Source organism: Onychostoma macrolepis, chromosome 07, assembly GCF_012432095.1.
Source record: "Onychostoma macrolepis isolate SWU-2019 chromosome 07, ASM1243209v1, whole genome shotgun sequence".
Lineage (NCBI taxonomy): Eukaryota > Metazoa > Chordata > Actinopteri > Cypriniformes > Cyprinidae > Onychostoma > Onychostoma macrolepis.
In genome coordinates this window covers 39,462,582-39,606,760 of record NC_081161.1, presented here as the reverse complement: position 1 = coordinate 39,606,760, position 144,179 = coordinate 39,462,582, and the positions used below count along the sequence as shown (strand labels likewise).

General features: G+C 34.9%; 7 protein-coding genes, 2 long non-coding RNA genes and 1 pseudogene across 23 annotated transcripts in view; 6 read left to right on the top strand and 4 right to left on the bottom strand.

Annotated features, from left to right (window-relative positions):
• LOC131543530 (A-kinase anchor protein 13) overlaps positions 1–49,268 on the bottom strand; it is a 76,852-nt gene extending 27,584 nt beyond the window's left edge. For 3 of the 7 annotated variants that reach the window (XR_009271929.1, XM_058780921.1, XM_058780923.1), the window contains exons 1-17: positions 49,083–49,268; positions 41,392–41,435; positions 37,313–37,469; positions 32,401–32,688; positions 30,985–31,168; positions 29,517–29,721; positions 25,814–27,608; positions 24,155–24,237; positions 13,738–13,801; positions 11,143–11,264; positions 8,158–8,441; positions 6,871–6,918; positions 5,651–5,710; positions 3,642–3,828; positions 3,325–3,427; positions 1,733–1,775; positions 1,534–1,642 (exon numbers count right to left, since the gene is read on the bottom strand). Coding sequence is in view for 6 of the 7 variants with exons in the window: in XM_058780921.1 (XP_058636904.1) it covers positions 1,534–1,642; positions 1,733–1,775; positions 3,325–3,427; positions 3,642–3,828; positions 5,651–5,710; positions 6,871–6,918; positions 8,158–8,441; positions 11,143–11,264; positions 13,738–13,801; positions 24,155–24,237; positions 25,814–27,608; positions 29,517–29,721; positions 30,985–31,168; positions 32,401–32,688; positions 37,313–37,469; positions 41,392–41,424 (3,765 nt within the window). In the remaining variant the exon portion in view is untranslated. Of the gene's footprint in view, positions 1–1,533; positions 1,643–1,732; positions 1,776–3,324; positions 3,428–3,641; positions 3,829–5,650; positions 5,711–6,870; positions 6,919–8,157; positions 8,442–11,142; positions 11,265–13,737; positions 13,802–24,154; positions 24,238–25,813; positions 27,609–29,516; positions 29,722–30,984; positions 31,169–32,400; positions 32,689–37,312; positions 37,470–41,391; positions 41,436–47,920; positions 48,371–49,082 lie in introns of all 7 variants that reach the window. The other 4 variants (XM_058780922.1, XM_058780924.1, XM_058780925.1 and 1 more) reach the window with 4 other exon arrangements.
• A 3,432-nt stretch (positions 49,269–52,700) lies between these two features.
• On the top strand, positions 52,701–73,422 carry sv2ba (synaptic vesicle glycoprotein 2Ba). The gene is made up of 14 exons (XM_058780927.1): positions 52,701–52,738; positions 63,448–63,531; positions 63,631–64,113; positions 65,794–65,974; positions 66,131–66,282; positions 66,590–66,723; positions 67,567–67,656; positions 67,816–67,929; positions 68,139–68,227; positions 69,335–69,499; positions 70,253–70,386; positions 70,507–70,710; positions 70,802–70,961; positions 73,118–73,422. The coding sequence occupies exons 3-14, from the start codon at positions 63,651–63,653 to the stop codon at positions 73,299–73,301; spliced, it is 2,070 nt and encodes a 689-aa protein (XP_058636910.1). The 5' UTR covers positions 52,701–52,738; positions 63,448–63,531; positions 63,631–63,650; the 3' UTR covers positions 73,302–73,422.
• Positions 57,827–59,694, bottom strand: LOC131543876 (uncharacterized; annotated as a pseudogene).
• Positions 73,423–80,473: 7,051 nt separating the features above from the next.
• On the top strand, positions 80,474–82,172 carry mespba (mesoderm posterior ba). Its single transcript, XM_058781686.1, has 2 exons — positions 80,474–81,175; positions 82,119–82,172. Exons 1-2 carry the CDS (start codon positions 80,474–80,476, stop codon positions 82,170–82,172), a joined length of 756 nt encoding a protein of 251 aa, XP_058637669.1.
• Positions 82,173–82,896: 724 nt separating this feature from the next.
• mespaa (mesoderm posterior aa) lies at positions 82,897–89,402 on the top strand. 2 transcript variants are annotated; one of them, XM_058782906.1, is made up of 4 exons: positions 82,897–82,943; positions 86,381–86,475; positions 87,895–88,716; positions 89,194–89,402. In XM_058782906.1, the coding sequence occupies exons 3-4, from the start codon at positions 88,105–88,107 to the stop codon at positions 89,284–89,286; spliced, it is 705 nt and encodes a 234-aa protein (XP_058638889.1). In that variant the 5' UTR covers positions 82,897–82,943; positions 86,381–86,475; positions 87,895–88,104; the 3' UTR covers positions 89,287–89,402. The 2 variants fall into 2 exon arrangements, with proteins under 2 accessions (XP_058638889.1, XP_058638888.1); XM_058782905.1 differs by lacking the exon at positions 82,897–82,943 and adding an exon at positions 82,986–83,070.
• A 1,503-nt stretch (positions 89,403–90,905) lies between these two features.
• anpepla (alanyl (membrane) aminopeptidase-like a) lies at positions 90,906–103,733 on the bottom strand. Its single transcript, XM_058781842.1, is given in 21 exon segments — positions 90,906–91,324; positions 92,033–92,114; positions 92,200–92,340; positions 92,829–92,996; positions 93,797–93,907; positions 94,692–94,783; positions 94,930–95,077; positions 95,173–95,228; positions 95,623–95,830; positions 95,911–96,086; positions 96,191–96,256; positions 96,342–96,407; positions 96,502–96,645; positions 98,465–98,578; positions 98,672–98,826; positions 98,932–99,018; positions 99,021–99,057; positions 99,507–99,646; positions 100,796–100,938; positions 101,974–102,731; positions 103,649–103,733. Coding segments are annotated over 20 exon segments (2,892 nt in total). The 5' UTR covers positions 102,579–102,731; positions 103,649–103,733; the 3' UTR covers positions 90,906–91,171.
• LOC131543988 (uncharacterized) lies at positions 96,551–105,993 on the top strand. Of its 2 annotated transcripts, none has more exons than XR_009272008.1 (3): positions 96,551–96,664; positions 105,693–105,763; positions 105,855–105,993. It is a non-coding gene; the product is annotated as an uncharacterized LOC131543988 (long non-coding RNA). The 2 variants fall into 2 exon arrangements; XR_009272009.1 differs by lacking the exon at positions 96,551–96,664 and adding an exon at positions 103,485–103,514.
• On the bottom strand, positions 103,889–122,228 carry anpepa (alanyl (membrane) aminopeptidase a). 3 transcript variants are annotated; one of them, XM_058781845.1, is made up of 23 exons: positions 122,121–122,162; positions 121,742–121,823; positions 118,838–119,570; positions 116,899–117,041; positions 114,838–114,977; positions 114,612–114,738; positions 114,370–114,524; positions 114,177–114,290; positions 113,336–113,479; positions 112,927–112,992; positions 112,758–112,823; positions 110,168–110,343; positions 110,001–110,077; positions 109,328–109,461; positions 109,191–109,246; positions 108,412–108,559; positions 108,240–108,331; positions 108,044–108,154; positions 106,943–107,110; positions 106,303–106,443; positions 106,133–106,214; positions 105,835–106,016; positions 103,889–105,505 (listed from the first exon to the last, which is right to left on the bottom strand). In XM_058781845.1, exons 3-22 carry the CDS (start codon positions 119,425–119,427, stop codon positions 105,864–105,866), a joined length of 2,883 nt encoding a protein of 960 aa, XP_058637828.1. In that variant the 5' UTR covers positions 119,428–119,570; positions 121,742–121,823; positions 122,121–122,162; the 3' UTR covers positions 103,889–105,505; positions 105,835–105,863. The 3 variants fall into 3 exon arrangements, with proteins under 3 accessions (XP_058637828.1, XP_058637826.1, XP_058637829.1); XM_058781843.1 differs by lacking the exon at positions 121,742–121,823 and having other exon boundaries at positions 122,121–122,228; XM_058781846.1 differs by lacking the exons at positions 118,838–119,570; positions 121,742–121,823; positions 122,121–122,162 and adding an exon at positions 118,493–118,616.
• LOC131543987 (uncharacterized) lies at positions 106,168–131,897 on the top strand. Of its 3 annotated transcripts, none has more exons than XR_009272007.1 (14): positions 106,168–106,233; positions 106,937–107,097; positions 109,325–109,411; positions 113,346–113,518; positions 114,187–114,334; positions 114,429–114,570; positions 116,921–117,007; positions 118,874–118,968; positions 120,798–120,850; positions 121,611–121,660; positions 121,749–121,839; positions 129,292–129,363; positions 130,411–130,547; positions 130,709–131,897. It is a non-coding gene; the product is annotated as an uncharacterized LOC131543987 (long non-coding RNA). The 3 variants fall into 3 exon arrangements; XR_009272005.1 differs by having other exon boundaries at positions 109,325–109,481; XR_009272006.1 differs by lacking the exon at positions 129,292–129,363 and having other exon boundaries at positions 109,325–109,481.
• Positions 131,898–135,320: 3,423 nt separating this feature from the next.
• The window catches only part of igf1rb (insulin-like growth factor 1b receptor), an 87,863-nt gene continuing 79,004 nt past the window's right edge, over positions 135,321–144,179 (top strand). For 2 of the 3 annotated variants that reach the window (XM_058780966.1, XM_058780964.1), the window contains exons 1-3: positions 135,321–136,235; positions 136,327–136,410; positions 140,324–140,884. In XM_058780966.1, coding sequence (XP_058636949.1) covers positions 136,329–136,410; positions 140,324–140,884 — 643 coding nt within the window. In that variant the 5' untranslated portion in view covers positions 135,321–136,235; positions 136,327–136,328. The remainder of the gene's footprint in view (positions 136,236–136,326; positions 136,411–140,323; positions 140,885–144,179) is intronic. The other variant, XM_058780965.1, reaches the window with a different exon arrangement.

The following is a 144,179-nucleotide window of genomic DNA, read 5'->3' as shown; positions in this document are numbered from 1 at the left end:
CAAAACAAGGTGCTTGTTTGCTATTACTAAAATTTACAGGACTTGAGCAATCCCAGATTGGAGCTAATAAGTACGCTATGCAAAAAAGGACCTAATAGTGGGCACACCTGACAACAACCCTGCTTGTATGTGCAATATCGTAAAAAATGAAATAATGTGCAATGCCATTTCAAACTGAGGGCATGTTCATTGTGATTCAGACAGTCGTGCACAAACATCCTCTCAATTGTTGTCAAGTTCTCCTGTAACAAAGTTCAGCTTCCTACTTGTAAAAACAGGCCTCAAGTTAAGCAAGTGTAGAGAAATGACCATTTTTGGTAATAAAAAAAAATCAAAGTAACAAATATCATCTGGCTTATTTTAAACATGACATATTAATTTCTACTATCCACCGTATATCAAAAACACTACCGTCAATAATGTGTCAGTTGTGGATGAAATGCACTAAAAAGACAATCACTATGACAAATAAACAGTGAGCAAGTCATTAGATTCCAGTGTTAGGCAACTAAGGAGTTAACCATTTCTGAAAATGTGAACATCTAGAGGTGACGAGAAAAAAAAAACACACAAGATAAACCACAACAAAAGTCAACAGGGCAAATCATCGCTTTCCTCAAGCGAGGCAGTGTCTGAGATTCGGCCTACCTCTTCTCCCTTCAAGCTCCTTATCCTCTGATAGCGGCCCTGCACCTCGCAAAACTTTCTATATAACATTACTGTAGGAGGCAGAGCCTTTGCAAGACTCTCGACCGAGACAAGAAGTTCAACATCACCTCAGATTTAGGAGGAAGTGATCCAATTCGAGCTGGGAGGTGCTGTGACTCTTACTTCCTTTTTTATATTGAATTGCCATTGCTGGTCTCAGAACGGTGAAGTGCTGATGAAATCTGTACATTTTTGGTGTAAAAACGCCCTTAAGAAAACATTTCTAGCCAATAAGAGCAGCTGCAAGCCTTTCAGGGTATAAATTGACTGTTTAAAGTGTATTTAACTCCAAAGTTCCTGTATGACGTAGAGGGATTCATTTTAATGTTTCGTTTTACATGGCACAAAACGTGAAAACACATGTGAAACTAGGCCGATGACATCTTGAAATCAGAGTCCTGAATGGCTTTTGGGAAGTTTAGAGTATTAATAGGAGGCCAATTCAGAAATGATCTATGTAAAGTAGCCTAAAAATATATATTTTTTAAATTAACATAACATACTATTACAAAAGTATTACTTTCGTGCCCCACTGCATGTGCAGTTTGTAAATAAAGCACTGGCCCTTTAAAAGGGTAAAATGCTGAGCTAACAGTAAAGGATGAAACATTATTGTGCCTCTTCCTGTCTTATTTCCTCTAGTGCTCAGAAAGAATCTGACACAATATACTTCTTCATTCATTTGAGTAAATTCCTGTCTTTCAGTTGAATGACCGGGTGATCATTTGCACCCAGTCATCAATATGAATAAAACAGATGATCTAATCTACATTCTTGGTAGAGAGGAAATAACTTGAAAAAAGTTGACCACAAAAGCAGACTTACTCTGGCTTTCTTGTACATTTTGTTCTTCAAGTAGCTGAACGTCCGGCTCACTTTGGTGGTGCTTTTTTCAAAATCTCCTCTTAAAGGTCCAGGTTCCTCCTCTGTGATGCTAAAAAACCAAGATATAAAGGAATGCATTACTGTGCTTCCAGTGTTTCCAGAAATGTAAATATGAAATAAGTATTTATGGGCATCTAACCTGTATCCCATTGAGCTGGTGGTACCAGTGAATGACGCCATGCCTACAAACACAATGATGGAGCCAAATTAGCATCACCAACAACAAACAGCCTCCATCGCCCCATGGTAGAGCCTGATTTACGTACACATGCAAAACCGGCTTTTTGCAAAAAGAGTTAGTGCTTGGTCAAGCAATTCGACCAGATTAAAATGACTCGTGATGCCATGAACATATTACAGTATGTGCAAGACCATTTTAATAATTATAGAGTTTTTGAAACTATATCATATTAAAATTTATATAATTACATGTATGGAACAAAACACTATATTAAATGGTTAATTCACCAAAATAAAATAAAATAAATAAAATAAAAAGCAGCTCTCAAACTCCAAAAACAAGTGCTATTAGAGCTGGGTGATACAGCTAAAAATCTATCTCTCAACATTTTGACAATATTTATACTGTATATATTGATATTTTACTTTGCCTCTCAAAAAATTAAAAAATTTAATTTTTTGCCCCCCATGAAAAGACATGATCTGGATAGAACAGTTACTGTTAAAAAGTACAATGTTACACATTTTTCCCTCATTTTATATAGTCAGCAAAGATACTGTGATAATATCGCTAATATTCGATGTATCGCCCAGCCTTAAGCACCTAAAAGTAGTTCATGGACATCTTCTGAAGCTATATGATTAGTAATGCACCAAAATGATTTTTTTTTATACCAAAATTGAAATTAATGTTTTCATGAAAACCAAAACCAAAAATAAAATCTTGGTCATTAAATTAGGATATTTAGGTAATGAAATGTTTTCCAGGGTGTCATGTTCTCATTAGGTGATAAATTAAACCAGCCTCTAAATATTTCAGCTGAACAAATTGTACATATTGCTACTCTAGCATCATTTTTGGTCAAAGATGCGTCTACACAGCTGAAGTTTACCTGTTGTAGCTTAGTTTCAATAAGACTTTTTGAAAGGCAGCTATGCTGAATTTTCATTATTCCTTATTTCTTAATATGTGGTTTAGTAACCCAAAAACAGAGTTGAAAACTGATCCAGAAAATGTATTGCTCTGTACGAGGGACGGGTCTCAAAGGTAGGTCTACATCTACTGTGAATCACAGGACGTTCTCTAGGGACGAGACGCTGGAGGTTACTATGCTGAGGATGCTATTATCCCGAAGAGCCTACTGCAACTTACTTATGATATCCTCCTCATCACTAGATGAAGAGCTGACAGTAAAGACAGATTTAGATTTGGGGAGGAGCGGTGAGAGGTTGAAGGTAAAAGAGATCTGCCTCTTTCGCCGAATCCTTCCTATCGCTGGGCAGCCGCATTGGGGATGGAAAAGTCAGAGCAAGTACTTATTAAACCAGATGATTTAGGGCCTGAGAAATGGGTGGAGGACAACTAACACAAACCAGATGAAGAAAACAAATTATGTTATACTGGTACCACCTGTACGCGTACAACCTCTGAAATAAGGAATTCATTAGAAAAATCTGGTATTGTGAGAGAAAAACATGTTTCTAGCACAAAATCTGTTATATAATCACTCTATAGAAGCCAGAAACTGGAAATAAAGCAGCTTTACTTACCATCTAAGTCCCGTTGGCTGATGGAAAGCATAGAGACTGATTTTGTGAGGGGGAGAGTCACTGATGGACCGCTGTGTCTGAACTGATGGTACTTCCTCAATTTCTGAAATCACAAACTCAAGATGCTCAGTGCTTAAGTTATGTACACAGAAACATACTATACACTCTTAGACTACTTTTTCCACCTAAAGTTTTCGGGAAAACAGAGCACTAAGAATTATTAGTTGTTTTTTGCTCAGGCTGTTGGCTTCAAGGACCATTTCAAATGGTTTCTGTATTTGAACCCAAATGTCACGATTTGGAGACTCTTGTCTTACCTGTCCACCTGGACTGCTGCATTCTCCCAAATCGGACTCGGGACCTTCTTCTGTGAGAGACATCAGTGAGCCCCTCTCCTCACTCTCCTGCCTCTGAACCCCTTGCTGATCCTTGGATGGACCTCCGGACTGCGGTATCCAACGCTTGCCATCCTCAATCCCTGCTGCTAGACCCTCCAAACTATAACTACAACAGAGCACATCAAAACGAGCTCAGTTACGCTAAGAAAGGGGGAAAATATTTTAATTAATTATTTAAAAATAATAATAATAATACATTAAAATTTATAAATATATATAAAAAATAATAAATAATAAAATGATTATAAATAAATTAACAAATAAATAAAAATAAAAGTAATTAATTATTAGTGCTGTCAAACGATTAATTGTGATTGCATCCAAAATAAAAGTTTATGTAATGTGTATACTGTATAAATTTATTATGTATATATAAATAAAACGCATGCATGTATATATTTAAGAAAAATATGTTATGTTTATGTTTTAAATATATGTATATATAATATTAAATAATAATATAAATATATAAATGTATATTCACATGTAAATATTTTCAAAATATATACTGAATGTGTAGGTGTGTATTTATATATACATAAATAAACAGTACACATATGTAAACAAAAACTTTTATTTTAGATGTGATTAAATCGCAATTAATTGTTTGACAGCACTATTCATTATTCAAAACAATACACATTTTAAATAAAAACAAATCAATCATGAAAAATTTTAAATTATAAAAATGTATAAAAATAGTGTATAAAAACAAACAAATAGAAAGAAAGAGAAAAAATTTGAGAGTCGCCTTATTTAAAGTGACACAAATAAAAGCAAAGCTGCGCAGTACATACTGTTTTCTAATATTTCCCAAACTATCTGGAGAACCTCAGATGTTCACACAACCTGCAGCATTGACAGTGTATCTGTCCCTCACTATTTTTTAAATCACTTCAAAATAAATATGGTGTTCACATGCTTTCTTTTTCACCCAAAAAGGCATACACATGTGTCTGTGTGTGGTGTTCTACTGACCAACCAGATGCAAAATATGCAAAGTAGATGTTCATATTGCACTACAACCAACACAGATGTACCCACACTAAAATTGCATTACAACTTATTTATTATACAATATAATATCTTTTAGAAAATAATTATGATGTGCAGCTACTTAAATGCTGAAGTAAAATTAAAGAACTTCTTGGGACATCATCAAAAAGTACTAAAAGTGCAGTATCTAAATGTAGTTGGGTGGTTTGAGACTATGCAAAGCTAACAGATTAAGACTATTTCTTTAAAGTCTAGCATTTGAAAATAGTGAATTTCACCAACAGAATGGCTGCTGTTAGTACGAGACACCAAGACCTTATCTTAGAAGCAATGCCGTATACAAAACACAAGCTCAAAGCAGCACAGTCAAGAGCACAACAGCAAACCAAGGCAAACCGAGAAGTGTTTTGGGATTAATAAAAATTTACTAGTTAAAAAAAAAAAAACACTACACTGTACACAAGTGAAAATGTTGATTATTTCTTACTGATCTGACATTTAAAAATTACTTTAATTGGTGTAACCTACTGTAGTCATGTCAAATTAGTCATATTAAATACTATTTTACATTTCAGTGCAACAATCTGAAGCAGGTTTGTTACAAACCTACTCTTACCTGACATTCGGACCAGTTACGAGAACAACAATATTAGTCATCATGTAAAAACAACAAAAAAAAAGCTACAACAAAACTACACAGCAAAAAGCAGCTCCTCCAAGTATCTCGGCAGCAACACATCTAACTTTTAAAAGTCATAATTTCTCTAAGCTTTATCGAGGCTGACTGAAGCCGCACAGAATAAGGCCTGAACAAACGCTTCACTTTGCTCTGCAAACAGGTAATGCAAATGATGATGCAAAAGCTCTTTGTGCTAGTCAGAGGGGTTGGCTCTTCGGTTGGATTTACAGGAAACTTGCACACGATGCAGTACCTTATGAGCTCTCTAATTTCTTCCAGCTCTCGACAGGGTTCACTGGGGCACCAGCTCAGACTGACCAAAATAAAGGGGGCGCCAGTGGGCACAGACCAGTTAGAGGGGTGGTAGAGTGGAAAAATGAGCATTTATTCAGTAAACAGTTTGTTGAAAGATACTGGATAGATTATCACACTCATATAGAGTGCAACAGTAGGGTTCCAGAAGTTAAAATCCTTTTATTGGATTAGAAAATAGTTAAAATATATATATATATATATATATATATATATATATATATATATATATATATATATATTATATATATATATATATATATATATATATATATATATATATTTTATTATATATATATGTATAATCATTATTATTACATTTTATAATGTATTTATTTTTATTTATTCATTTTATATATTAAATAATGTATACGTTTTATATATAGTATATATGTTATTATATATAATATTAGTTCACATTAAATATTTTATATATTTTATTATATAATTTTTAATATTATAAAATAATATTTTAAATAGAACAAAAAAAAAAAAAAAAAAATTATATATATATATAAATTACATAATATAAAATATATTTCATGCATAAATACTAATACTAATATATATTATATTATATTATATATAATAACATAATATATAAAATGTATAAATCATTTAATATATAAAATGAATAAACAATTAAAAATAAATACATTATAAAAATGTAACAATGATTATATCTAAAAACAAATTAATGAATAAATATATTATAAAACAAATGAATGAATTATAAAAAATATATTAGTTAAATGATAAAAAAAAGAAAGAAATATAGCATGGAAATAAATAAATATATAAATAGAAAATCAAATATATTTAATACATAAAAATGAATAAATTCTGAAAAATAAATAAATAAATGATTAAAACTAATTAATTATAAAATAAACAAACTGTTGAAATAAATAAATACTGTGTTGCTTAAGTGTGTGTGTGTGTGGGGGGGGGGTGGATAGAGAAAATTAATAGCTTTATTAAGTCTGGCAAATATTTATTTATTTTAATACATATTTATTTTTTAAACCGAACTAAATTTGGGTTTAATTGGCAAATTCTCAGTACTGTGATGGAAATGGAAATCACTGTTGCACTCTATAAGGATTTCAGATAGCAAATGACATCTCAAAATGCTCAAGAATATAAAATAAATCAGGATACCTTCTTCGGTAAAACACAGGCTTTTCCTCTCCTGTACTTCGTACAGAACTGGAAATGGAAAGATGAAGAGAGGGATGAGAGATGACATGGAAATATGAGAGATTCAAACTACTATGACTATAATAAGTCTCTGAAAGGTAAAAGTGAAACTAGTAATGTATGGAATTGCTTCTCAAAAAAAAAAAGAGTAACAGAGTAACAGAGGAAAGAGCGAGGTGAGAATGACTGAAAAAGCATGCAAAGGCATGAGGATGTCACATGATGGAGAAGTGTGAGCGACGTCATTCTCAGAGCACGCCATGTTTTGGTGTGTTGTGTTTAAAGTGCTAATGCATTAGCATTCAGTGTGTACTGAGAGAGAGTGAATTTCCATCATATTCATTTATTATATTGCTATAGCACTTACAAATGGATTACAAACCCCTTATTTAAAAAGATTTGGTAACACATTTCTTATTTACACACATACACATTTACACTACCATTCAAAAGTTTGGGATCAAGAATTTTGTTTAAACAAATGAATACCATTCAGCAAGAATGCATTCAACTGATCAGATGTGATGGTAAAGACATTTATAATGCTACACGATTTCTATTTCAAATAAATGCTGCTCTTCTGAATTTTCCATTTATGAAAAAAAAAAGGTATCACGTTTCCACAAAAATATTAATCTATAAATCCATTTTCAAAATGTATAATTATAAATGAAAATGTTTCTTGAGCAGCAAATCAGCATATTAGAACGATTTCTGAAGGATCATGTGACACTGAAGACTAAAAATTCAGCATTTCCATCACAGAAATAAATTACATTTTAAAATATATTAAAATTGAAAATAACTAAAATAATATTTCACAATTTTACTGCTTTTTGCTGTATTTTTAAACAAATAAATACAGCCTCGGTGAGCATAAGATACTTTTTACAAAAGCATTTAAAATATAAAATGAATAAAAAAATCTCACCAACCCCAAAACTTTGAATTGTGGTCTGTCTGTATATCCTATATTAGTACCATTGAGATGTCGTGCATTGCAACATTATTATATAATATTTATGTATGACATAATATTTTTATTAAGAATTATCTTTTAATATATTATTAACATTATCAATTAAAGCCAGTTCAATAAATACTACTATGATGTTTAAATATACAATTTTCAAAATATTTTATAATTTACATATTAAATAATCTTTTATTTTAACTAATGTACTGAGAATCAGTTTTCACAAAGCAGAAAATATGAATGGTCCTCATAATAAACATGATCTCAGGTACCTGCGCTGGTTCATCTCTTCTTCCCCTCCCTGGTTCTTCCCAGGACCCCAGCTGTGTCTGCGGAAGGGAGAGAGCGAGCGTACGGTGGAGCGGAAGAGAGAGGCGGGCAACGGCACCTCCGTTAAGCTGTCTTTGGCCTCCTCTTCCACCTCCCCTCCGTGCCGCACCTCCTCTGAGCTCTCGGCCGAGGAGCTGGGATGACCGACGCTGGCCGTGTCGTCTGTGGAGGAGCAGGAGACGGACACCTCGCTCGTGCTGTCGCCTCCACCTACTGCCTCCTGCCCCTGAGCAAGAAACAATCAGACACAAATTAACAAATAGTCTTTTGTTTAGACGCATGAAAAACTCAGCAAAGTACTACAGTACTATAAAGCCAGGCTATGTCTCATCAATGATAAATGTAAAGTGTGCAAAAGAAAAAAAAAAAAAAAGGTTAAACTTAAATACTCTTAATAGCATTTTTGGCAGCATAACTGCTTGAGTTGTTTAAGTATATCCTTTTTTTTTTTCTTTTTTTTTTTTTTAAGTGCATCACGGTGTGACAAGATGATAGAACTATGTACATTCTAAGGCCAGTGTTATTTTAATATTATTTATATGCCATTATTAAGTTTTAGTAATTTTGTTTTGTGCTTTTGTCATTTTTATTAGTTTTGGGTTTTTATTTGATTCTTTTTAACTTTAATTTATTTTTTAATTGAGTTCAATTTAGTCAATTTATTTTATTTTACTTAGCTGCCAAAGCTAAATTTCTCATTTTTGTTAAAGTTTGTTGTAGGTTTGTCATCTAATATTTATACTTTGTTTTTGTTAAATGAAATAAAGATGTTCATATTTTTAGATAACAATAACAACATTGATCCTGACAGTTTTGCAAGAACAACAAGCAATTCTTTAAATATTTCTTTTTAGCTTTAATTCATTTTTAAACTAACTAACTGTAATAATTTTAGTACTTATTCAGTTAGTTTAAAGGCAACATTTTATATATATATATATATATATATATATATATATATATATATATATATAGACACATGAAAAAATATATATTAAAATGCTGCCTTGAAACTAACTGAATAAGTACTAAAATTATTACAGTTGGTTTAAAAATTAAATATGTTTAAGTACTAAAATTACTCATATATATAATTTTAGTACTTCAACTTAAACATATTTAATTTCAGTTAAAAATTACATATTTTTAAGTTGAAGTTTTTCATCTAATAATGATATTTTATTTAAGCTTTATTTCAATTAAAGAAAATTATTTTTAATTGTTTTAGTTAACAATAAGAAAGCTAATCCTGATCTCACAACCTGACCTATTGTTGATTAACTTTTGAATTATTCATGAAATTTAATACTGAAAAAAAATAGACTAAAGACTAAAGTTTGAAAAGTTTGCATTGACAAAAGAGGGTTCAAAATTTAACACAGAGCAATAATATCATTGTTTTATTAGAATTTTGATTATTTTTTGAGCTTTCCTCTTCCTCACATTTAATCTATAACTCTCACTAAAGTTTGACTCCTACAGTCCACTGCAACTATATCTAAACTTTAACTTTAAAGTGACAGACAGCAGTAAACAGACTCTTACAAAGTATGTCACTGAATCATCAGCAGGGTGAAATGAGTCTGCTAGACCAACGAAGACGTCTACACACCAACACACACTCACACACTCCTCATTTTCATCCATCCAGGCATCTTGTGACACACAAACCATAACCTATGATCCCACACACCTAAACTTAAAGCAGTCGTGGTGTGCTTCCTTGGTGTGAGGTTTTGATGAGTCTATTGTGTGGAGCGCTGGTGCCATGAGAGACAAGGTGAAGAGGATTTGAGCTTCTGAGGTTTTTTTGGTGCTCTGGGGGGATGAAAGCCCTCTATTCATGCGCCCCTGAAACAGCTTCTATTGAGCATGTGTGCGAGGAAGCAGAGGGGGTGGTTTATAAGCGTGTGTGTGTGAGCGTACAAGAGGTTTAAAAGGGTTCTAGAGAACTTATAACCACGTGACCCAGTGGAAAAAAACCCTCTGGTGGATTTTGACATTTAGGTGTCCTCACCCAAAAAAAACCCCAGAACTGGTGTCACATGAACACAAAAATGACCAATTCAGCGTGCATCATCGGACATGTATCATAATTCTGAATTTCTTCTCTGCATTATGTGGTTAGTGTTTTTTGTAAAAGCAAGGATTTAAAACTGGGGTTCACAAATGGGTGCAAGATGTTAAAAATTAATAAATGCATACATACTTACATACTGAATTTCCCATTATTACTCATGCATTATTACTCAAATCGTTATATTAATCACAACTATTTTACTCCATTGTTCTATTGTTTTATATACTGTAATGCTGAGTAGAAACGGACCATTTTTAAATAAAATGCTAGAAATGTGTTTTAAAATATTATTTGGAAAACTTTTTTTTTTTTTTAACTATGTTAAATTTACAAAATATATATAGTCCTTGCAAAAGGAGCATCATATCTGGGGGTCTGTGGCATGAAAACATTTAATAAGGAATCACTTTTATTATTCCTCATACTTAAAGTTAGGGACTTTTCAAAGCTCTTATGCATGAGTCATCTTGCACATTCGTGCAGACATGGATGAAACTTCAAATCATGCAGCTTGTCGTGCTCTATTATTTTTTAAGTGAGCAGACTAACAATTTTTCTTGGTGGACCAGAAAAAAAAAAATAATAATAATAATAATAATAATAATAATAATAATAATAACAACAATAAAAAAATAAATATAAAATAAAATAATAATAAAATTAAATTAAATTAAATTAAAATAAAATTAAAATAAAATTAAAATAAAATAAAATAAAATAAAATAAAATAAAATAAAATAAAATAAAATAAAATAAAATAAAATAATACTTAAGCAGTAAGCAACCACATAATGCCCAATGTGGCAAACTCACACTTCTTCAGAAAAGGTACAAATCTTTCTCTCACTTTTCTGAAGATGTTGTCCTCTCCAGTGTCAGGACTGAGAAATCCATCTGTATCGCTTCCCGAGTCTCGAAATGTGACCGTTTCTGAGTTGCAAGTGTGAAACTCTGGATACTGTGAACTCTCTGAAACAAAAACACAGTTTTACACAAAGAAAGACAAATTTACAGCTACTATAAAAAGCTGTGTTAAAAAATAGCTTGTTTATCCAGTTAAAATCTGTCATAAAAAGTCTCCAAAGAAGGTCTCTTACTGAAGCCCAATGTCCTCTTAAACAAAACATGCAATTTTTTTCTTCAGAACATATCTTTGTACAACAGCACGTGTTCACGACAGCAAAGTCTGACAATCTTGATAGAAAACGTATCTGAGGCATCTGTCAGTACCATACCGTTGCGTGGGTAACAAAACCATATCACGTGGGAGACGAAACCATCATGATAAACCTCAACAGATTCCATCACCTAGAAAAATACCACCCGTTTCCCTCCCTTTCTCGCTTTCACTGTCTTCTAGTCTTTCAAAGTACAACACACTCTCTGTGTAAGCTTCGAGTAAGTGAAGAGAGCGACTGTGAAGGCTGAGATCAGCTCTCGGAGATCTGTCACGAGAGTGTGAGCTTTGTCAGCTGTCACGCAACACACAGGTGGCTCCATGTTTTGGGATGTGAAGGAGGGGTCTCGCTGGAACCGCCACAGCTGCCCTTTCTCTACGTGTGTGTGCTTTCAACCAACCAATGCTGGAGTAAAAGCAAACGTCATTACCTCAGCTGCAGATAAACAACGGTCAACATAAACACAGGCCATGACAGGCCTCTGAGAAGAAAGTCAGCGTATCATATCTATATATAAAAGAAGAGTTAAATTTGAGTATTTACAGTATGTTTTTGATATGATTCATCGGAATGTTTTAGATGTTAAAAAATGTCTCCTGTCCCAGTACTTGGAAACTGTAAACACTGTGGCTCTGCTGTGCTTTTAAACATTGAAATAAAATAAAATTTAAAATAAAATACTTTTTGCATGGTAATGAAATTAAAAAAGCAAAAAATAAAAAAAAATATTATTAAAAATATAACCATGAAACTAGAACGTGATTGTCAAAATGCAATTTCTCCTGAACCTGTTCCTGGAAGTTGTAAACAATGTGGCTTTGTGGTGCTTAAAATGAAATTAAACGAAATTAAACAAAACAACAAAACATTTTTGCAGTTTAATAAAAAAAAATAAAAAAAATAAAAATAGAATAAATAAAAAAATAAAAAATAGAACAATGTCAATGAAAATAAAAAAAATAAATAAAAAATCATGTAAATGAAATGTTTTTTTTTTTTTTAAATCAAGGTTTTAAAAAAACTGCACCGTGACAAAACTATGCAACTATAATGCAACATTGTTAAATGTTATAAAAAGGTTTGATGCTTGCAAAGAAGTGGTTAATAAATATCAACCTACTTCCTGCATTTACAAAAACACAGCAGTGATCAGTGATAAGTTGATAAGTTGATAAGTGATAAAGTTGTGAGTTCAAGTCAATCCAGTCAGAGGAGTCTTAACTAGAAAAAATTCTAAGGGTCAGAGAGAGGGTGGAAACGTTTTTGTACAAGACACTGTGGATAACACCGCAGTTTAACAGACATACAGCTTCCTAGCTGTCAAGGAAGTAAGCACACACGCCACACAAAACAACGCTCATCACATGAAGTACATGAGCGACGTGAGTCACAAACGAATCAGAGAGAAAATGATGTTTACATGTTGCCAAGCTTACAACATAAGCTCAGAAAAAGAATACAAATATAATTAAAAAAGGACTAATTAAGACAATTGTTTGCTATCAAAACTTAACTAACACTTTACAATAAGGTCACATTAGTTATTGTTAGTTAGTGCATTAACTAAAATTAACGAACAATGAGCGCTTTATTTCCTGCAGTGCTTATTAATATTTGTTTACATATAAAAATACTGTTTATTGTTAGTTCATGTCAGTTCATATACATTAAATAATATTATCTGAACATTTTTGTATTTTAATAATAAATTATAATAAATAAATTAACATTAACTGTGATTACATTTTACATTATTACAATTCAAAATAATTGTTTTCTATTTGAATATAAAGTTATTTATTCCTCTTGTGGCAAAGCTGAATTTTCAGCATCATTACTCCAGTCTTCAGTGTCACATGATCCTTCAAGAAATCATTCAAATATGATTATGATAACATATTATTATCAGTGTTGAAAACAGTGGAGCTGCTTGATTATTTTGTGGAAACTGTTAAATTTCCATACAACAGTCTGGTGTAAGATTTAAAATAAATAAATAATACTTTTACTCAGCAAAGATGCTTTAAATTGCATTAAACTGTTTTCAACATTAATAATGAGCCATTATTAGTAATTGAGTACCAATAATAATAATTGAGCAGCAAATCAGCATATTAGAATGATTTCTGAAGGATCATGTGACACTGAAGACTGGAGTAATGATGCTGAAATTGATAAGCCAAAATGAAGCCCTACTAGGTAAATATTAGTATTGATTTACATAACCGACAACATGATATCAGGTCATAGACGTGTGATCTTACCTGTGGATAAGCTGTGTCTCTTCTGGGAAACACTGGAACACAGTGTGTCCTTGTCTCTGTGGATCTGGGGACAGAAAGAGGAAGATATGGTCTTACGCATGTGACTGTATGAGTGGAAAAAGCTGTCCGACACATTCAAAGCAAATATAAACATCAGACTGCATGAAAAATTTGATGAGTTTTTTTTTTTTTTTTTCATTTTCTTTCATTGCTGAAAAGGTCAACGTAACTGAGGGTTTCTAATGAATGCATGAAGCAAAGGGAAACAGAAGCAGCAGCTTTGCTCACATACGCTCCGAGACTGCAGCATATATGAGTTTAGAGCTCAGTCTGTGGTTTGTGGACCCCGTAACAGCTGCATCTCACTCATCACAGACCACACACCACCTCACACCGGCCCTGAGGGATGACAGCGGCTTCATCGATCAGGATGCAATGCTGAGATGCTCACCACAAACAAACTACTGCTGGCTGGATTCAATCCAATGATAAAACCCAGCATATAAAACAAATCCAGCTCAAATGAGATAAGCTACACCTGAGTCTGTTGTAAAATAAATCAATAAGCTAAGAAAGGCAGTCAATTCACTCCCTTGGTCCCACTTTATATTAGGTGGCCTTAACTACTATGTACTTACATCAAAAAAATAAGTACAATGTACTTATTGTGGTCATATTGTATTGCAAAACACTTTTGCTGCTATTGAGGTGGGATGTGGGTAAGGTTAGGGACAGGTTTGGTGGTTTGGGTAGGTTTAAGGGTGGGTTAAGGTGTAAGGGATGGGTCAACAGTGTAATTATAAATGTAATTACAGAAATTAATTACAGATGTGACTACATAGGTATTTTTAAAAATATAAGTACAATGTAAAAACATGTATGTACACAATAAGTGCATTGTATCAAATGATTCATTTAAATGCAAGTACCACCTAATATAAAGTGGGACCAAAAATCCTTATTGTAGAGCTCTTTAAAATATTAATTATGAAAAATAATAAACAAGTATGGTTAATTTTTTTTAAGAAATTAACTATTTTATTCAGCAAAGACACATTAAATTGATTAATATAATGAAGTGACAGCATTATATAAGACATTACAAAATATTTCTATTTCAGATAAATGCTGTACTTTTGAACTTTCTAATGATCAAAGAATCATGAAAAAGTGTATTGCGGTTCTCGGTTTTCAACACTGATAATAAAAAAATAAGAATCTTTAGCAGCAAATCAGAAAATTAGAATAATTTCTGAAGGATCACGTGACACTGACGACAAGCAATTATGCTGAAAATTCAGATTTGATGACAGGAATAAATTACATTTTAATATATATATTAAATTAGAACATATTATTCAATTACATTTTTTTTTTACGTTAATAATTTTTCAAAATATTACTGTTTCTATTGTATTTTTTTATCAAATATTTACAGCCTTAATGAGCATAAGATTTTCAAAAAAAAAAAACCTTTGAACGCTAATGTATATGAACATAATTGTATTTTAATACATTGCAGATGTAAAAGCACTGTAAAGGGGAATGTGTTTTGCCATTCTTAATTTGTCTTAAGCAAACCAACAGACAAAGCAGTCGTAATACAGGTCACATATAGCTTGGTGCTAAAAAGAGTCTCAGCAATCTTGTGTATCTTCTATACCGTACTTCCTTTTTCAAAGTCCAGTTTCAGTCTGTATTATACTAAAGAGGCCCAATAATGTCATGCCTGCTTGCCTACTATATGTCAGCTTTTGATCTGAGGCACTGAAAGGGTGAATACATACAGTCTACTGGAAATGTTTACACAGATCTCAAGTTACGGCCAGTACTGCTACTGAACAGCAACCCGTACAAAGCTCCCACAATAGAAAGCCTGTATTAAAGCGACCTGCACCACTGATGGTTATTCACTCGGCTGGAAAGCACACTGAAAAGCTCTTTCGCCTTTGTTATAACCCAGCTACAGGGTCACACAGGTGATGCAAGATCGGACGGGGGAGAAAGACGGTCAACAAAGGATCCCTAGAGGGAGGGAATACAGGAGGAAAACGTGAGGAACCAGAGAAATGGCTTCTGATTTGACCCAAGAGCAGTTCACGTTTCCATCCTGGCCAGGGACTAATTATGTTCACACCCTCCAAAAACCAAGTGGCCATGCACAGTTTTAAAGCCAGTAACAATGCACAACGCTGCATTGATGATCATGTCCATGCCAGGGCTCAGACTGTCCACTGTGTGCCTCTGGGAAGGCAGTGTGTGTGGAGAACACTGTCGTCTGTTGTCCCGAACACAAGCCCTGCCTACAGACGGGCCGGAGCGCACAAACACACACTCTCTGAGTTATTCATACAGTAGTTCCCATCATAGTGTGTGATTGTGTCACACTGCTGCTGCTGATAGAGATGAAAGAGATTATAAATGAAAAGAGCTTTATTGTTAAGGCATATGCGGTAGAACTACAGCTGTCAGATTGTGACCGAGTCAGTCAAAGGTTTGTTTAATTATAACGTGTACGAGATGTTTTCATTGGACGAATTAATTCTTTCTTCACACTTAAATCAGATCCATTTGTCCGGGGAGGTCAAAGATGTCATGTACAGAGATCATCACATGTGCAAGTTTTAACAGTGTATTATATATAATTACATTTATATAAATTACAGTATATAATATAAAATTACATCAATTTGTGGTCGGTAATTTTTTTAAAAATGTTTATGAAGTCTCTTATGCTTAAAAAGGGTCCATTTATTTGATAAAAAAATTAAATAAATAAAAATACAATAAAAACAGAAATATTACTTCAAATTAAAACAACTGTTTTCTATTCAAATATACTTTAAAATTAATTTATTTCTGTGATGCAAAGCTGAATTTTCAGCATCATTACTCCAGTCTTCAGAGTCACATGAACCTTCAGAAACCATTCTAATATGCATATTTGCATTTGCTTAATATTTTTATGGAAACCAGGATTTTTTTTTCATTATTTAATGAAAGTAAAGTTCAAAAGAACAGTATTTATTCATAGAATTTTTGTAACAATGTAAAAGACACTTTTGATCAATGTTATGCATCCTTGCTTGACAAAAGTAATAATTTCTTCCTGACCTAGAACGTTTGAGCTCTTATAGTGTTCTGTTGCACTTTAATGTAGTAAAAAAAAAAAACTTTATTCATAAAACATTAATACTGATTCAATGTAAAACTTTGACTGAGCTGGATAGGCCAAAAAAACTCCAGCTCCAGAAAAAAAAAAAAATATATATATATATATAGTATATAGTATATTTAACCTATAACACTTCATCAGACAGGGACAAATATAAAATTTACATTTAGTCATAGAGGAACAATCAATGAATGAATGCAAATCGCATTCAGTATGTACATTAGCATAGACTTCATTTCAAAAACGAACTCTATGAATAAAGAAAGGCTGATAAAAACCAAACCAGCTTGATTATAGAGTAAACATTTGCATCTCTAACTGCCACAGAGCTGTGTGTACACAAAAGAGACTGACATTTAAATATGCAAGACTGATATGAGGCATTGACAACTCTTAAAAAAAATAAAAGGTTCATTACTGGCATCTATGGTTTTTTGAAAAACCTTTCAAATCCATGGAATATAACCACACAAAAGTTTATTTTTTAGTGCAAAAGGGCTCGTTAGATTTACTAAACAGTTCTTATGAGAACTGTTCACTGAAAGGTTCTTTAGGGAACCAAAAATGGCTCTTCTTGGGCATCACTGTGAAAATCCCCTTTTGAATGCTTATTTTTAAGAGTGCATGGGAGTGTATTTATCAAGTTCCCATTAATTTCAGTTGACAGTTAAAATGCAATTTTCGAAGTCACTGAATGCGTTTTATAACGAATGTGCTTGAATCGAAACATAACGAAACAAAGTAAGCATGCAGAGCTGTGGTGCAGCAGTTAGCACATGACACATTGAGCTGAGGTGCTCATGCAAGCAATTCAGGTTTGAGGCACGTGATGTGTCTAGATCTATCTCTTATCCATCCATCCATCCGATCAAATACAAATCTGCATGCTTGTCAATCGCTATGTTTTGTGATGCTCTAAAGATGCTTCAAACTGCTCTCCATAACACAGGCCCAAACCCTAAAGTCTGCTCAGAGCCAAACATGGCCCAGTGTCCCTTTCCACAATCTGGCACTGCTGCCGTTCTCACTGCATATTTGCGGCGCTAGGGGAGAAACCAAAAAGGCAGTGCCAGCAGACTCTGTAGAGCGCCGAGTATTCAGAAGTGTTCCCAATAAAAACACATTTGGTTTGAAAATGCACAGACTGTGCGGGCTGGCTCTCGATGCATGCAATGGGAACAAAAGCTGTAATACAAAACCAACTGCTTCGGGATACAATTTATGGCATGATAAGATGTTGTTAATCAGTTAGTGGGACATTTTGAGTCTAATTTCTGTGCCTGACGTTGCTATGCTCCTACAGGACCATTTGTGTTTCCAAGATCTGTGTCTTAAACTGCGCAAAGCTCCAAAATCTCCGGTTTGTGCTGATTGTAAAGATGGTGATTTTTAGTTGCAGTACAGCGCTATGAAGTCACTTGGCCGACGGCCCGTTTCCATCATTCTCTCCAGGCTGAGAGCCAAAGGAAACCGTTAGGATTTGAGCAGCGGCTCCCAGACTGTCACCAAACTGAGCCGCCCCTCGACTCACGCAGCTCTTGACCTCCACATGCATGCGCAAAAACACACACACACACTCATTTATGCACAAACTCCATTTACAGTCAAAACATTGTATCGGAGCTTTCCCAGAGGCATTTCTCCAATCCAACTGCCATCCAGTCTTCAGGAGTCATTAAGAACGGAAGGCGCTCAAAACCATCTAGAGAAATGCACTGAACATGTACTAGGATCAGTCAATAGCATGGCACTTTCTAAATATTTTACTTCTAAAATACACTACAGTTCAGAAGTATGGGGTCAGAATGATTTTATTTTAAATAAATGAATACTTGTATACATTAAACTCCAAAGAATCCTGGGGGGGAAAAAAAGTATCACAGTTTCCACAAAAATATTAAGCAGCACAACTGTTTTCAACTTTTATAATAACAATAGTTAATAGCAATAGTTGATAGCAAATCAGCATATTAGAATGATTTCTGAAGGATCATGTGACACTGAAGACTGGAGTAATGATGCTGAAAATTCAGCTTTACAATCACAGAAATAAATGACATTTTCAAATATATTAAAATCTAAAACAGTTATTTTAAATTGCAATAATATTTCACAATATTACTGTATATTTTTTTCAAATAAACGGAGCCTTGGAGAGCACAAGACTTCTTTTTAAAAAAAAAAAAAAAAAAAAAAAAACAACATTAGATACATTTGACCAACCCCGCACTTTTGAATTGTAGTGCATGAAGTTTGAGTGAAAAACCATTATAAAAAAAAAATAAAATAAAATAGTGTGGAGTGGTAGTTAATTTTATTCATCAGACTGTAAACGTGGACAAAAGGTTGAAAAATAAAAGAGACCTAGTCATTTTTACAATGCCAAGTATTGCACTTCTATGGAATAATGTGCAATGTGGAATCATTTACAATAAACCTATGAATTCTGTTTATATTGACTTCAAATGCACTGATTCAACTGTACTGAATCAAATGACTCAGTGACTATGACCACAGGCATTCAAATTCAAAAGAGGAAAATGAGTCATGAATTGCCATGTGAGAGAACATCGGAGATACACAAAAGCTTAATGGCAATAACACTGAAGACATAGATCAATAGTTATTGAGAGCTTAAGGATTTGAGGTTTGGTAAGAAATGACATCTGTGCTAATAACTGTTAAGCCCAATCAAGCCACACGTCTTCTTCACTGTATGATCAAACTGGCAGATCAGCGCTTCAGGGTGTTTGTCTGTTGAACCACATTAAACAGCTGAGAACAAGCTGCACCTTGTGTGCACACAGTTTTAAATCTGGCATGATGTGTGAATGTCAGATGCCTCAAGCCAACAAAACTATGAATCAACAAAGACATGACAGCGTTTGGACGCTCAGAAAGAACAGCTGACGGCAAACACCACAGACATGGCCATCATGTTTTGCAGGAACAGGCGCTTTCTATGAACTGAAACGACACCTTAGCTGGGAAAAACTTGGAACAACAAAACTTGGAGATATCAGCTGCGATCTGTTCTGAAACTCTTGATGTCTAGAAGAAATAACTGAGATATTATAAATACTCTGCGACTGATGGCAAAGCCTGCAATAAAATGTCAGAAATTTCAACATGAAACATTTTTCACCACAGACTTCCATCAATGCATCAGACAAGCAATGCTGTCCACATTCATTTTATAACAAAGTTCAGACTTAAGTGAAGCATAACTGAGTTTTATATAAATAAATGTTTTTGCTATTTTATGATATTAAAAGTCATTTTACATACATATAAACATTTTTGAATAGCATCAATATGTTTTTGCAATTTTATGCAACAAAAAACATCCATCTATACTGTTTGTGTATATATGTGAATGAAAAAAACTTATTTTAAGCCGTTAACAAAACAAAATACAAAAAAACCTAAAAACTCAGCTAAAACACATATTTTAGGCCATTTTAATGTTTACTAATGATTTAAAACTGTTTAAATCCTACAGTTTATACTATATAAAGTCACAATGCAACAGCACTGAATGTCAACATTTCACATCTTCTTACCTTGATTAAAACTACATCCAGAGTTCTCTCTCCTTTGGCACACAAACTATACCTCCGCTTGTATCGCTCGTACATCTTTCCGACATGCGTAAGAAGAAACTGTGACACTGAACAAAGCTTATTTCCCACATGAGGTCCTGACAGGCACAATCTCCACGGCTCAAGCGTTTGGAAAAATGAGACGCTCCTAATCTTTCACATCTGTGTGAAGGGCCGGCCCCTTTCCCTCGCTCATCCCCCACTCCACTCTTCTCCCTCTCTCTCTCTCTCTCTCTCACACACACACACACACACACTCTCTCACATATGCAAACAGTCTCTTTTCCTCTTTCTTTGCGCCATCCTACCCTGCTGGCTCTTTTTCACATATCTGCACACAGGTCATTCCTGCTATGAAGTACCTTTTAATAGTCCAAAGTGTCTTAACATTGGATCAAATATGTGACCCTGGACCACAAAACCAGTCTTAAGTCGCTGGGGTATATTTGTAGCAATAGCCAAAAATACATTGTGAGGGTCAAAATTATCGATTTTTCTTTTATGCCAAAAATCATTAGTATATTAAGTAAAGATCATGTTCCATGAAGATATTTTGTAAATTTCTTACCGTAAATATATCAAAACTTCATTTTTGATTAGTGATATGCATTGCTAAGAACTTCATTTGGGCAACTTTAAAAGCGATTTTCTCCATATTAAGATTTTTTTGCACCCTCAGATTCCAAAATATTGCCCTATCATAACAAACCATACATCAATGGAAAGCTTATTTATCCAGCTTTCAGATGATGTATAAATCTCAATTTCGAAAAATTTACACTTATGACTGGTTTTGTGGTCCAGGGTCACATATAATATTCAGAATTTTTTTACAAATGCAAATCACATTATTTGGTTCACAATTAGATACAAATTAATTTAAAATAATTTCTTTACTTTGGTATGAGAAGAAAAATTGTTATTCTGCACCTACTAACATGAAAAAAAAAATAAATAAACTTAAATTAAGTTTCCATGCGTTTCCAATTTTTTTCTCTAATCAAAATGTTTCTAAACCAAGCTTTCCTGAGACTATTTATATTAAAATCAAGTTATACTTAACAACACTAACTAAAACTAAAAGCATTTTAAAGAAATTTTTAAAAATGTAACATTTCTAACTTCCATTTAATTTAAGTTGAAGTACTAAATTTGCCAAAACTAAAACTAAAATAGATATGAATAAAAACTAAATAGCAATAAAACTAATAACTATTCAAAAAAATAAAAAAATTCACAAAACAACAAAATTACTAATATTTAACTAAGAATTACAAATGAAAACAGAAAATGCATATGAAAAAAAAAACGAATAAAAAAACAAACATTGTTTATAGTTTTTGTTTCTATGTGCACTTAGTGTTTTGTAACATACCTAAACTAACAAAAGCCAGTCCTTGATGACATTATCCTCCAGGAAGTGACATAATTTGGAACGGAAAAAAATAACACTATTATCTAATAACTATTAGAAATGGAATTGAGGAATTCTGTGGTATTAGTTTATTTCAGTCTAAAACATTCCCATAAAATATCTAAAGTTGACAAGTAAGTTAACCGTCACACTGCAATGGCTAACTTTAACTAAATGTCTTGGCATTGAGTAAATAATCGAGTTATAATTGCTCTGGTCAAGCATCTTATCTTGACCAGAGCATATTTCTGAGAGTCTGAAAGCCTTTTATAGAAATACCTCCTTATTAGCATTTTTACAAAGTTCAAAAAGCACTGCAGAACAAGAACGACCCACACGGTCGTTTTTCTTTCTCTGCGTTCTCTCTCAGTGCTCCTTCCTTCTCTGAGTTCAGTCCCTGCAGGAAAGCCTGTCCGGTGGGATACGCAGATAACAGTCCTGATGCCTTTCTGACAGACACCACCATTGAACCATTGTCAAAGCTTTTCAGTGTTTAGCAGCATGTACACACAGAATCACAAACACACCCTCTGCCCAGAGGAAACGAGGCCTACTAGTGATTTCTTCCATCTGCTCATGATCTCCAGAGGTGAAATGAGCAGAAACCGAGGTTCCGTGTGTTGCCAGGATAGGGCTGGTTATAATTTGCAGGAAAAGGCCTTCAGCACTTGTGGTTCACATAAAAGGGTAACTCCAGCCCCCATTCCCCCAAACGGTTGTAAAGAAGCCTGTGGATGAACAGCTGGCCCAGAGGTCATGACATTAAACTGTCAACGTCCAACAGGAGAACGGCTGATCTACCCAAACTACAGCTCAAAACACACAGTGCTGTGAAAAATCATTATGTAACCTATTACATTATGCCCTACAATGTAAATTAACTGCATTTTGTCAATTGCTTGTTTAAAAACTTCGAACACTATTTTTTTGTCTAGCTATTTCTACTCTCTCTTCCAGTCCTGAACCCTCACAAAACAAACAAATCCACATTGCTTCTGGACGTCACGCCTCATTGCTACCATATCTAGTGTTTCTGTGAACACAGACACAAAAGCAACTGTTTAACCTTGAATAACAGAAGCACAATCACATTGTGAGTACAGCACTTTAGAGTAAATCAACAAAACTGAAGCTGAAAATCATGTCATTTAGCAGATAAAGTACCATTCAAAAGTTTAGGGTTGGCAAGATTTTTAATGTTGTTGTTTTTTTTTTAAGGCTGCATTTATTTGATAAAAAATACAGTAAAATCAGTAATATTCTGAAATATTATTACCATTTAAAACAGCAATTTTCTATTTGAATATCTTTTAAAATGTTATTTATTTGTGTGATGCAATGCTGAATTTTCAGCAACATTACTGAAGTCTTCAGTGTCGCATGATTCTTCAGAAATCATTCTGATATACTGATCTGATGCTCAAGAAACATTTCTTATTATCAGTGTTAAAAACAGTTGCGCTGCTTAATATTTTGTGGAAATACTTAATTTTTTGTGATTTTTAAAAATGCATTTAAAATAGAAATCTTTTGTAACATTATAAATATCCTTAATGCATCCTCAATGAATAAGAGCATTAATTCAAATATTTTGAATGGTATTTCTCTTCTTTATTCCAGCACTGGCTCCACATGTACAAAGATATATTACTGCTGGATATTCAGATGTTTATAATAATTCTCAGATCTTTTCATAACTAGCAGGTCTAAAGATGAAAGGGAGGACCACATCTGTTATTGATTATACATGGGCCCGACACCATGGGGACCCGACCGAAATGCTGCTGAGTAAAAAGGACGTTACGTTATGTTTTCAGGGAAATATCGCCCCCATTTGGAGCTTGGTGCTCAAAATTATTTACTTCAAAGCAACTGTAAATATTGACCCCTCGCTGAATGTTCAGGATCATGACAAAAAAAAAAACAAGAACCTATTTTGGTAAAAAAAAAAAAGAGATTTGAAATCAAATTTGTCTTGTTAGGTTTGCTTTTATATCAACTTTTTGAAAAACTGTAAAATGTCACAGTCAAAATCATCCATCAGCATAAAACAAAGAAGTGACAGAAACAATAAACAACTGACAGCCCTAGTATTTTTGCAACATACAGTAACTATCATGGGATGTCACTCATGTCACAACATACACCCACGGCATATTTCATGAGTGGAGTGAAGTGCAGTAAATTAAATACATAGTCTGAAAACACTATATTTTTAGTACTAACCATTGGTGCATGTTTTTTGTCTGTGATATCAGGCCACATTGTCTTCTGAGAGTCCGTCTGATCCTCCAAACTTGCATCTGACTCTGTGAGAGAACATACAATAACTTTAATCAAAAATGTAAAAGAACAAACAGTACAAAGAAAAAATATATTACTATTAATAACATTATTTTTAATTCACTCAAGAATGGAATATCTGAGTCATTATTTTTTTAAATGATAAATGAACTCAAAACATGTCCCGCACTGCAAAAGCATCAAGCAAACAGGCATGTTTCTGGAAATGGTAAGTCTGGCTATTTTAGTTCAGTTACGTAACTCCGCAAAGATAACAATACTCTTTAAAAACATGGGTGTACCAATGTACTTTTTCGGTCACTGTGAGAACGGAGAGAAAAAAAAAAAAGTTCAGGAAATGGATGCTGACCTCGTCTTGTAACTTCACTTCCCTGGACATCCCATAATGACATCACCTGTTGCTAAGCTACTTTTTGTTATGTACATAAATCATGATGAATACACCCTGTTCGCTCAGGCGTGTGCGTGTCGGAGACGCACAGGCTACTTTCAATTATTCTGCTGGATCAGAAAGGTATAATTACTTAATTTTGGTTTATCATGGAAGGCGGGTGCTCTTGAAGAGACATGGAAAGCCTGTTATGCAATCCTTGCTTCAGACTAGCAAAATGTCATTTTTTGAACCAGGAAAACTGTTGGAGCAACAATAAATGTGTGTCATCAAATGCATAGAATACTATATTTTTAGGAATATAAGTCATAAAACGGGAACAGGAATAAAACAACCTATATCATGCAATTTACATCAAGCATGCAAAACATGCACAAAATACACATTTTATAATTGTGTCGGATGAGAGGTACGTGAGCCCAAGTTTACTTGTTTATCACTTTATACAATTTTGTATAGCTTTGGCATTTACAATAAATGTTTATAAGGAATACCACTGTAATTTATGATGGTCTATGTATTTTTCATTTCCGTTCTGTTCTGAATACCATTTCATTTTAAGATTTTAATAGTTATAATACATATCTATAGCATTTACAATACTCCTAAACATTTCATTTTATTTACCGGCATTTCATATGTGACCCTGGACCACAAAACCAGTCATAAGTGTCAATTTTTCAAAATTGAGATTTATACATCATCTGAAAGCTGAATAAATAAGTTTAGGATTAGGCAATATTTGGCCGAGATACAACTATTTGAAAATCTGGAATCTGAGGGTGCAAAAAAAAAAGAAATAAAATATCGAAATATTGAAAAAATTGCCTTTAAAGCCGTCCAAATGAAGTCCTTAGCAATGCATATTACCAATAAAAAATTGTTTTAATATATTTACGGTAGGAAATTTACAAAATATCTTCATGGAACATGATCTTTACTTAATATCCTAATGATTTTTGGCATAAAAGAAAAATGGATAATTTTGACCCATACAGTGTATTTTTGGCTATTGCTACAAATATACCCGTGCTACTTATGACTGGTTTTGTGGTCCAGGGTCACATATTGTTACTGAATAAAATAATAAAATGTGATTTGTACATTTTTTCATCTTATAATCAGGTGCAGCTTTTAATCAGAAAACAGTTCATCATAAATATTTTACACTTTTTAATTGTTCAACTCACCCTTCAGTAGGTCTTCTTCACCCATTGGCTGTACAGCTTCCTGCGCTGCAGCTTCTGTCTCTTGAGACACAGGATCTAAGCTTGCTTGGGCTTGTTCAGGACATACAGAAGAACCTATAATGTCATCATCATCAAGAGCATTTTGGACATGTAAGGCACCATCTAGATGGTCACTGTGGACCGAAACACCTAACAGATCTTCTGCATTGACTGCCAGGCTTTCCTCAGAGATTCCAAACTCATTTGACGTGGTTAATATGTCTGAGGGATCCACCAAGATACGCTGATCTCCAGATTCATCTGTGTTTACAAAAACTACACCCGCATCCTCTTCTGAAAGGTCTACTGCTGCTGTGCCCTGCATGACCTCACTGCTTGAGGTCATATCCTGTCTGGGATCCTGAGAGGAGTCATCTGGGAGATTCACTTTCTCCATATCTGCGGGAATCGCTGACTCAAGAACTTCCTCCGCTGACGCCTGAGCTTCCCAAACGGATTCATTCTCCTGATTCCCTTGAACATTCTCCATCCTCTCAAAGCTAGAACCTAAAAGAACCTCTAGATCTTCTAAGGTGTCTTCACTAGTTGCTGTGGAAGATCCAGGTTCTGGATCAAGCTCAGTTTGTAAGACGCTGGAAGAACTTAGTTTTTGTCCGTCAAACTCACTTTCTTCAACCATTGCATCTTCAACTGAAAGATTTATTTTTTCTACAGGCAACAGCTCTTGATTTACTTCATGCAGGTGCAAAACGCTCTCATCTTCAGCAACCGAAGTCCTTGAGGGTGCATCACTAAATTCTTCCTTCTGTTGGTCGCCATCTGTTTCAAAGTATGGCATTTCTAGACTCTCCTGAAACTCCTCATCAGTTTCTTCTTGATCACAGGTTCCTGAAGAATCAAGATCTCGCCTACCTTCCACATTAAACGTCATCTTCTCACAAATGCCTCCCTCTAGCTGGGTTCCTGTGTCATCGGTTTTATCACAAACATCTTCACAAGCATGCATTTCATTTTCCACCAAATTTTGTCGCAAGCAATCCAGGGGTGTATCCCCATCAGGATTTAGGTCCAGTGGTTTCTTGCTTTCTTCTTGAACCTCCTCTGGATCTATGAGATCTCCGCACTCCTCCTCTTCTTCATCATCAGTCTCTGCACCCTGAGAACAAGATTCAACATCTGAGCTTTCCGGCGTGTCCAAAGACTGAGTGATTCCCATATCTCCTGTCTCAACGATGGGGCTACGTTCAGATAGCTCCTTCTCCTCCACAAAGTTGTATCCTTTTTCCTGATTTTCCTCCTCAGGTCCTTCAGTACAAACCAGTGTTTCACAGATTAAGTCGTCCGCTTTATCAGCTTCCTCTTTTTGTTGTCCACAGGAAGAGGTTTTGTTGACTATGCTCTCAGAACCGCTCTGCAAACCATCACCACTATCTCCAATGTCACCGGTACTAACTAGACCAGTAGTTGAACGCTTTTCTTGCTCTCTGCAATCAGTCTCGCTGTTTTCACAAGCACACACCCGCTGATCTTCGCTATTGCCATTGTGTAGGAGAGCTGGGTCAGTTTCACAGCTGAGCGAGGGACCTCCGTCACCCTCCCTGATTTGCGAGGGATCCAGGCGGTCATTACGTTCTCCTTTGTTTTCCTCTGTGCTAAAAGGAGTGAACCCTCGTTCTCTCGTATCAAGGGAGTCGAGCGGTGCCTCTTCACAACAGCAATCTCTGGTCTCCAGGCCGTCATCACATTCTTGAGCAATGTGCGGAGAGCCTGAGCTCTGCTGAAACGCAACTCCTCCCTGAACATGAACACAGAACAACAGCTTAGGGTTTTCTCTCCTTCAAGCAATTCTCTAACTCTATAGTTATGTCAATGCAATGAATAGCAGATCTACAGCTGTTGGAAAAAAAAGTTATGGTGGAGGTTGAAATCTGAGGGATATTTCTTGGCAAACAAGTTCCCTTCTGTTGACTGCATAATAGTATGTATTCATTTAGCAGACATTTCTAAATCCAAAGCGACTTGCAAAGAGAAGACAACACAGTGATTCATCCTAAAGAGGTTTCTTTATTTTATATATATATATATATATATATATATATATATATATATATATATATATATATATATATATATATATATATATATATATATATATATATATATATATATATATATATATATATATATATATATATATATATAAGTATGATATTTTAAAGAAATTAATACTTTTATTCAGCAAGGCCACATCAAATTGAACAAAAGTTACAGTAAATACACTTATAATGTTACAAGTTTATGAATTTCTGTATTCAAAGAATAATGACAAAATGCATTGTGGTTTCCCCTAAAATATTAAGCAGAAAATATTATGCTATTTAATATTTTAAAGCATAATAATAAGAATAAGAATTGTTTCTTAAGAATAAGACATTTTTCTTAAAGCTGCAGTCCATAACTTCTTTTGGTTAAAAATGATCCGAAATCAATATTTGAGCAAGTACATAACCAGCCAGTGTAAACATAATTAAATGTATAGCAGCTAGAATAATTAAATGTATAATTTTGATGGTGGATTGTAATCCAGAAAGGATTATGCGTTTATGAAACATATGTGAATGAAATGAAATTATATTCCAGTTTTAAATGCGCATCTTATTACAGACAGCCTGGGATTACACAAGATTTGTATTTTAAAGAAAATCAGTTCAAAAGGGAGCATAATTAGCTTTTTGGATTAAAAGAATTTCTTAATATGAAATTCGAATGGTATGACAATTAGAGATTAGACTGTACAGAAATTGAAATCTACACCATGCAATGCTGATGTTGTTAACATTAATAACTTGAGAATAAAGTATAACAATAATAATAATAATTTGCACGGTTTGATGTGATATTAGCCAACCAATCTTTAGATTAAATCACCACTGGTAACGCAATTTATGGTAATGCTTTTTTCCTCAGTTGGTCAGAACAAACGTGGCAGACTTGTTACTTAGGTCATATAGTCCAAGACGTAGGCTACAGTATAATCTGTGATTGCGAAGTACAGTAAATATCCACACCGGTGCGTGACTGACAGCCACACATATTCCTCAAAACATTAGATTCATCTGCACTGGAGCCGTGCCAGAACACAACCCACGCAAGAAAGATAATTCTGCAAACAGCTACAATTGCATGTTTGAGAGTCAAATTAGGATGTTAGAATGATTTCTAAAGGATCATGTAACACTGAAAACTGGCTGCTGAATAAACTGGAAAATAAAAACACTATTTCTCATCAGAATTGCAGCCTATTTGCCGTTGAAAATTGGCACGTCATTATTTTTTAATAGGTTATATATATATAATAATAAAACCATTGAAACCCCCGAATTTTTTTTATATATACATATATATACACACACACATATATATATATTATTTTTGTCTATTTGATCACTTTAAAGAAAGTGAAATTACAGATTCAACCACATGGTGAAAACTAATGTTTCCCTTGCAGTGTGCCTTTGTCAGTATATTATTACTATCATTATTCTTCATGTGTACACAAGCTGTCCTCGTCATGCTGACTAACTCAACTCTGGAGTTCATCACACTCAAAAAAAATAAGCAAAAATAAATGGACAATGAGCAACAGACAGAGTTCAACAGGTTGAAAAGGAAGTGTTTTTTTTCCACATTTAGACAAACACACCTGACTCACCTTCCCTTGACAATGGCTAAGGATCAGTCTGTACAGTTCCAGGATGTCGGCATGTAGGTTGGGTGGTGCGCCGCCCGGCTCGGTGCCCACAGAGAGGGTGTAGGTGTTCAGAGAGGGGTGGTGCTGTACCACACGACTGCCCGAGGAGGAGAGCTGTCTGAGCGTCTCAACGTCAATGTCTGTCTCCAAACCCTCCCTAAATCAAAACAAGCCATCAGATGAACAGGATATGCTGTTCTATTCCAGCTTTAAACTGCTGTCATCAAGACACTCAATGTACTGTAATTAAAGTTCTTATGGATTTACTGCTTTGTTTTATTTGTTCAAGAGGCAGTGGCGAATTATCAAAATATACAAATGGAGTTATTATGCAGCTCAATGCATATATTCAACTCTTTTGCCAACTCAAGAGTGTTAATAATAAGAGGTAATGGTTCAAATCTGGGCCCAGAGCATTGACTAATACTGGGTGGAGTGATTTTTGTCACAGGAAAGCAACTGTCACTGCTGTCTGAAGCAGCATGCAGCAGATGAAAGAATAATACACAATTAGATCGCTTTAATGTCTCAGCAATGAGATTAAATGGAGCTAATGGAGACTCCCTGCTTCTCAGATGTTTCTTGTGTGGAAAAAAGCACTAATAATGTTTCTCAATTAGATTTTAATTCAGTGCTGGCCAAAATTATTAGAAGACTAGTATTTCCACCATCTAAAAAATGGTTTTAAGTCAGTTATTTTCATCTTTTGCTGTAGTGTGTCAGTAGGAAATATCAGTTTACATTTCCAAACATTTATTTTGCCATTAATTATAATAATCCAGTACGATTTGTGTTTGCACAAGGAGTCTGACGACAGCCAGTGCTCCACACAGAGATCTGATCTGATCATCATCCAGTCTGTCTGGAATGACATGAAGAAACAACAAACTGAGAGCCCCGTTCACACTACAAGTGACACGCAGCGACAAAGCAACACGATTCCATTCATTTCAATGGAGAGCCGGCGATTTCCGGAGACACGAGCGACAGCGACCGGATGGGGCGTGTCCAGCGACGCCAACAAAGTTCAGAATCCTTCAACTTTATGCAAACGAAGAGCGACTTTCAGGAGCGACAGCCAATAAGAAAGACGACGGTTGAGCTCATGTGATCGTTCTCCTCTCAGCCGGAGATAAACGGAAGAAAGTGGGCTCTGTGACAGACTAAATCCAGAAGAACTGTAGCAACGTCTCCAAGATGCTTCAAGAAACCTACCTGAAAAACTTTGCGCAAGTGTACCTAGAGCAAAAGCTGCTTTAAACGCTCTGTGTGGAGCACTGGCTGTTGTCAGACTCCTTGTGCAAACAAAAATCTCACTAGATTATTACAATTAATGGCAAAACGAATGTTTGGAAATGTAAACTGATATTTTCTACTGTTGATGTGAATAAGAGGCTGTGTATAAAAGCGCATCACTCACCGGCTGAAGAGCTCCAGCAGAGCCGTATGTCCTCGACTCTGGGCGATGACCACCGGTGTGGAGCCCTGTTTATTACACAGGCTGAGGGCCTCTCGGGCCCCTGGCTGCTTGAGGAGAAACCTGGCCACTTTGAGGAGCCCGCGGCGGGCTGCGAAGTGAAGGAGGGTCTCTTGAGGTTCCAGTCCTGAAAGAGAGAAATGAGAGTGTTCAAACAGGCAAATGGAGCGATGTAAACTAGGCCTAAATCATTGTCTGTCCGGCCTGACTGATAATCCAGAAATGTACAAGTACTTTTGTATTTTAATTTATTTTAGACAGCTGTGCTGCTTAATATTTTTGTGGAAACTGTTGATCTTTTTTTCAAGATTTCAGGATGATCAACAGAAAGTTCAAAACAACATTTATTTGAAATATAAATCTTTTGGAACATCATTATAAGTGACTTTATAGTCATTATTGATAAATTTATTGCATAATTGCTGAACAAAAGTATTAATTAAAACCATAAATTAAAAATAAAATAAACTTACTGACCCAATCACACCAGGTTATATTCGTTTTAAAGAAAAAGAGCACAAGCACAATTTTCAAACATAATTCACCACACAAGTTTGTTAGACAAGGGCAAAGTATTATGATTCAGCAAAGAAGAACTAGACCAAAAATAAAGTCAATTAAATAATTATTTTAAAAGATGCGCCACCTGTAATTAACGTCACAATGTACTGAACTGTCACGTGACCATTATGAACTCAAAGGAACTGCTCTGATTACTTGAAACCTGATCTGGAATGTCATTTAGGGACATTCATTTGGCTGCAGATACAAGCTCTGGAATACCATCCAGTACATTCTCTTCTAAACTAATGATACCCAAAAAAAGAATGAAAACAAAAAAAAATATCACAGGCCAAGAATAACTGGAGATAGTTACACAAAAATATTATTAGCTGTCCAAAATCAAGCAGTTCATATTTTTACATTGTAATACATAAAATATTCAATTAAATGTGGCTGTAAATTGTATTTTTTTCATTTTATTCATTTTGTAGAGAATGTTAGAAATAAATAAATCCGAGCATGATCCGGATGATGTTATAACGCCCCCTAAAGGATCAACCACATCATAACTACTGTTGAGACAATCCTCCAGTTTGATAATATATAAAGTCCTATTGGACGATGCAAACAGATATGAAACATCTCAACCATTGTGTCAAACTGACAACTTAATAAAGTAGATGTACTTAACTTCTGGAATCAAATGGACCACGTTAAAAAACAACTACAGAAGAGCAGCCTGGGGTTGCGAATGATGCAACAGACGATTACTTGGACCTACAACCCTATTTGAACCCACAACCTTTTGATTTCCAGGCTAGATCTAAGCGCTAGCCTCCACCAAGCTGCACTCACGTGTGTTATTCCCCAGCAGGCTCCAGCCAGGGGGTAGCGTGATATGTTTGAGGGCAAGAGACAGACTCTGGTCCAGCTTTTCACACTCCTGCAGAGGGATCTGATGCTCATCCAGTAGCAGAGCCTCTTCCAGCAGATTCGTCTGCCCCACCGCGCTCACAAGGAACTGGGCCATGTCGAAGGCAAGGTCCTGCACGAAGTGTAGGTGCTCGGTAGCCAGAGTATGAATGTTTCCGTCCGGTCCCGCTGAGCACAGGGTGACCAGCACCGACTCACAGCAGTTATGAGCTTCACAGATAGGAAAAGATCATGACAGCAGTCAAACACATTCAATACAGTAAGTAATGCTGATGACTAATAAAGGGAAATATCAAAAGGAAATTGACGGGGGGTGGAGGGGGATTAGTGTTGTCAGATATTTGAGCCATTTAGCTGAGCTGTGATTTGCAATAAAATAAAATAAAATATTCAATTACAAATAAAAAATTGCTAATGAAATAATTTAAAAATTAAATTAAATTAAATTAAATTTAAAAAAGTGTTTTGGGTTATTGTAGTACTACTGTCAGTACAGGCATAGAATTCATGTCTGGAATCATCATAAATTTACTGTTAACTTTTTTTTTTTTTTCCACAATTTATTGTTTAAATAACAGTATTTAGTCAGCTAGTGTTGCAATATCTCATTCCTGGCAGATACAAAAACATCAAGTCCTTATTGCAATGGTAGCTCATCTCCAAGCTTTAACTGCTATGGCTGAAGCCTGTGGTAGGCTACACACAGAAGTAACAGTCTGGTCTCACCACACAAAGTGGCATGTTGACACCCTCCTGGGAAAAAAGGACCAACCCATATTTACATGTAAAAGCATTTTTAAGAATCCCAAATGTCCTCCTGGTGGTCTGGACTTCTGTTGTTTTTATCCCACTCTCTAAACAGTTCCTCAAATAACATCCAACTGGCATACATTTAATTGATGCTTAAAATGAAAATATCTCTTTATGCAAAATTATTTAATTTTTTCAGCACACATGACTTTGTTATTTATCAGCTACATGACAAATATGATGTAACTTCTATTTCCAGAAGAAATATTTTGGGAATGTCCCATTAACACTTTACAGCAGAGAAATGCAAGGGCAGGATATCAGTTTTAGAAATATTTAACCTCCATAATCTCACATATTTCAGAGTGAAACAGAATGTTAATTAAGAAATAAAGTAGACCCAATTTCATCCAAAAAGTGATTAAATACTGCAATGTTACTGGTTATTGTCATTTTGCCCTGTAATTTGTTGATGACATTTTTTTTTTTTGGTAATGTCACTGATATCCAAGATGAGTTTGTTTCTTCATCGGAACAGATTTGGAGAAATGTATCATTACATCACTTGCTCACCAGTGGATGCTCTGCAGTGAATGGGTGCCGTCAGATTGAGAGTCCAAACAGCTGATAAAAACATCACAATCTAAACACGACTCCAGTCCATCAATTAACATCTTATGGAGTGAAAAGCTGCATGTTTGTAAGAAACAAATCTATCACCCATTATTTTTAACCATTGCTTCTGGATATAACACGAGTCCTCTATCCATAATATTGCTGCAAAACAAGCAAAAAGAGTCAAAAATGGCCCTAACCAAATATGTTGGAGGAAGCATTATGGATTATAGACTAGTATTTTGGCTGCGTAGCTTTTCAATTCACAAGATGTTAATTAATGGAGTAGTGTGGATTATTGTGATGTTTTTAATCAGCAGTTTTGACTCTTATTCTGACGGCACCCATTCACTGCAGAGTATCCATTGGTGAGCAAGTGATGTAATGCTACATTTCTGATGATGAAACAAACTCATCTACATCTTGGATGGCCTGAGAGTGAGTAAAATTGCAGAAAATGTTCATTTTAAGGTGAACTACTCCTGGTATAATTAAGTAAAAGGTCAATTTTCACACTGACTTCAATGCAAAAGCCATATACAGGTGCATCTCAACAAATTAGAATGTCGTGGAAAAGTTAATTTATTTCAGTAATTCAAATCAATTGTGAAACTTGTGTATTAAATAAATTCAATGCACACAGACTGAAGTAGTTTAAGTCTTTGGTTCTTTTAATTGTGATGATTTTGGCTCATCTGCATTTTTTGGTCTCTTGTTTCTCATTTTCCTCTTGACAATACCTCATAGATCCTTCTAGGGGGTTCAGGTCTGGTGAGTTTGCTGGCCAGTCAAGCATACCAACACCATGGTCATTTAACCAACTTTTGGTGCTTTTGGCAGTGTGGGCAGGTGCCTTTAAAAAGCTGGTCAGCAGAAGGAAGCATGAAGTGCTCCAAAATTTCTTGGTAAATGGGTGCAGTGACTTTGGTTTTCAAAAAACACAATGGACCAACACCAGCAGATGAAATTGCACTCCAAATCATCACAGACTGTGGAAACTTATCACTGGACTTCAAGCAACTTGGGCTATGAGCTTCTCCAGCCTTCCTCCAGACTCTAGGACCTTGGTTTCCAAATGAAATACAAAACTTGCTCATCTGAAAAGAGGACTTTGGACCACTGGGCAACAGTCCAGTTCTTCTCCTTAGCCCAGGTAAGATGCCTCTGACGTTGTCTGTGGTTCAGGAGGTCAACTGTAGCCAAATTCCTTGACACGTCTGTGTGTGGTGGCTCTTGATGCCTTGACCCCAGCCTCAGTCCATTCCTTGTGAAGTTCACCCAAATTCTTGAATCGATTTTGCTTGACAATCCTCATAAGGCTGCGGTTCTCTCGGTTGGTTGTGCATCTTTTCCTTCCACACTTTTTCCTTCCACTCAACTTTCTGTTAACATGCTTGGATACAGCACTCTGTGAACAGCCAGCTTCTTTGGTAATGAATGTTTGTGGCTTACCCTCCTTGTGAAGGGTGTCAATGATTGTCTTCTGGACAACTGTCAGATCAGCAGTCTTCCCCATGATTGTGTAGCCTAGTGAACCAAACTGAGAGACCATTTTGAAGGCTCAGGAAACCTTTGCAGGTGTTTTGAGTTGATTAGCTGATTGGCATGTCACCATATTCTAATTTGTTGAGATAGTGAATTGGTGGGTTTTTGTTAAATGTGAGCCAAAATCATCACAATTAAAAGAACCAAAGACTTAAACTACTTCAGTCTGTGTGCATTGAATTTCTTTAATACACGAGTTTCACAATTTGAGTTGAATTACTGAAATAAATGAACTTTTCCACAACATTTTATTGACATGCACCTGTATAAACACAAAAACTAGTTTCACAAGTGCCAAACACAATCTGTCCCTGTAATCTCCCTCCATCAGCGGATCATCCCCTTCACTGACTGCTGAGGCATTACACCTGACACTGAACATAACGACTGAAACACAAGACTAAGCATTACAGCGCTCATGCTGACTGAACATCTCCATAGAGAACAGGTTCGCTTCAGTGACCAAACAGTCCTAAATAAACACTCATATCACTCAAACAATAAGAAAAGAAAAGACTTATGCGTATAGATATGCCTAAAAATATGCCACATAAATAGCAGATCAATTTCTCCATTGAACTCTCTCTATGGGACCGAGCTACACTGTGTTCATTCTGACTCAATCCACCTGAGTCCTTAATAGGATCACCAAGCAAATGAGTTTTGTTGACAGGAACAAGTGCTGCCACCTCTGTTTGGCTGGAGACAAACACTGTCTGCAGTGAGGACTTACATGAGGGTTAATTCATATAACATGATCTTTGATAGGAACCTATAGCTTAAAACACAGATTATGTATATGTACATGAGCTAAATGAGTAAACTGTACAGAGCGCTCATTTTTGTCTGCCAAAAGACATTTCTTAAAAAGAGCACAGAGGGCATCATGTGCACCCAATTCATCTTCCCCCAACTGAGTAAACAAAAAAAAGGGGAAAAGTCCCTAAATACACAGTCAGAAGAACACGGACAGTTAAACATTCATCACTAGAACTCACAGTGAACAACCACATTCCTCAACAAAATTTGGCAATAAGTTAATGTGACACTTAATTTCAAAATCCATCTGAAATGTGGTGCGTGTCATTTTTCAATGCTAAAATACTTTATCTTATCCTAGTTTATGCAGAGAAAACTAGAAGTAATTTATAGCTTGATTTTAAAGTGTTTTTAAAATATTGACCCACCAGCTGTACAGTAAGTAGAGATGCACAATATATCATATAAATTATGGACCGATGTATGCTTCTTTAACAGTATCAGCTGATATTGGATATTTAAAATATTTTATTTTAAGATTAAGCTTAATGAAAATTAGGGCTTTAAAACATTTTTGAAACTTTTTTAAAGTACTTCAATATTAAAGCGTGAACCTCTTGAAGAGCAGTTTCACTTTAAAAATGCATGTTGGCGTGAGTTGTGTGCATGCAAGTATTTATTCAAGTTTTATTTATATGTGCTTAATTGTATTTTTTTTTTTTTAAACAAACTAGTATAGATTTAGGCCTATAATAGCGCCATTTATTGGAGATCGGCTATATAAAAAAAAAAAACATTAAAAAAAAATTGTGATTTCAGTACTCGTGCAACGTGCATCCCTAATAATAACTTATGGCTCAGTCCATATGCAGTTTCTAGAGCACCAAATTTTATAACAAACTTTATTCTAGGACAAACATTCCCATACTTTTTTGTTAGCCAAACCCAAGATATTTTAAGCATGTACTGAGATTTTAAGAAGCAATTAAATATGACATCTTTTTATACCCCTGCAGTTCCCTCATGAACCCCAATTCGATAATCTCTGTTTTAGGAGTTGTGTGTAACAAAAATGTCCTTTTCAACAGAAAAAAGGTTGAGGGGTCACGGTTGGGATGCAGTTGGCTATAACGTCACAGATCTAAGGGCCCAGTAACGCGCTCACCTGGACACACAGCCTGAAGGGTGGCATGGTTGACCTTCAGTGTGCTGGTAATTTGTCTCTGAGCAGAGCCAGTGAACGACAGGAAGTACTGCACCTCCCCCTGTTCTCCTTCACTGAGCACCTCATCACAGAGCTGAACTGTTAGCACACACTTGCCCTGACACAGGAAAAGAGAGAATTGTGAAACACAAAATTGTGTTTATGAATAAGAATTGAATATATTATTTGGCAAAAGCACAAACAAAATGTCAAACTGATCCAAGCTTCCACCTGTTCCAAAACCTTTTTATTGAATATGTTCATATTCTGCATTTTCAGCAAACTTGATCATTAATCTACGGTTTGAAAAAAACAAATGAATAATTTCTACATGATTTATTAAACAGAGGCACTTGATGAACTTCCTTGCTTTTAAATGGAACCTTTCACATATTTTTAACCCAAGAAGTCAAATGAAAAATAACTGAAGTTGTGGTTTCAACAGGATATCACACTCATGTTGGTCTGCACAGATTAGCACAGATAGCAGTGACAATTTAACAGCACACACCCTTGATGTTCTACATGAGAAGCTCCCCTCCTCTTGTGACATTTTCACAAATTAAAAAACATCTATATAAATAATATTCAAACAACATGTTCACAGTTTTGCTCAGTGGCCAATGGAACCACCATGGCAAAAGCCATTATGAATTTATACTGTGACTTTCACATATTAGTCATGCATTCTTATAAATAAAGGTTCTAATTAGAATCAAAATGTATTTCCTATTTAAATAGGACAATTGCGAATCATGAAAAAAAAGCATTAAAAAAAGCATTCTACTATTTATTAAATCGACCAAAGAAACAGGTATTTATAAAGTGACAAAAGGTTTTTATTTCAAATAAATGCTGTTCTTTTTACATTTTTATTTGTCAAAGAATACTGAAAATGTATCACAGTTCCCCCAAAAACATTAAGCAGCTTATGCCGAGTTCACACTGCACGATTTTCAAACTCGTCGGATCGCTGTTGTTTTCACACTGCGTGACTATCTGGGGTAGCATTCAGTCGCTGCTGTGTTCACATTGCACGATGGATCGGCGACAGGGGCTTTCACATTGCACGATTTCACAATAGGAAGAATCGCCGACAACTCTGTCTTACCCGCAAACTACGTTTCACAACAAAACGCACGCGAGGAGTGATAAGGAAATAACGCGAGAACCTGCGTGCGTCTGCCCGTTGTTCTCAAGCGAGACTGGAAGTATTAAAAAAATATAGCCAGCAAATGGTCTGTGCGCTGATTTCCAGCTACAAAAAGAAAAACAGATAATGCAGGAGGGAGATGCAGGGAACAGGGATTGTGTTCTGCAAAGAGTGGTAAATAATAATTTTGCAGTAACTGTTATGCTGATGTTGCGGCTGGTCAAGCGTTTGTGCTTGTTTCTGTATGATATAATTGTACATATTAAAATACTGATATGGTCTATAACTCCTCACCGAACTTCCCTCTGCCCTGTATCTTTGTCTCTCATTGGCTGAAGTTCATCGTGATGTAGTTTTCAGTCAGAAATCATTGCACACAGCGTGATTGTGAATCGCTGACAGCTCCAGATATTTAGCATGCCAAATATTTCACAGGCGTCGGCGACATGTCGGCGATTCTCTCTGATCGCGTCTTTGATAATTCACACTGCGCGATTGTCACTCGCGTGAACGAGCTCCGATTTGCCTCCGATGTCGGGCATTTGTCGGCGATTTATCAAAACCTGTCGGCGAGTGAAAAATCTGGCTAAAATCGTGCAGTGTGAACTCAGCATAGTGATTTTCAACCCTGATAATAATATAATAAATGTTTCTTGCGCAGCAAACCATCATATTAGAACGATTTCTAAAAGACCATGTGACACTGAAGACTGGCGTTATGATGCTGAAAATTCAGATTTGCATCACAGGAATAAATTACCGTATTGTCCCGAATATAAGACGCCCCTGATTATAAGACGACCCCCCTTTTTCCAGATGTACCTGTTGGAAAAAGGCTTTTTGAAAACCAAATCTTTTTTTTTTTCTCTCTCTCTCTGTAAAACACATTTATTCTTAAATTATTTTCATATTGCATATTTTTCCAATTATAATTTTTGTTTTGAAAGTATGGTAAATACTGGTATAATGTACCAACAATGACATTGGAAAATTTTGATATACCATTGAAATAACAGGTAGCCCATCTGAATTATATAACAATTAGGCTATCCGACTCATAGTAGCCTACCAAAATGTTATTATCAGTAGAAGTGAAGTCTTATTGTAGTCTTCAAATCTGGGTACTGTCTTATGTTTTAAAATCACTTACAGAGGAAGTTTGTTCCCATCAGGCTAACATGACAGTCACGATCATGCTGCTGTAAGCTTTCCTTTTTCATTTGTTTTAATTCGTGATCTTTACAACACACATTACATTACATATTTCATGGCACACTCGTTTTATGCGTTTTTGGCGCCACCTATTGTTGTGGGTGTATTATTGACATGTCAAAGTCTAGACCCTGAATATAAGACAAACGCGTTTTTTCAGATGTATTTCCAAGGAAAAAACATCGTCTTATATTCGGGTCAATACGGTACATCTTAAAATATATTTAAATGGAACACAGTTATTTTAAACTGCAATAATATTTCATAATATTACTGATTTTTTTTCACACAAATAAAGCCCTGGTGAGCATAAGTATACTTCTTTCAAAAACATCATTAAATCTAAAGATAAAACACTAAAAGAGCCACAAAAGTGCCATTGGGATTTAATGGTGACTTTGTAGAAATACTGTAAAAAGCATCAATGTAACAGTTTTTCATGGTTAAAGAATGCAGAAATGAATGTGCCGATCTTAAGAGCTTTTTAAACTTTTAAGAGCATAAATCTCCAATGAACCATGACAATCAACTCAAGAAACCGATAAAGTAGAATTGATACGTAGAGTGTTCTTTGCTGAACTTAAAGTGCTAGAAAGAAGCATTAAAAACCTTTGGTTCATGGCAAAGTCCTTTGTGTTACAGCAACAGAAAGGATATTTGAGTTTCGATGGAGGTTATACTATGGCACGATTGACAATCAGAAAAAATGTAAGAAATCTGAGCTGCATACAGACTCCTGAAATTATCTCAGGAGAGGAAAGATGTCTATGGGAATAAAGACACAATAGGGGGTGTCACACATACTTCTGTGCTCAAAACCGTCCTAATCCGTCCTCTGTCACTATCAACCATTGTATCCATTCATCTCAGTCCTTTGGATAATCTAATATCGTTTCAGCAGTTAATTACAGACATTAACACAAAGATAAGTGTCTTTGAACCCTCGTCGGATTTCACAGCAGTGGAGGGAAAATCCCTTCTCTTTGTTGACTGTACGCCGTACGTCAGATGGGCTTCTTGTGATAGTAACACAATACCGGTCATACATCCTTCCCACTGCTCGACTCACTTTCTGTTCTTGTAAGGCGCTGACAGTCATATTCCCCTTCGAGATCTAGATTAGCCGTATTCCCTAGGAAGCAATCAATCAGGGGTCACCGTTATCCTGAACGAGAATTTTATTGATGTTTCAAGATCTGTGTTGAAGTCGACTGAAAGAACAGCAGACTGGCGAAGCCAAACTGTTTTTAACTGGGTTCTGCTTATATTATTGCAGAAAATACTTTCTTCTATTTCAGCTTTATGTGCAGAGACAACTAGAAGTGAGATGTCTGCTAATTGATCAGTTTGCTCTATTTGTTTGAGCATCTTGGTTTCTTACATTGTATCTGATTGTCAATCGTACCATTGGACATCCTTGTGATCTATGGAGGGTCAGAGAGCTCTCAGATTTCATCAAAAATATCTTAATTTGTGTTCCAAAGATGAACGTAGGTCTTACGGGTTTGGAACAACATGAGGGTGAGTAATTAATGACAGAATTTTCATTTTTGGGTGAACTAACCCTTTAAAACACACGCGATTCTGTTTAGTTAAAAAAAAGAAAAAAAGAAATGCATCTCCATCCATAAAAGATTTGACTGAGAAATGCAAAATAAGCAAAGATGATACTTACATATAATGGTGCTTGACAAGGACTAAGTTTCATGACTCTGGACACTGAAAAAAAAAAAAAAAAAACAGTATGTCAATGCAAATCAGATCAACCAGAATACTGATGCTGCTTTCAGCCCAATTATAAAAGGTTTATAACTCGATAAGTTTGAGCATGAAAATAGCCTCAGCAACTGTGGAACCAATTCAAATTAGCACCTCTACTGACAATATAACAGCTGTTTGATAAACGGCACTTCAGGCCTAAAAGATATTCATGAGTGTGACTTACACATTCGGTCTCAGTGAGTGCAAGACTTGCTAAAATACACTGCTAACTCACCGGCCTGTAATTAGCAGAAAAGTGATGCACTTAAATGTTTAAGGGAAGAACAAGTTCATGGGTGAATCTCACGAAACATGTCAAAATGATGTCCTGGTCATATTTCACAGGACAGGACATTGTATTCTGGACATTTTTAATTACCAAAACATCCTGATGCATTACGTTAATCATAAGTTGGTATGGAAGTGTGCTTAATTTACATGAAAATAATGTCACAATAAATTAAAAGAAATCTTGGTCCTAAAAGTATAGGCTTAATTTTCTTCATGCAGAATATCTTTTAGTTTTTGGACATTTTTAAGCAGCTTCATAGACTAAGCAAATTATTTAATTATCAAACAGTCTTACATGCAATCCGTCGGCCATTCATTCTTTCATTGGTTAAAACAGCGCTGCTATATTTAAGGTGAAAGGTGAAAGGATAAAGAGACAGCTAATAATACCCATCCTAATCCTATTCTCCTGCACTCAGTTTGATCTACCTTTCCTCTTCACACGGCATTCACATTTTACCTTCAATATCTGACTTTGAAATGCAAATTACTTTGTTTTCAGCATACTTCTCTTGTTTTCAAAAAGAGAAAAGATATCAACACATTTACTTGAGAGGCGTAATGGTGTAATAAGTTTTGCTTTCAGAAAATACATCTTTACAAAATTTTCTTGTGCATTGACTTTTTTTTGTAAGCATAAATCTAACAATTTTTTTGTAAGGTTTTGTAGAAACAAGATTAAAAAAAAAGTAATAATTTCCCAATGCAGTAAGAAGTTTCTTTTAAGAATACATTTCTTGGTTTTGCTTCTAAACTAAATGCATCTTGCTTTAAGTACAAGTAGATAAGTAGATATTTTACTTAAAACAATGCGTCTCATTAACCATACATATTTACTAAAATATTAACTGGAACATTGAAACAAGCATTTTCTATAGCTGCTTTGAAACAATATGCATTGTTAAAAGCACTATAGAAATGAACTTGAATTGAATGCAAATGAATATGCACAAATTTGCATGCAAGTATTTTTCACACACAATATATGATTTATCAATAACTTGCGTACTAGAATACATTCCAAATCAAGAAAAAAATAATCATAAATTTTGGAATAACATTTTTTGGGGTATTGTGGTCAAATACACCACTCTTATCCATACAGAATGAGAGTGAAACACCTGGCTGAACCTGAATGCAGTATTGATGACCAGTGAAGCTGCCTTTAAGTTGTCTAACATTTCAATTCAATTCACCTGCTGTAAGATGATATATACCTAGATAAGCTTATACCGTAAATACTTGGTGATGCATGAGTTCATCTACATCAAAGGAGAAACATGGCTTCCCACCTTGAGGTGTGGCTCTTCTGGGTTCCTTTCATAATGTTCTATTGCACAAAGAGCAATGCCATGCAGCAACAATTTAAAAGGGGAAGTTGTTTCATCACACACAGTCACTGAAACACTTTGCTGATGTGACAGGAGCAAAAATCAAATATAGATTTCCTCCCAGCTGAAATGGTTAAGGAAACCTCTTTCTCTGACACCTGCATATTCATAATGAACAATACTGACTTCATAAGAACGGAAGGAAATAAGTAGACCTGGAGACAAACTGAGTTTACAGCACGGGCATTATACGAACTGACTGAGGCAAAGCTGTTATTAAACAGCACAACTGTTTTCAACATTGATAATAATGAGAAATGTTTCTTTAGTAGCAAATCAGCATGTTAGAATGATTTCTGAAGGATCATGTGACACTAGAGTAATGATGCTGAAAATTCAGCTTTGCATCGCAAAATGATTAAAATTGTATTTACATTATTTCAAAACTTACTGCAAAAGGATAGGAGTTAAATCTCAAGTTAGAAAATTACTGAAAAACCTATCAGCATGTTTGACCCTCAAGCAAGGCACTCCATCGCATGAGGATCCATGAGGACCCTGCAATTAATGGCTTTAAGGCCTTTTCGAATTACATGCATCTGCAAAATGACAAATTATAATAATTCGATCTGACCTAATAATCAGGGCAGCTTATCTGAATTATAAGATAATTATTATGTGTCAAGTCTCTGAATGGAGGCCCAAGAGGATTATGAGGGCTTTGGGTTTGGGTAAACCTCAGTGATCAGCATAGTGCAATTTCCTATGGATTTTGTGCAGCAAAATACAGCACAGTCAATGTTTAAAACAGGCAATAACATGTACTGGCCTTGGCAGAAATAATCAGGGTTGCATTAGTGCTTTAGGTGTGAAGATTTAATTAGCAGAAATCTAAAATGTTGCTGAAGTAGCAGCTACTATTGTTTTGCTTTTTAATCTTTTTTGCCCCCAAGTGATATAACAAACCTCTACTCTATATTAAAATGTATTTCCACATCAAATATGCCTGTCTTTTTTAAACAAAGCAGAGTAATTATGCACACACTATGAGTAATTTCAAAAGACTACAATATACAAGTATATGAGTCTAAATCCAATTCTAGATAGTAAGATAGTTAGTTGAATATGAATGATTATAAACCTTAGTGGTTCCTGATATATGATATGATATATGACAGTTGTTCTCAGTGAGTGGGCGGCAACCCAAAAATTTGCCTCAAGTTTGATCTGACAACAGGAAAAACAATGCAAAATTCATATAATGACAAAGAGCAATAAAGAGATTCTGCTATAATACTATGTGCTTATATAGCATGTTATATTGCAGATTTAATACGGGGGACTAATCAAACAAGGAAGTATTAATAATGATGCATCTAAATAATTTTTTAATTAAACCAAATTTTAAGTTTTCATTTAGTCTAAAAACAAAAGGCAAAATGTAAAATAAAGATAAAAATGTAAATAAATTTAGGTATGTGGGTAATTAAACTATTTATTGTTGAGGGTGCTGTGTTATTAAAGGAATGGTTCATCCATAAAATGAAAATTTGCTGAAAATGTGATCACTCTCAGGCTATCCAAGATCTAAATGAGTTTGTTTTTCATCAGAGAAATTTAGCATTGCATCACTTGCTCACCAATGGACACTCTGCATTGAATGGGTGCCGTCAGAATGAGTCCAAACAGCTGATAAAAACATTACAGTAATCCACACGACTTCAGTCCATCTACTGACATCTTGTGAAGTGAAAAGTTGTATGTTTGTAACAAACAAATCCTTTATAAAGGTGTTTAACCATCCATTTCAGTGGAAAAGTCCACTCCTTGTTGTCCTCTCATCCACAGCTGTATTTGTTTCAAACTGTTGATTTGCTTGTAGATGGTGCATATTTCTCGCCTGATTCTGAAAAGACTACTTTTTCACTGGAGAAAGCAGTATTATAGATAGACTTGTGGATGGATGTAATGGTTTAAAGTTAAAAACATCTTAATGATGAAATTATTTCTTACAAGCATGCAGCTTTTGGCTACAAGCATCCACGTCTTGTGGATTATTGTGATGTTTTTATCAGCTGTTTGAACTTTCATTCTGACGGCACCCATTCACTCCACAGGATCCATTGGTGAGCAAGTGATGCTAAATTCCTCCAAATCTGTTCCAGTGAAGAAACAAATTCCTCTAAGTTGGCCATACCACCCACTGCTAGTATGAATAGCCAAATAGGCAGGTTTAGAATATGGGTAGGGTAGTATTTTTGTGGGTTTCAGGCATTATTCAGAATGGCTAAGGAAGCACTGAAACGTAAGGCCAAGTTCAATGAGCAAAAACTTGATCGTACTATATTGAAAATTGTACAGCATGAGGTAACTCTCTCTGTTTTTGTTGTGGTGTGACGGTGTTGAACCACATGGAACAGTAACACCCAATAGTGACATCTGATACTGGTGTCCCTCACTGACACCTGATCGTGACAATACTGAGCCTGCTTCGTTTTTACATGTGAGAAAAGACTTGGCAAGATCAGCCTGTATAAACATGTTTGGTTTAAATACAACTGGAAAGTACTGAGAAGAAATAACAAACAGAAATTGTAGTCCATTGACTTGAGTATCAAGATTTGTCATGAATATCATAAGAGCGATATTATGTCAACAATAAACCTGAGTCATTAAGAATGCAATATTAATAAATTGTCCTTCTGGGTGTGGAAACTAAGTGTTATTAAATGTCATTTGAGACATAAAGCTTGTTTTATTGCTCTGAACTGAAAAGACCACACCTTCTGATCAATGCACGTTTTGAAGTGGTTCCTGATCTACAGCAGTTCAAACGCTGTGGTGAATTCGTAACTGTTTGTAGTCCATGTAGTTCTCCAGAGAGCCACATTAGTAATGCTCGAGTGAGTGACTGTGTGTGTTTTGGGAGAGGGTCACAGCTGAAAGGTGTGGAGGTGGAGCTTGACGTTTAACTACTTGGTTTCTTTGAATTTCCATAGCAACAATGATTGACACTTCAAAGCGTGAGGGCCACTGTTCTATCAAAGACCATGAGATAAACGTTACAGCTGGAAAACCGCAGCAATATTTACCAGCATACCAATTGAAAACCATCTGTTTAATCAAAATCTCAACCTGCTAAGACAAGCAGCACTTTTATTCCTCAAACACTACCATTCAGAAGTATGGAGTCAGCAAGATTTTTTTTTTTTTTTATAGAAATGTATACTTTTATTCAGCAAGGACACATTAAATTGTGACAGACATTTATATTATATAGTAAAAAATTATGTTCTTACCACTTTCTATTTATCGAAGGATCCTAAAAAATAACTACAGTTTATTAGAATTATTAGTATATTAAAATGATTTACAAAGGATCATGTTACACCGCAACGCTATCTAACGACCACATATTTTATGGCTGATCCGTATGACCATACTCGTATGATTTGTCTAGACCCCAGTGAAAGGTAGGTTTAGGGGCGGGGTTAGGTGTATTCATACGAATTGAACTCATAAAATTAGCAACAAAAAAAAAACTTTAGCAAAAATTATATGAATATGTATGAGTCGGGTTGTACAATTTTGTGCAAATTAGCCACCTCGTAAAATATGTACGAAATGCCATGAAATCAGGTTGGACACTGAAGACTGGAGTAATGATGCTGAAACTTCAGCTTTGCATCACAGGAATAAATTACATTTTAAAATATATTCATATAGAAAACAGCTATTTTAAATAGTAATAATATCTAGCTAATTTTTGATCAAATAAATGCCGCCTTCACCTTTAAAAATAAAGGTTCCAAAAGAAAACTAAGAAAAAAAAAAAACTATGTATGTATAAACTTTATTGTCAGTCAAAGTTTGAAATTAGTCTTGCATCATAGCATGTTCTTTCACAATTTCTACCGAACAGTTAACCAGATTTTACAATCTCACATAACCAAATAAAAGATTTTGCAATAGACACTGCAGGGAGAAAGAAAAACATGATTCCTGGAATTGTGATGCCGTGTTCAATTCTAGGACAGCTTGAACCACAAAATTGTGTTTTAGTCTTATTTGATTAAATCTTGGGACTTCGTAGCACAGATTAGAAATAAATTAATTATTCAGCACATGATTTGAGTCAGAAACAATGCTATTAGCCAGCCTTATGATAAGATAACTCATAATTGAGTGCCCTCAATCTTTGAGCAAATTTTTATTGTGTTGATTTTTACCTAATTTTGTTGTTTTTAACCTAACAGACAAACTCTATGATCACAGACCTAAAGAACAGTATTTTCAGCTCCCAAAAGAACCTTTCAGCAAACAGTTCTTAAAAGAACAATGTTTTTTTTTAGTGCGAAGGACATTTTAATAATCTAAAGACCCCTTTTCTACTATAAAGCACCTTTTGTGCGAAGGAAAGTTTCCACAAATATATTAAAGATTCTTCACAGAACCATAGAAGCCAATAATAAAGATACTCTATTTTTAATAATCTTTTTCAAAAACATTGAAAAACCTTACTGACCCCAAACATTTAAATGGTAATGTATAATGCACCAGTTCCAGCTTGTGGTTCACTCAGGCTCCCTCCTGTAGGTACAGCTTTGCACTTCATGTGACATATGACTGTATGACGTAACTTTAAACCTGAAACACATTTAAACTACTGAAAGGCACCTTTACAAGAAATTCTAAATTCACTGTCTGCAGCCAATCACACTGCTCAATACTGGCTCAGAACTCATGCCACAGGTTTATGATGCATACATCTCATATGCATTTCTCCTCACATTTTAACGAACCCCTCGGATGACATCTTACCTCAGATCTTGAGAACGCCAAGCTGAGTCTAGCAGAGCTCATTGATCCATTATTTCAGCATATTACGTGAATCAAACAAAGCAAAAAGCACACCTGAATCTTCATGCATCTCCAGTGGTTAGGTCACAGTGCTGATTACTGCGAGCTAAATGCGGCTTTGTGTTTGGCAGCAGATAAGAGCCGTGTGATGTCATGGGTGGGGGAGGACGAGGAGGCCGTGGCTCAGGTGTCTGTTTCCAAGAGCACTTGAGTAACAGAGGCCGTCTGTTGATGCCCGTCTGGTTAATGTTCTCCTACCTGATGCTCTCAAAACCTGCTGTTATTGCTGTTTGGTCCTGCTGTTTTACTCCCTCAGGGAACGGTTACCCTATTTATGGGTCAACATTTACCTGTATTGCCTTTCTGACGTCACATTTTAATAACTGAAGGAGGAAACCCTGGCAAGAAACACTAAAAACAACAAACATAACTAATCAATAATAAAAATCGATTGGTCAGTCCACCAGAGATTGAGAAACTAAGCTTCAAGGAAATGTTTTTGCATTAGTGGTTTGACTTTCAGTTAAAGCAATTAATTTTCATATGATATGACAATACATGAGCCAATTAAATAAATAAACAAACAAACAAACTTCCATCTAGAGGTAAGCCTGAGTATCAGATACAGCTGGGTTAAACCGCATTATTGTTCAGATAAAAGATTAAAATAAGAATAAAACACAAAAGAAAAACCTGAATTCCAAAACTTAAATTATGAATACAGTGACTATAGCCATTTAATAATTAAACTAAATAACTTTACAGATTAGATATTACTGTGCTTTTAAACAGCATTTAAAACTTATATATATATATATATATAGTAAAGATATAAATAAGAATAAAACACAAAGAAAAAAGTATTCAAAAATCAGCATGCTGCAATTTTTTGAATATATTTTGTATGAACACTGTCATTAAATAGGGTTTGTGCACCTGGTGACTTGACTTTTGAGTCAAATGTAATAAGCCGCCTGACAGTAAATATTTGATGTTTGCACTGTTAAAAGCACGTCCATAATAATACATGCCGGGTAAATCCAGAAAGTATAACTAAACAAAAGCTGTCAAGCGTCCACACGCCTCTGTATTTCTCCAAGTATGCATGAAATAAACCACTTACCTCTCAACTAAACACTTCTACCGCCGTATTTTGCCTTTAGGACGCATCAGGATGCTAATAAACTGGAAACCGGTCAGATGAAATCCACGTTTCATGATACTCTCTGAGGAAACATATTAACCGTGATCTTTAACCAGTGGGAGGCAAACGCTGATGACCAAAAAACTTCCCTATCAGTTTTTTTTTTTTTTTTTGCTTCTTCCAAGCGGTGGCCCAGAAACCCGAATCCACCATTGAGACTAATTGAAATCTCAGGTCGTTTTCTTCCTTACTACAGACGTTTGTACACTGGAAAGCATAATCATTTATATTTATTATTTATAAGGAATAGCACCTCAAACAGAAACCCGCTCCAATAACCTCTATAAAATGATCACACAAAACACTTTATTCTGTAATCACAATCGACTGTGATTGGTCCATCTTGATCAGCGATGAGAAAATGATCAGGTATCAGGAGACATCGGTGCGTCAGCAGTGTTTTGGGTAATAATTTACACCTGAGTAATGAGACTAAGAAACGTTGCTATATAGTGAACTGAAAGTATCCAGTAAATAGATAAAATGTCAAAATTAGTATTTAGACCAATCGTACTTTGACTATTCACAGACAAGCTCCGGGCCGTCTAAGCCACGCCCTCCTGAACTCTTTCGTGAATAAAAGGAAACATCAGTTTGAAGTGCGTCTCTACTAGAGACGTTTCAGGAGTTTGGTTTCTAATACTGGTAAATTAGGATCATATTATTGATTATTTTGCCTTATGCACTCACAATCTACTTTTTTGTTTGTTTGAGGATGTTAACAACTGAATGTTTTCAATAGGATTTGTCATGAGCAGGTGTTTTATTGTTTATTGTGCCTCCCCCTGGCGATAAATAAATAGACTGCATTTTAAAAACTCATAATGAAATCTAGACGTGAGAGCAATTCTCTTGCCAATTTGAGGAAAATTTAAGCCATAAGTGGGAAACAGTTGATCATATTGACAAAACAAATAATGTTAGAAAGAATATGCTTCTAAACAGCCAATATATTCATTCTGTTAATGTGAATAAAGTGGCCCAGCATAGTGGTGTTCAAACTTGGGACCCCATAAGGGGGTTGTAGGTCATTCATTTATTCATTTTAGGGCTGTCAAAATTAAAGTGTGCCCTTAAGATATTATTAAAATACATTTATCGTAATTATTTTTTGTTTACATTCACTAAAAATAATTATTTCATTCTCCTTTCTGGTCAGAAATCAATACATTAATTGCTAAAATACATTAATTTAATTTTCTTATTATTTGTTCTTTTTAAAATAGTCTTCTATATTACATTAATACGCTAATTTAATTTTCTTATTATTTGTTCCTTTTAAAATATTGTTCAATATTTTTCTTCTTTTCTTATAAAAAAAAAAATCTTGAAATTTTTTCTGTGAAAAATAGGAATTAATCTCATGTACATTTTAACTGAAAAAAGTTTTTTTTTTTTTTACTTTAAATTTAACTTTTAATAGCGTCAGACTAGTCTGCACTTTTCAACAGTTTTAGTGCAAGATATCTTGGATATGTTTTGATAAACCTTTTAAGGACCCAGAATATAATGATCCCCTTTTGGGGACCCTGTTGATAGCTGTATATTTGGATGTGTGAAAATTAATTTATAATGTGTAACAAAAATATTTTAAATGCAATATTATTAACTAAGTAAAAATGTTTTCAAAAATATTTGTTTTTAATTAACCCTTTAAAAACAAATAACATTTCCGAAACATACTATTTGCAAATATATATATATATATATATATATATATATATATAGTGAGGCATTGCTTGTGTGCATTGTGAATGGAAGTTCAGGGGTCTCTGAATAATGAGCTTCATGATCCTCAATGAACTGTCTCCAGTGCGTTCAGAAAGCCCCGGCGACCCTTCTCTCCCCCCAGCAGAGTTCTGGTGTTAGATAAACAAGGAAACACTGAAAGAAAAGACTCTTCTCTGTGTGTCACACTGAACTGCACTTCAGCGCATTTGTAATAGCCAAAGTAGGGGGAAACGTGAAGTGAATTTCAATATCCCGTCTGCAGTCCGTCGCTCCCAGTCTGTCACCAATGAAGAGAGATGGGAAACAAGCTTGACACAATGAAGTACATTGCCAGCTTTGTCCCATCACAAAAGCTGTTTTGTACGTTGAAGGACTTGCTGGAGGAGGAAAGTAGCGGTGGCAGGGTGGGCTGGCAGACTCGGCCAGCTGTGTCAGAGTTGATTCATGCAGAGTTGGGAAGTTTTATGGTTGTTAGTGGTGGTGTTGTGTTTTCCACTTTAAATATTGCTACGGTTGAAGATTTGAAAAGACCTTCATGGTTCTAAATGATTCAAAGGTTTCAGCAAATTTAATGTAAGCTGTAGAATATCATTTTTAGGAAACAGTGCCCTTTTGTCCCCTTCACTCACTAGTACTGATATAATTAACGATATTGTATGGATATTGAACTTATTTTAATATTAGGCTACTTATTTTTGTTTGATATATCTGAATCTGTTTTGTGTGTGATGCAAAAAGAAATGTTAAAGTAAAACATGTCTTATTGATTTTGTTGTTGTTGTCATTTCCCTGTCTTTCTGTTCAATGACAATATTTTGTGATATTCCTCTCTTTTTAAAAAAAAAATGCTTTGATGTTTCTGTTTAATCATGTACATTATTTTCATTAATGCAATTTATTCCAAATACACTACCGTTGGTAAAATCTTTTCGAGTTTTTGCAACCCGATCTCATGAAAGTGCATATAAATAGTATACGCCAAATAAAAATGAAAATGGGTTGTGGGGTAGATGCGTATCATATGTACGCGAAAACTGCGTTTTATATGCACGCCAAACACGTTCGTATCATATGTACGCCAAAGTCCATTTTTGCGTATCAATACCACGAGTTTTAGTTTTTATTTGGCGTACTCATTTTCATGGAAGGACGTCTCTTGCTAACCAAGGCATCTTTGCTCAAAAACATAAAAATAGTAATATTGTGAAATATTATTACAGTTTAAAATAACTATTTTTTATTTGAATATATTTTTAAAATGTAATTTATTTTAATGGAGGCTGAATGAATTTTCAGCATCATTGCTCCAGTCTTCAGTGTCACATGATCCTTCATAAATCATTCTAATATGCTGATTTGCTGATCAAGAAACATGTCTTATTATTATCAGTGTTGAAAACTGTTGGGCTGTTTAATGTTTTAATTTTTAATTTATATTTAATATATTTTATTGTAAAATAATTATTAAAAACGATAGGGGGTAAACTGCAACATATTTAATAAATAATAAACTAATATTAAATTCCTCAGTTGCTCCTGTCTTTCCACAAAGAAACACTAGATGTCGACTTCCTCTTTCACTGTGGCGCAGATTTGAGGATAAAGTCCATTTAAAAAAGCTTTATTTCTCTGAAGAACAGATACAAAATAAAAGTGTCAGTCAGTGGAATCTCAATGTACGGTTGTGAAACCTTTACATAACTGCAATTATTTATCATTAAGCAAGCATTATCTATTCTAAAGAAATCAAGTAGGCTACTTGGGTTCATCACTTCTTACGGCTCGTGCGTCTGTCAGTCTGGAACTACGGTCACGCTCCAATCAGCTTCGACGGTTTTGATTGGGTCAGTTTGGTTGTGACGCTCTACTGTCTTTCCTTCACACCTCCGTTCCCGTAATACAGTGGGATTACACTCGCAGATCTGGAAAACAAGATCGACACCAACACAAACAGTCATTCAATGGAAGATATTTTCCCTTAGTTAATTGCATTATCATTTACAGGCAGCTGATCCCACTTAATTATTAAATAAAATAGAATAAATATTAAATTAAAGCAATAGGGAACATTTTAAATTAATTAATTTTAATTAAATTATAATATGGATTAATAGTGGATTAACTTTTTTAATTATTATTGCAAAGTGTACGCAGCAAAACAGGGAACAATCCAACAAGGCACATCCTCCGTAAATAATAAGAATAATCAACATAGAAAATAATAATTACACTCACAACAACAATAACAATAATGAGGGGTGGGGGAAATAAGGATCAAGAATCGATACAAGAAGTACATAAAGACATCAAAGAAAAATACTAAACTTTCTTGGACAAACATGGATGGAGAAACAGAGTTTTTAGTGGAACATTTAATATCTGTGATTAAAAAATTTAAATTAAATTAAATTAAATTAAATTAAATTAAATTAAATTAAATTATGGATTAATAGTGAAACGTTTAATATATGTGATTCAAAAATTAAAATAAATTAAATTAATTTAGATTAAATTATATTGATTAATAGTAATGAAATGAAATGAAAACAAACAGCAGTTTTAGCAAAATGATGGATTAATTGGTCACGACAAGACATTAAATGTGGTGTATTATGTGGTCTGCTATTTGACAAGGTTTGAGGACGACTGTGTTAAACCAAGGATTTGTGGAGGTGACACTGGTCTTACAGTATCAACTGCCCATTTAGGAAGTTTAGATGAATTGGTGGGAGGGGAAAGTAAAGAGGCGGAGCAAGCGGAGAAAACACAGGGATGTGATCTAAAAATAGCCAATGGTTCTGTTGGGGTGGAGCTAATCCTCTTTGCAGCAGAATTACTGGCTGTGGGATTAGGCAGCTTTACTGTGTGCAAGACATCTACCCTCTATAATACTGTCCCAGAGCAGGCCGTACAAACTAACTCTGAGCATCACCGGAAATGGGCATTTTACTTCAGCTATAAGCCATACTGTGTCGCTGATGTCTCAGCCTGAGAAGGAAGTGATGTCAGCATCCTTCTGCATGTCATAAAGGAACATTATATGTTAATAAAAAAGTTTCAAAGGATATTGCACTTTAGTGCAAGCAAAAGCATTCAAGCAAAAACATTTCAGGCTATGAAAGCTAAAATGAATAAATGTGGCAATTCAAAGGCTACAATCTGTGTTTTATCTAGTCAAACGTGTTTAAAGGGTCCTCTTTTCTTACTTAATAACTTCTCAGTGATTATTTAGCATTAATGGCATCATAAGCATGTGAGGTAAAATCATTAACAGTATTCCGCTCCCCCAAAACGTGCAATAGCATCTGCTTCGGTCTATTGTGGCTTCATGTGTTCTTTAAACTGGACTCTACCATTTGGTCTGGCAGCATCAAGTGTAGGGTGAGTCCATCTGGATGAGCCGGTCGACCCATAATCCTCTGGTCTGCCCAACAGCCTCCTGTTAAGGTGACATGTAGGGCTTGCCTTCTGAAACCCTGCCAGGATTTTCCTTTGGATTTTTAAAATTCATATCAAACACCATAACACTTAAAGGAATAATAATTCTGGTAAGTTCATTTAATTTAATTTTAATTTTAAGGATTTAAAATTGCTTTCAGAACCATTGCTTTTAAACCATGTCTGTATTTGATGATGTGAATGCTTCACATTCAACATTAAATGTTTGAAGTCATACAAATGACAGATCACAATATTTGACTACATCCGTGTGGATCACAACAATAAAATGAAAACCATAATCAGAGATTAGAATTATACTTTGAAAGTGTTGCATGCTTGCATTTTGCAGATCTATAAAGCGGATGGAAAAGCCTCATGACATTGTACATTGTGTACAACAGATTGTTTATTGACGTTTAGCCATTGGCATTTTTGGTCCCGTCAAATGAGATTACAATTATAAAAGATGTTAAGTATTTATTTATTTATTTTTTTACATTTAGCTTTTAAACAAATTGCAGCCTGATAAACAATTATATAATTATTTTATTTTTTCAAAAAAATCAAAGAACTTGTAAAATCCAAAAATACAGTACCTCGCACAGCTGAATCTGTATATATATATATATATCCCGGACACCACTCGAACTTGCTTAATAATAGTTTTTTTGCTCTTATATTTGTGGATTTCTTTTGTAGGTATTATGCCTGAGGAAGGTCTGCTGATTGAAATGTTGCAAAATTATTAAGTTTGAGAGGTGTGCGGGATATATATATACATGTATGTAGAATATAAGAAAATACAATGTAACTAATTTATAATATAAAAGTTTCCAATTCACCAATTATTATTTTTTTTAATCTTATTTATTGTATTTTTAATGTTTTAATAAACAGCTATGTCAGATAATGACAACAAACAATGAAAATGTCCAAATATATCTGAATGAAGTATGTTGATACAGGGTTAAAGGTGACTGCCATGAGGCTACAGGTGGCATGCTTAAGCAAACGTGCCCTTCAGACTTGCCCTCTGTTAGGTACTGTCTCCTCCCTGTGATATCACTAAAGTCCCGCCCACACCATGTGCACTTTGAGCCATATATGGATATATCACCTGACAGAGAGGATGTCACAAAAGAATTTAGTGGGAAGATTGTATAAAGACTTAATTATTGATTTCAGTTTAGCTTTCAGAACATATGCATTATGTATATATTAGAACATACACATCATATATATATATATATATATATACACACACATCATATATTATTATTATGTATTAGTTTTCAATGAAAAATGTTTTATTTGCTTTATTTCATGTCATCTACTGACAGTCATTTTAATAATGTGCCAGGACATGTACTGTATGTGCATTTTATATGCCCATTGCATGGTATTCAGAACATTGTAAATGGATAAATATCATGATCTAATCCATAACAGTCCCTACAGACCTAACTGCATGCATTTGCAAGGTTTGTTTTAGCTTATTTTGTCTCAGTACATGTCTAAGTTACGTAATGCCCATCTGGGGCCGTCAGATCATGATGACCAGATCGAGGCGGGATGCTCAGTGAATGTAGATGTGTTCTCTCAGTAATCTCTTTTCTACTGTTGTTAATGTTTGAGCAAGGGACAGTTGTCTGTTCTCAGGGATGAATGGCTTGATTTTTGATATGCTGAAAAACATTTTTTTCCCCAAACCAGTTCAAAATATGCATTATTGCTCTCATACTCCAAGTCGTATACTCTTGGAGTATGCTCCAAACATTTGATTATTTCATCAAGAAACATGTTCATCACCCTCCAAATTTAATCTGGCCTTCTGGGAATGAATAAAATTCATCTGTTTTTAAGCTGGATTAAATCATAGCTTTCACTTGGAAAGCGGGAGAAAATACGGCACATATCTGGGCACAAGAAAAGCAGTCTGTCTGTAGAGAACTTAAACATTTTGATATTGTCAGTGTCTTGATCCATTGATCCACATGAATGTGTGCATTGCCATAAAAGCTGCCACATTCCCAGCGTGCCATTCATTCATCAGTATATTACAAATGCACAAATACGTAACTGCTCAATATGAAATACTTTGATTTCAGGCATGTAGTGAGCAGGATGTCTCGTCTCTGGTGTGTTCAGATCAAATGGCTTGGGCTGGATAAGTAGGGGGCTTATAATGAGGTCTAGTCTTGACCAATGAGAGTGTGGGATTACTGTCTTGTATCAGACACTCACATTGCAGCATGAGACAAGAGGAAGTTGCAATACTAAATGTAACCATTGTTTGTAAACATTTCAAAAGTTACTGAAAGCACATACACTTCAATGCGTTATACTATATTTTTTGGTAAATGGCAACTAAGGGTGTGTTCACACTTCGGTTCGTTTGGTTCATTTGGTCCGGACCAAAAAGGAAAATGATACATTTGGTCCTGGTCCGCTTAGCGAACCTAAAGATACCGAACCTAAAGGTGTCGTGATACATTCACAACCTGATTGGTCGGGTTGAATGACGTATATTTCGTGTTCGAATTTAAGTGGCGATACGCGTGTATGATATCAAAGCACCCATTAAAGGGATACTCCACCCCAAAATGAAAATTTTGTCATTAATTACTTACCCTCATGTCGTTCCAAACCCATAAAAAGCTTCGTTCATCCTCGGAACACAATTTAAGATATTTTGGATGAAAACCAGGAGGCTTGTGACTGTACCATTGACTGCCAAGTAAATTACACTGTCAAGGCACAGAAAAGTATAAAAAACATCGTCAAAATAGTCCATCTGACATCAGTGGTTCAATCTGAATTTTATGAAGCGACGAGAATACTTTTTGTATGCAAAGAAAATAAAAATAACGACATTTATTCAACAATTCGTCTCCTTTGTGTCTATCTGTGTCAACATAGCGCCATTTTGGAGAGCATCTGATGAACGCAAAGTGTTTACGCTATTCTCTGTCATCAGTAACGCATGGATAAGTATTGTACGTTTATTTACGCTTTGATTTGAACGGAAACAGCATATCCATGCGTTACTGATGACAGAGAATAGCGTACGCACTTTGGGTCCATCGGATGCTCTCCAAAATGGCGCTATGTTGACACAGAGAGACACAAAGGAGACGAATTGTTGAATTAATTAAATTGTGTTCCGAGGGCGAATGAAGCTTTTACGGGTTTGGAACGATACAGAGGTAAGTGATTAATGACAAAATTTTCATTATGGGGTGGAGTATCCCTTTAACTGATCAGTCTGGTCAGCGCCTCTTTAAGTCGAACACACTTAATGCCGTCTGCTGGATTAACCCATTTAATTCCCACCGGTCATGATAGTGACCGTAAAAAAGTTTTTCATTTATAAAGCTCTAAAAACCGTACCGACTGATGTTTTAGTGCACTTCCTGCAAATATGGAAAAAACTCCCCAAAAAAACACATCATCAGTGTTGATTCCTGGCGTCATTGGGTGTATCGGGTCTTTCAACAGACACCCTCTTCCAGGCGACCCGACCGAAGTTGATCAATCCTCGGCCTGTGTCCAAGTACATACAATCCAATGCTGCTCAAAATGCGCGGCACACCCAACCATCTGCGTAAATAACTGCTCACTTTACGTTCAAAGCCTTCCACTACAGTAATAGGAACTTCATAGATGAGCAGAGGCCAAAGGATTCTTGGTAGGATTCCATGCTGATAGACCCAGGCTTTAAATTTCCCGGTGAGTCCAGACTTGTCCACAGTTCTCAGCCACCTCCCCAGATCAAAGTGGTGGTGTTAATGGAGTTTGTGTCTCTCAGGCTGCAACTGAAAACCTTTCCAAGACTCCTCACTGGTTTCTCTGTGACAGATGGAATTAGTTCTTCTCCCAACCTGAAGCGGAACTTATCATCCACTTTCCCTTTCTTCAGCACTAAAGAGCAGGATTTAGGGGGTTTAAAGCTCATACACGTCCATGCCATGATCTTCTCTAACCCCTGGAGGATCCACCTGGCTCCAGGCACTGTTGTTGTTGTAACTGTGAGGTCGTCCATGAAAGGGCCTCTGCACTCTGTCTCTGTTGACTTGACCAGCATATTCATTGCCATCGCGAAGAGGGTCACTGAGATGGTACACCCGGTGATGATTCCTACTTCTAACTGGTGCCAGTCCGAAGATAGCCTGCCAGCAGAGACTCTTAAGCTGAACTTGTTGTAATAGTCTAGGATTAGCTATTTCACCTTCTGGGGTACGTGGTATCTCTCCAGCGCCATCTCTACCAGTTTATGAGGTATTGAGCCGTATGCATTGGTCAGATCCAGCCAAATTACCGTCAGGTCCCCTCTGCCCTCTCTTGCCTCCCTGATGAGCTGAGTCACTACTCCTGTGTGTTCTAGGCACCCTGGCACCCCAAATATGCCTCCCTTCTGTTCTGATGTGTCAATATATCTATTGCCCAGCAGGAAGTTAGATAGCCTTTTGGCCACTATGCTGAAAAAGATCTTACTCTCCACGCTGAGTAAGGATATGATCCGAAACTGGTCAATATTTTCAGAGTTCTCCTCTTTGGGTATAAATACCCCTTCAGCGCATCGCCAAGCTTGTGCAATTCTCCCTCTCCTCCAGATTACTTTCAAGGACCTCCAGAGCCGTTGTCGTAGTTTCGGGCAGTCCCTATATACTTTATAGGGCACCCCACTTGGTCCCGGTGCTGACTTAGCTCTCGCCCTCCTGACGACTTCCTCCACTTCGCTCAGACTTGGTTCTTTCAGATCGAATCTTAATACTGGCTCTGGTGGATTTATCAGTGCCTTGCATGATTCCAGTGCTTGGTCCTTCTTAGGGTCACTGTAGTTACACTTAATATGGTTGTTAATCTTGTCACTCGAGCGGGTCAACCGACCCCCCTTTTTCTGCCCAAGGAGCTGCTTGGTCAACTGATAGGGGTTTGCTAGGAATGCCGCTCTTCTTCTTGCCCTCTCCTTCCGCCTCCTCCTATGGCTCTCCACTCTCCGCAAGGTCATGAGCTCTTTCCTAAGAATTGCTCGAAGCTCTGTCAAGCCAGCCCTTTCTACCTCGCCTGCTACCTTGTACTGTTTTTTCAGCAATTTTAGCTCTTTCCTGAGGTGCTGGATCCTTACTTCTCTGTGGTTCTGGGCACAGGCTTTTGGTGTGGGCCTGGCAGCCTCTATGCCAAGTCTTTCAGCTCCAATACTCACTATGATGGAAGTCATTGTTTTCAGACGGCGGTCTACATCTACCTTAGTGGTCCCTTCCAAAATCTGATCTAGATCCCCATCAAACTGCCTCCACACTGCTGACTTTGATGATTGGGGCCATTGGATCCAACTTTTCTCAAGGAACACAGTCATCCGATTTAGGCTTAGCTGGTGGAACGCTGTCATCTGGCATATCTAGCACAAGATTGTTCTGCGTGCTACTGATGAATAAAGGCTCATGGTGGCTCTGTGCACTGCTGGCCAATGAAGTTGCCAGTAGCTTGCTGGCAGTAGATTTGTGTGACACTTGGAGGCTCAGGGCACTATGGTTTGTCTCCAGGCCTAGCTCCTCCTGCGTCTCACCAGAAGTAACTTCTGTGCACTGTGCCGCCACTTTCTCTGTCATGCATCGCATCCTGGCCTGATGTATTTTCAAGCCTCTGGTGTTCTTGCAGGCCTTGCTGCAGATGCTCTTTATACTCGTTAGCTTTCCATTGTCCTGAGTCGTTAACCTTATATCCGTCCGAATGGGGTGCTCATCCTCCCCCCATCTTGGGCACCCCTGGGGGTATCTTTCATTTATGGTTTCCGCAGCTTGCTTGGGTTCTTCCTCTTGGAAGATGTGGTTTGGGCTGCCAACCTTTCTCACCCCAGTTGCGGTCTCTCCGGCTGCCCACTGTCTCTCCAGCTGTCTCTGCCCTATTCGCAGTTGTCATCCAGTCTATTCCTGGTCGTCACTGGTGATACCAGAGTATTTCAGTTACTTATACATCCTCTGATGCACGACTTGGACACATCATCAGTGTTGATTCCTGGCGTCATTGGGTGTTTTGGGTCTTTCCACAGACACCCTCTTCCAGGCGACCCGACCGAGGTTGATCAAGCCTCGGCCTGCGTCCAAGTGGGGTTTCGTGGTCCCCACACATCTCCCCTTTTTAGCCATATCCATCTTGATGCCCGCTCTGCAGCCTCCATGCTCTTGTTAATAGCTCTTCTCCAACTTGCCCCCATAATTCCCAGCATCCTATAAGCTTTGCTGAGGGAATGACCTGCAAACCCTCAGCAACCCACCTCCACAGCATGCATCTGGTCTTCCACCCATTCCCTCGGCAGGCCTCCAACAGTTCCTCATACTTCCCCCTCTTTCTCTCCTGTGCCTCTTCCATCCTCTCCTCCCAAGGTACCGTTAACTCAAGTAAAATTAAGTGTTTTGTGGACTCCAAGACCAGGATAATGTCCGGTCTAAGCATGGTCTGGGTAATGTGTGCTGGAATTTTCAGCTGCCTGTCCAGGTCAACTGTCAACGACCAATCCCGTGCTGTGAAGAGCATGCCTACGCAATTGTTTTTTCTTATAGGCTGCTCTCCCTCCTTGACAAATGCAATCATCCTAGTTGTTACGCTGGCCTTTCTACTCTCACCAATCCCTTTGCTGATTACCTCAGCTATGGTCTTGAGAACTTGGTCGTGTCTCCAGCGATAACGGCCATCACCCAGGGCCCGGGAGCAGCTACTCAGGATATGTTCAAGAGTAGCTGTCTTAGAACACAATGGGCATGATGGGTCAGATGGGCATGAACAGTCAAACAAGTTGGCTAGGCTAGGGAGGATGTCATACACCCCCTGGATCAAAAACTTGCTCCTCTGCGGGTTCCATTTCCATACGTCTTGCGAGGTCACTTTCCGATCCATTGCCTGCTCCCACTTCATCCATGCACCCTGTTTCTTCATTGCTACTATCCTACTTGCTCATTCTTCCTCCACTGAAGCACGCACCTCCTCCTGCACTAACCTCCGCCTTTCCTTCACGTTGGCAGTATAGTAACGGTTTGGTGTTGAGCTTCCTGCCCTGAGCAACAGTCCCAAGGATGCCTGCTCCCGACACTTTGGCATCCATTGAGCCTGCATACTGCAGATGTGCTCATGCCCGAGCAACAATGAATTCTTCCCTGATGGAGCTAAATGGGAGCCTGAGCTTATTGCTGTTACCATACAACCCAATGCTGCTCAAACTGTGCGGCACGCCCAACCATCTGTGTAAATAGCTGCTCACTTTACGTTCAAAGCCTTCCTACGTTCAAAGTAATACTCAAAGCATTGATATAAAAATTTGATGGAAAAATTTGGGATTAAATGGGATAAGCACGCTCATTGTTGCGTGTATTTTCACCACCTGCAAACTCACAAGGAGCTCATAAAAGGCACTTTACCTCATTGTTGCTCCACTTTGCCCTCTGCTCATTTTGTTTTGGTTACACCGCTCGTTCGTGTCGTCAAATCATGTCGCATATTGTCATTACTTCCTGTTTTTGGTTTGTTTAGAAGTATTTGGTCCGTGTTGCGTTCATACTTCATTTGAACCGCACCAGAGTTTGTTTGGAAGCGGACCGAGACCCATCTTTTTAGCGGTTTCGGTCCGCTTGTTTGGTGCGCACCAGGGTTCGGATGGCAGCGTTCACACACGAACCACACTAACAGAGCAATCGCACCAGAGTTTGTTTTAACTCAAACCAAAGATGACAAGTGTGAACACACACAAGTATTTGGTAAATTTTTTTACCATAAATTGTCCAATTCTCTACATTGTAAAAAGTAAATAGAAAAATGAACAAATAAGAAAGAAAGAAAGAAAGAAAGAAAGAAAGAAAGAAAGAAAGAAAGAACATTATGCATTCACAGAATTCCGTGTAATGTTCACGGACTTAATTAACCTCCGAATCTGTGGTGGCATCACGGAATCGCCGAAAATTCCGTGATGGGCTCACAGAAAAAATTCTGTGATGGGCTCACAGAAGTGATACCAATGTAAGTCAGTGACAGGCATCAGCCGTGCTCCACGCACCGAAACCCTTAGCATCAATATGCCGACGCGATACTGGGAAATATATCATCATCATTATTGTTCAGAACTGGGTAGGTTTAGGGTAGGGGTGGGGTTAGGTACTCCAGTGAAAGTATAACTGCATCAGAGTCACTCTTTTTACGTGGTCCGATGCAGCGCTGGTGTCGAACCAGTGAATCCGTGCATGGACCACGGCTGATGCCTTCTGTGAGCCCATCACGGAATTTTCGGCGATTCCGTGATGCCATCACAGATTCGGGGTTAATTAAGTCCGTGAACATTACACGGAATTCTGTGAGATCATGTTGACAGTTCTGTTAACCATAAAATAAAACACAATATATATATATTCAAAATATAGGTACTGCATTTTCATTTAAAATATACCTTTGTTCAGTGGGTTGTAGCCTATTGTTCAACAGCTGTTGTGATGGCAAACGATAGCCTACTTATTTAGAACCGGTTCCCCTTTTTTGGAATTCTCGCGCGTGCATTACAGAAAGAACTACCAATGAATCGGTTCTTTTTAGTGAATCAAACATATAGCGCGTCCAGTGTGGCGCGATTCTCATTCAATAGTGAATCGGTCCGGGTAAAACATATAGCGCGTCCAGTGTGGCGCGATTCTCATTCGAATGACTAGTCGGTTCTTTTTAGTGAATCAAACACACAACTCGGCCGGTGTAGTGCGATTGTCAAACTATTGATTAATGACTCCCTTCTTTTTGGTCAACATAGGCGATAGTGCGATTCTCAAACAAATGATTAATAAGTCAGTTCTTTTTAGTGAATAAAACATATAGGCCTAGCTCAATTTGAGTTTGATTTTCATACATATGACTAAATAGGTTCTTTTTAGTGAATCTACCACACACAAAAAAATATTGTAAAAATTCATTTTTCCAATTCATTTTTTTCTAGCATCCCATTGAATTAACTGCACATCTGTGTTTCAAATCATGTAAAGTTAAATCTATAGCCTAATCTATTCTTAATAAGGTTGCTTAACCTATTTCCCCCCCCCAATTTATTAACTTTTTCTAACAAATGTTCATTTTCCTTCAGGTGCAGCATGTGGCCTTGTGTAGAATCAACCAAAGGGAACTAACTCATTGTCACCATAAACACTGAGGCCTTAACTTAAATCAGGTGCAATTAATATTTTAAGACCTTTTTGGATTTGGAACTGTCACCAAAGGCTCAGAGATTTCTGGGGATTATGCTAATTTAGCCATTTTTGTCTTCAAGAATATCAAATTCAAGCCAAAATGGATGACCCTTACCAAAACAATATAAACCAGCAGGGAGAAACGTATCCCACATATGGAGAAGGAGGAGAGTACACCTACCCTTATCAGACAGACTACCCTCATCAGGAGGAGGAAGATGCTGCTAGTGATGCCACCGAGGGGCATGATGAAGATGAACAGATGTACGAGGGCGAGTACCAGGGCGTCCCTCATCCGGACGAGATCAAGGAGGCACGGAGAGCCGCCCGAAGGGAGGCCCGCATGAAGGCCAGGATGGCAGCTGAGGTGGAGGAGGAAACGTTGCCTGATCAATACGAGTCCATCATGGAAGACTGCGGTCATGGCCGCTTCCAGTGGACCCTCTTCACAGTGCTGGGTCTGGCCCTAATGGCTGATGGGGTGGAGTGCTTCGTAGTGAGTTTCGCCCTGCCCAGTGCTGAGAAGGACATGTGCCTGTCAAATGCTGACAAGGGCATGTTGGGTGAGTAAAGGAGTGTAAATCAGATTCAGCTATATTTCTGATCAATCTGATAAGTCTTTGTTTGTAAGAAAGCCCAATCGAAGAATTAGACATATTTTTAATGTGGTTCAATGCAGAGTTTTCATAACTAAAAACAAAATGTGAAGTGAATATAATAGCAAATGTAAATGCTCCTCACATACATTACTTTCAATGAACAGACTTTCTAGATGTCCCAGAGAGTTGTATATTTGTCAAATCAGCATCTAGACCTAAACTATTTTATCATGGGATGATACATAAATAATTAAAAAAGTAAAATGTTGTTCCACATTTCACAGATGGTTCCCTGTTGTCTCTGTGTAATTACTTCAATTTCAATCATTTCAATTATCATTATTATTATTATGTTTGGGACAGTTTGCTGTTTCTAAGAAATGAATACTTTTATTAAGCTAGGATGCATTGTCGAAAGCAACAAAGACATTTATAATGATACAAAAGATTTATATTTCAAATAAAAGCTGTCTTTCTGAACCTTCTATTCATCAAAGAATCTTGGAAAATGTTTTTAACTGTTTCAAAAATGATAATAAGAAATGTTTCTTGAGCAGCAAATCAGCATATTAGAATGATTTCTGAAGGATCATGTGACACTGAAGACTGGAGCAATGAAGCTGAAAATTCAGCTTGGCATCACAGGAATAAATTACATTTTAAAATATATTAAAATAGAAAAAAGAAAATATATTCCAATAGAAAATAGAAATTTCAAATAAATGCTGTTCTTTTAAACTTTCCATTCATCTAAGTATTCAGAAAAATATTAAGCAGCACAACTATTTTCAACATTTAGTAATAAGAAATATTTCTAAAGCACCAAATCACCATGTTAGAATTAAAATTCAGTTTTGTGTCACAGGAATAAATATATATATATTTTTAAATATATTCAAATAAAAAGCAGTTATTTTAAATTGTAATAATATTTAGTAATATTACTGTTTTTACTATATATTTGATAAAGCAGATATTAGATCCCATGTACACCCTGAAGCATATCTTCCTGTAATGTGTTTTTTTAAAGCCTGTTGGTGACTGAATGACAGCACAGGTCCAATGAGAATGTTTCTTTGATCGCGTGCCATAGTAAGGGAGAAGCAGGAAAAGTTTCAATCAGGGATGAAAGTAGTCTGCTGTCTAGTACTGTGTGTAATCCACAGGGAGGTTCACAATCCCTGCCACGTGCCTGATAATCACTTATCCCATTCTCTAATTAGGCGTTGAGACTGTGTGTGTGTGTGTGTGTGTGTGTGTGTGAGAGAGAGAGAAAGAGAGAGAGAGAGAGAGAGTAGAAAACCACTGATAAAGGCAAGAGAGACAGAGACAGGGTGTGACATTCTGATGCTTTTGTTAAATATTCATTGTGATGAAGATCACAGCTTTGTCCAAACTAGTAAATACAATACCTCAGGGATATTTCACACAAAATTGAAATTCAATCATCACCTATTCATCCTCATATCATTTCAAACCCATATCATGTTCTTTCTTCTGTGGAACAGAAATTAAAAAATAAATAAATAAAAACTGGAAACTGTTGTTTTTGATATTTGGTTTCAAATATTGCAGAAGTATTAATTGTATGATTTGCTGTATTATTGTTCCTCAGTAGCTGACTGTGTGGCTCTGTGTGTTCAGGTTTAATAGTGTACGTGGGGATGATGATCGGTGCTGTCCTGTGGGGCGGACTGGCTGATAAACTGGGCAGACGACAGTGTTTGCTCTACGCACTGGCCATCAACTGCATCTTCTCCTTCCTGTCCTGTTTCGCACAGAGCTACGGCTTCTTCATCTTCTTCAGACTCTGCTCAGGAATCGGGTGAGTCTCTCCGAAAGCAGCAGTCACTAATTCTTTTTAGTTAATTGTTCAGCATTGTTTGTGCAGACTCAGTTGTAGATTACAGCAATGAGGAAATCTCTTACTATACTAGCTTTATGGCAAAATTCAATGATGGTCTCTGATGATCTCCTGCAGGATCGGTGGATCAATCCCTGTTGTGTACACGTACTACGCTGAGTTCCTGCAGATGGATAAGAGAGGAGAACATCTCAGCTGGCTGTGCTTGTTCTGGATGCTCGGGGGACTGTACGCTTCCTTCCTCGCATGGGGAATCATCCCACATTATGGTCATTCATCATAAATCATAATTCCTTTATAATAATGGTTTCTAATAATGGCAATTAAGTAAAAGCACACTTGAAACAAGAATTGCAGTGAGCATAGAACTGGTATATTCCATTTAAATGAGCCTTTTTTGAATGTTAAGTCCCAGTGCAGGACCTTGTAGCAGAAAGCAACAGTGTTTAAATCCATAACAATATTACAATCTGTCTGGAAGTAGTTGGACCTACCAAAACCACTTGTCAAGATCCATGTTGTCATGTTTCTCCTGAGGTTTCTGAGGGTTTGGGTTGTTGTCGTTTTTTGTCGCAGGCTGGGGTTTCAGTATGGGGACAGAGTTCCAGTTTCACAGTTGGAGGGTGTTTGTGTTGGTTTGTTTCCTTCCCTCTGTGGCTGCTCTCGCTGGGCTGGTGTTCATGCCAGAAAGTCCCCGTTTCCTCCTGGAGGTAATATGATAGTGCATGATGGTTTACTAGTTGGGCACGCAGGATCTTATCCTATTATTTCACATAAATTTATTTTCATTTAGATTTTTCCTCTCAAAATCCAAAATTTTATTAAAAGTTCATCAAAGTTATTTTAATTGATGATATCCATTGATATCCATTGACACAGTGACACATTGTTAACATAACGACAAATCAATAAATCAGAGTAAAAAAGCACAAAATGCTGTGCACAATGTCCTTTGAGAAAATATTTTCAAACATGCTTATTCAGATGCCATTATAATACAAAAGTGCTCAGTGCATAATAAAAAAGTGCACAGTTAAAAACAATTTCAATATCACATCATCATTAGTGTCTAAATCAGTAATAAAATAAATGAGCAAATAAAATGTCAATAAAATAAAATATTAGATATTAATTTATGTCAATTTTGCTCTGAACAAAGCAGTTTATTAATTGTTATACTGCCCAACACTGAGTTTTATAAAGAGATGTACTCTTAAAAAAAGGTTCTTTATTGGCATTAATGGTTCATGAAGAACCTTGAACATTCATGGAACCTTTCAAAAAGGTTCTTTAGATTTTTAAAATGAAAATTTAAGAACTGTTCACTGAAAGAATCTTTGGGGAACCAAAAATGGCTCTTCTATGGCCTCACTGCAAAAACACCTTCTTGAAGCCTTTATTTTTAAGAGTGTACTGATTGTCAAAATGGCTTATTGTGAAAAATATCATATTTTTAAGGCATAAAGTATATTCTATTTGTATAAAATTAGTTCTAATAATAATTGGTGCACACCCTGTGCTACACGAAATTCATGGTCTTTTGTGAATTTCAGACTGCAAGACATGACGAGGCCTGGATGATCCTGAAGCAGGTCCATGACACCAACTGGAGAGCGAAAGGAGAGCCAGAGAGAGTGTTTCAAGTAAAGATGCCCATTTTAAACTACTAGACTACTTAATAACAGCAAAGCAGCTCATATCCGTGTCTGTGATGAGTTTACTGAATTGGTGACACCTGATAAATCCTTTTATGTGGCTCAGCTTGCATGGCCTTATCTATTAAATAAATCCCTGTCTTTCAGGTTTCACAAATAAAAATGCCTGAAGCACAGGATGATGAGTTCATAGAGATTCAGAGTGAAACTGGCACTGCCTTCCAGAGATTCATGGTCAGACATATGACCCTGGTTAAACAGGTAAGCATCGTTTGAGCTAAAGACCTGAATGATAGCTAAAAGTGTGAGGCTTGTTGAGGAGAGGTCTACCATTACCTTTCTTTGGGTTCTGAATTACAGTTTTTGTCTGACAGATGATAAAAGCATTGAAGCATGCAATAAAAATATTGGCTGTTAGATGTTTGTTTTGCTAAAGTAAATGCAGTGTTTGTTTCCATTGTTCTCCAAAGGTCATGAAGAACCTGATGTCACTCGCCGCACCGGATCTCAGACTCCATGGTTTGTTCATTGCCATTGTGTGGTTTACGATGGCCTTCAGGTGAGCAGCTCTTGACAGAGCAGCTTCATAGCGGATATAGTGAGCTTCTCGCTGCTTACTTTCTACTACGCCTATCCTAACAGTCAGAGAACCTCATAAATCATTGTTTTGAAACATTCTACATACTGTAGGCAGTGTAAGTGTGATAGGCATTAAAAACTCAACTCAGAATCTATATCAGTACATAAGGTGACATAATAGTAATAATAGCAAAATAATGTTTAAAATAGCAAAAACATAGTTTAATAATAGTTCAAATTAAAAACAAATATACAAATACATGCAAATATATAAATACTTAAATGTACACATGCAATGCTAATAAAATAAGTTTTAGTACAATATTTAAAAAATATATTAATACACTACCATTCAAACATTTGGGGTCAGTATGATTTTTTATATTCTTAAAAGTTTTTTTTATGCTCACCAAGGCTGATTAAAAATAGTCAAAAACAGTATTTTGTGAAATATTTTTTACCATCTAAAACAACCATTGTCTATTTTAATATTTAAAATTTTTATTTTCTCTTTAATAGCAAAGCTGGATTTTTAGCAGCTATTACACCAGTCTTCAGGGTCACATGATCCTTCAGAAATCAAGAAATTTTCTTCTTTTTTATTAATTATTAGTTGTTCTGCTACTTAAGGAAGTATGGAAGTGTTTCAGGATTCTTTGAAGAATAAAGTTAAAAGAAAAGCATTTATTTGAAACAGAAATCTTTTGTAACATTATAAATGTCTTCACTGTCACTTTCCAATCAATTCTCCTACCCCAATTTTTTTTAACTCTTGTGTATGTTAAAATTGTTCCTTATGTATTATGTTACGTATCAGATATACATGGCACACACTAATGAATTTTAAGTATATCTATAATCATTATTTCTCTTGGTTCATCTGCCATCTTAAAGGTTTTTTTTTTTTTGACTGCACTATTGTGATTGTCTTTTCAAAATTGCATGTCAGGCTGCCTAATGAGGTATCTTTAGTCGCCAACAAGTCTAGAGCATGTAAATAATGATCTCTCTCTGTAGGTTTTAAAACAGAGCAAAATGACTCTTTTAACAGTAAACGACATACAGCATTAATTCATCTTCCACACAGCTATTATGGCCTGGGAGCGTGGTTTCCTGACCAGATCAAGTACCTCCAGTTTGAGGAGTACGAGTCCAACGTCAAGCTCTTTCATCGTGAGAAAGTGGAACGCTTTCATTTCAACTTCACTCTGCAAAATCAGGTCCACAAGGAGGGCGAGTATATCCATGACAGGTACATTTATTCATTTACAGGAGTACACATGCTCGATTATTAACTTAACTGTCTCTCTGTCTTGATATGTGTGATCCTGGACCACAAAACCAGTCTTAAGTCGCATATGTGTATTTGTAGCAGTAGTCAACAATACATTGTATGGGTCAAAATTATCGATTTTTCTTTTATGCCAAAAATCGTTAGGATATTAAGTAAAAATCATGTTCCATGAAGATATTTGGTAAATTTCCTACCATAAATATATCAAAACTTAATTTTTGATTAATATGCATTGCTTAGGACTTCATTTGGACAACTTTAAAGGCAATTTTCTCAATATTTAAATTTTTTTGCACCCTCAGATTCCAGTTTTCAAATAATTGTACTTCAACCAAATATTGTCCTATCCTAACAAACCATACAACAATGGAAAGCTTATTTATTCCGATTTCAGATTATGTATAAATCTCAATTTCCAAAATTTGACCCTTTGTGGTCCAGGGTCACATATATGATGTTTTATAGAATAAAGGACTATTGCAGGTAAATTATCATTCAAAAGTTTGGGGTTGTTAGGATTAAAAAAAAAAAAATGTTTTCAAAAGAGGTCTTTTATGCTCAACAAGGCTGCATTTATCTGATCAAAAATATAGTAAAAACACTAATATTGTTTTCTATTTGAATATATTTAAAATGTAATTTATTTTATATAAATGTAATTGAATATATGGGCATTGGTTGAGCTGTCATTTTTATGTACTTTACATGCAGGTTTATCAACATAGAAATAAGAAACGTGAAGTTTGAGGAATCACTCTTTGAGAACTGTTATTTTGAGGACATCAGATCAACAGACACCTTCTTTGAGAACTGCACCCTTAAAAACACAGTCTTCTACAATACTGGTATTCAATTAATACATCTTTTGTATATATATTATATATTAACCTTCAGCCCATTAGATTTGTGAATGATTATTTGGGGTTTCCTTTCATTAACTGTCATTTTTGTCACGCTTCTTGCAGACCTGTGGGAAGATTCCAAGTTCATTAACTGTAAGCTGGAAAATACAACATTTCTGCACCCCAAAAAAGGCTGCCATCTAAATTTTCAAGAGGAAAATGACATCCTGATCTATCTAGTCAGCTTCCTGGGGAGTTTGTCTGTTATACCGGGCAACATCGTAGCAGGCCTATTAATGGATAAAATAGGAAGACTTAAAATTATAGGTGAGTGGTTACACAAAACTGTTATGGCTTTGGCAATAACTTTCAATGGGTTTATAGTATATAAATGAATTGTGTGTGTGTTTGTTTGCAGGGGGATCCATGTTAGGTTCTGCAGTCTGCACGTTCTTCCTGCTCCTGTGCTTCAGTCAGTGGGCTGTCGTCTTCTTCCAGTGCCTGTTCTTTGCAGCCGGTGCTGCAGCTTGGAACGGCATTGAGGTCGTCACAGTGGAGCTCTATCCAGCCTCAAAAAGGTACAAAAGATCCATTACAAAAAGACATCTCTGATACTTAAAATTCATACAAGGCAGATGCCTTTAAAAACAGCCTTTGAAAGCTTTATTAAAATGGCATTCACTTTTTGAAGGGTTTTTTAATGTTTTTGAAAGAAAGCTCTTATGCACACCAAGTCTGCATTTATTTGATGAAATATTATTATTACAAAATATTCATATTATAAAATATTATTACCATTTAAATGACTTTTTCTATTTGAATATGTTTTAAAATTTAAAATACAAGCCTGAATTTTCAGCATCATTATTCCAGTCTTCAGTATCACATGAAATCATTCTAATATGCTGATTTGCTGCTCAAGAAATATTTCGTCTTATAGTGAAAACAGTGCTGGTTAATATTTTTATGAATACTGTCTCCTTTTTTTCAGGATTATAAAAAGTTCTAAAGAACAGCATTTATTAGAAATAGAAATCTTTTGTAACATTAGAAATTGCTTTATTGTCACTTTTGATCACATTAACATGTCCTTGCTGAATAAAAGTATTGATTTTCAATATCTCAAATAGCTGGTGAATGGTAACATAAATCACTGAAAGGTTCAGATAATTAAATATCTTTATAAAATATACTGCGGTAAACATGCAAAGCATTAAACAAAACAAAAGAAATCATATTTATATATATTTTTAAAAAGAACTTCATTAGAACATATGCCATATTTATTTGATGTATTCACAAAATTGAGGCTGTAGGAGACAAAAGCATATTTTATATAAGTTTTTGCTTTATTTGTGTTTTGTTTTTTTTTTGTTTTTTTTGGTTTTGTTTATTATTTTGTGAGGTGTACAGTCCATTTAATATCTTCTATATAGTCTATAGGAGTCTTCTATAGACTTCTATATAGTCTATAAGGTCCCCAAATTTTCACCCCTACTTTGAAAACCTTTTTGTCTGGAAATTTATAAAGACATTTTTTTTTACTATAATTTGAACAATCCAGATTGAAAACAGTGCAACATATACACTCTTAAAAATAAAGGTGCTTAAAAGGTTCTTCACAGCGATGCCATAGAAGAACCATTTTTGGTTCCACAAAGAACCATTCAGTCAAAGGTTCTTTGAAGAACCATCTCTTTCTTACCTTTTCATAATCTGAAGAACCTTCTTTCGCCACAAACAACACTGTAAAAAATAATTGTAATTTTAACTGTAAAATTTTGTAAAAACGCTACGGAAAAAAACTGTTAATAGGTTAACAGTAAGTTCCCGTACTATATACAGGGAAAAACTGTAAAAGATCTAACCAGACATTTAATGTAATTTTACAGTAATATGTTGTTAATTTTACAGTTTTTAGAAGTAAAAAAGAACAAATCAATGTATAATTTACAGTCAAAAACTGTAAACTGATATTCCCAGAATTCTCTGCGTGACACTCCACATTTTAAAGTATTTTGTTTAAATAATCATGTTTTTTTAATAATTTTTGTTATCAGTTATGTACATTTGGGCTTTATGTTACATCTTCTGTTGTTTAATGAAGGTTTATTGCATTATTTAAGTATCATGTGTGTTACCATGATGGTGTTTTGTGTTTGCATGAATGACTCTGTGCACCTTCTATATATTAGTATATACTTCTGCTTGTGGCGAAGCTAATTGTGATGATCTTTGATTCTTCATGTGGCTTTCTCTTTTACCACCTGCATTATTATGGTGGTTGTCAGTATGTTAAAGGTACAAAACAGATTTTAATAGCAGTGTGCGTTGTTGAATTTACTGGTTTACATTCAAATTTTCTTGTTCGTAAATTACAGTTTTGTACTGTAAAATGTACAGTTTTGGGCCGTAAATGTGTTTACAGTTTACAGTTTTGTAAATGTAACCACAGCTGGCAAAATTATTTTGTAAAAACTACAGAATTTTTTTTACAGTGAACATTTTGTGAAACAGAAAGGTTCTTCAGATGTTAAAGGTTCTTTATGGAACCATTTAGACAAAAAGGTTCTTCTATGGCATCGTGAAGCACCTTTATTTTAAAGAGTGTAAAACAACCTGAATTTCAGTGCCTCAAAATCTCAACAAATCAAATTTAACATGATGTCGACTCTGAATAAAGCTATGAAGTATGTATACAACTGTACTACTCATCCATCATTTGTGTCCTCAGAGCCACAGCTTTCGGTGTGCTGAATGGCACATGTAAACTGGCAGCTATCATCAGTACTTTCACCTTTGGAAAGTTTATCGGCATCACCAAGATCATCCCCATCATCCTGTCCTTCTCAGCGCTGGTGTGCGGAGGACTGCTGGCGTTTAAGTTACCTGAGACACGAGAGGTCATTCTTCAGTGAACAAGCCAAACTCCTCAAGGCCTCAGCGTTTGGTCCAGCTGGACACTGGATGACCGCATGCTGGACTGCTGAACACTGACAGCAAAAGGGCTGAAACACGTAAAGCTGATATAGTGTCATGCTAGAACCACTGCACCGTAGCATAACAGCCATAGAATTACTTCTTTTAAACTAAAGTTGTAGAGCATATATTTGTTTAAAGTGTTCACAGAGGCTATATTTTGAGTAAGGAATCCAAAGTTTGGAAATATGGGGAAATATATTTGCAACGATTACACAAAATGATTTAGATGTGAGCATCATTATCGAATTCCCTTTCTTATATTGGAACAAATAATAACTTTTTGAGTGGACCAATATCAAATATAAAAATATTTTTTGAGTTCAATCTTTAAATGAGATCTTTGCATTTTACTTTTATTTAATATAAGGGCTGTCAAACGATTAATCGCGATTAATCACATACAAAATAAAAGTTTGTGTTCACATTATAAATGTGTGTATACTGTGTATAAATAGTATGTATATATATTTATATATATTTTTAAGAAATATGAACATGTGAATATATATTTATAATTATATATAATTTATATTATCTATAAATATAAATATTTTATTTATAAAAATAAAAATTTTATAAATATATGCATGCATACTGTAGGTGTGTATGTATATATACATAATTATTATACACAGTACACACACATTTATTATGTGAACACAAACTTTTATTTTGTATGCAATTAATCGCGATTAATCATTTGACAGCCCTATTTAATATGTAAAAATTGAGTTCTTTTTGTTTTTTGGTGCAAAAATCTTTATCACCAACTTCATCTGCTCACCAGCTTTTGGTCATCCGCTAGTTTTTGTTGTGTTGTATTTGTTAATACTGTGGTATATGTTTATTTCACATTAGATAATTATATTTTCACTGTGTTTTAACTCCTGGACAATGTTCCTGGATTCCCATCTTTTCAATTATTGTTTGTCATGCCTTTTAATTAGAAAATGATACAGAATGGAAATATTGTTTGTATGAGGATAGATATTTTTAAATTTGACTAATGTGAAGTGTGTATAATGTTCATTTCCTGTGAGAAAATATGTAGATTATGTGATTTTGATTTTATTTTTCTGTTTTAAACACGTGTGAATAGCAATTACGAAGGAATGGCTCAAAAATAGTAGTTTTAAGAGTTTCTTTTTTCACTTTTGATCACAGAAAAGTTTATTCAAATTTATTTGATTTTAATAGGTCAGCATTGATTAAATGCTGCAAGAGGGCCTCCATAACAAGTCTTAATAGCTTTGTCAAATTTAAAATCTAAAATATATTCTTTTTGTATTTGTTCAAACATTTAAATAAGAAAAGATCAAATTATGTTTTTTTTTTTTGTTTTTTTGTTGTTTTTTTGTTGTTTGTTTCTTTTGGTTTGTGATGGTATAAAAATAAAATATAAAACATTATTATTTTACTTCTGATTTTCAGTGACTCATGTTCTTTCTCAGCACAATATATTAAAAATGGGAAAGAAAATGAGAAAACCAGTGTTTTGGTCTTATTTTAAGTTCCCATGCTTTTCAGTGAGTATGTGAACATGGAAAGGCACTTGTAAAAACAAAGCCAGGGCTCACGTGTGAATCAGTCACACCTCTTGTGATGGTCATTTATTTATGCAAAGGTGTGAAACAAAATCCAGATAATTCTTTCACCAGATTTACTTGATTATAAGTTGCTGTGCATTCCTGTAAAAGCTAAATATGCTACTCTTCGCATTGTTTCTTTTTTTCTTATATTTTTAAGTTTGTGGCTGCATAATGTTTTCCTCTTAGCACAGCTTTAGTTATTTATTTAGAAAACCATCATCAGCATTATTGAATTTGCATGTGCATTGATTCATGAACAATGTGCTTCTTGTTTTAAATCTACTCTGTGATTAAGTCGGTTGTCACGTTTCACACCAAGGGTGTGCTAGGTCTTGCCAGGACAGTAAAATTTTTATTTACCCAGTAAAAGTACAGTAGCTAAAGTCAAAGCAGGTAACATGCAAATTACCAAATGTACAAATGCATCATGCATGTTTCCACTGCAAAAATAAGCACGAGAAACAGATATTTTAGTTGTGTTTCTGTGGGAGTTTAATAGAAGCTTGTGGAAGAGTGGAAAGACACACACAGGTGCCAGCTTCACTCATTCTACTGCAGTACAGAGGTGCCAAATCTAGCACGCTGCTCATTCACTCTCGCACTACAGAAAGACAGAGAGGCAGCCTGGAGGTCACAGCATCGGTCACTGAGGTCAGAGGATCCCTTCTCAAGAAGTGGATCTGGAAGATTTGAACAGTTATCTGGTTCCATTATATCTGTAAGGGCAAACTAGTCAAAACTATTATGACAACAAATGCTCATTTTAATTCTTTGGAAACCTCAGTGTGGCTGACATGATGACATGATTGGAAATCACTTTCTTGGAAGTAGCAGGGGTTATTGGATATGGATAAGCTGTTTGTTGGGACTGATTTAATGTTCTGGTGTGATTACCCTTACGAAAAAGAAGTTTATTCAAGTGTGCTATTAGTATACTTCTTTTAAACTATAAAATAGGAAAGTATACTTTTAGTCTACTTTTTATGTACATCTCATAAATGGGCTTTATGTACTTGTCGGACATATACTTAAAATGACATTTAAGTATACGTTACTTATACTTAGAAAAAGTCCAAATATATTCTAGAATCCGTGTTGTCATTGTTATACGGTAGGGGGCGCTAGTACACATCTTCTGTAAAGAATTTCCACACACAAAAAAAAAAAAAAAAACACAAGTGAAGAAGAAACTGAAACAACAGATGCTTCCACCACGTGTAATCTAACATGATCATTGGGGTGTTGATCAACTCCATCTATGTTATGATTATCATTCTGAATAGTCTTTTTTCAGCTTTTTGTTCAAAATGTTGTTTATTTCTTTATTTTTTATTTATGAAACTTACCCACATTCAAGTGTTTAAAAAAGAATGCAAGAAGCTAGAATAAAATGTTTCTGTTTACAAGCAGATACTCTGTTCTGATGTTTTGCATGTTCAGATATTCATATAACAAAATATACACAAATTAATACCTAAATAAGGACATAGTGTACTTAAAGTATGATGTAAAGTTCACTTAAAGAAAACTTATGAGTGTACTTGCAGTATAAACTACTAAACTAGTAGTTTACTGAGACTATACTTCAAAGTGTACTAAAAATGCTACTACAAGTATTTAATTACTAAACTATCAGTATACCTATAAGTTCACTTTTAGTATAGTTGCAGTACAAGATAAAAACATTGATGTAAACTACAAACCCGATTCCAAAAAAGTTGGGACACTGTACAAATTGTGAATAAAAACAGAATGCAATGATGTGGAAGTTTCAAATTTCAATATTTTATTCAGAATACAACATAGATGACATATCAAATGTTTAAACATGAGAAAATGTATAATTTTAAGGGAAAAAGAAGTTGATTTTAAATTTCATGGCATCAACACATCTCAAAAAAGTTGGGACAAGGCCATGTTTACCACTGTGTGGCATCCCCTCTTCTTTTTATAACAGTCTGCAAACGTATGGGGACTGAGGAGACAAGTTGCTCAAGTTTAGGAATAGGAATGTTGTCCCATTCTTGTCTAATACAGGCTTCTAGTTGCTCAACTGTCTTAGGTCTTCTTTGTCGCATCTTCTTCTTTATGATGCGCCAAATGTTTTCTATGGGTGAAAGATCTGGACTGTAGGCTGGCCATTTCAGTACCCGGATCCTTCTTCTACGCAGCCATGATGTTGTAATTGATGCAGTATGTGGTCTGGCATTGTCATGTTGGAAAATGCAAGGTCTTCCCTGAAAGAGACGACGTCTGGATGGGAGCATATGTTGTTCTAGAACTCGGATATACCTTTCAGCATTGATGGTGCCTTTCCAGATGTGTAAGCTGCACATGCCACACGCACTCATGCAACCCCATACCATCAGAGATGCAGGCTTCTGAACTGAGCGCTGATAACAACTTGGGTTGTCCTTGTCCTCTTTAGTCCGGATGACATGGCGTCCCAGTTTTCCAAAAAGAACTTCAAATTTTGATTCGTTTGACCACAGAGCAGTTTTCCACTTTGCCACAGTCCATTTTAAATGAGCCTTGGCCCAGAGAAAACGACTGCGCTTCTGGATCATGTTTAGATATGGCTTCTTTTCTGACCTATAGAGTTTTAGCCGGCAATGGCGAATGGCACGGTGGATTGTGTTCATCGACAATGTTTTCTGGAAGTATTCCTGAGCCCATGTTGTGATTTCCATTACAGTAGCATTCCTGTATGTGATGCAGTACCGTCTAAGGGCCCGAAGATCACGGCATCCAGTATGGTTTTCCGGCCTGGACCCTTACACACAGAGATTGTTCCAGATTCTCTGAATCTTTGGATGATATTATGCACTGTAGATGATGATAACTTCAAACTCTTTGCAATTTTTCTCTGAGAAACTCCTTTCTGATATTGGTCCACTATTTTTCACCGCAGCATTGGGGGAATTGGTGATCCTCTTCCCATCTTGACTTCTGAGAGACACTGCCACTCTGAGAGGCTCTTTTTATACCCAATCATGTTGCCAGTTGACCTAATAAGTTGCAAATTGGTCCTCCAGCTGTTCCTTATATGTACATTTAACTTTTCCGGCCTCTTATTGCTTCCTGTCCCAACTTTTTTGGAATGTGTAGCTCTCATGAAATCCAAAATGAGCCAATATTTGGCATGACATTTCAAAATGTCTCACTTTCAACATTTGATATGTTATCTATATTCTATTGTGAATAAAATATAAGTTTATGAGATTTGTAAATTATTGCATTCCTTTTTTATTCACAATTTGTACAGTGTCCCAACTTTTTTGGAATCGGGTTTGTAGTTGTGTACTCAAAGTTTACTACTGTTATACTTAAAGTATACTTTTATATACTAGAATGTGGGCAAATTTAGTCCCAAGTAGTATTAAAATAGTACACTTACAAGTATACTACCAGTACACTCATATTTGTATACTTACTACATAAAGTATACTTAAAAATATACTTGAACTTTACTTAAGTATACTTAATAAAATAAACTTGAAGTATAGGCTACTACTTTTTGGTAAGGGTATGTTTACACATTCCAGACGTGAGGTTATCTATTGTAATCACTGCTCGTTCATCTCGAAGCTTGTGTATCATTTATAAACGTTGCGTACGCACAAAATGGGCATATAATATACGTAAGCAATTTTCCATGCACATATCCGGATTTATAAAAAATAAATATTCCACTCTCATTGGAGATAAGCACTGAAATTACAAAAAGTCATTACGCAGAAGTTAAAAAAAAATTAATATAGTGGATGCATTTGATCACTTTTCATGTGGCATCCTACGTTTAAATGACAGCAAGGAGCGCTATAGGTGCACAGTAATTCAGTTTTAAACTAAACTGCAGATCTCATGTTACGAGGAATTTTTTTTTTAGCGAGAACAATGATCATGATGTGCACTTACTTCGATATTATTATTATTATATTATTGGCATCAGTGGTTCTATGAAGAGCCTTGAACATCCATGGTACCTTTTTAAATGCAGAAAAGGTCCTTTATAGTCTAAAAAGGTTCTTTAGATTTTTTTAAATGTTCTTAAAAATGGTTCTTTTAGGAACTGCTCACTGAAAGGTTCTTTAGGGAACCAAAAATGGTTCTTCTATGGCATCACTGCAGAAACACCCTTTTGGAACCTTTATTTTTAAGAGTGTATGAATATTTTTCCATTTAATACAATTAATTAAAATATGTAAATATAATAGTTTTTCTTTTAAAAAAGTTAGATATTTCTAACTATACACTGATCAATCAATCAGATACAATTAGGGTTTTTTTTAATAATGTATAGGCCTACTCATTATCACTTTGAATCTCTGAATGTGACCCACTTCACTGACCACAGTGACTATATCGACCACTAAACTGCAAACCTGCTCACCAGTCTGTGTGAATGTTACACCTCAAGTGCAATCTGCTAATGGAGTTTATTAAGCATCATTAAACATCATTAAGGTCAATTATGCTGCTTAGCTCTTTAAAATACAACCCCATACACACAGCTGGCAGCAGTTTTGAATTATTAAGATGAGGATTGGGACCATATCTTATAAATAATTTGTTGTAGGCTGATTCCACTGATAGTGGGAATCATCACACGATTAAGCTCAACTGGTTTACCACACTAGTTTAACCTAAATCTAAAAGATATAAAAGTACTATTGAAACACGGTTCTTTTGATGCAAGATTTAGGGTCAAGGTTTTTTTTTTTGTTGTTTTTTTGTTTTTTTTTAATGTTGTTAAAGTAAGTCTCTTATGTTCACCAATGCTGCATTTATTTGAATAAAGATTACAGTAAAACAGCAATGCTGTCAAATATTATTACATGTTAAAATAACTGTTTTCTATTTGAGTATATTTTAAAATGTCATTTATTTATGTGATACAAAGCAGAATTTTCAACAACTATTTCTCCAGTCTTCAGTGTCTCACGATCGTTCAGAAATCATTCTAATAAGCTGATTTGCTGCTCAAGAAACACTTCTTCTTAATATAAAAGTTGAAAACGGTTGTGTTGCTTAATATTTTTGTGGAAACCATGATGCATTTTTTCAAGATTCTTTGTTGAATAGAAAGTTCAGAACAGCCTTTGTTTTCATATCTTTTGTAACATTATAAATATATTCACTGTCACTTTTGAATTATTTACATACATCCTTGCTGAATGAAACTATTAAATTATTTTTTTGTGAATTATCATAGGTGAGTTTCTTAGATAAATTAAAATCGTTTTAAACAGAACCAAACATTGTTTGGTCAGTTGCACAAGATGAGTTTTCTGGGAGAGTAGCTGCACTAGTTTGTTGTTTTGAAGAGGAGTCAAAATTCACACCTCTGCCCCTGCAGCCTCTCTGAGTCTTTCCCAGACAGATCCAGGCCGAGTCCTGGGGTCTGAGAGACAGAGATGACTACCGTAGGCCTGCAGAGGTGTCACCTCGCACCTCTGAGTCCAGCATATAAACCTCCAGCCCTCTGTCCAGCCTTCATTCACCCTCAGAGTCGCAATATGGAAAGCTCAAACCACAGCAAGCAGAACCAGTGGAGCTGTTCGAGCTCAGAGTCAGAGTTTTACAGCGTTTCCTCTCCAGACACCGTCTCGCCGGATCCATCCATGGACCGGGGCTTCTCCCCGTCCCACCAGGCCCAGCCTACATGCTCAAAATCAGTCAAACCTGCAGGTGTTGTCAAGAAGAAACGCAGATTAAGGCTGAAGAACCCGAGCGAGCAACGGCAGAACGCCAGTGAGAAGGAAAAGCTGAGGATGAGGGATCTGACCAAAGCTCTCCACCATCTCAGGACCTACCTGCCTCCGTCCGTAGCTCCTGTAGGCCAAACCCTGACCAAGATCGAGACGCTCCGGCTCACCATACGCTACATCTCGTTTCTGTCTGCTCAGCTGGGTCTCAGTGAAGAAGAGCTGAACCACAGGAAGAACAGGAACTCCAGCGGCTGCTCATATTCTCCAGAGATCGTTGGTTATTTTCAGTACAGGTCTATGGCTGGAGGTTGGGTCGAGCAAGGACAGGGTCATGGTCACTATGATGGACAGCATGAGGGTTGCTCCGGTCATACAGGGCAATGTGATGAGATCAACATGGATCAGTATGGTGGTTCCTCACAGCAGCATTCAACAGAGCAAAACTTCTCTGCAAATGTAGATGGATTCCTCCAGTCACAACAGTGTGCTCAAACATCGCAGACATACCAGGTATGGGAATACCGCTTACGTTTGTTTTTGTTTTTTATGGATAATAAAATAATTATATATTTTTAATATAAATTAAAAATTATTTCATTATATTTATTATCTGGTTATACATTTAAATATAATTTATTATATGCATATATATATATATATATATATATATATATATATATATATATTATAAATTATATAAATAGTGTAAAATAATCATTATATTTGTACATATTTCATATTTGTATGAAATATTTACATTTTACATATTTACATTTTAATATTACGTCATTTATTTTAATTATATTAATATTTAGCTGAACTTTAACTAACTTAAGTTAACTAAATTGAATTAATCTGAAATCAAAAATAACTGGCAGACTCTTTTCAGTAATGCAACCAATCTTCCAGGTGTCAAAAACACCAGGTTGAAGATCATTGGTATAAGTTCATATTTTAGATACTGCAAATGTATCTGGTCACTATTTTCATTTTTCAACACTTTAAATAACCAAAACCTTGAGGAAAATAAATTCATAAATAATATGAAATTAATAAAAGAATAAATAGCTTGATAAAACAAAATATTATATATATATATATATATATATATATATATCCATGTAACTTTCTTCATATATTTAACAAATATATGTCAAATATATTTACAGATGACAAAATAATATCTGAATTCAGATAACAGATATATATATATATATATATATATATATATATATATATATATATATATATGTTTATGTTTATGTTTATGTTTATATTCTATATAACAATATAAATACACTGTTATGAGCACTGAACACAAGGCAATTTTTCTTACTTTGAAAATAATGCCACCATCAGTGTCATGCAATTAACAGTTGAAAACGAACAAATCAAGCAAACACATATATTTAAAAGTACTGTATTCTAACCAATTCTCTATCCTCTGTTTCAGGTTTATGGCAGAAACTTTGGCTATCATCTTGTTTCTCAAGCTTACTGGAGCTGACCGCAAAAACATCTCCATCACATCCTATGCAAGACCGATGCCTTCTACTGTATTGTGTACAGTAAATGGATGTGGATGTTTGGCTTGTGAAAGCAATAAATGTGAATCAAAGTTAATCCTGTTATTCTTATAATTTAAGTTATATGTGTTACCCATGTCTGTCCTATGTAAATACAAAACTATATTTGATACGTATTTATAATAAAACATGTATTATTAAAAATAGTTTCTCCTTTCCTGTTCTTTTTCTTGTTCTCTACACTGGTGTTTCAGTCATGTTGACTGCAATAAAATAAAATAAATAAAATGTTCATTAAAATATATCTAACATTTATAAATAGAAGTCAAAGAGGGATTTTATGTATACAATTGATTTCTTTTTATGTGTGGTGTTTATCCTGTCCTTTCAGAATCACAGCAAGGAAGATTTGGCATGAATCAAAGTCTAAAGAAAACATTACATTTAGCGCCCTCTATTGGTCATATGAGAACATTCACTAACAGTGATGACTTTATACAGCTTTAACATTAATTGTCCTTTGTAATTAGTACAAAATTTGCATAATATAATGGTCAGTTATATTTGTAGATGTCAATCAGGTATGGTCAGCTATAACATGACAAAATAATATTTTATACCTGTAAATCAATTGTGGTTTGGGTTGCTAACGTTCTACCACCTAAATGTGGGAACTACATGTCCCACAATGCTCCTCAACTACTTCCGGATTCAGGATTACTTAAGCTAAAAAGTCCAACCTGCCACCAGATGTCAGTAACGTTCTAGTAAAATAACCTCTTAGCACCTACTAAAAAGTAAAAAAATAAACATACTGTAGCCTACTTCTTATCTTTTGAAATTGACTGTTGACAACAAAAGACACGGTGGAACTCATAAGTGAGTTAAATAGGCTAGCTATGTGATTTGACCTGTAGCTCATAAGAAGTACTTTTTACGAGGGTGGATTTATGTCAGGTAGACTTGAACGTGTATTTTGTACGCCTAAATGAAATTAAATCGGTGTAGAAATGTAATTGAGCAATCAGTTTAGACCTTATGGCAGAAGCGAATATTTAAAAAATCCTGTATTCATTGCCGCAACGTAACTTTGTGACCATGTCAGTTACTGTGATGTGGCAAATGCTATCAAAAGTTTCAACATTTACAATATGAACAAATAATATCAAACATATGACCGAAAGCATTTAGCCTAAGTTCTACTGATCTTCATATTATTAATAAACATATGATTACCAGTAATCACAGATAAAATATTTCTGGTAGACCGTTACCTAACCAATCTGACGCAGTTGTTGAACTTTTTTGATATAACTGTCCAGAAAAATATCCATGTGACCCTGGACCACAAAACCAGTCATAAGGGTCAAATTTTTTTAAATGATATTTATACATCACATGAAAGCTGAATAAATAAGCTTCCCATTGATGTATGGTTTGTTAGGATCGGACAATATTTGACTGAGATACAACTATTTGAAAATCTGGAATCTGAGGGTGCAAAAAAATCTAAATATTGAGAAAGTCGCCTTTAAAGTTGTCCAAATGAAGTCCTTAGCAATGCATACCTATTACTAATCAAAAATTAAGTTTTGATGTATTTACGTTATTAAATTGACCAAACATCTTCACGGAACATGATCTTTACTTAATGATTTTTGGCATAAAATAAAAATCGATAATTTTGACCCACAGCGTTTGGTTGGCTATTGCTACAAATTAACCTATGCGACTTAAGACTGGTTTTGTGGTCCAGAGTCACATATAGCCATAGGCTAGTTATAAAGTTTTATAAAAAGCTGTTTATTCGTTGTAAAGTATTAAGAGCCTCACGGCTCAGACAAACAAATCTTCTGTCAGACGCAGTTGAAGATAAGTGCCTGAGAATAACACATTGTTCCGGTTCAGCATCTGCTGACAGATGAGATTGTCAGTCTGTCAGTGTCGTTATTCTATTACTGTTTATGGTACTTGCGATCAAATAAATACAGCCTTGGTGATCATTATAGACATGCAACAACCAATCTGGGATTTTACCAATCCCAAACGTTTGAAAAATAGCGTACATTTAGGCTATACCAAGGTTTTTGGACCTATACCTTGCTATTCGACAGTGTTCTTTCTTTCTAACCTTGAAGCACCATGTAAACACTATGGTAAACATTCAGTACCATGGTACACTGTAAAAAGCTATAAGTTGACATTACTTAAAAAAATTGAGGAAACCCGTTGCCTTAAAATTATTAAGTAAATAATTTTTTTTTTTTTAAAGTTAAGTGAACTTGACAATTTACTTAACTTATTTTTTAAATGATCATTTACTTAAAAATGTTAAGGCAACTGTTTTCCTAAATTTTTTTAAGTTAAGTCAACTTATCACTTTTTACAGTGTATATATCCAAATATCACCATGTGATTATATCATGGTACTGCCAAAGTATTTAATTCTAAGAACTAATACATTTGAACTAATGTTCAGGCTTCCTCAGAAAACAATAAATGTGACATTTCCTGGTTGATTTAACTAAAACAATAACCAGAACTTTGACCTCTGATCACAGATATTAGTTATTTTGTAAGTTGTAGTGTATTCCATCCAAGCATGATCCTTAAGGTGTGATGTGTATTCAGTCTGTGACAAGTGAAGCCTATTGCTGCTAATGAAGTTCAACTGACTGCGAAAAGCCTGTTCACGCCACGAAGTCTAGCCTCAAACCTAGTTGTTGAAACCCCCCTCACAATACCCATGTCCTAATGTGAGCGAGTTGCATTTTAAATGCATAGAACAGTTGTGTGTGAATTAGAATAAGTTGTGGAATTAGCCCACAAAGTTTATTTTGCCAGCTTGTGAGGGATATTTGATGTGCAAATCCAAATGTCAAATACACGCATTCAGCTCTTTCATCTTAGAAGGCAAATACACAATTAAAATGTGTGAATGTGTTACAATCATGTGTTAATCGGCTCATAATCACTTGGGTGTTGAACAAAGTTAGAGGAAGAGAATCCCCCAAATTAAAGGGTTAGTTCACCTAAAAAATAAAATTTCCTTAAAACGAGATGAGTTTGTTTCTTCACCGGAACAGATTTGGAGAAATTTAGCATTATATCACTTGCTCACCAATGGATCCTCTGCAGTGAATGGGTGCCTTCAAAATGAGTCTAAGCTGGTTAAAACATCACAATAAATCCATCATTAAGGCATTTTAAACTTGAAACCCTTGTTTCTGACCAAAATTGTGCTCATCCATATCTATATGAGATCATCTTGACCTATCCATGGTCCATAATCTATAATAACGCTTCCTGCAGTGAAAAAGTCCATCTCTGTTGTCCTCTCACATCAAAGTTCACCAACATTTTTATAACTGTTTACAACTGTTTTGGACTGTTTTTGCTTGTAAACAGTGTTTGATTTGTGTATATATCTCTCTCCTGATTCAGACAACGACTTTTTTCACTGGAGAAAGCAATATTATGGATTGAGAACTCATGTTGTAGCTGCATGCTACAGTTGGACGTTAAAACGTCTTAATGATGGATTTGTTTCTTACAAACACACAGCTTTTCAATTCACAAAACAGTAATTGTTGGACTGGAGTGGTGTGGATTATTGTGATGTTTTTATCAGCTGTTTGGACTCTCATTCTGACGGCACCCATTCACTGCAGAGCATCCACTGGTGAGCAAGTGATGTAATGCTAAATTTCTCCAAATCTCTTCTGATGAAGAATCAAACTTGTCTACATCTTGCATGGCCTTAGGGTAAGTAAATTATAAGCAAATATTCATTTTTGGATTAACTATTTCTTTAACTTTAAGTTATGTAAGACACCCTCTTATTCTGGTTGTTTAGTTCAGTTTGCCAAATTTCAATGTCATATCTGCAGTCTACAGTCACATGTGAGTTAAAATAGTGCTAAAACCAGCATGTCTGTCAGGACTAGTGTTTTTCTGCTGAAGTCCATGAGAACTTTCTGAACTAACACCGTAAACATTTCAGAGGTGTGACTTCACTCCTTTGATTAGGAAATTACAGTCTTCTTAGTTAAAACTGACATTTAAAATTCAACTAATACATAATTTGTGATCACATTCATTGAGCACATCGATGAGAACATTCAGATTATATTGCAACATATCAAATTTGTGTTGATATCTATGTATATGTGTGTCTCTGTTGATGCAGGAGTCAAATACGACACTTCTGTTTGTGGGAACTGCAGTCACTGATCTCGTCCACCACCATCATCTGCTTCATCCCTACAGGAGACCTATAAGAAGGTGTCATTTTCAGACCCCTGAGGTCAAAACTTCATGTCTAGCTATGAATGTAATCAGAATGGTGTTAATCATGTTAACATGAAGGAGCGGGTGTGATGTGATTGTGTTTTTCTCATGCTCCTGTCCTCATGTATTTTGATGGAAACCAGACTTACTGATGAACTAAGTCTTATCTGTTGGTAGAGCTATACTGTGTTTGTTAGTCAGGGGATGATTTGGATTTGTAATCTGAGATGCAAACGTCTCTGACCTGAATCAAACATGTCATCAGCAGTAAATTAGCATTGACCTTGAAAAGCCCAGGGCCTCAGGAGTCTGAGATCATCAGGAAAATACACTCAAACACAAATAGAAGTTCTTCGTTATGGTTGGTCAGCTTCAGACGAAGTGCAGCGCTGCCAATGCAAGCCATCGGTGCATTTCTCAGAAATACTGCATACGACTGAATTGCTCTGCACTTTGCATTCCAACTCTAGCTTTGTTCTGGGTAGCTGACAAATAACATGGGCATCAAGATTTATGTTAAAATGTATTAATGGAAAGTGCTGTAACTGGTCATTATATGTTTTTCAGTATTTTTTAAATAATATTTTAGCTTTCTTTCAGTTCACTTAAATAGTATTTTGTGGTGACAATTTTAATCATTTTAAAAATACAATGTAGTTGCTCTTCAAGTTTATTATGTAAAATTGCAAGATGTATATGTATATATTCCATGTTCGTCTACTTACATCTATTTATAAATATGAATTTTGGGTTCAGTAATATAGTTTTAGTCTCTTATGTTCTACAAGGCAGCATTTATTTGATCAAAAACAAAAATATAATATAAATTTTATTAAATTGTTACAATTTAAAATAACTTTTATATATATATATATATATATATATTGTAAACTGGTAGTGTGTTTATTGGGCATCAAGATTTATGTGAAACTTTATATATGATTTAGGAAAAGTGCATTAGTTAGTATATAATTAGTATAATATATATATGTAAATTTTTACATACTCTCAGATATCTTAAATAGTCCTTTAGTATGACATATTAATTTTAAAAAGTATACATGTAATTTTAATCATTTTATAATATTAGTAGTTGCTCTTCAAATTTACAGTGTTTTAATTAATACTATATATAAATGCACAATACCTTTCTATCTATCTATCTATCTATCTATCTATCTATCTATCTATCTATCTATCTATCTATCTATCTATCTATCTGTCTGTCTGTCTGTCTGTCTGTCTGTCTGCTTATCTATCTATCTATCTATCTATCTATCTATCTATCTATCTATCTATCTATCTATCTATCTATCTATCTATCTATCTATCTATCTATCTATCTATCTATCTATCTATCTATCTATCTATCTATCTGTCTCTGATTTAAACTTACAAGGGTTGTGTGCTCAGGCTGTTTCTGGTCCTCACACCTCACATCTGAGGCAGGAGAAGCTGCTCTTTCCCACAGACCCCCTACTTCTGGTGTCACTTCTCCTCTCAAGTACTGACTGGGATCCTCCGAGGTGCCAAATCGCACCTCATGGAGGATATATACAGGAGGAACACAGTCCACCAGCAACCACAACCTCATTCAGCAGAGACCTTCTCAACTCTACAGCCATGGATACCTCCAGCTCTTCTCTTCAGCTCCAAGACAGCAGCGCTTTTGTGTTTGACTGTGAGAACCTTCTGGATCAGAGCTACGCCGTATCAGATGCGGGCTACTACAGTGCCGGCAGCAGCCTGTCTCCAGCCTCTTCCATAGATTCCTGCGGCTTCTCCCCTCCAGCTTACCCTTGTGGAGCGGGACAGGACATACCCCAGATCTTCCCACACCACAGCGTCACCACCCAGGAGAAGAACATGGTCCAGCCACCCAAGAGAACCGGGCGGCCAAGGTCAAAATTCCCTGGAGTGAAACGGCAAACCGCAAGTGAACGGGAGAAGCTGAGGATGAGGGATCTGACCAAAGCTCTTCATCACCTCAGGTCGTACCTGCCTCCATCAGTGGCTCCTGTCGGAAAAACCTTGACCAAGATCGAGACGCTGCAGCTCACTATCCAGTACATCTCCTGCCTGTCTGCTCAGCTCGAACTCAGTGAAGACGAGACAAATCATGGAGCTCAGGCCGAGGTCAATGCTGCATCAACCATCTTTGACAGCTTCACTGCGGCTCCTTCAGTTACCCAAAGTTTACCAACTCAGCAGTTCCCATCTATGACCTGTTATCAGGTATGTACATGGTACTTCAACAGTATTTATATACTATTTTAAATAATAATATTTATAACTAAATATTTAGCAAATGTGTAGTAAATTTAGGCAATATTGTACTTTGTGGTTTTTTTTTGTTTTTTAGAATAACTTAGTTTGTGTTTAAATTTTTGTTAAAATTTTAGTAATTTTTTTGTGTGTGTGTTTGTTATTTTTATTATTATTATTTAATTAGTTAGATTTAGTCAGTTTCCTTGTTAGGCACTTCTTTTTTTAACATTTATTTTTAATTAAAGTACAATTGTTTATGGTTTTAATTTTAGTTTCAAATTCACTTAACTATAATAAACCTGGTTGTTGTGCTGTTTATTATTTTTAATAATAATAATAATGATTCAGTTCTTTGTATTTTAAAATGATAAAAAAAATGTTTAAAATATTCAAAAAAATGCTCCTGCTCTTTTTCTTAATTTGATCTGTATTTTATTTTTCCAGACTCAGAATCCAGTCAAAGGCGAATTCCTATCATTCCCAGCTCAGGATTGTTGGTTTCTCGAGCAACACAATTTCTTCCACGGACAGTGCTGATCAAAGTGGACTGAAATGCACAATCTGAATGCAAATATTAATTTGTGCAATGAGTGTAAGATAATGAAAATGAAATACTTTATTTTTGTATATATGTTTGTACAGCTATTTATATTTTTCCGTGTTTAAAAATATATTAATATTTATGAATTGTAAATTTTCTGGCAAATAAAGCCTTGAAAAATCTTACATCAGTTTTGTGAGTTTTGTGTTTTTAACATTCCATACAAATGATTTCAATATTATGCCCTTTAAACAATGTACACCATAAAACAGATCATTACAGCAGCATCCTAACGAGGGACAGCTGTGATGGTCATTCCACGTTGTAATTCACACATTTAAGGAAACACCCCTGCAGAGCGAGCATTAATGTGGGCAGGAGAGTAAACTAACTCTCACAGGTGAGATCCTTTAATACCCCTCCGACTGTAAACAAAGCTCAGTGGGGCTCTTCTTCTGAAATGCAAGCTCTGATGCCTGTTTCAAGCTAAAAAGATCTTAAATTCTCTTTTATCATGAGTACCTATAGGAAAAGTTCACCCAAAAATGAAATATTGCTGAAAATTCCATTGAACCATCCAAAATATAAATTAGTTGTTTCTTCATCGGAACAGATATAAAGAAATTGACCATTACATCACTTGCTCACCAATAGATCCTCTGCAGTGAATGGGTGCCGTCAGAATGAGAGTCCAAACAGCAGATCAAAACATCACAATAACCCACAAGTAATCCACACCACTCCAGTCCATTAATGTCTTGTGAAGTGAAAATCTGTGTGTTTCATTCTATCTTCACTTCTGACCAAAATATGAGTCCATATTCCATAATAACTCTTCCTTCATTCTGACGGCACCCATTCACTGCAGAGGATGCATTGGTGAGCTGAGCTAGTGATGTAATGCTAAATTTCTTCAAATCTATTCCAAACTCATCTACATTTTTGATGGCCTGACGGTGAGTAAATTTTTGGCAAATTTGACATTTTGGGTGAACTGTTCCTTTAAGTACCCATGATGCCAGCAACAAGGCAACATGATGAGAATCTCATGATCCCATGTCAGATTGCACAACGCAAAAAACCTTGCTGTGCCTTTATTAAAGATATTAATAGCTCCACTAGTGACGTGAGTGACAGCTGTTCTTCAATGTTCATTTATAATATGTAGTAAAAGTCGTAAGAGTCTTGAAGGTGACAAGTCTGCAGCTGCTTTCAGACACCATAATGATGAATCACTTCCTCACACTCCCTTCCTCCCATTTGTGCAGTCTTGTCTACTTCCTCTGTTGAGACCCTAATGACACAGAAGAATTAACCATGTTCATAGTTACAGAAACAACAAGTCCTGTAATGTGCTGCTACAACTTGGCCTGTGTTACTGAAGATCCATTCCACTGCGGATGCCATTAGTTCATCTTTCATAAGCAGTATGTGCAAAATAAGTTTTTTTCCCCCCATTCATTTCCACAAAAACAACAACAAAAACAAACAGGAAAAAAAAAAACATTTTGATTTGAGGTTGACTTTCATAAAAAGAAAAATGTACTTTCTAAAGGCAATGAAGAACAATGAAGAAATGTTGAATCATGAAATGACAGTACAACATAACTGGTGATTATAAATATAATTGATGTTTATTGCAAAATATATAAATGCATACAATTTTTTTTTTTCTGAGCAAAAGAAGATTGACATCAGAATTTAAACAGCTACGTAATAAAAATACTACAAAATATTTTGTGATCTAATTTAATAATCAAAGGCACAGAACAGCTGATGATCAAACTTGACTATAAAATGTCTGTATTTTTAAAATATAAATATATGTAATACTCATGCAAGTATGAAAATATTATACACAAACGGTCATAATGAGAGTGTTTAGTCTGCCTGTTCAATCAGCCAGTTCATCACTTGCGCTTTGTTTTCAGATATCCATTTAATTTTGGCTTTTGTTTGTTCAATGGCCTGCTCTATTGGCTGCGTACCAAAACTAAAACTGCTTGCTGCAATGTCCTCTTTAAATTTCTGCAACTGTGATTTGTCAAAGAAACAGAGAGAAAGAAAGGGATAAGTACACACATTTTCATATTTTCTATATATGTCATGTCTACCACACACCTCAACAAAAAAGAAAAAGAAAAATAGAATATAGCTTTACAAAAATTTTAGCTAATCTTAAGCTTAAAATTAACATAAAAATATTACATATTTGCTACAGTTTAAAAGTCTGAGGTCACTAAGATTTTTGAGAAATTAATAATTAGATTTTATTCAGCAAAGATTAATAAAATTGATCAAAAGTTACAGTAAAGACGTTTAAATCTTACAAAAAAATTATATTTCGAATAAATGCTGTTCTTTTGAATTTTCTATTCAACAAAGAATCCTTGAAAAAACTATCACATGGTTTCCAAAAAAAATATATTAAGTAGGCGCAACCGTTTTAAACATTGATAATAATAAGAAATGTTACTTGAGCTTTACCATCATAGGAACAAATTACATTTTAAAATTTATTACAGTAGAAAATCATTATTTTTAACTGCAGTAGTATTTCACAATATTACCGTTTTTTTTTTTTTTTTTTTTTTAATAAAATAAACAGTACGCAGCCTTGGTGAATATAAGAGACTTTCAAAAACATTAAAAAAATTGTACAGACCTTAAACATTTAAACAGTAGTGTAAAATAATTTGTTTTGCATTTGCAAATACAAGCTCTTATTCAAATAGCACAAACCTGTTGCAGTTCAAATTCTGTGGAAAACTTTTTTGTGATGCCTTGAATCAGTCTTCCAAAAAAGAAGGATCCATCATCAAAACTATGGAGATCACATGATCGAAAATGTCAGTAGAGAATATAAATATACATTTAGAAAGAAAGAAGGAAACATAGTTACTCCTTACTCCTTAGTTATATGCTCCCAGTTTGCTCTGAAAAAGTCCCAAACCAGCGGCTGCCCTATTACATTGCCTGCAATATACACAATGGCGTAGGTAACATCCTGCTTCCTGATCAGGTTTGGATCTATTGAGTATCCCAGGTACCTTTAGAAAACAGAAGGCAATTAAATGTCAAACATCATCATCTTCCATCATATAAAATATAAGCTAGGTTGGCTGTATAATACCATTCAAAAATTTTGGTCAGATTTTTTTTTTTTTTTGAAAGAAGCGTTTATTTGTTCATAATGTACAGTGAAAAGATCAATATTGTGAAATATTGCAAATGATGCAAAGCTTATTTTTCAGCATCATTACTCCAGCCTTCAGAAATTCTAATATACTGATTTGCTGCTCAAGAAGCATTTATTATTAGTATTATCAATGTTGACAGCAGTTATACTGCTTAATATTGTTGTGGACACCTATGTTTCAGGATCCTTTGATTAATAGAAAAGTAAAACAACAACAACAGCATTTAGTTGAAATAGAAAATTTTTACTGTCACTTTTGATCAATTTAATGCATCTTTACTGAATAAAAGTATTCATATTTGGTAGTTAATATTTTAAGATGTAGTATGCATGACTCACCTGTTTAACAGCCAGGTCTCTTTAGTGCATGATAGACCATATAACAGTTTCTCTGCCTCTGCAGAAATGGTACTGTTCTTGAACATCTGCCATCCGAAATCCCACTCCTCAACACCTCCAGTGGCGATGGCATTACAGTACACAGTGACCTTCAGATTTGGGGGAATTCTTGAGTGGAAAAAAATAAATAAATCAAACTGAAATAAACATAACCGAACTGAACCAAACCAGAAAGATCTGAAGTGAACTGGCTTGAATCAAACTGAACAATATCTGAATGAACAACCTAAATGTTTTTAACTGAATTCTGAATTGAACTGAATAAAATTCATTAACTGAACTAAACTAAATTATATCAATAGACAGAAAACTGGAACTGAATTGAATTAAACTGCCATAAAAGGATTTAAAAAGAACTAGAAATAGCTTGAACTGAATTCTGACTTGAATTTAATAAAATATATTAACTGAACTAAATTAAAATCAATTGTATGGATAGACCTAAAAAAGCTTTGAACTGAATTCGGTGTGGAACTGAACTGAACTCCCACAAACATAAAAAAGAACTAGAAAGAAGCTAACTGAAATGGCTTGAAATGAATTCTGACTTGAATGAAAATAAACTGATTAACTGAACTAAACTAAAATCAAGAACTAAACTGGCTTGAACTGAATTCTGAGGGGAAATTAATTGAACTTAAACTCCCATAAACAGATTGAAAAGAACTAAACAGAAGTGAACTGAACTGACTTTGAGACTTTGAATTCTGACTTGAATTGCACTGAATGAAACTGATTAGCTCAACTAAACTAAAATCAATGGTACAAATAGACCTAGAACTGGCTTGAACTGAATTCAGAACTGAACTAAATTCAACTTAATTTGCAGAATAAGAATTAAGAAATAATAAGAAATAGGAAAGCTGATCAGGACTAGTATGAACTGAATTCAGAGGTGGTTTCCATACGGGTTAGCGTCAGGGTTCTTCATCCACTGTCTGTACCACATTCCAGCGAGCTCTGAACATCCTTTCACTCTGGTTTTACAGGCCATTGAAATTGCATTTATTTGGTTGTATCTATAAACAGAAGTCACACAAACCATACAATATTTCAGTTTCCCTTTCCCATATATTCCCTTTTACCACAGTGAGCATTGCTTATGTTGCTAATTTTTATGCAAAAACAGAAATGAATTAAACTCTCTTATGTTATGCAACTTCTCAGTTATAAGGAGATTTCAAAGGGGTCATATCATATATTTTTTAGTTGTTTTTTCCCCCCACTGAGGTCCACTTAGTTTTTGCACCCGTAATAACAGTAATAACTGAGGTTTTTATGATCACATTTCACCCCAGTCTCTGAACCTTACAATTAAATGAGCCGTTTTTGCGGTTGTGCCTATATGACTTTTATGTAAACATCCTCTTTGCATATAAAATTACCTAAGGGTTTGCACAACTCTGACAGATTTTCCCACACTTCATTCATATTTCCCACATTTCTCTTGTGTTTATGAACAGTATATATTTCCTCATTACCTCAGTGTGGCAAAGTTAATGTGTATACGTGGGTGGTCATTTCTTCTTGTGGTCTGTCTGACGTCAGTACAGAACGAGCTGCTTAGTTTCAATAAACGATTCTTTTTTACTGATGAGAACAGTTTCATAGTACTTTAACTCTTTTATATCCAAAAATCAGCAACCATTTGATTTATCATGATGTGACCCCTTTAAAATGTTTCACAACAGTTTTATGCTTGTGGTTATAGAATTAAAGCATATAACTGACTGTGGTAACACATTGTGGTGGTACTAAAGTAATGTTTAGAATAAACTGCAAACATAGTAATCACGTATTTACTGGTCCAGGTATTTCGGGGGTTTCTGAGTCCAGTTTGATGTGATTTCTTTGAAGTGGTCAAAAAGAGGTTGCACCTTTTTCCGCAGGTAAGTCTGTAAATGTTTTAAGGACATTTATAAATGTTAAAATAAGTGTCTAATATGTTCTGAATGAGCATTCTCTGTGTACTGATTTTTTTTTTTATTGTATTAGCTACATGTAATAATAATATTTTTTTGTAATGCGTAAACAAACATACCTGCAAAGGTCCATAGACTTCTGTTCGGTCAAACACGAGGAAAAGGAACTCCAAATTTCTTATGGCAGATTCCCACGGTATGTACTCCTTCTCCTCGTAGAGATACTTGGTTGTTCTCAGAGCCACGGTTATGTTGATTATCTCTGCCCTATGAATAATCAGATTCAGATGTTCAATTATTTTATTATTTACAGCCAGGTAATTTTGTCCATTGATGAAATATCTTTGCAGCAGAGAGCTTACCTCGCCAAATTAAATGCATCGTCGATGATCTGGCCCCTATTAAGAACTGGAATAACCTATGTGAATAGAGGATCAAATCAAATGTTATATTATGTTATTATTTATAATATGCATATTATATCAAGTTACTAGTAAATATGATTTGTAATTATATATTAGAACAATTCAGAGCAGAACAATATATATTATAAAGATTGTAATACACTGACTCAACATTTGAAGTGGATCAAAACCTAAAACCAAAATGCGTTCTTGTCTTGAGACAACTTTAATGACATTTTTTTGATCCACTTCAAATGTTGACTACTATATTTTATACTATGTAACCATATAATTTTGTTAAAGTTTTGCTAAATCAATCATTTTTAAACTGATTATCATTTGGGTTTTATTCAGGTATACTTTGATGCTCAATGTTTTCAATTAATTTAAAGCTAATGAGATACTTACTTTATGATCTGAAGTCAGTTGTGCGAGGAGACGTTCCCAGTTCTGGGGATCATAATTAACCCTGTAGTATCCCGTGACATTTAGGTTGGCCAATAACCAGTCAGTATCAGTCTTCATGGGCTCATATGAAGCTGTTTTAGTAAGCAGCCAGTGCTGGCCCATGTTACTGCCACTCTTCATCCATGTGATTGGCACAAACCATTCATAACTGCAATCATTTTTGAACATACACACAGTATACTTTAAAAGGACAGGACTCTGTTGGCACGTTTGTCAATTTAAACATACTTGTATTCAGATGGTGTGTCCACTACTGCCTCTGGGTGAATCAGGAAGTGCTGCTGAGTGATACTTCCTGTTCGAGTGTCAATAGTTACTACAGGAAAACCCATCTGTAGAATCCAGCGATTCATAATTTCATTTATTGAGGCTGGGAGCTGGATGCTTGAATCTGCGTCTACAACCTGGAAAAAAGATTGTAATGAAATATAATGAAAATTATGGTTGAAAAGACAAACAAACTTACACTAATATTTAAGGATTCCATTGCATCAATTTTGTAACTTACTTCCTGCAGTTTTTTCCAAAGATCTGTGTACACAGTGTTGCTGTATGCATACTCATGCAAATAGTTCTGTGGAAATCATGCACGGGTGTTAGTCTGAGAAAAGGTCACTCTAAAAGTCACATTAATGCATCATAAAACCCTTCATACATACATGAAGTCCTTTAGCAAAGATAGACTCTGTCAGAAACTCAGACAGCATTCTCAGTATTGCAGCCCCCTGAAATGATAACAATTTAGCATTAACTAAAACACTGCAATACGACACTGCTTAACAGTGTTATTTCAAGTTGGTTTTGGCACATGATGAAAACCTTGCTGTACGTGATGGTATCAAATAGCTGATCGATTTGATCCGGTGTGATGACTTCATCCTCTCGTGAAGAAAGCGGGTGGGAGGAAACCAGAGCGTCGACGCCAAACGCCCTCTGAACCTGTTGCTGCACCATCAGGTCTTTCTTCAGGAGAGAAAACACAGTAAGTGAAGCCCTCACTTTAATATATTCATAATATTTAACACACACACATACACACACACACATTTCTTTTTGTTTCTGTGAATTGTAGGGACTTTTCTACGATATTTTTTATCCCCTAACCCTTACAGAAAACCTGTTTGCATTGTTACACTTTCAGATAAACATCATTTATTATTTTTAGCATTTTTTTTCCTCAAAAATTTCAAGTTTTACTATCCTTGTGGGGACATTTGGTCCCCACAGTCAGAGCTGGGTAGTAACTGATTACATGTAATCTGGATTATGTAATCAGATTCCAAAAATTAAGTACTTGTAATTAGAGTAAGTTACATTTTAAAATACTCGTAATCAGACTACAGCTACCTTTTTATGGATTACATGAATACATATTATTCACACAATAGCAATAAATTATTCATAATTCATTGATTCTCCCTAATTTTTCTTTTTCATTTTTTAAATTTTCCTTTCTAAAATAGCCTACCGATTATATACATATTATATATGTATGTATATATATATATATATATATATAGTCCAGTTTTGTGGACATTCACACATAGACTAGTCATTATTCAGGTGGCGACTGCATTTGACCACTGGATTTACAAAAATCATTTCAGGTTTAAGAAGGGTTTCAACATTGCATCAACTACTGATGAACACATTCATTTTTATTTGAATTATTACTCTGTAGGTTTTTTTTAACCATGTATTATTAATTATAACTAATTAAAATGCACATATTCAAGTTATTTCTTAGTTACATGTAACAAAACGTTTTTTCATCTAAACCTTATTCACCAAATAGCCTATATTTTCTTTAAGTACCCCTAAGATTTTAAAATATATATTTCAGTAATTAAGTATCACATTTGCATGTTCTCGGTTTCTTTGATGTTGATTACTGATCACATGGCATGCAGGTAAACAAAAATATTTCATATTTTTTAGTAAGTGTTATATTTAAAACAAAGACTATAGAAATACAAAGACGAGCGGGAGAAACCGCCATGCAAAATATGGAGGAATAGTCCCACCTTCTAAATGAAAGTGTCAAATTTCCCATAGAAACATGGGGCACATTCAAGCCCAAACCTGGTTTCCGGGATGAACAACATGTTTCCTGGAAATGGTGTGCAACGCGGTTTGAGATATGTTTTCTCATCAGCAGCAACATGTATATAAACCACGCCGTATTAAAGAGACAGCTCGCACAATGGGTCCAAGTAAAGTCATTTACAAATGTGTCAGCTGCAGCTCGGTTCATGCACGTTATGACTCCAAATGCCCATTGGCTGGTCTAGCCTGAAAAATAAGATTTTTAAACGCAATTTGACCATAAGAAACAACTTTCATGGGGAAATGAATTTCATATTTTTGTTGCTGATTTGCCATAGCCTATGTAATTTAATTGTGAGTTCAGCAAGCAGTTTTTGAGATTTCAGGATTCCCCCATTCATTAAGACATAACTATTTTTAACGCAATACTCAATCGCTACAGGGCGAAAGACGCTAAAATGCGCTAAAATACGATTAAACACAATTAAACTGTAGGTTAACCATAACAAACACGGGAAAGCGTCGGAGTTCACTGGTCACCTGGATAGAAAGCAACGGAAAACGACCAAGTGCAGTGTGACATCATCTGTGTGAAGGTTAGATGCATTATAGAGTTAACATAAAAATCAAGCATTCTGATTTCTAGTGTAATGTTATTATATTGTGTATTTTACAATGTTTGCTACTATTTAGAAATGATTTTCAAATACTTGTTGAATAGTGAATAAAAACTTACAATGTTCCAGGTGGGTTCAGCATAATCAGCTCCAAGATATGAAACGTAACTTGCAAAACCTTCATTGAGCCACAGGTCATTCCACCATCTCATGGTCACAAGGTTCCCAAACCACTAGACAATAATTTGACTCACATAAACAAATTACATAATTTAAATTAGTTCAAAAACACCCTTTTTAGAGAGAGCGAGAAGTTCTCCACATACCATGTGTGCAAGTTCATGTGTAATTACAGTGACCACCCATTCTTTGTCTTCATTAGAGGACACTTTAGGATCATAGAAAAGTGATAGCTCTCTGTATGTGACCAGACCCCAGTTTTCCATGGCTCCAGCGGCGAAATCAGGCAGTGCGATTTGGTCTAGGGAATGGAAAGTATTAGTCTGACTGCTTTTTTCCCCAATGGCACAGCATAAATGGATTGAGACACAAAGTTTGGAATGAGTTTGCATGTTTAAACTCTCACCTGATTTGGATAGGGGGTATGTGGTGTTGTAATAGTTTTCTAAATACTTCAAAATAGGGAATGTCACATTAAGGGCATAATCTCCTGACCACTTTCAATGGCCTCTCTACGTCCCCATATTCTGATCTAAAAAAAATTATAAATAAAATAAAATAAAATTATACATTTGGCATAAAATACAAATTGATTATGTGATAAAAATCAATGCATTTAATACCCATTTTTAATTTGTTATGCGCATTTAAAATACAACCCGAATTCTGGAAATGTTGGGACATTTTTAAAATTTTAATAAAATTAAAATTAAAAGACTTTTAAATAACATGAGCCAACATTTTATTCACAATAGAACATAGATAACAACAAATGTTTAAACGGAGAAATTTTACACTTTTATTCACTAAATGAGCTCAACTATTTGAGTCCCAACTATTTTGAGACCTGTAGCAGGCAGCAGACCTGTAGTTTTCATTTTATTCATATTTAAAAAACGTCCCAACATTTCCGGAATTCGGGTTGTAAATATATAAGAGGAAAGAAGGGAGCAAGAGAGTGAATATATTTTGGTTGTCTACCAAAATATTAGCCTCTGGAGAGGATCGTATGTTGGTAAATTCACTGACGACAAAGGCCAACAGATATGTCGACATTTTTTCAGTTGGCTCAAATCTAGTCCGTAAAACCTCTTGATTATCTATGGTGATATTTTCAGCACCTAGAAAAAGAAAAATCAGAGTGAGTGAAGAATTCAAATGTGTCCACAGATAAATCCATTCAATATACACTAGAGTATAGTTCAAAAGTAGGGGTCTAAATTTTTTGTTTGTTTGTTTTTGAAAGAAGTCTGCGATTATGTGGTAATATTGGGAAATATTATCATTTAAAATCACTATTTTCTTTTTAAATATATTTTAAAAATAATTAATTCCTGTGATGCACAGCTGAATTTTCAGCATCATTACTCCAGTCTTCAGTATCAAATGATCCTTCAGAAATCATTCTAAGCTGATTACCTGTTTACCTGAAACATTTCTTATTATTAATAAAGTTGAAAACAGTTGTATTGCTTAATATTTTTGTGGAAAGCTACAATGCATTTTCTCCATGATTCTTCGATAAATAGAAAGTTCAAAAGAACAATATTTATTTGATTATTTTTTCCAGTATTATAAATGACTTTACTCTCACTTTTGCTTAATTTAATAATGCATCCTTGAATAAAACTGAACTGCTGAATAACAATTTCTTTAAAAAAAAAATCCTTTGAACAGTATATAGAAAAAATAAACATATTAAAAATAATTGTTCAGAATGTTAAATGTAAATTTTGTTAGTGATTATATAACACGCAAGGGAAAATATAAGGCCTCAATAAGTGATTAAAGAGCAGGTTATAAGCCACCAAACGATCAAGGCTACCATTATACAACTTTGAAAAAACTTCAGTCAAGCTAAAATAATTGAATAATTGGTAAGTTCTAAACTTCTGAAGTCTTTCAGATTGGCAATGCGTCTTCAACTTCAAAAGATCTGTGAGTTCAGAAACTCAGATTGCTATGTGTCTTACTGTAAAAAGCCTGTGATGTAGATCCTGTGGTTTAAACCTACTGTTTTTTGTTTGTTTGTTTGTTTTTTAAATTAAAAAAAAAACACTAAAAGTAATGTCATAAGATAAAGTATGCATCCCATTGAATTTAGAAGCATATGCTTAATTTTATAATTTTTGTGAAGTAAATGATAAATCTGTTTGGATAATGCAGAGCTTTGATTACTAAATTAACAGTAATATTAGCAATAGAAGATATTATCATGCCCTCAACAGAGTATATATTACACTTGTCACAGATGTGATGTGATTACTAACCCAGCTCCATGCCATTAGAAAGGGCCACAGTTCCAGGAGGATGTAAGAGAGTCAGATGGAAGACGGCCTTCATTGATGGCTCATCGAAGCAGGGGAAAGCATTTCGGGCAGCAGTGGGCTGCATTTGTGTTGTGGCGACAACTCTGCCAAAATGAAGTTATCTCAGTTAAGTGTGTAGGAAGTAGTAGTACAGCTTTCAAAAGTCTCCATAAATGTTTTGTTCAAAATGCAGTGTGTAATTCAAGGGAAACATTAATTACAGCTAGTAAGGAATTTATATTTTGCATGTACATTTTTGCATTTAGCAGACACCTTCATCCAATATTCAATAATAATAATAATAATAATATTTCAATAATTATAAAAAAATATATCCAATTCAATTATGCTCTGATATTATATACTGAGATACATCAAATATTTTTACATTTTTAAATTAATTTCTCATACGACAGTACAAATTAACTGAACTTTAAAAAATCTAAAAGTTGATTAAAACTTAGTGGAAAAAACATACTGTATGTTACAGGACCTAAAATACTATTACTTCATACATAATTATACTATAAACAGAAAAAGTTGTTAAAAAGGTCATTAAAAAATGGACACAAATTGTTTGTCAAATTGTCAACCTCCTAATTACATACTCAATTAGTGGAGTTATTTTTAAAATTATATAGTGTTTCATCATAAATAATTGTATATTTATACAATTATTTCTGTAAGATTGTATTATGGTTAATTAATTAGTATTAGTGCTGTCAAGCGATTTATCGGGATTAATCGCATCCAAAATAAAAGTTTTTGTTTACATAATATACTGTATGTGTGTGCACTGTGTATATTTATTATGTATGTATACACATTAATACAGTATATATTTTGAAAATATTATCGTGTTTACATGTATACATTTATATTATATATAAATATATTTAATATACAAATATTACATATTTTTCTTAAATATATATACACGCATGTGTGTGTATTTATATATCCATAATAAATCTACACAGTACAAAAAAACTTTTATTTTGGATGTGATTAATCGCGATTAATAGTTTGACAGGACTAATTAGTATTATAAGTATTTACTTTGATCTTGACTACAAAAGCTGTAAAATGCAAACATTTCAACCCTTTTTTAGTAAAGTAATGCCAATAGTACATCTTACTTTTTTACACCATTTTCTGTGTATTCACTTCTGTAAAATCCTCCTAGGTCATCTGACAGCTCTCCACGGAATTCCATGTAGAGCCAATAGGATTTTCCAACTTGTAGATTTCCTTTCAGCTGGATCACCATGAACTGAGTTTGTGTTTGAAACCAGGTTTTCAGTATGGCTGGGGCGCTCATCCCTCCCAAACCCATCAGCTTGGCATGGTGCATCTCCGAGGTCAAGGTGAAATTCAGCTCATTGGAATGAATAAGGATCAGGTCGGTCTCCTTCACGCACGTGAACGCAACTCCAGATTTCCCAGTGAAAATGTACATGCCCTGTTCGTCTGGCACCAAGCGAGGCCAAAGCGTCACATTGTAGTACTCAGGAAGAAGGGCGTCAGGCAGTCTGTACTTGTCCCAGGGCTCGTTCGACGGTGCCGAGGTTCTGTGGGGTGCTGCAGTCGTCACCATGTGGGTCCCGTCTATGGCATTTACCTCATTTTTCCGTTTCTCTTGAGCATAGACCACTGACAATGCAAAAATGGTGAGCACGGCCCCTGCACCCAACCCAAATAGCACAAACCCTACAGGCTTACTAATGTAAAAGCCTTTCCCCATGACCGCAGAGTTAAAATGAAGCCTCAGGAGATGTTGTCAGGAGTTAATGATGGGGCCAGGACAGGATCAAGTCTATGCAGACAGTCATGAAGCGTGTGTGATTAAATAGTGGTGACTGTGATGAATCATGCTGTGGTCGTATCCATGCCACTTCTGCGGAAAACAGTTACTCAAGCTCTGCATGTTTGCATAGTTCTCATTTTTAAATCAAAAAAACAATGGCAAATATGTCTTTATACTTTGCATTTGACTTGACTTTGCATGTGACTTTCGTTTGCCAAGTTAAACTGGGACACAGGGCCTATTAGCGATCGCTTCAGGGTAATTACATTACTCTTGAGTCTTGAAATCGCTTTATACCCCTTCCAAGTTAATATTTCAAATGTTATGAAACAGCCTCCTGGTGTTCGTGTGGTTATGACCAGTGTTGGGGGTAACGCAAGTTACGTAATCAGATGACTTTTTTCAAGTAACTAGTAAAGTAACACATTGCTTTTAAATTTCTAAGGAAATATCTGAGTTACTTTTTTCAAATAAGTAATGGCAGTTACTTTTTCCCCCATTTATTGACTGACAAGTCTCCTGTCGGCAAATCGGGAGTAAACATGATGTTACTGTAGTTCTAGACTAAATGTGAACATGCATCAATTCATCTCACTCACAAAAACAGATTCAGTATTATATATATATATATATATATAATATAAAATAAAAACAGTGAAATGCAAACTCAGAATATGACGCAAACCTGTACAAATATCCTTTATGTATTTAATCCCGTTTTATTAACCAGTGTCTTTGCTGCTGACCTTTGATGATGCAATTCATCCATACTAATAAGCAAAAATTACTTTAGATAAACTAACATTTGTGCTTCTTTTGTGCTTTTTTTATAGCTGAAGAGTGATCTTCTCCTGCATAAATGGAATTTTGAAGGTGAATTCATTTAATTTATGGTGCAAAAGGGCTTAAAACAAAGAAGCAAGCCATGCCCAGATTTAAAAAGTAACGCAAAAGTAACGTAATGCATTACTTTCCATAAAAAGTAACTAAGTAAAATAATTACTTACTTTTTCAGGGAGTAACGCAAAATTGTAATGCATTACTTTTAAAAGTAACTTTCCCCAACACTGGTTATGACAGTGAATTACATAGAAAAACGATCCAGCGGAAGTCACCAAGAAGCACTGTATCTTTTAACGTATTCTGAGGTTACGTATTCAGTGTGTCATGATGACAATGTATAAGCGCATTCAGAAATGAGGAAGATGCACACTAAAAAAATACAGACACAGTTACACAGCTTGAAATAATGATTTCAAAATGTTTCTGCAACTTATTTATTTAAGAGAAAAAAGACAGATGTACAGGTATCAAAAAAAGGCCTTAGAAAACAGTTACCTCCTACCACAACCACCATTTAAAAGTTTGTGGTCAGTAAAAAGTTCCACCAAGGCTACATTTATTTGATTAAAAATACAGTAAAACTGTGAAATATTATTACAATTTAAAATAACTATTTTCCATTTTAATATATTATAAAATGTAATTGATTCCTCTGATGGAAAAGCTGAATTTTTAGCAGCTCAGGTAACATATTTGATTATTAACAATGTCGAAAACAGTCTTGATGCTTAATTTTTTTTTTTTTTTTTTGAAAACATGATTTTTTTTCAGGGTATTGAATATAACGTTCAGAAGAACAGCACTTATTTTAAACGTCTTCACTGTCACTTTGATTAGTTTATTTCACTTGCTGAATAGAAGTATTAATGCCAGATTTACTAAACATGGCAAATTAGCGTTAGAGCGCAATTCCATAAAAGTGCCGATAGGAGGGGAAAAAATTCTGTGGGTGATTTACTAACAATGTGCACATTAAAGAACACAGACGCAGCCAGATTATTTCCATAATGGCAATCAAGAGCAGCGCTTTTTTGCTTGTTTTGGCCGTTAAATATTGGCGCAAATACCAGTAATTTGACGAGCGCAAACGTTAGTAAATCGCGTTGCGTGATTAATTTGAATACCCTCCTCCCATAAATTTTGCGTTTGAAAGGGAAACTCCTACAAATGCATATTCAGTAAGGTCAGGTGCAAAAATAACTGTGTCCACGCTTTTTCAGTGCTAATTCTTCACTGCGTGTCTTTAGTAAATTCTGAAAGTACTACTACAGTATGTTAACGCCAAAAGACAGTTTGCGCTGGCGCAAGCTCTTAATAAATCTGGCCCTTAATTTCTTTTTTTAAAAAAATTAAAAAAAACTTACTGACCCCAAAATTTTGAGCTGTAGTGTATGTTTGTACTTTTTAATGGCCGCATATTTACAAAAATGCAAAATCCAGTCAATAATAGCAAGTTAACATTAAAACTCTAAATAGAATTTTACATTTAATTAAGAAAATATGAGTGTGGTTGCCCATACACAATTGTTTTTGAGTGCGCATAGCTATACGATTGGCTTGGATTACATGTAAGTCTATGAAGTCCACTCCAAGTGCTTAGAAATGTATAGCAAACCTCTTCTGAACAACCTGCATGATTTGAGGTATCAATGATGTCCATAACAGAAATTGTGCAGGATGAGTATGAGTATGAGCAATAACAATAATAATAGTGATGCTTGACATAGCAACACCACTAATTATACACAAATTCTGAATCAGGCTCCCTGCTTTTTCAATACTGAGGGATCCATTGTCAGTGTATTTTGTATAGTCTCTTAAGTAAATCCATCCTCATTTGTATCCGAGTGATGTGATCTAGTGGTTAAATATCAGAGTGCTGTTGTGTCCTTGAGCAAGACATTTCTCTGGTTACTTCAGGAGGGCTGCTCCTTGGGTAAAAACATCCTGCCAAAAAGCTGTTAGCATCCATTCATTTTCATTCCATCAGGTTACAGGATGATGAATTCATGTGAGCCGTCCTGCAATACATACACACACACACACACACACACACACACAAAGATTAACAGGAATAGTTCAACTAAAAATGAAAAATTCTGTCATATTCACTCCCATTCATAAGTTTGGGTGTTAGTAAGATCTCTTATGCTCACCAAGGCTGCATTTATAAACAGTTATATTGTTAAATATGTTTTCTGTTTCCAGTTTCAGGATATTCAATATTGCCCTTTTGTGTCTCACGGGGGAAAAATCATACAGGTTTGGACGACATGAGGGTGAGTAAGTGATGACAGAATGATTATTTTTTTAATCCAGCTGAAATTACTGAAGCAATACTTGAACTTACTCTGATCTCACGGCACACAGATGTGAGTTTTACTCTGATTCTGAGAGGAACCACTGCAGAACCGGTTCCTTGTTCTCCGCCAGCCACTTAATCTTGGCTCTTGTCTTCTCGATGGCCTGCTGCAGCGCTTGAGTTCCCGAGCCGAATCCGGTCTCAGCGTTGTCCTTTTGGAAGCGTTTCAACTGAACAAAGACAGCAAGGATTTAACACTTAAGTCAGGTTATGTCTTATAAGCCTCGCTCTCACAGTGCATGCAATAGATTTTTGCTGTGTGGTTGTAAGGTCAAAGGTCATGTACCTGACTGAGTTCAAATGGTGTGCAGAATCTATAGGTGACGTCACTAATTAATCTGGAGAAAGTGAATGATCCAGTGCCGTACCTGATAAGTAATACCAAAAGTGTGTACTTTTATACATTTGTCTCTTTCTTTCTCTTTGTGTGTGTTTTATGGTATTTGGCATACTTACGCTTTGAAGAAATAGTCCCAGTTTGCCCGGATAAAGTCCCATGCCAAAGGTTGGCCAATGATATTACTGGCAATGTACCCAATGGTAGAAGTGGCGTCCTGTTTGCGTATCTTTTCTGGGTTCATAGTGTATTCCAGGTACCTTATTAAAACATGAACATGTTAAACGCACAGTACCTAGAGTATTACAATGCATCTACGAAAAATGCAATTCAGACAGGTGATGACTTGAACACACAATTTCTATAATAAACATGTTTCTAATTTCTGAATTGAAATTCCTTTTGATATTTGTTTTGTGGGGCTTTAAGTAATAAAAAAAAAAAATGTGATTCTCTCTTAAAAAGCACAATTAAAAAAATGTGAAGAAAAAAGCTATATAGTATTTTGCCATAATCTTGTCATAAAAAGCATATTGCATAATAAGCATATTAAGCCATATTAATATTTGGGGGAGACATTGTTGTGTTAAACTATAAAACTGGAAACAAAAGGATGCTTAAAAATATCAGAACATGACATGACAAGGTAAGTTCTGTTCAGGTTTATTAGGTATAACCCCATAAAATGTGTTTGTCATTGGAAAGTGAGTGTTAATATAAGAATTTTTTACTTCGACCTTTATGCTTCCCCAGAGCTACCTGTTCAGTAACCAGGGCACTTTGGTGCAGGCCAGAGCCGATCTCAGTTTGACAGCTTCAGCTGCGACTGTGGCCTTCTGGAACATCTGCCAGCCAAAATTCCACTCTTCTGCACCACCTGCAGCGATGGCGTCACAGTACACCGTCGACCTCAGGTTGGGATGAATCCTAAACAGAATTTTTTTCATCATTTATTTATTTCATCACAAATGCAACACCAAAAATGTGAACTATTGGTACTATATAAAATAGCTGTTTTAACACATTTAAAAAATATGATTTATTTTCCTTCAGAAATCATTCTACAATTCTTGTTATTATCAATGTTGAAATCAGTTGTGCTTCTTTTTTTTTCCTTTGTTTTTTTTGAAACCGTGATATATTTTTTCAGGATGATTTGGATGAATGGAAAGTTCGAAAGAACAGCATTTATTTGAAATATAAATCTTTTTATAGATGACTTTTGACCAAATGAAAGCATCACTGCTTAATAAATTCTTTAAAAAATCTTAATAAACTCAAACTTTTAAATGGTATAGTGTACATTCAATGTGCAATATGTATATTTTTAATTTTTAATATTTTAATTCTACATCAGATAGGTGTATCATAATATTAGAGGTATGGTTCTGATCTTATTGTGCACAATATTGGTGCACTGTATTAAAATATGAAGAGTTCAGATGCAAAAAGTAACCCCCCAAGCTCTGGTAACCCCCCTGTAGACAGAAGGATAAATGAAATAAATATGCATAAAGGAGGAGATGGGGAGGTGGAGGGATGCCGAAAGAACTAAAAATGGAAATGGTAAGAGGCTGTTTTTATGCTCGGATATTAATTGAAAGATTAGATGGGCGTACTCCTCCCGAAATTACGTTAATAACGTCACTGTTCACTGTATAAAGCTAAGTTTCATTTACTCCACTGACATTGAGTGTCAAGCATTTGAAACATCTCAAAAACATGTCATACAACATTCTGAAGAACTGACACTTTAAAGGAACTGGTGTTATTAGTTACTGATCTAAAAAATTGCTTAAGACGTGATATACAATCATCTACATAGGATATTGCTTAATTTCCTTTGAGGGTTGCACTCACGCGTTGTTATGAGGATTCTGCATCCATTTTTTGAACCAGCTCCTGGTTAGTTCTCTGCATCCCTCTACGCCGGTACTGCAGGCTAGAGACAGCGCAATGATCTGTGTGAACCTGAGGACAAAATTAAACATAACTTTATCTATATAAAGCAAATTGAGTCTGGGAAGCATGTGACATATGAAAGATTTGTCCTTACTGATCAGTGTGGCCAGAGGGAACTGTTGTCCAGTTTGAGCTGATAGTCCCAAAATATTCAAATAGCGGTTTGACTTGTTTCTTAAGATAAGCCTAAAATAAATACAAACAGCAGTCCCTGTAATCTAGCTGTATTACTTCAGTTTCGATTATAAAAATGAGATTTAACCAACCTGGATGGCACCATAAACTTCACTGCGATCAAACAACTGGAAAAAATAGTTCAGATTTCGAAGCGCCGCCTCCCATGGAATGTATTCCCGCTCATGCAAGAGATATTTAGTTGTTCTCAAAGCAAACGTTATGTTTATAATGGATGCTCTGGAAAAACAAACAAACAAACAAAAAATGACTACAATAAATACAGTCATCCACATTTTTTACCAGTGAATTTCCACGATTTTTCATGACCTGTTAAGTTGTTTTCAATTACTGGATAGATACAAACTTTTAAAAATCACTTTGATTCAGACGGATTTACTCATTAATCATTTCGACTGAATTGTGAATCAGTTTAACTGATTCATAGTAAATAAATACTTTGTGGGAACCCATTACCATTCAAAAATGTATGGGCTCAGTAAGATGATTTAATGATTTTTAAAGAAGTCTCTTCTGCTCATCAGGGCTGCATTTGATCAAAATTCATTCCTGTGTTTTTCCACAACCATTACTTATTTTTTCCAACATTTCTTATCAATGTTGAAAACAGTTGTACTGCTTAATATTTTTGTGGAAAACATAATACTTTTTGTTTGTTTGTTTCAGGAAGAGAAAGAACAGAATTTATTTGCTTTTTTTGTAACATTATGAATGTCTTTACTGTCACTTTTGATTCATTTAATGCACCCTATAGCTAAATAAAAGTTTTAAATAAAAATTTAATAAAATTTAATTTCTAAAAAAAACAAAAAAAACTTTTGATTGGCAGTGCACATGCAATAACTCTCACCTTGCCAGATTAAATGCATCATCCAGAATCTGAGCTCTGTTTACCACAGGTATCGCCTATATAAAGAAAAGACATTCAAATATTGGGTCTTTTTGGCCCTTTTGAGACTGTTCATTCTCATTATTTTCACACAGGACCTGGTGATCGGACTCCAGTTGGCTGAGAAGTCGCTCCCAGTTCCCAAGGTCGTAGTTCACTCTGAAGTAACCTGACACATGGAGGTTGGCCAGCACCCATTCATTTTTGCTGACTTTCATGGGGTTGTGTAGAGCTTAGAGCAGATAAAATAAGGTAATATTTTAAACAGTATCTTCATGCAAGGAGAAAACATTTCATTTGACAACAAGTTACAGTACTGGCAGTGCAAATACAAAATAAATACATGCATCTTTATACTTGGGCCAGTAGATAACCACCAAGCAACAGCCCTTTCATTATGAACGACAAGTTTTACATATTAAACACTTTTCCTTTGGTTTTCAGTAAATGTAAAAGCAAATGCATGCACTCAAAGCTTTCCCTCGAGCCAGAATAGTTTTGTAAGCTTCACTCCCTTGTCTTCTAAAAACAAATCTAATTTCCAAAATCCAGGATTTCATGCATCTCCAACCCCCTGTAGAATAGTGAGTAAGATTTGACTCTTTTCCTACTAAATATTGGCCGGATGCCCTTGCGTTGGAGTGCAGAGACACAAAACTTTAAGAACCGAGTGACCTGCGATTTTATTGGCTGAGCGAAAGCGTGCAAGACCTGTTGCAAGGTCTTGAGGTAGATGAAAAGTATAAAGTGACTTAACAAGGTTTAATGTACCTGATTTCTGAAGAAGCCACAGCTGATCCTGCACCTGGTGTTTCTTCATCCATTTGATGGGTACAAACCATTCATAACTGAGGTTTAACACAGCAGTTAGACTTATAAGAAGGGTTTTCACAGGATCTGGAAATTTTATATTACAATGATGATGTTTGACAACATACTTGAATTCAGATTTCCTATCCACCACTGCTTCAGGATCTAGAAGAAAGTGCTTTTGGCTGACGTTCCCTGTTCGAGTGTCGATAGTGATTACTGGGAAACCCATCTGTAGTATCCAGCGGTTCATGATCTCATGAACACTATACGGTAGTTTCACTCCTGGAGTTAGATCTAATGCCTGGTTAAGAAGTGAAAATGAAAAGTTCCTTAATGTTTTACAGTGTTCACTACACCACATATTAGGGCTCAATTTTTTTTCAGAACATTAGACTGATTTACGATTTCAACATTTTTTTTTACATTTAACTAGTCAACTTCAAAAATGTAACTACAACATTTATTAACAGTCTTGTTAAAGTAAGTTTTATTCCAAGTGCAGCACATGCGAAGTGGAGGTAAAACAAATTCTCTTGTTAAAAGTGGAAAAGATGCATGAAATTGCACAAACACATATTGTACAAGCTTGTTTTAAACTATGGACACAGCCCGTTTTTGCCACTGAATAAAAAGTTAATGAGGGTAATTGCGATTGTTTATCTCGCAGTTCTGATGTTTTTGTTTCACAATTGTGAGTTTGTATCATGCAATTCTGACTGTATAACTCGCAATTGCAATAAAAACTTTTTCTCAGAATTGTGAGATATAAACTCATAATTGCGAGAAATAAAGTCCAATTCTGAAGGAAAAAAAGAGAATATTTTTACAATTGCGAGTTAAATGTCTCACAGTTCTGACTTTTTTTCAGAATTAAGAGATATTAACTCACAATTGTGAGAAAAAATATCAGAATTGCGAGACATAAACTGACTTTTTTCATGCAATTCTGACTTTTTTTTTCTCAAAATTGTGAGATATAAAATCACACTTGCATATTATAGAGTCAAAATTGTGAGAGATAAACTGACTTTTTTGCAGTTCCGATTTTTTTCTCAGAATTATGAGATATAAACTCACACTTGCAAATTATAAAGTCAGAATTGTGAGATGTAAACTCGCAATTGCGAGAAAAAACATCAGAATTGCGACATAAAATTTTATTAGATTTGCAAAATATAAACTTGCAATTGGAAAAAAAAAAAACATCAGAATTGCAAGATATAGCCTAAGCTGACTTTTTTCTTGCAATTCTGACCTTTTTTTCTCAGAATTGTGTGAAATTCACGATTGTGAGTTTTAAAGTCTAATTCTGAAGGAAAAAAGACAATGTTCTTACAATTGCGAGTTTATATCTCACAGTTCTGACTTTTTTTTTCAGAATTCAGAGATATAAACTTGCAATTGCAAATTATAAAGTCAGAATCGTGAGATATTAACTCACAATTGTGAGAAAAAACATCAGAATTGCGAGATATAAACTGACTTTTTTCATGCAAATCAGACTTTTTTTCTCAGCATTGTGAGCTATGAACTCACAATTGCATATTATAGTCAAAATTGTGAGATAAACTGACATTTTTGCAGTTCTGAATTTTTTCTCAGAATTGTGAGATATAAACTCACACTTGCAAATTATAAAGTCAGAATTTTGAGATGTAAACTCGCAATTGCGAGAAAAAACATCAGAATTGCGACATAAAATTTTATCTTGCAATTCTAATTTTTTCTTCGATTTGCAAAATATAAACTTGCAATTGGAAAAAAAAAACATCAGAATTGCAAGATATAGCCTAAGCTGACTTTTTTCTTGCAATTCTGACCTTTTTTTCTCAGAATTGTGTGAAATTCACGATTGTGAGTTTTAAAGTCTAATTCTGAAGGAAAAAGACAATGTTCTTACAATTGCGAGTTTATATCTCACAGTTCTGACTTTTTTCAGAATTCAGAGATATAAACTTGCAATTGCAAATTATAAAGTCAGAATCGTGAGATATTAACTCACAATTGTGAGAAAAAACATCAGAATTGCGAGATATAAACTGACTTTTTTCATGCAAATCAGACTTTTTTTCTCAGCATTGTGAGCTATGAACTCACAATTGCATATTATAGTCAAAATTGTGAGATAAACTGACATTTTTGCAGTTCTGAATTTTTTCTCAGAATTGTGAGATATAAACTCACACTTGCAAATTATAAAGTCAGAATTGTGAGATATAAACTCGCAATTGCGAGAAAAAACATCAGAATTGCGACATAAAATTTTATCTTGCAATTCTAATTTTTTTCTTCGATTTTCAAGATATAAACTTGCAATTGCAAAAAAAAAAAAACATCAGAATTGCAAGATATAGCCTAAGCTGACTTTTTTCTTGCAATTCTGACCTTTTTTTTCTCAGAATTGTGTGAAACTCACGATTGTGAGTTTTAAAGTCTAATTCATAGTGAAAAAGTTTTTCTCACAATTGCAAATTGTAAAGTCAAATTTGTGAGATATAAACTTTTTTCTTGCAATTCTGAGATGTAAACTCAAAATTATGAGTTGTAAATTCCAACTATAAGGGAAAAGACTATTTTCTTACAATTGAGAGTTTATATCTCACAATTCTGATTTCATAACACGCAATTATGACTTTATATCACGCAATTCTAACTTAAAAACTTGCAATTGCCCAGCTTTATCACATATAAATCTCAAGCAGTTAAACAGCCCACCTTTTGAAGATGGTCCCAGAGATCTGAATGCACTGAGCTTCCAAAAGCAAACTGCTTCAGATAAGTCTGTGAGAGAAGAACAACACAACTGTACTATCAGGTCACGAAATACGGCGCGAAAGTTGCATGAACTTTCGAACTTGTTCAAAAACATGAGAGTAAGACCTACACCAAGTCCTTTGGCAAACACCGGCTCTGTCAGGAATTCAGAGAGCATTTTAAGCACTGCGGCTCCCTGTAATGACAAACATATGAAATGCATTTATCTCTGACTGGACTGAAACTACCCTGGCTGCTTTATGACTTTATTTGCAACCTCTCGAGAGTGGTGGTCTTTCGAAATTCCAAAATATCAGTGTTCAAGCTGAAACCCAACATAAAGATCCAAAACATTTTTAATGTTGTAATCAATACTGTTTCGGGGTTTGTAGATTGTTGTCAGGGTGTTGCTATGTGGTTGTTACAATGTCCTAAGTATTCAGAATGATGGCTAGTCCATTGCTATTCAGTGTGTTCTTATTGTTTTTTAGGCATTGTTAAGTTGCTAGTTGTCATGATAATGCAGTAGATTTTTATACCTTGCTGTAGGATATGGTGTTGAACATTTCGCTGATTTCTGAGGGTGTGTTGACCTCTTCCTCCTTTCGGGAGAGGGGGTGAGAGGAAGTCAAGCTATCCACAGCAAACGCTCTTTGCAGGTCATAAAGAATCATCTGGTCTTTCTGGCGAGAGACAGAGTTGATTGTAAATTACGTTACAAGGTGTGTCTCTTCAATAAATTTAGCTGAACAGCTTACAAGTCAAGTTTTTGGCAAACCTGAAATTTTCATAATAAATTCATTCATTCATTCATTTTTCATTAAATAAACTAAATATATTATTTACCAAAAGCTTGTTTGCCTGATAAATAAATAAACCAATAAATATCTTATTTAATAAATTTTTCATTTACTTTGTGTGTCAGAAATAAATAAATCAGGTTCACCAAGAACCCGTTTGACGTTATTTATTTTATTTTATTCATTTATTTATAAATGCCTCGGGTTTCCCAAAAACGTTGCCAAATGAAAGAATGAATGAATGAATGGATGTTTCAAGTTCACCAAGAACATGTTAAAGTAAACCGGCACTTTTTATATGTTGCTTGCAAACAAAACTTGATTTTGAATACATGGCTATTTCTAAATGACCATCAAGGGAGACAGCATCCACCAGCAGGACTGCCTGCTTCCAACCAGCCAAACCTTTGCTTAAACAGACCTACTGATTACTTTTAGTTGTTTCTGTTCATTAAATTGGAACAGAGAAAGTATGTACATACTTCAACTTTAAATACAGGCACGGTTTTCTACACTATGTAAGAGTAAATGCAATTATTAAAAAAAAAAAAAAAAAAAATCCTCTGAATGATGTTCTTACCATGTTCCAGGTGGGCTCAGCATAATCAGCGCCCAGATACTCCACGTATGAAGCGAATCCCTCGTTCAGCCAGAGATCATTCCACCATTTCAGCGTCACAAGGTTTCCAAACCACTGGAAGACACATAAATCACATGGCAAACTGTGCGAAGCAAAAAGTACTCCGAGTCCCTTTTACTGTGCCTAGACGTACCATGTGAGCCAGCTCGTGAGAAACAACAGTCACAATCCTCTGCTTGTTGCCATTGGCAGACGTCCGCGGATCGTATAGAAGAGCCGTCTCTCTATAAGTGACAAGACCCCAGTTTTCCATGGCTCCTGAGTTGAAGTCAGGCAATGCAATCTGGTCTAAGAAAACAGGAGGATAACTGCTTATTCTACTGTGCTTTTAAGGGTAACAGTTTTATTTTTTATCATGAATGAAGTTGCTCGTACCTGACTTAGAAAGCGGATAGCTAGTGTTGTAATATTTCTCAAAGAACTCCAGTATTGGCTGAGTGATTTTGAGCGCATAGTCGCCTTGCCCATCATCAATGGCTTTTTTTCTTGCCCATATTCTTACCTTTGACAAGCCAAACAAACAAGTTTTCAAATAACCTCACGTCTATACAATATTCCTCTTCATAAAGCTTAGATTTATGAATTGGTGTAGAAGCCCTACCAAAATTCCCTTCTTGTCTTTAGCATTGATGTACTTGAAATCACTGACAACAAACGCGACGAGATATGTTGACATCTTCTTTGTGGGTCCAAATATCGTTCTGGTAATTTTCGTTCCATCGATGATGACATTTTCTGTTTCTAAGATGAAAAAATAAGAAATTACAATTAGAGCTATTTCTGAAAATGTAGCAAGTAATGAAATGATTTTGTTCAATTATTTACATTTACATTTATGAATTTGGCATTTACATTTAAATTCAGCATTGCCATCATATTAATAAAAAGTACATTTTAAAATATATTACATTTGTGAATTTATTCAAAGCGACTTATATTGCATTTAAAGGTATAGAAAAAAATAAAAATTCTGTCATTTGTTGCATGCCCTCATGTCATTCGAAATCAGACTTTTTGTTCTGTTCAACACGAAAGAAGATATTTTGAAGAATGTTGATAACCAAATAGTTTGGTAGCCATTGACTTTCATTACGTGGACAAAAAAAATAAAAATACAATGGCAGTCAAAGGGAAACAAACCAACATTTTTTAAAATATATTTCTTAGTGTTCTGTGGAAAAAATAAATGCATAGAGGTTTGGAACAACGTGAGGGTGAGTAAATAATGACAAGATTTTAATTTTTGGGTGAATATCATCAAGGCATACATTTGATCAGTTTGTGTATTCCCTGGGAATTGAACCATGCATGACCTTGCCATTTCTTTACTGTTTGAGCTACAAAAATGCCTTTAATATGCCAGTTAATTGTAGCTAATAGCAAATAACAAAATTGTGTTCTTAAATTAAGATTTCTGACATTGACATTTGTCGTGGCATGAAAAATCATAGAATAGATGGACGTTAAAACTGTTTAGAAGTCAATGTATTGAGTAAATGAATAGGCTAATTCAATATATTAAATAAGTCCATTTTAATTCCATGTTGTTAAACATGTCTATCACTCGCCTACAGTCATTTTTAAAATCTTGACAGGATTCAACTAATGGGATACAGAAACGCTGTTTTGATTTGAAATTGGCCCTGCAAGCAAAACACGATTTGAGACAAAATTTTGCCTGCTTTGCTCATGTACACATAGTCAAGATTAGATTTGAAGCTGATGGCAGTTGAGGGAATAACTGCATGGAAAACAAATACAGCTGAAATAAGTGCCAACATCAGGAGGACAGATGCTGCCGAATGTCACATAACCCGCAGTCTATGACTCAAAAACCACAAAAGACATGCAAACGAATATACAAACTTTGCACAAATAGTTGATTAATCATCATCACTTTCATGTTGTTCTAAACCCATAACTCTCTCTTCCATGGTTTACAGATGGGAATTTTTGAATATCCTGCTCTATTTTTTAATCATCTGAAGCAGTACTTTTTTGAAGTCCTTATTCACTGAAAACCGTCCCCTCTGCAGCAGCTCTCAGATCAAATATGGTGTCTATTCACCATTTTTGTAGTCTATGATAGTATGTGGCTTCAGAAGGCTTGGGATATAGAGCACAAGTCTTAGACTTTTTTAATGATATTTTTTGGTGTTTTATTTTGTGATCTTTACATACCCTTTAACTTCCATTTTTAAATACACTAAAAACTGGCTCAGGAAGCAGTTACGGCTCAATTAGACCGTTATGGGGCCCTCTTGTGGTCTAAGAGGGAGAAAGTAAACAAAAATACGTGAAAAAAAAAAATTTAAACATTTAATGGAAAATGTAATGAATGTAGTATAATTATTTATTGTTAATTTGTTGTCATTTTGATACATTTTATTCTTAATGTATTGTTTTTAGTTAATGCATTCCAATTTTAAGTTTTAAATATTTAAATTAAGTAAATAAATCAGATCGGAGGGTAAAACTATTGCAAATTTCATAGTAAAATTTGCAGGTGACAACAATTGAATCCTACAATCTCCAGTGGGCCTGAAAACCCTTTTTGCTGCAGCTTGTTTAGGGCAGCACATACAGATTCGGTCTTTCACTGAAATACAAAGTAATTAGTCAAGGAACTATTATAGGCTTTGTGATGGATTGTTTGTCTTACTAATTTCTTGGCTGTTTGACAGTGCTGTCATTTCCAGGTCATGGATGAGAGTGATATGAAACACAGCTTTCATGCCAGGTTCATCGAAACACGGGAAAGCTTTTCTAGCGTAAGTGGCCTGCATCTGAGTGATGGCAATAATTCTGCAAAACATAAGAGCAGTTCAAGTGTTGTTGGATCACAAAACTATAAACTCAGATCAGTCAGTGTGATGCCATATTTCTAAATTTAAATGATCTACAGTGTTTTTCTAAGATTGAAAGGAACAACATCAAAGAAATTATTTTTAGTAACACACTGTAAAAAGGTGATAAGTTGACTTAACTTAAAAAAAAATTAGGAAACCCATTGCCTTAAAGTTATTTAGTAAATAATCATTTAAAAAAATAAGTTAAGTTAACTTTTTTTATTATTATTATTATTTAATTAATAATTTTAAGGCAACGGGTTTCCTCAATTTTTAAGTTAAGTCAACTTATCCCTTTTTACAGTGCATGAGTCGCATGTCTTGATTTAATTGCATTATAAAAATATAAAACCAAGTGGCATTTATTAAGCACAACATTTCAGAAAAAAAATGTTTGTTAGATTTTTAAATGATAAAACAATAGATGTATTACCATTCAGAAGTTTAGTGTTGAGTTAAAATACACTGTAAAAAGTGATGTTAACTTAACTTAAAAAATTTTAGGAAACCTGTTGCCTTAAAATTTTTAAGTAAATGATAATTAAAAAAAAATAAGTTAAGTGAATTGTCAAGTTCACTTAACTTTTTTTTTATTATTATTATTATTTACTTAATAATTTTAAGGCAACGGGTTTCCTCAATTTTTTTTAAGTTAAGTCAACTTATCACTTTTTACAGTGTAGTAATATTGTGAAATATTATTACAATTTAAAATAACATGATCCTGTTAATTTGGTGCTCAAGAAACATTTTTAAAAATATATATAATTATCAATGTTGAAAACAGTTGTGCTTCTCAATGTTTTTGTGGAAATCTTAATCCTTTTTTCAGTATTGTTTGACGAGCAGAAATCTCAAAAAGAGTTTGAAATAACATTAATAACATCAATTTTGTAACATTACACATGTGTTCCCTATAGTGAAGAATAAATATACTACAATGTATTTGAAATACATTTATGTTAAGTATACTACAAATACATTTAAATATTTATGTGCTTAATAAAAATACCCTGCAATTGTATATTTAGGATACTAAACTGGTATGCTTAAAGTCTGATAAATTGGAACAAATGATTTTATACTTCATGCACGTTAATTGTGCGGAAGTAGAGATGAAGTCCAACTAAAGATATACTGAATGTATTTGATTGTGCTAAAGTGGAACTATTGCAAGTATACTTCAGGTACACTTTAAATATCTTGCATTAAAAGACTAATGTTATTCAGAGATCATGCAGTATTACAAAATGTGCATTGTGCACTAGTAGTACTCCAAATAAGTCTATTTTAATAGATTTGAACTATACAAACATTACTTTTTTAATAGGGTTTACTGACACCTTTTGTTCGATTTAATGCATCCTTGAAGGTATTTATAAAAAAAAAAAAAAAAATAGTACTGACCCCAAACTTTTAAACAGTAGTGTATATGCTATTCAAAATGAATGCACATATGAAGTTTCGTGACATTTTCTGGTTGCTGAACATGAAGGGAAGTACACCTGTGGTTTGTCTGCAAGAGAACTTGAAAGGAACTGACTTCATACATCCACTGATCTTTAAAAGCAGTTGCTTAGAAGCAATTGCAGAAATGGCTGTTATTTCAGAGAAATCTCTAGCAGATGTTTCATCTGTTTTCAGATGCCACGTGGTTTGATATTTTGTGCCTAATGCAATGACATTCTGACATTTATAGCTGCTTTAGTATCTATTAGGGAAACTGTATTGCTTCCAAAAACAACTTCTCACTTTTTTTCCCCATCTTCCATGTATTCACTCCTGTAGAAACCCTCCAGATCATCAGCAAGCTCTCCTGTGAACTCTGTGTAGAGCCAATAGGACTTGCCAGGCTTCAGTTTTCCCTCCAGTTGAATTACCAGGTAATGAGTTTCCATCTGAAACCAGGTTGTCTTTATGGCCGGAGCCGTTACACCGCTCAAACCCGTGAGTTTTGCATGGTGCCCCTTAAAAAGAGTCAAGTTCAGCTTGTTGGAGTGAATTAATATCAGGTCTGTCTTCTTCACACAAGTAAACATCACTCCAGAGATGCCAGTGAAAATATACATCTCATTGGCGTTCCTCACCAAACGGGGCCAAAGAGTCACATTGTAGTACTCTGGAGACAGAGTATCAGGCAGTCTGTATTTGTCCCAGGCTTCGTTGGAAGTCTTCGGGGTGGGAGATACTGGCGATGTAGTTGCGTTGGTGAATTTTGCTGCGTTTTTGGACTTTTCTCGATTGTAAACCACTGATAATGCAATGATGGTCACCAAGGCTATTGCGGCCAGCACCATGGCTGCAGTGGCCAGATGTTTGCTGATGTAATATCCTTTCCCCATTGTTCACTCTGGTTTAAGTTGGGAAACTGGTGATGTCCTTTATGTGCGTTTTACTTCTTCGCGGTGTTGTTGAGATGATGCTAGCATGACATTGCCTTCAACAAAAACAAATAGATGGTTTCCATCTTCGGTGATTTAAATACCTAAAGGAAACAAGTATGAAAATGTCAATATTTACTTACCCTCATGACATTTAAAATTGAATGACTTTCTCTCTACTGTGGAACAAAAAAGGAGATATTTTGCAGAATCTCCACGTACGCTGCTCTTTTCCAAACAATGAAAGCTGTGAATAACAATGCCTACAGTGTTATTTTACTATTTTTAATATACTGTTGTTGTATTTATTACTATTTTGAGTACATTTTTATATGTTTAGTTTAAATATTAGAACGTTTTTAATGGGATTTTGTCATTTTTATTAGATTTTGTTTTCTTGTTTCTTATTTGATTTGAGTAATTTTAGTACTCAACGAACTTAAACGTATTTCATTTAGTTGTCAGGGCAACATCTGTAAGTTTGTATTTATTATTTATCGGTGGCAGGTCTTCAGTGGTGTCCTGCATGAATTAGTCCAGCTGGCATCATAACGATGCCACGGCTATAGAAACCATAAATATTTGACAGAAATAATAGGCCATCGCATCACAGACAGGTATCTCACGTAGTGAGAATGAACGCTATTATAAAGCAAGAAACCCAATTAACACAATTCAACAAGTTGCCACAGCTGCGCAACGTACTTAATTTCTAGCTGGAGCATTAACCTAATAAAATGTCAAAAATATAGTCCACCCGATGTTCTTACAGGCATGTATTAATATTATTATAACATATTATTAGGCCAGCAGAGAAGGCACTGTTATTTATATTAGATTTTTTTATAACATTTATACATATTATTTAAATAAGTATTCTTGTAATATTTATATTTTATTTACATCAATAACACACAAAACTAATTTATTTTACTCACACACAACTAATGAATGATTCGTAAGTTGAGCTGTATAGACAACTTATACAGTAGTTTTATAATACTGTTTTTCTCATTTTGTAGCTCAGAAATGCCAGTCTCCATTCACTTTCATTGTATGTAAAAGATCTACTAGAACAAACTAAAATGAATAACTTTAAAATAAAATAAAATATTAAATAAAATTGTAGTTTTTTTCCCCCTTTAAGTAAAATCCTAAATTGCATATTTAATACACTTCACATTCATATTAACCCAAGTTTAACATGATGCAACTGGCTGACAAAATCTGCAATTAATCTGAAATTAATATTAAGTCTTAGTACAAAAAGTTACATGCTGCACATCTGGAATAATCAAATTCACTAATTCATTTTGTGCCGTTTCTCACAGGTGCTTCCTCTTGATGCCTGGCCTCATTTACCATCTTCCTGTTATCATGTTATGTGAGTTCAGTCAACAATCACATGCACTTAAAAGCTGTTTATGTGTTAGAAAGCAGAAATATGAGCAAAAGTGAACAGGCCTGTAAGCTTGAACAGATTTTAAGTGCACTCATAATGGATCATGTCATTGGTGCAGGATAGAATAGGTTGGGAAGCCTTTCCTGTCCAGCTGATTCATTTTCAATTAAACCAATGGATAACATGAGCAGTCTTTTCTTAAGAAGAATAATTTGTGTCCTTGTAAGTGGGAAATGTATGTGAAAGTTCAACTTGCAGATGTTTTTGCATTGGAAAAAAAACTGCAGTGGTCGCATAAGGGGGCAATGAAAATATAATCATAACACCAATAAGCTTTGCCATAAAAATGCCATAATTTATTTGATTTGATTTTAGTACTTCAAAGTAAATGTATTTCATATAGTTGTCAAGGCAACTTTTTTATATTTTTATTGATTAATTGTATTTTATTTATTTATATAACATTTTTATATAAGCTACTGTATAATATTATGTACTATATTGTTTATGTTAAATATATATTTGCTACCTCAAATGTTTTGAATTTACTTTGCAACATTTTTCTCTCAGAAATTGCTAGTATGTTTCACAAGTAATTACAAAGAACTGGCAAATAATACATTGAATTAAATGTGAAATATTGAATTAGACTGAACAGGTATTTTCTTGTAAACTGAGCTCCAGTAATCTTTATTTTATTTACAATTTTTTATTTTATTTATTTTATTTATTTTTTAACTAGTCCACCAGCTGGATCTGAATATAAACCAGTATGGAAATTGATCCTAACAGGTATGCCAAAGTCTTTATTGCATATTATTGTTTTGCATATACAAATTCATGCAATCATTGATATGAATATTTTGCTCTCACCTTTCAGCTGTAAAACCATTTTGCTTAAATGCTTGTCTGACAGCTATAAGCCTTTCGCTCTGCTGCGTACGACCATCTCAACCTGGAAGTTATTTGATGTAAGTAAATATATATACACTAATTTTCTGCAACCCTCTAAAATATGAAACACCCACACTGCAGTCCAAACCAAAGAAACCCATCTCATCCGTTGACCATATGCTAAATCACTCTGTCTGGAAAGCCATGCATGCAGCAGCGCAGGAGCGCAAAGATCTTGCAGCAGTTCTCTTGCTTTTGTAGAAAGACTTCTTCTTAGTTCTTGTGTGAGATAAAAGTCAAATCAAATAAACACACACATGCTCGACTGACGAACAGAAGAGAGTAAAAGTGCACATACCAGGTATCCATAGGGAAAGTCACAGAAGTGGGAGAGTCTGTGAATATGATGAGGCTGATGGGAAAAACAAACACACACACACACACACACACACACACACACTTCTTCCCATTTGGGAGGAGGGGCGAAACGAAGCTCAGGTTTTCTCATACACACACACACACACCCCAAACCCACCCACACACACACACACATATGCACACGGACTGTGAATTCTCTAACAAATCTTTGTCGAGGCGTTTTAGGGGGGAAATATGATCACTTTGAAGCATTTATTGTTATGTTTTTTCATAGCTCAAGAGGCTCTGTTATGTTTAATGAGCACAGTTTGAGACCACTTTTGAACCTCTAATGAAGGTACATTGGATATTACAAAGGTGCTTTTCTCAAGAGTAAATTAAGATATTAAGAGATATTTAGAGTTCTGTCCTGTGGCTATATTTTGTATTTTGGGCACAAAAATGCAAAATTGAAACAGTCATTATGCAGTCATCATACTGTTTATCATCAGTCTGCTATCAGTTATGATCTTGAAAGGTAATTTGGGTGTGATTTGATTATATTAAAGCCTCCCACGGTTTATCTTCCCTTTAGAAAAACATAATCATCAATACATCAAAAACAGACGAAGTTTAATACTTGCATCACTAACCCTAAGTATGTGCAATTATATACATACTATACATACATTTATGTACTTAAGCAGCAATTATTTGATCAAAAATACTGTGAAAACACTATTATTGTGAAATCCATTACAATTTAAAATGTGTTTTCTATTTGAATATAATTTCGGTTTGAGTGTAATTTATTCCTGTGATGCAAAGCTGTATTTTTAGCATCATTACCTTAGCTTTCACTGTCACATGATCCTTCAGAAATCATTTTAATATGCTGATTTGAACGTTTCTTATATTATGAATGTTGAAAACAGTTGTGCTGCTTGTTATTTCTGTGGATTCTTTTTTTACAGGAACAGCATTTGTTTGAAATTACTGTCTATTTTAATCAATTTAACGTATCCTTGCTGAATAAAAGTAATGCACATTTTGACGAACTGCTAAATGAATAAATGTAAATGTTAACGAGCACATTTCAAACAGCTTAAATGCTAAAATGCAACAAAGATCAGGGTGGAATTTATGGCAAAAATTAACAAGCAGATTGAAATTCGTTGAAACTCATCTGTTTTCAGTATGCATGTGACAGTGTTTTCCCAACAGGATACAATAAACCATTTCAGCTGAAATGCAGCACACAGGGAATGCCAAGCAGATAAACAGAGAGAAAGTCTTGATGGAAATGTTCACAACCGAGTATTGTTTCAGGAGATGATTCAAACGAGTCATGAAAACTTTAACTCTAAATCTGATGGGAATTGTCTGATGAAGTTTTGAAGGGTGAATATGTGTCGTTGCACATACTAAAGTGTTGCACCTAATATAGGTTAGAGATTGTATTCTACCTCTGTTAACTGGCGATGGAGTTGTAAAGCATCTCCAGGGATATTTCCTGCAAAGAAAAGCAATTTCCTGCAAGTCTGTTTCAAACTGCAATAACCAAAAAAATCACAGCTTTAAAGACACTCTTTAAGTGGCTAACATGAAATTACAGTTTGCATCAAATGCACACATAAGCTAAGGCTTGAAAAGGTGGTGCATGTAGATAAATAATCCCTAAATATACCTCAGTTTGTGTTTTAGTGAATTTCTTTCACTTAGGTTATGTAGGAAACACGTTTGAGGTTTATTTTGAGGTATCTTGTTTTTGCTTGCTAGACTTTTCCAAACTTTTCTTCATTTCCAAAGTACAGTAAGTTAGAGCAACTTGCCACAAATCATGATCATGTGTACTTAGTAAGAAGAACCAAATGTTATACATTTACAGGCCACTCAGTAAAAATGAATGTCAGAATAATTCTCAATATGATGGCTGTAGGTCCTTTCAGTTGGTGGTTTTCACAAACTTCTTCACTGTTTTCTGTATAACCCTGTAGAAAGACTTTCACGTTTCCAAATGCATTTTCCATGCCAGTATATTACTTCAACATTGTCAGTTTCAGATTTATACAGCTCTTACATTACAACAAAATGTGCTTGGTCACGGTACTTTAATTAGATGGTCTCTCTTCTATTGGCATTCATTTGCCAGAAGTTTTGGACCACATTGAATTTAATTTTGTGAACAAGAAACTTGAAATACTGAATTATTTTGTGTTCCACAGATGAAAAAAAAAAAGTCATACGGGTTTTGGGAAGACTTGAGGATGAGTCAGTGTTATTATAGTTTAAAAAATTGTTTTAATTAAATTAGAAACATAAAAATGATACAAATGATTAAAAGGAAAACATAAAAATGTTATTTGAAATAAAACAAATCTTATATATAATATTTTATTTTATTTCTATTTTTTATAATATAACTAAATAAACTAAAACTAATAAATTAAAATTCAAGAAATCTTTATAAACATTAAAAAACGAATCAAAATGGCAAAACAGCAAAATTACTACATTTTTAACTGAAAATATAAACTTTTTATTTGTATTTCTTATTTTCGTTTAGTTTAACTTGAAGTACTAAAAGAACTAAAACTAAATAAAATAAAACTAATAAATAAACATTAATATGGACAAATAAAAAATGTCAAAAACACACAGTATAATGACTAAAACTTGAACTAAAATTAAAGTAAAAACAGAAAACAAAAATAAAATCTAGTTAAAATGTTAGCAATATAATTTTTTATAATAGTATTTTAAAAAAAATTGTAATCAGTGATACTAAAATAACACCAGGATGAATAAATAATGGCAGAATCCCTATCTTTTAGGTTAACATCTTATGCTTTGCATGTATGAAAAATAAAACAATGGCTGTAAATATTTGAAAAGAAATGTGCTGATTGTGACAGAATTGGACAGTATGGTTAAACTGGTTAGTATTCCTCTAGTTTCACAAAAGAATTTCACCACTCAAAGGAAAATAGTACATTTTGGTCTCTGTGTTTTATGGTGGTTAAGTTCAAATACCTTGGCCTCAAAGCACATGAATCTCATTTCCTGTGTGAAAATGAATGCAAGATGGTCATTTGGACCCTTAGAATACCTCGCCTGACTCTGCTCACCTCCGAGAGCAGATTAGAGCAGAGCACATCTTTCTGTCTCTGAACTCTGCAGTTATTGACGGCTGGCACTGTGTCTGTTATTGTGTGTTATGTAACCTCTTTCACTAAGTTACTTTAGCCGCGGGATTTTTTCTCAGAGTTGTGGTTTGATCAGAAGGGAGCTTGTGAGAAGTTTAGAGACAAACTTCATTTTTGACCTGTTTAAATGAGAGTGTGAACAGCTGGTGTTCATTGTCTTGTCTTTCAAGTTCTGTTGTTTATTGTGGCGTTCTTTCTCTTGGATTGTGCACACTAGAGTGAATGGAGAGAGTTTTGCATTTATAAACATTTCTCTCATGTTTTTCATTATTAATGTCCGTGGACCAGCATTAACCGAGCTGTTGACTCTTGTGAATCATAGAGCAAAGTAGGTGGCATATAATAGCTTTTATACCTTTTACAATAATATAGGTGCTAATACTGTAATAGTTGCATTTTTTAAGGCTTTCACAAATTTTTTATTTTATTTTTTTTTTTTTTACATTCACCAGATTTCATTCTGCTTTCTAAAGACATTCAGAAATCATGATGATTTTATTTTATAATAAAATGTATTTATTTTTTAGAAAATCTGCATATTGTTTTGTGCAAAAAGTGACAAGTGTTAATATCAAATATGCTGTCAAATAAAAATACAAAAATCAATATTTTCCAAAAATATTTTAACAATTTGCTTTAGTGCCAAGATAAATCAAATTATTTAATTACAGAAATTATCATTTCATTTTGTTGTCTGTCTCTCTCTCTCTCTCTCTCTCTCTCTCTATATATATATATATATATATATATATATATATATTTATAAAATAGAAGTGAGACATATTTTAATATAGTTACCTTTTTATTTAAAATAGGAAGAGGGTTATACACAAGAGGATGATAATATTTTTCAAAAAGTTTTCGAATATGTAAATAGTACTATAATTATAGATATAATAATTTAATTTTGTTGTCTTTAATTTTATTTATTTATTTAGCTGAAAATATGTAGCTATTTTTATGTTTTAAATTTAGGAGGGTCCTTCAGAAGAGGAGGCCAGATTTTAAGAAGTTTGATAGTCCCTCTGTCGTTTTGTTGTATTTATAATGTCATACATCATATTTTTCACACATATAAATAATAAAAAAATAGCTGGAAATATGTAGCTACCTTTATATTTTAGAAGGGGGGTACTTCGCAAAACGATTTTTCAAAATGTTTGAGCCCTCTGTGAATTATACATTTATAAATAAATAAAAATTTATATATAACACTTACTTTTCATACCGTATAAGTTTTTCTAAATTCATAAAAAATTCATAAGAAATGTGCAATATAAATGATACAAATATCCAAATGAGGAAGCAGATTTTACACTCATGTTATTGGCTGATAATCACAAAATGGTAAAAAAAAACAAAAAAAAAAACCTTCATCACACAACATGGCAGGCCATATCTCCAGCAAATTCCTTTAATTAGTGAATATCCAAAGTAGAGGTCATTCACAGACAGATGGCATTGAAGTTCAAGGACAGCCCACCTGTCCCACTGAGAGGTGGTGGGTTGCATGTTTTCAGATCAAGTATTGCACCTCGTTGCACTAATTGCACGATTGTCAGGCTTTTCAGGAGATCTGAGGAGCAACAGCAGGTTCACTTGACCTTCGGTGACCTTTGATACATTACAGGGAGTGTTTAGATAAAGTGCTGTCAAATACACCCTCGGTCACAGACGGCGCACCCATCTACCACCCACAGTCTGTTGACTGGCCGTCTGATGAATATTGTACACAAAAAAGGCAAGAGCTTTCTAAAACTTGTAAACTTTAAACTGATTGACTGGTTGCAATGCAATTTATGGGAATCGGTCCATCAGAAATGCGTGCATGAGGTACTGAGCTGCTACAGTGAACATTTCTGACAAAGAAAGATTTGCAACATAACCTTTTTTTAATACTTTGTTTGAGGCACTTAGTGTTAAAGCTGCAGTCCGCAAGTTTTTGCCTCTTTGTCGCCATCTCTGTTTGAAAACCTGGAATTGCAGCTTTTTTGCAGAATTATCTGTGTTGCCAGTGGTTGTCACAGCTCCAGCGCCAATGAATCTAATGTTTTGAGGTGAATGTGTGGCACTCAGTCACCGCACTGAGTGGATATTTACTGTAAAATTCTGTCCTTGGAATATATGACCCAAATAAGAATTTTCACCTCAAAACATTAGATTCATCTGCGCTGAAGCAAAAAGAGGCAAAAATTACGGACTGCAGCTTTAAGTAAAAAAATATATCTTTTATGTCTGTGTTTTTTTTTTTTTTTTTAACATCAGTCACAAATTTTTACATCTCCTTCTTGTGTGCACAGGTGTCTTTTTGTTATTTTCTCTCTTTTCTGAACAAACTTTTCCTCCTAGTGTCATAGCTGAAATTCAGATTTCCTGTTCAGAGAGTCTGATGATTCTCCTTACACTTTTCACATTCCTTGCTCATGCTGAATTCATTAATATCATTCTCTGTGCTGAGAAATGTCATGTTTAATCCAAAATTGTGACATTTGGTTAAACTTATTGCTGTGTGGGAAGCCTTTTGTTGAATTCATAATACCATCAAAGTTACTTACATGCCTAGAATACAAAAATGTATGACAGTGTCTTTTTATGAGTTTATATCCAGCTTGTCTGATGGTCAAGTGATTAACATGAGCATTAATTCACTGCAGCACTGAACACAGCAGCATAAGACAGGAGCTATAAACTCCAACAACCAGCCCTTCTTGACATTTGGAAATCAAAGTGAGTGATGGATTTCCTTCTGTCATTGAAAAGAGGGCAGAATCTCAAAAAAATTAAATAAATAAATAAACCACCCAGATATGATTATAAACTCTTTGAAACTCTTTTAATTAAAGTAAACACCCTTAAAACATTATTGATGATATTTGTACATAAAATGAGATGAGATTTATAAAAATAAAAATGAGATTTATAAAATATATAGTTTGAAATGTAAAGTTACATTAATTTACTATAATGATTTAATTAAGACTATGCTACCATTAGAATTGCACTTTCTTTCTTTCTTTCTTTCTTTCTAATTTTATTATTTATTAATTCAATTAATGAGTTATTTTTATTTATAAAGCATTGATTCTGACAAATAATTACAAAAATAAACCAAAATGATGAGAATATAATATTTTAAAGAATATTTTTCATTAGATGTTTTTAACTTTTTAATAAAATAAAGGTAATCTTTTAAGGTATTATTTACTTTAAATATAACTAGCAGTCATCTTTTTATTAACATTCTAAACTTTCTGTATTTGAGTAACTTAATACAAATATTTTTATTTTATTAAACTATCTATCTATCTATCTATCCATCTATCCGTCTATCCGTCTATCTGTCTGTCTGTCTGTCTGTCTGTCTGTCTATCTAATCTCTCTCTCTCTCTCTCTCTCTCTTGACATCTTACATCCATCAGTTGTTTTGGTCCAGCGGTGAAGGCTGTAATTCTGTTTTGTGGCGCTCTCTGCTGGTCAGACTAACAAACTAACTTAGAACACAACTCGGCCAAGTGTCTACACATAAATATGTGGGTTAAATTGTAATTTATTGCATTGGACTAGTAACATAATATTCAATTAGTTCCAGAGTGATTTTTATAAAGCCTTTTTGGGTTAGAAGGGACTCTATTCCAGTGCTTTGGTTTGTCATCATGCCAGTATTATGAATCACGCCTAGCTGCAGAGTGAATTGCATTAGTGTAATGCAGTCTGAAGTGTAATACTATGCATCCCTACAACATAATACTTATTGGCCCAGCGACTGTACAGTCCATCTTACTAAAAGTGTAGTGTTTGAAGTGTTTTTGTGAGGGGAACCCTTGATTACAAGTCTTTGATATCCAGATGACCCAAGACTTGCGCAATAACTAAAATAGCAACGTGTTGTTTAGCCAACAGTCAGTCAGCCTGGTTACATACTTCAGATACGACAGGATTACTAATCTTTGCCTTCGTCTGCCGCAGTCTGTCTGCTCGCTTGATTCCTGGAAAGAAGAGAAAAAGCCCTCCCTAGAATCATTCTCAAGGAGATTCTTAGTAAGGCATTTCATAATACACTACTTATATGGGTCAGCACAAAGGCCAAAGCTTTCCATTAATTCCGAATTGCATATTTTTGTGTTTGATTCACGCTAAAAAATAAAAGTTCCAAAAAGGAGTTCTTATTTGCCTTTTTGTTTTTTTGTTTTTTTTTGTCTAGCAAGATCTGGCAACACGAATGAGTCTTGTATATGTGAAAGCTTGTTTCTGCCATAGGATAAAAAAAGATAATTGTTCATATCTAACAATTCTGTCAATTCTTAATTTTTTTTTATTTTGTATTTATTTATGTGTGACCCTAGACCATAAAACCAGTCATTTTGAAAAGATGAATAAATAAGCTTTCCATTGATGTATGGTTTGTTAAGGTAGGACAATATTTGGCCGAGATACAGGTATTTGATTATCTGGAATCTGAAGGGTGCAAAAAAATCGTAAAATTGAGAAAATTGCCTTTAAAACTGTCCAAATGAAGAAGGTGGAGCCATACCATGCAAACTTTTGTACACAAGTAAAATATCTGCAAATTTAATCATATTTTCCCAGTTTAAAAACCCATATTTAAAATTTTTACAGTGATGATATGAATTAGACCTTTCATCCAATGTTTTCAAAGCCTGCTTATAGAGTCTTCTATTGGTTGTAAAGTAGTCCCACCTGTCTGTGTCCAACTGGTGAGACAGTAATTGACGCGTGAAAAGATCATAGCATTAATATACAACTTTGAAGCCTTAGTGGTTAAATTATTCCTAACATGTCTAAAAAATGTTATTAAATTCATTAAATTTAATTCTATTCCCAACTTTTTAAACTTGTTTTTAAATGTAAGTTGTGTGTCAAGTATTATACCTAAATATTTATATTCATGGACTTTAACCTTCTACCTGCTACTGTAACATCTGGGTCTATTTGCAGACTTTGGAAAAAAACATGATTGTAAACATGTAAACATTGTAAACATGATTTTTTTTTTTTTTTTTAACCAGTTAGTAATATTAACCATCTCTGCTGACAATTCTTCTGCACCTTGCTTTTTACTTTTAGCATGCAGGTATATAACTGGATCATCAGCATACATCTGACAATTTGCAGTAGGTGCACAAGCATCAGGAAAGTCATTATTATACAAACTGAATAACAAAGGACCTAATATTGAACCTTGAGGTACACCAACTGAATTAGTAAGTAATTGTGAAATTTTATTGCCTATTCAAACACACTGTTGTCTATCAGTTAGATATGATCTTATCCATTTAATTACTTTTGTTGAAAAATTATAATTTGATAACTTATTAATTAAAACCTTGTGATTTACTGTGTCAAATGCTTTCCTTAAATCTAGATAAACAGCTCCCACCGTGAAGAACTTCTTGTGGAATAGAAAGGTTCCCTGTATAATAAAGGTTCTTTGTGGAACCACTGATGTCAATAAACAACATTTATTTTTAGGAGCGTGAGGAGATATTTGGATTGGGGCACATTTATAATTTTTCACCCCTTTTCCCATCTCATCCCGAATTCCATTCCTCCTCAAAAACAAACAGTGGCTCATTAGCATGTGTGACCCTCTGGTGGTAAACACATTTATTTCCACTTGAGCGCAGAGAGAGAATTAAAGCAACAAGGGGCGCTCGAGGTAGGTGGGCTGTGTGCCGTCTTTATGGGGACGGTTTATGAGGATTTAACAAATGCAAGAGGACAGGCAAAACATTGAGTGGGTGGGGAGATCGGAAGGGCACGCTGGTACAGTTTGTGCTCGTTGGAGGCTGGATCGCTGTAGTTGTAGTCTTGGGTGGCCGTGGATGTACAGTCCATTGTTTAATGGGTGTATGTGTGCTCTCTCCCTATAATTTTCTAAATGTGACAAGGGCTTAAATGTGTGTGCCAGGATCGAGTTATTTGTGCCACGTTAACACAGTTCTTTTGTGCTCTCCTCTTTGGGCCGAAAGAGCTCTGTAATTATGCTGATAATCAAGACTGTCACAGATTATACTTCGGTAAAAAGGCTTTTCTTGTTTCATTAGAGAAAGGACCACCAACATCCAAACAAACCCTGAGCTTGCTGTGCTCTGTATCCCCTGTTTGTTTGAAAACGGACTGTATCAGCCACAGGGTTCAATGATAATCTTCAGTATCGGAAGGCAGTTAATTGTACTATTTATACATGTTTATACCTAAAAGAATTGGTTTTGAATCATCTCAAAAGGAATAATGCCCATGCAGCTTACTGACCACTGTCTCTACCTAATATACTCCAGAATTTGTGCCCCGTTTGTGATCGTGGTTAGTGTAATCATAGAATTTGACTTTTTATCTTTTTTTTCAAATTGCTGTAATTTTTATTTGGTTTTATTTTATATGTATTTTTAAGTTATTATTCTTTTCATGGACACTATAATGTGGAGGTTTGAAAATATTCATGATTATGCAGTTTTTTTTAATTTATTTACTTAATTTTCATTTTGTTTTATTTTAGATATATTTTAAAATGATTACTGTTAGTATTATTGTCACAGACAACATAATGTGGAAGGATGAAAATATTCATGATTATGCACATATTTTATGCATTTATTTATTTATTGGATGTGTTTTTGATTTTATTCATATTTTATATTATTATTTATCATCTTTTTCAAATGCATTTGCCAATGTTTTGTAAGTATAAATAACAATTTTTTATTCGTTTTATTTTACTTTAGACATTTTAAAATTATTATTATTATTATTATTATTATAAATTCAGTTATATTTTATTTTATATGTTTATATTATTATTTTAAAATGTATACTGTGTATATGTGAATATGTATAAATATTTACTTATGCAAGACCTGTACATTTTCTGGTTCATCTGCTCAAATATTGTCATGGTTAATGTAAGTTGTGTGTAACACATAACTGTATGTTGTTCTGTGTGTCTTTTCATTTTCATTTTATTCTTTGATTTGTGTTGTGAGAAAAAGTATATGTAAATATGTATATGTTATGCAGCTAAGATTTCACACTTTTCCTCCTGAGAGATTTAAAGGGTTATGGACTTCTGAACTTAATAAAGTGATTCCAAAATAGATTATTTTTTCACATCTTTTATGAGATGTACGGTTTTATTGATATACTGTACGATACGGTGTTCGGAGTCAGGGCTAATTTGTCTACACTGAACATTGCATTTGAATGCGTAAGTGCTTCAGGTTTTCCTTGTTTTTTAATCTTCAACACATTTGCATGACATGATTTTCCTTGGCTGATATTAATCACTCCATGATAGTCATTGTATGGAAAATCTGGTGATTGTTGAACGCTGTGGAGCACCTGACGAATTCAGTCAGTTACGAAATAAATGCATCTGTTTATTAAATACTTAAAATAAGTTTTTTTTTAATTGGATCTTATATTTGATGATTTTTATTTTTTTTTAATCATCATATCATGAATTTAATTTGTTTACATTTTCAAGCACAAAATTCAGATAAGTATGTACATTATTATAAGCGCTGCCACTTCAAATCATGCAAAAATCTGTTAATTAACTTATTTTGTCTAGATGCTCTAACACGCTCAAAAACACTATTGATGTAATGTTTATATTATTATAAAATATATCATTTTATAAAAAGTGATAACAGTTTCACTTATTAAATTGCTGAAAATGTACTCACCCTCAGACCATACAAGATGTAGTTTGTTTGTTTCTTCATCAAAACCTGTTTGGAGAAATGTATCATTCCATCACTTGCTCACCAATGGATCCTCTGCAGTAAATGGGTGCCGTCAGAATGAGAGTCCAAACAGTTGATTAAAACATCACAATAATCCACAAGTAATCCATCCCACTCCTGTATTGTATTTTAGCCTGAAGCAATGGTTTGAAGTTAAAACATATTAATGATGGATTAGTTTCTTACAAACATGCAACTTTTCACTTCACAAGATGTAAATCGATGGAGTGGCATCAGTAAGTACATTTTTTTCCAGCAAATTTTCATTTTAGGGTGGACTATTCTTTAAGACTTCTATACCAGGTCAGAAGCACCTACTTACAGTATGAAAACTTTCCTAAAACTGTGTCTGTGCGGTCCTTGTCCAGACATGTAGTGTATGACTAGATGATGTGTCATTTGTTTAGTCTCATATTTTGCCGTGTCTCAAAGAAAACAGCTTAATGGAACTATTCATTATGATGTTTCAACTCATAATGTGTCAGTGTTAAATGTATATAATTTGTCTAGTAGCCCAAAGCCATTGCTTTTGGTTTTGAGTTAATATCGCTTTCGGTAAGTAACCCAAACCTGCTGTTTTTTTTGTGCAGTGACTCAATGATGAGGAACAGATTGACATTACAACCTCAACCAAATCCTGAAAACCAAACCAAGAGCTCTTTACAGGAAATACTGACCAATGTAGCTTAAATTTAAACTAGTTTATGTAAATAATGCAATGTCTATCTTACTATTACTATTAAGAGAGAATTAATTGTATTATAAAGTTTTTTCTCATATTTTTAAAATAATTTATTTCAAATTTTATTGCAATGTTTATTGATTTCAGCATGATGAAAAAATAAAAATCACTACACTCAACTTTAATGTTGGGTGCGTAGATCGATCAGTAACATCACTTTCACATAAAAAATCCACACTCGCTGTATCTTGAAATGTATTTTTTATTTTGCAACAGAGCAATCGACTTCAACATGAAAAAATATTATTATTATTTAGTAAATAGTATTATTTTAAAATCATAATATTACTATTTTATATAAAATATGTTGTATTTATTATTGTTTAAAGATGCAAAATCATGCTATATGAGTTTGCACTAATTATGGATGAAGCCAATGTTATGACATATTATGACATCACATTGCATGAGTGTTTCCCACCAGCAGAACAGTGTGTGCTTTGTGAGACAAAATTACAGTGAGACGAAATTACAAGTGCTGCATCTGATTCCCAAAAGAGGCCTGACAATAAACCAGCTCTTTACTGTGTGTTTGAGACTGTAGTAGGAATTGTAGGAAAAAAATTTGAAAATTTGATCGTTTAATCCGTGTGAATGTAACATACATAGCCTACATAAATAAATATATAAATAAATAAATAATTAAATGAATGAATGATACCTTTTATTAATTATTATTATTATTATAAATAAATATTGTAAATATGATCTCTTGTAGAAAAAATACATTATTATTATTTTTTTTAAATAATATACTGTGTGTTTGAGACTGAACTGTAGGAAAAATACATGAACATTTGATAATCTGTGTGAATGTAATATACATATAGCCTACATAAATAAATAAGTGGATGAATGAATGAATGAATGAATTAATGAACCAATGAATGATACCTTTTATTAATTATTATTACTATAAATAATACATATTATTTACAAATAAATATTATAAATATTATCTCTTGTAGAATTTTTTTTTATTATTGATTACATTTTTTTTTGTTCTTTGTGAATGTAATTTAAATAAATAAAATTATAACTTGCTGCAATAAATATCTTCTTTTTTTTCTGATAAGAGTGCCGTTTTTGTAAGAATGTAACCAAGCATTATATGAAACTGTTATATGTATTAGTATAGAAATGCAATAGTAATACTGTTTTATATAATTGGGTATGCACTGTAAACTTGTAAATAAAACAAAGATTATTGAAGTACAAGAAAATCCTATTTCAAAATTTGTATTCAATCTTTTTCTCCAATGTGTTATTTGCAGTTTCTTAGTAATTATTTGTGAAATTTACCAACAACTTCTCAGTAAAACCAAATGTGACTATAATTGTAATAAATAATAAATAGCCTGAATAAATATTTCACTTGACCAGAGTGCAGCTCCTATGAAGCGCTAGCAATGCATGCACTACTGAGACACAGCCAGCAGCGCTCAAGTGTTTTCACTGGCAACCTCCAAAATCAGACCCCAGTCCGTGTGCGTGATCCAGTCCGGGGTTTCGCTCATATCTTTCTTCAACGTAACGTTACCCTACTATGTGTGTGAGTGCATGAGTGTGTGTGTGTGTGTGTGTGAGAGAGATCGAGCCTTGTTTACAGCGTCAATTCAACGGAGAGAGACTACAGGATCTACTCTACATCCTTCACATCTCCTAAATGAACACAGATCCGATCCCTCACACATAATCTGTGTCCTCCATTGCCCGCGTCTTGAAGGGAAAAATCAAGGTCTGAAATCTCAGACTGAAGATGGTGGGAGGCAGAGAGAGACCATTTTAAAGCCTGGACGGATATTATTTGGCATCTTTCTGAGTTTCTCCACCGATTTTAGGCCTTTAAGAACGCTGGATGAGAAGTGCTAGGCTTCTTGCAGCTGATGAAGATCACACACACATATAGGCACACACTAGTCCAGACTGATTTAACCAGCGGATCTAAGCGGGTTTCACTGGACTACAGCTAAAACCAGCCTGCCAGGAGACCTACAACGTGTTTTTCTAAATTTTCCCAAGACATGGAGCATGGAATTGCGGATTATCGAGCCGTTACGTGTTTTTCTGGGTTATTTTCACATATATCGATGAGGAAAAGCTGTCAAAAATAATATTATACACGGTTAAGCAGCACGAGAATCAGTGCAGTTGAATCCGCCTCATGGTGAGGGCAAAGCGGGCTGGGTCTGCTGGATAATCTCGCTGGGGTGTCTGGAGGGTCATTTATCCCAGCAAAAACACCACGAAGATGGACGAAATTGGTTTTGTTTGATTATTTCCAGCTGCTGTGTATCTATTTTTTTTGTTTTCACCCCCTCCATAAGGAGGCACCAAGCTGGATAAACCAACTTTGATGATATTTTTTGTACTGTGAAGACTTCAAGCATCATCCACTTTAAAGGGTTGAGCTGTCTCCCCTGCTTTGCTATATTTTTAATTACTTTTTTTTTTTTTTTTTTTTTTTAAACAAGTGTTTGCCTTGTTTTTGTACAGGAATGAGGTCTAGCAGACAGAGGCGATATTGGACCTTGTTTTGTGGTCTGGTCCTGGTCCTCTCTACACTTTGTCATGGAGAAAGTAAGTTATTTTAGTGATATGGATGCATTTGGATTAGATCATCATATCATAAATGTTGCTTGTCTAAGAAACCTTCACTTTCATTTTGCTTTCAAAGTGTTTTAAGCTTTCATTTGCGATGTATGGCAGGAAAACTGGCTCAAAATCCAGACCAGCTGTTTTTAAACCTGTTACTTTGCTTTTAATTGCATGTTTTTTATCTGCTTTCGTTCCCTTTAAATGTTTCTTAAACTAAAAGAATTGGAAACACATATTATGCATCACAGGAGTGTCTGTTGAGTGCTTTGACTATGCAAAGTCAAAGAACACAACAAAGTCAAGTTTGGTCATGCTAACGCTGCCATTTTATAATAGTAATTTTGTAGGTATTTTATCACTGTATCTATCAAATTATGCTAATATTGGATTCTAGTGTGGTGTAATTGTGTTCACACGTGCCATTATGTGCAACTGTAGGTATAGATCTACATTTAGCAAAGGTATGAATGTCAAATTTGAGTTATCACCACCATGCTGGCAGTATGGGAGATTTTGGTGACAGTATCTGGTTAATTTAGGTCACAAACCAACAGGATTTTAATAGACTAAATTAGATATTAATTTATCCATATTCTAACTTGTCTGCCAGTCCTTAATACATTAATAATTCTGATTTCATACTGGACTTGAGTATAAAACTCAATGAGTATTTCAAGTTCTGGTTTTTAAAGCGTTTTGACCTTCTTGTGGTCTCAAGGAATGACTTTACAAATGTTTGATCTTCCTTTATGTACAACTTTAGTAGTCTCACAGCTCTAATGTAAATGGAGTACATTGATACGTAGATTTGATAAATCTGTTTCACTTTGACACTGAAGGCTGGAAAGATTTGCCACAGATTATTATCTGTTTTCTTTGGTTAACATAACCGACAGATAGTATTGATAAGTGTGATTACAGTTAGTGAGATTGCTATCAGGGGCGGGCCCGGTCACTGTTAGGTTTGTAGGATACGTTGGGACACTGTGATGTGGTTGCCAGTAAATGAAAGTGATTTTAGATGACGACACATGTTGGAATAACACTGACGTGCTCGGTGTGGCATGTTTGTTTACTTGTTGATGCTGTGTTGGGTTTGCATGGTTTCTTTGGAATATTAACCACATCATGCAAACATACTGGAAATGAGTCATTATTTATATTAGTTTAACCCACATGGCGAATGCAAATTGCCTTTGTTTTTCCATGCAGAACTGTCCTTTGTTCTTTAATAACCCTAAAACTGGCCCATACGTATGTGAAAAACATTCAAGATATTTAGTAGCCTATTCATTATTCTGCCTCTTTAAAATCAATAAGTCGGGAAGTTCTTACAAAAAAAAAAAGCAATTTTTGCTTCCCTTCATGTTTGACCACCACAAAATTTCCATGTTTCCAAGTAAACTGCAAATAAGACCCCCCGATTCATCCGATTCATCAAGAGAGAGAGGAAAAATCTTTCTGTTTTTAAAATAGAACATGTAAAAACACCCTCTCTAGCAAAACAGACTGGGTTCTGTTGATTGGAAGAGTGAGCAGTTTGTGAAGTCTGTGTAATTGGGTTTTACTGTTAACCCCAGCGGTTGCAGGGCAGCGAGGTAGTGAGGCAGAGGAGGTTCTCAGTGGAAATCCTAAGTATAACCTGTCTCTCTTGGCAAAGGATGGTTAAAGATTCCCAGTGGGGTATAAATGCGGCTCAGGTTAACTGGTTGACTTATCTTGAGACCAAACCATTGGCTTATTTGTTAATCTGCCTTTTTGGTTGGTTTAAAGCAGTTTGTTTGTTTCTCTTTAACTTGGAAAGACAATATTTGTTGAGTGTTAGCTTACATTCACTTGTCAGTGTGAAATGAATTTAGATTTTTTTTTTTTTTAATATGATCTAACATCATGGAATCACACAAATAATTCAGCAATTAAATTGTTAACGTTAATGTTTGTGCTGTTGTTTCATTTCTAAAAATTGTCACTTCTTGTCATAAAAAACTTAAAGGGATTTCACAAAAGACTAAAAGTCGTCCTGATGGAAATGTATTAGGCCTAATTGATTCCAAATTAAAGCAATATTCCCAATATTCTGGAGAAAGATGAATATGAAGAAACACCTGTAATATATATTTTTTGATCAATCGAATTTTACATTTACATTCAGTCATTTAGTCAATTTTGTATTGAATATTTAAAATTCACCATTTGTGATTTAACTAATATGATTTTGTTTGTATGTACATATTAACATATTAAACCAGATTTTATAAGGATAAAAGAACGTAAACAATAGTACAAATGTATTTGTTATGCATACAAGATGCTTGCAAACATTTGATTTCAACATTGAAATGATGAGTTGAGGCAACTATCAAAGTACCGTCTGACTCTCTGTTAGGCCGTCTTGTTTTGTGGTTCTGTTTTCATATGAAAGCGCTCTGTCGCAATCTGTTTTGTTGTAGAGTCTGAAGTGTTAGGATTTACTAGCTTGGGTTAAGTTTTTTTTCTGCTTCATTTCTAAAAGATGACATCAGTTTATGACCTAATTTCCAAATGCCTCCACTCTGCTACCTACGAGAGTTCGCAATGGCAAGCTGGAATTGGGTTATCAAATGTAAACATGAGATGTGGAGCACCATCAAAGCAATAAAGATAGCACTGTTTACTCAGCAGTGTGAAAATGTTAGAGTCCTCAGACAGGCTGGTTGCTGTCTGTCATCCAGGGCAGTGAAAGATGCTTGTTTTTGCCATAGTTTAGTTTAATTCGATTTTCTAGCATAATGGAAATAATACACCAATGCATACATGTTAAAGTCAGAATTTAAGGATGGCTTTAAAAGAAAAGATTACCTTCGAGAGGAAGGAGCAGGCCTTTTCCCTCTGAGAGTGTTATCTAAGATTTAAAGGGTTATAAACTTTTAGGTAATGTTATGTTTTAAAGTTTCACTTAGGATCTATAATTCAAGAGCTCTATAATTATCTTCCTGCATTTTCCAGGATTCATTTTTCAGCTCAGCCTAAATGTTTTAGGATCTTTCTTTGTGATTAGCTTGTGGGCAAATTGCGCTGTGGAAAATAAGCAACTTAATGGGTGGTAAGTGAAAGCAGAGATGTCCGTTTCAGGATACCTGTCATAAAAACGCAAAAATTATTCGTATAAAAGCTCCTTCGTGCCACTTTGTCACTGGCAGAAGAAAAACTGCAGTTGGTTGAAACTTTTCATATGTCTGCTTGGGTTGACAGTTAGTAAATGGTCAACGTGTTCGATTTGTTTTATTTTGGTGCTCGTTCGATATTGTTGTGTAAATTTACTCATCAACAAGTTGTTTAAACCTATATTCACAAAAGAAGATATTTTGAAGAACGTTGGGGTCGAAACAACATTGAACCCTATTGAATTTTATTGTATGGTCCAAAAATTAAATTCACTGAGACATTGAAAATATCACTTTTTGAACACAAACAACGTTGGACCCCATTGAATTTTATTGTATGGACACAAAAACACACTATGACATTCCAAATTTCTTCTTATGTGTTTCACTGAAGAATGAAAGTCATACAGGTTTGGAACGGCACCCGAATGAGTGCATTTTTGGACATTCTGTATCTTTAAGACACTAGTACAACTAATTTGATGCGTATGTGAGGGGAAACTTGTACAGTCTGTTCAATGACTGTACAAAGTTCCCTCACATACGCAAGAAATTAAATGTCTACCCTGACTATGATTCATAACAGAATAGAATCACCTGCACTTTATTTTAGCCTCCAAATTGTTACGTTTCAACGAATCAAACTATTAATTACAATATTTAAGTCAATTTTTTGAGTCATCTCTTGCTACCAAGCTGTGACTGTTGAATATTGATTATCGTGTGATTTATTTCTGTTTTCCTCCTTCCAGTCTGTGGTCCAGGCATTGACATTGGCAATGACATCAGTAATTTCAAGCGGCTGGAGAACTGTACGGTGGTTGAGGGATACCTGCAGATCCTCCTCATTGGAAGCAAAAACAATAACAACCAGGAGGTCTTCCGCACCCTCAGTTTCCCCAAACTGACCATGATTACGGATTACCTTCTCCTCTTCCGCGTATCCGGGCTGGACAGCCTCAGTACTCTCTTTCCAAACCTTACCGTGATCCGGGGCCGTAACTTGTTCTACAACTACGCCCTGGTCATATTTGAGTTAACCAGCCTGAAGGACATCGGCCTTTACAACCTGCGTAACATCACGAGGGGTGCGATACGAATCGAGAAGAATCCCGAGCTCTGCTACCTGGATTCTGTGGACTGGTCTCTCATTATGGATGCTGAAATTAACAATTTCATTGCTGGAAATAAGCAGTCCAAGGAGTGCGGGGACGTTTGCCCGGGAATCATGGAGGACAACCCTCAGTGTATCAAGACTAACTTCAACAGCAATGACAATTACCGATGCTGGACTTCCAACCATTGCCAGAAAGGTAAGTTACTTGGGTGTGTTTTAGTGTTTGCCTGGTTCGTAGGCCAGGTTTTGCAGCTGTTGAGATCTGATTCACTTTTTAAGACAGTGTGTGGTCAATATCATATGTGTTGGATGCTATAGTGATGACTAGGGTTGCAAGGGGGTGGAACATTTCTGGTAAATTTCCAGAAACTTTCTAAAAATTCCCAGAAGATTCCAAAAAATCCTGGAAAGATTCCAAAATTTACTGGAAATTTTCCACCTTTTTGCAACCCTAGTGATGACGTTAAGTGTAGGTTGGTATTAGACTTATGCGGAAAAAGTGGGTGAATTTGGACTTGACTCCAGAGAATATTGTGCATTTTGTTTGATTGTTATATGTAACATCCAAACTGCAGTTTGGATCTGGTTTTCTTTTTTGCTTTTCAGTCTGTGAAAAACGAAACCGATTTGTGAATCTCTTCAAACTGTACTTGACCTGGGGTGCGTTTCCCATACAAAGACATAACTCGCTGGTTAACTACCATAATTGGATGCATCGATGGAGAACTCCGTTTACTTTGTTTTCCCATTTATTGACTGGCAGCTATTCTGTCTCCATGTTGAGAGAAAACGGAAATAAGTGCAGAGGCGTTGTGTGCGCTGTGTGATGGTTACTATATTTCTAGACTAAATGTGAACGCATTTACTCATTTCACTTGCACAAAAACAGATTCAGTTTTCCTCAAAATGAATAAAATCAGTGAAAAGCAAACTCTGAATACGATGCAAACCAGCAATAATTAGATGTTACATAACACAAATATTGCTGCTGCTGATCTTCGATGATCCAATTCAATGAAAAACATAGATTGTAGCTAATTCTTGTTTTGCTCATTTAGCTAAGCCGTTTACTTCCACATGTCGTAAACAACAAGAAAATATGCTTCTAACCGTAGCTTGAGACTATAGTTGCAACCACAAAGCTATGCGATGCAGTTTGCGAATGTTTGTTGGTTTCGGGAAACGCTGAATCATTGAACTGTGACCATAGTTTGATGATGCTCTTGGGAAATGCTCTCCTGAAAGAGAAATTTACATGTAGCAGACAGTTTACACTAATTGCCACTATGGCACCTCTTGTGGTAATGCTGAGAATGCAACTTGCGTTCAGTTATGAATTGCTGCATTTCGCAATACCTCTACGTAGAGTATGTTTTGTGCACAAATCAAACAGTGCATTTCTTCACCAGTTTCTATTGAATTGCACATGTTGTCTGTCTGTCAGTATTATCCAGGCATCTGTCATCACAAAGCTTTGTTTTCAGTTAAGTAGAGCGGGGTCATCCAGCATTCATTCTCTACCTGTAGGCTTCAAATCTTGGCTGGTTCATGTTTTACAGTAAAGAAGAAAAAGCAAGTTTGCTGCAGGGTGTGTGTTTGGTTTTTCCTTTGCCTCACGTTCACAATGAAAAATGGAGTCTGGTCGTTGCAGGGGGTTTGGATTGCGCTAGACTTTGAAGATAATGGCCTCGTCTACAGAAAGGTTTGTGTCCGGAAGTGTTGAAATGTCAAATTCCTGACAACAGCAGTGAACCGGAATAAAAAAACCAAGCAAATTTGTTAAAGAGATGTAACCTTTTTCACCAAGACTAGAAAAGAAAGATCCCGTAAACCAGTATAAATGTGAAATACGTGCAGAACGCGTGTATGGAGCGGTCTGGTTGTAGTCTTCCACTATTGTGGTCTTTTTGGACAGAAGGATGCTGCAGTGGCAGACAAAGCGCCTCTCTCTAAAGGGAAAATACTTTAGCAGTTCCTCCCTCTTTCCATATAATTACCTTGTTTTCCTTTAACACAGATGTTTCTTCAAGGGCTGGTAGTGGTTTCCAGTCAGTCTGCCTTGCCTTTTTTCTTCCCAGCTCTTTAATTACCCAGTCAGGACTTGTTGTTCACCAGCCTTGTACTTTGCATTTCAGCTACATTTAGAGTAGATAGAGCTTACTGCAAATGTCTGCACACAGGAAAGAGCCCACATCAGATAGACTACTTAACAGTTCAAGATGAGTTGAGATGCAAATATGCAGATCTGGTACAGTTATCCTCACGCTGCTGTCAGTAAAAAAACATTTTTTTCAAAACTCAGTGCTAAATGGTTGCTGGAGGGTTCTGTGTGGCCACTAGGGAGTTGTGGACTGGCCCAAAGATGCTTACGGTATACAGCATATCTATAATTATTAGGGTTGGGGGCGATATGGGCTTTAAAATACATCACGATATTGCGATAACGATATCAATGACGATAATTCAGGGAATCCTGTTTCTTTAGAGAAAAGTATTATCTTATAAAAGTATAATACCATCATTCTATAATATGAAACCACGTCTGGTCACAAAAAGAAGTATTTCAAACACTCGACTATGTTATTAAGTTAATTTGGAGAAAAAGCATGTCAATAAATGATATTTTTGTTGGACAACAGTTTTGTAAACAGGCTCATACACATGCAAAACTGTATCGCACACGTGCTACTGTACTACATTTATTCAGACCGATTTTTATGTGCACTGCACAGCCCTAACCAAAGCAGTTACAGATTGTAAAAGGAGCTCGAGCTCCTCATTTTGCGAAATACTCCTCCTCAATTTCACGTCTGTCTTCCGCGATGTCGCTCCGCACCTTCGCACACAGAAATATGTCAACAACTAGAATTTATCGTTATTATCACAGGAAGACTAATTCTTATCGTGGGGAGAATTTTTACTGGTATATCGCAAACGGTAAGATATCGCCCATCCCTAATAATTAGTAAGATTTTCTTAATTAAATGGTTATATTCAAGGATGCATTCATTTGATCAAAAGTGATAGAAAAACATTTCTAATGCTACAAAAGATTTCTATTTTAAGCAATACTGTTCTTTTGAACTTTCTCAAAGAATCCTGAAGAAATGTATCGTTTGGACAAAAATTATTAAGCAGCACAACTGATTTCAGCATTGATAAGAAATGTTTCTTGAGCAGTAAATCAGCATACTAGAATGATTTCTGAAGGATCATGTGACACTGGAGTAATGATGCTGAGTCTTGGAAAGAGACTTGTTTCAAAAATATTTTAAAATCTTACTGACCCCAAACTTTTGAACCTGTGAATTGTTCGCTGTGAATATCAAGTTGAATTGTAGTCTATTTCTAACACAAATGGCTTCAAAAGACTTTGAATGTACTGCATGAGTTGTATGAGCTCTTTTATTCTGCTTTTCTGTCATTATTTAAGCTGGAAAGCCTCTGTCCTTGTTCATTGTAACTGCATGTAAAAAATCCCATCATCATAG

Bases quoted from the DNA above. Each gene is read 5' to 3' on its own strand.
- mespaa (XM_058782906.1), top strand. From the start codon at position 88,105: ATGGATACCTCCAGCTCTTCTCTTCAGCTCCAAGACAGCAGCGCTTTT. The intron at 88,717-89,193 runs GTATGTACATGG...TTATTTTTCCAG, and splicing joins CATCTATGACCTGTTATCAG to ACTCAGAATCCAGTCAAAGG.
- mespba (XM_058781686.1), top strand. From the start codon at position 80,474: ATGGAAAGCTCAAACCACAGCAAGCAGAACCAGTGGAGCTGTTCGAGC. The intron at 81,176-82,118 runs GTATGGGAATAC...CCTCTGTTTCAG, and splicing joins AAACATCGCAGACATACCAG to GTTTATGGCAGAAACTTTGG.
- anpepa (XM_058781843.1), bottom strand. From the start codon at position 119,427: ATGGGGAAAGGATATTACATCAGCAAACATCTGGCCACTGCAGCCATG. The intron at 114,739-114,837 runs GTAGGGCTTCTA...GGCTTGTCAAAG, and splicing joins AAGACAAGAAGGGAATTTTG to GTAAGAATATGGGCAAGAAA. The intron at 112,993-113,335 runs GTATAAAAATCT...TTGTCATTACAG, and splicing joins ACACCATATCCTACAGCAAG to GGAGCCGCAGTGCTTAAAAT.
- sv2ba (XM_058780927.1), top strand. From the start codon at position 63,651: ATGGATGACCCTTACCAAAACAATATAAACCAGCAGGGAGAAACGTAT. The intron at 66,283-66,589 runs GTCATTCATCAT...TTTTTGTCGCAG, and splicing joins GGGAATCATCCCACATTATG to GCTGGGGTTTCAGTATGGGG. The intron at 70,387-70,506 runs GTATTCAATTAA...CGCTTCTTGCAG, and splicing joins CACAGTCTTCTACAATACTG to ACCTGTGGGAAGATTCCAAG.